General features: G+C 28.0%; 1 protein-coding gene across 3 annotated transcripts; it reads left to right on the top strand.

The window, feature by feature from the left end:
- Positions 1 to 42,854: 42,854 nt before the first annotated feature.
- Positions 42,855 to 122,376, top strand: LOC132917748 (LIM/homeobox protein Awh). Of its 3 annotated transcripts, none has more exons than XM_060978629.1 (7): positions 42,855 to 42,977; positions 86,506 to 86,607; positions 99,520 to 99,701; positions 115,993 to 116,210; positions 119,515 to 119,769; positions 120,635 to 120,772; positions 120,880 to 122,376. In XM_060978629.1, the coding sequence occupies exons 1-7, from the start codon at positions 42,945 to 42,947 to the stop codon at positions 120,960 to 120,962; spliced, it is 1,011 nt and encodes a 336-aa protein (XP_060834612.1). In that variant the 5' UTR covers positions 42,855 to 42,944; the 3' UTR covers positions 120,963 to 122,376. The 3 variants fall into 3 exon arrangements, with proteins under 3 accessions (XP_060834612.1, XP_060834611.1, XP_060834613.1); XM_060978628.1 differs by lacking the exon at positions 42,855 to 42,977 and adding an exon at positions 70,788 to 71,368; XM_060978630.1 differs by lacking the exons at positions 42,855 to 42,977; positions 86,506 to 86,607 and adding an exon at positions 70,788 to 71,368.
- The last annotated feature ends 5,063 nt before the right edge of the window (positions 122,377 to 127,439 follow it).

Genomic DNA, 127,439 nt, shown 5'->3' with positions numbered 1-127,439 from the left:
TTTTTAAATATTTATAGGCAATAGACAGTTTCGATTTGTATTTGGTATTTTTTTTTTATTAATGCTAATAAAAATAGTATAAATATATTTGAAAAAAATGCTTGAAAATGTAATGCAAGGTTCCTAATAAAAAGTTTAATTCCCAGTTAAAAATATCGAATATTTTTAGTTATAATATTTCTATTAAACAATTTTCGCGTTTTTTGTAATTAAATAATGAATATCCGTAAATACCAAAAAAATGTAGCAAATTTTATATAATTATTTTCTAAGCAATTTAATTATTTTTTAGCTATTTAGCTATGTTATAGGTATAACACATTTACGATTATTTGTTTTTCTAAAAGTATCAATAAAAATTTATTCGTTGGGTCAAAATCCCAAAAATGTCAAACGAGGCCCCATTTTAGGTTATCTGATTTATGTAAAATTATTATAAAACGAAATTATATATTTAAACGATAAATACTTAAGTTATCAGTCTGCTGTATAGTAGATGACTACATTAGACTAGGTTAAGTATGTCACTATAACGACATTATACCTATAACAACGTAAATAATTATGTTGGTGGAGGATAGTCTTATTTATTGGTGAGAAATTTTGTAGCAAATATGATCTATTTACTTTGGGTGGGTAATAGTAAAATAAAATAAAAAAGTTCAGATCTAGTCATAATATCGGAAACACTGAAATCATTATTCATTACGCTATATACTTGTATAATTTCGACAAAATTAATTCATTTATTAGGTTTTAATTTAAAAATGCTAATCATAGTATGTAGAAAATTTTACCAACTGTCTACATTATGATTTCCTAAACATTGTATAATTATAAAAACATTTTAACTATTTTAAATAATTAAAATTTTTATTTTAGTTTTTAAGCCGATAAAAATTATCGATAGCAAATATGATTTAAAATTTAATACAGGTTTCCTCATCAGTCGTTTATTAAATTACTGTAATAAAAAATCTATTATCTATTATCTAATTTAAATTAAAATGTTGACAATTTTTGTCTAAATATGTACAATTTTAAAATTATATTTTCATCAGATATTCATATAATATTGTCTTTTTATATAAAAATTTAAAAACTTAATATAGTATTTCTTATTAGCTTTTTTTTACCTATAACAACAACAAAAAAGGTTTACTGGAAAGAAAAAATTATTTTTTATGACTGTTTAAAGTTCAATATTTTATGATTTATTGAGTATTAATTATTCATCCCCCTGAAAAAACTAATTCTTCTAAAACGATTTTTATATTGAGTTATAGTTTAAATCAAATAATCTTATATACTGATAACTTAAAGTATTTTAACTAATTTTTTATGAGAGTATTTCTTACTTATGTTATTATTTTAAAAATATTTTGAAATTATATATAAAAACAATGTTCTTTATTTTTTTTTATTATTACAATTTTTTAAAATGTTCAAATTATTTTTTTCGTTAGTATTCATATAAATATTTTCTTTTTATATCTGAAATTTTAAAATGTTTTTTAGGAATTATGATTAGTTTCTTTTAATGCAAAAACAAAAATAAAAAGTTTACTGGAAACTCACATTATGACTGTTTGAAGTTCAGTATTATATAACTTATAAATTAATAAAATATGCGTCTACATCGATTATATCATCCGGGTAGCGGATTTTTCATAAAAATGAGTATATTTTATTTTAAGTTTAAAACGTAAATTGATTAGTGACTAGGTACAATTTTTTACAAAAAACCATAATAAACGAAACGTATGCATTTGTTTTTATTATGATAGGTGTCTTTAGACACAATATCTACAAACAGAGGTAATTGTATCTAATTTAATATGTAAGATTAAGTTAAGCACTACGTGATTAGAATCAAAATAATGTAGAAATAATAACTAAGAAACATAACAATATTAATCATAATTCTTCTTTTTTTTTTTAATATTTTAGATTGATACAAGTCGCGGTTTCCCGGGAATAGTCGACGATTACGTAAGTTTTTTTATTATTATTTTTTGGGTTTAAATTTACATTATAAACTTAAAATAAAATATATTTATGAACAATCTGCTACCCGGACGGTGTATCCGTGGAGTACATTGTATTTTGATAACTACCAATAAAAATCCATTATATTCCTTATAATTTATTAAAAGCCGTAATAATCCTTAAAAGTCCATAAAATAATAATAATAATAATAAATAAATAAGTTTTTTTCGTATTATTTTTTGAGTTTAAGTTTATAATGTAAATTTAAAATAAAATATATTTATGAACAATCTGCTACCCGGACGGTGTATCCGTGGAGTACATTGTATTGTGATAACTACCAATAAAAATCCATTATATTCCGTATAATTAATTAAAAGCCATAATAATCCTTAAAAGTCCATAAAATAATAATAATAATAATAATAATAATAATAAATAAATAAGTTTTTTTCGTATTATTTTTTGAGTTTAAGTTTATAATGTAAATTTAAAATAAAATATATTTATGAACAATCTGCTACCCGGACGGTGTATCCGTGGAGTACATTGTATTGTGATAACTACCAATAAAAATCCATTATATTCCGTATAATTAATTAAAAGCCATAATAATCCTTAAAAAACCATAAATTAATAATAATAATAATAAATAAAAAATAATATTAATAATAATCATTCATAAAAAAATCTTTAAATTCCTTAAAACCACTATATAACTACAACAAATCCATAAAAATTATTAAAACTATAAAAATACTTAAAATTTATTATAATTCCATTAAAAAGCCTTAATTATTCATAAAAATCCGTAAATATCAATAATTCTTGTAATAATCCTTAAATAACAGTAAAAATATTAAATTATCTATAATTTTCCTTATAATTCCATAAAAGATGTCATAAAAAACCTTAAAAATTTCATTAAAAAATTCGTAAAAATCTATAATAACCATTAAAAACTCATTAATATTTCTATAATAAAGTCGTATATCATCAAAATCCTACACATTTATACGATACAGACGAAGATATCCTCCATATTTCCATTAAAAGCCAAAAAACCGTTTAAAATCCTATTTATTTCCATTAAAATCCGTAAAACAGTTACAAATCCTTCACATTTTAACTAAAAGCTATAAAACCGTTAAAAATCCTCCATATTTCCATTAAAAGTCGTAAAACCGTTAAAACTCCTCCGTATTCCCTTTTAATAACAGTAAATATTTATAAAATAGTTAAAACTCCTCCATATTTCCATTAAAACTGTTTAAAATCCTAAATATTTCCATTAAAGACCGTAAATATCCATAACCTTCTTAAAAATCCTCCATAATTCCATTAAATCCTTAAAATCCTCCATATTTCCGTTAATAATCCGTAGAATCCTCTATAATTACATTAAAAACCGTAAAAATACATATATTTCTTTAAAAATAATAAAAATTCCTCCGTATTCCCATAAAGTAGCGGAAAATATTTATAGAATCGTTAAAAATGCTCCTTATTTGCATTAAAACCGTTGAAAATCCTCCATATTTCCATTAAAAGCCGTAAAACTGTTTAAAATACTCCATATTTCCATTAAAAGCCGTAAAACTGTTTAAAATACTCCATATTTCCATTAATAATCCATAAAATCCTCCATATTTCCTTTAAAACCGTTTAAAATACTCCACATTTCTATTATAAAGCCGTAAATATCTATATAATTCTTATAATTCCTCCATATTTCCATTAATAATCCGTAAAATCCACCATATTTCCTTTAAAACAGTATAAATTACACCACATTTCTATAAATGCCATAAATATCCATATAATTCTTATAATTCCTCCTTATTTCCATTAAAAACCGTTGAAAATCCTCCATATTTCCATTAAAAGCCGTAAAACTGTTTAAAATACTCCATATTTCCATTAATAATCCATAAAATCCTCCATATTTCCTTTAAAACCGTTTAAAATACTCCACATTTTTATTATAATGCCGTAAATATCCATATAATTCCTCTATATTTCCATTAAAAAGCCTAAAATCCGTATTAAACCGTAAAACCGTTTAAACTCCTCCGTATTCCCTTTTAATAACGGTAAATATTTATAAAATAGTTAAAATTCCTCTATATTTCCATTAAAAGTCGTAAAACCGTTGAAAATCCTCCATATTTCCATTAAAATCCGTAAAATCTTCCATATTTCCATTAAAAACCGTTATAAATCTTCCATATATCCATTAAAAGCCGTAAAACCATTTAAAATTCTTCCATATTTGCATTCAAAGCCGTAAAACCGTTTAAAATACTCCATATTTCCGTTAATTTTCCTTAAAATCCTCCATAATTACATTAAAAACCGTCAAAATACATATATTTCTTTAATAATAATTAAAATTCATCCATATTCCCTTATAATAACAGTAAATATCCATAAAATCCGTAAAATCTAAATTTATAATCTATATTTCCATTAAAACCGTTTAAAATCCTCCATATTTCCGTTTATGATCTATAGAATCCTCTATAATTACATTAAAAAACCGTAAAAATACATATATTTCTTTAAAAATAATTAAAATTCCTCCGTATTCCCATAAAGTAGCGGTAAATATTTATAAAATCGTTAAAATTAGTGCATATTTCCATTAAAAGCCGTAAAACCGTTTAAAATCCTCCATATTTCCATTAAATCCGTTTAAAATACTCCACATTTCTATTATAAAGCCGTAAATATCCATATAATTCTTATAATTCTTCCATATTTCCATTTATAATCCGTAAAATCCTCCATATTTCCATTAAAATCCTTAAAATCCTCCATATTTCCGTTAATAATCCGTTTAATCCTCCATAATTACATTGAAACCGTAAAAATACATATATTTCTTTATAATCAATTAAAATTCCTCCGTATTCCCATAAAGTAGCGGTAAATATTTATAGAATCGTTAAAATTCCTCCATATTTCCATTAAAATCCGTAAAATCCTCCATATTTCCATTAAAAACCGATTAAAATACTCCACATTTCTATTATAAAGCCGTAAATATCTATATAATTCTTATAATTCCTCCATATTTCCATTAATAATCCGTAAAATCCACCATATTTCCTTTAAAACAGTATAAATTACTCCACATTTCTATTATAAAGCCGTAAATATCCATATAATTCTTATAATTCCTCCTTATTTCCATTAAAAACCGTTATAAATCCTCCATATTTCCTTGATAATGCCTTAAATATCCATAAAATTCATAAAATACCTGCATTTTTCCGTTAAAATCCGTAAAATCCTCCATATTTCCATTAAAAACCGATTAAAATACTCCACATTTCTATTATAAAGCCGTAAGTATCCATATAATTCTTATAATTCTTCCATATTTCCATTTATAATCCGTAAAATCCTCCATATTTCCATTAAAATCCTTAAAATCCTCCATATTTCCGTTAATAATCCGTTTAATCCTCCATAATTACATTGAAACCGTAAAAATACATATATTTCTTTAAAATCAATTAAAATTCCTCCGTATTCCCATAAAGTAGCGGTAAATATTTATAGAATCGTTAAAATTCCTCCATATTTCCATTAAAATCCGTAAAATCCTCCATATTTCCATTAAAAACCGATTAAAATACTCCACATTTCTATTATAAAGCCGTAAATATCTATATAATTCTTATAATTCCTCCATATTTCCATTAATAATCCGTAAAATCCACCATATTTCCTTTAAAACAGTATAAATTACTCCACATTTCTATTATAAAGCCGTAAATATCCATATAATTCTTATAATTCCTCCTTATTTCCATTAAAAACCGTTATAAATCCTCCATATTTCCTTGATAATGCCTTAAATATCCATAAAATTCATAAAATACCTGCATTTTTCCGTTAAAATCCGTAAAATCCTCCATATTTCCATTAAAATCCTTAAAATCCTCCATATTTCCGTTAATAATCCGTTTAATCCTCCATAATTACATTGAAACCGTAAAAATACATATATTTCTTTAAAATCAATTAAAATTCCTCCGTATTCCCATAAAGTAGCGGTAAATATTTATAGAATCGTTAAAATTCCTCCATATTTCCATTAAAAGCCGTAAAACCGTTTAAAATCCTCCATATTTCCATTAATAATCCGTAAAATCCTCCATATTTCCTTTAAAACAGTATAAATTACTCTACATTTTTCTATTATAAAGCCGTAAATATCTATATAATTCTTATAATTCCTCCATATTTCCATTAAAAAGCCGATTATCCGTTAAAAATCCTTTATAATTCCGTTTTAAACCGTAAAACCGGTAAAACTCCTCCGTATTCCCTTTAAATAACGGTAAATATTTATAAAATAGTTTAAATTCCTCTATATTTCCATTAAAACCGTTTAATATCCTCCATATTTCCATTAAAGATCGTAAATATCCATAAAATTCATAAAATCTTCCATATTTCCATTAAAAACTGTTATAAATCTTCCATATTTCCATGATAACGCGGTAAATATCCATAAAATTCATAAAATATCTCCATTTTTCCATTAAAATCCGTAAAATCCTCCATATTTCCATTAAAAACCGTTTAAAATACTCCACATTTCTATTATAAAGCCGTAAATATCTATATAATTCTTATAATTCCTCCATATTTCCATTAATAATCCGTAAAATCCACCATATTTCCTTTAAAACAGTATAAATTACACCACATTTCTATAAATGCCATAAATATCCATATAATTCTTATAATTCCTCCTTATTTCCATTAAAAACCGTTGAAAATCCTCCATATTTCCATTAAAAGCCGTAAAACTGTTTAAAATACTCCATATTTCCATTAATAATCCATAAAATCCTCCATATTTCCTTTAAAACCGTTTAAAATACTCCACATTTTTATTATAATGCCGTAAATATCCATATAATTCCTCTATATTTCCATTAAAAAGCCTAAAATCCGTATTAAACCGTAAAACCGTTTAAACTCCTCCGTATTCCCTTTTAATAACGGTAAATATTTATAAAATAGTTAAAATTCCTCTATATTTCCATTAAAAGTCGTAAAACCGTTGAAAATCCTCCATATTTCCATTAAAATCCGTAAAATCTTCCATATTTCCATTAAAAACCGTTATAAATCTTCCATATATCCATTAAAAGCCGTAAAACCATTTAAAATTCTTCCATATTTGCATTCAAAGCCGTAAAACCGTTTAAAATACTCCATATTTCCGTTAATTTTCCTTAAAATCCTCCATAATTACATTAAAAACCGTCAAAATACATATATTTCTTTAATAATAATTAAAATTCATCCATATTCCCTTATAATAACAGTAAATATCCATAAAATCCGTAAAATCTAAATTTATAATCTATATTTCCATTAAAACCGTTTAAAATCCTCCATATTTCCGTTTATGATCTATAGAATCCTCTATAATTACATTAAAAAACCGTAAAAATACATATATTTCTTTAAAAATAATTAAAATTCCTCCGTATTCCCATAAAGTAGCGGTAAATATTTATAAAATCGTTAAAATTAGTGCATATTTCCATTAAAAGCCGTAAAACCGTTTAAAATCCTCCATATTTCCATTAAATCCGTTTAAAATACTCCACATTTCTATTATAAAGCCGTAAATATCCATATAATTCTTATAATTCTTCCATATTTCCATTTATAATCCGTAAAATCCTCCATATTTCCATTAAAATCCTTAAAATCCTCCATATTTCCGTTAATAATCCGTTTAATCCTCCATAATTACATTGAAACCGTAAAAATACATATATTTCTTTAAAATCAATTAAAATTCCTCCGTATTCCCATAAAGTAGCGGTAAATATTTATAGAATCGTTAAAATTCCTCCATATTTCCATTAAAATCCGTAAAATCCTCCATATTTCCATTAAAAACCGATTAAAATACTCCACATTTCTATTATAAAGCCGTAAATATCTATATAATTCTTATAATTCCTCCATATTTCCATTAATAATCCGTAAAATCCACCATATTTCCTTTAAAACAGTATAAATTACTCCACATTTCTATTATAAAGCCGTAAATATCCATATAATTCTTATAATTCCTCCTTATTTCCATTAAAAACCGTTATAAATCCTCCATATTTCCTTGATAATGCCTTAAATATCCATAAAATTCATAAAATACCTGCATTTTTCCGTTAAAATCCGTAAAATCCTCCATATTTCCATTAAAAACCGATTAAAATACTCCACATTTCTATTATAAAGCCGTAAATATCCATATAATTCTTATAATTCTTCCATATTTCCATTTATAATCCGTAAAATCCTCCATATTTCCATTAAAATCCTTAAAATCCTCCATATTTCCGTTAATAATCCGTTTAATCCTCCATAATTACATTGAAACCGTAAAAATACATATATTTCTTTAAAATCAATTAAAATTCCTCCGTATTCCCATAAAGTAGCGGTAAATATTTATAGAATCGTTAAAATTCCTCCATATTTCCATTAAAATCCGTAAAATCCTCCATATTTCCATTAAAAACCGATTAAAATACTCCACATTTCTATTATAAAGCCGTAAATATCTATATAATTCTTATAATTCCTCCATATTTCCATTAATAATCCGTAAAATCCACCATATTTCCTTTAAAACAGTATAAATTACTCCACATTTCTATTATAAAGCCGTAAATATCCATATAATTCTTATAATTCCTCCTTATTTCCATTAAAAACCGTTATAAATCCTCCATATTTCCTTGATAATGCCTTAAATATCCATAAAATTCATAAAATACCTGCATTTTTCCGTTAAAATCCGTAAAATCCTCCATATTTCCATTAAAAACCGATTAAAATACTCCACATTTCTATTATAAAGCCGTAAATATCCATATAATTCATAAAATATCTCCATTTTTCCATTAAAATCCGTAAAATCCTCCATATTTCCATTAAAATCCTTAAAATCCTCCATATTTCCGTTAATAATCCGTTTAATCCTCCATAATTACATTGAAACCGTAAAAATACATATATTTCTTTAAAATCAATTAAAATTCCTCCGTATTCCCATAAAGTAGCGGTAAATATGTATAGAATCGTTAAAATGCCTCCATATTTCCATTAAAAGCCGTAAAACCGTTTAAAATCCTCCATATTTCCATTAATAATCCGTAAAATCCTCCATATTTCCTTTAAAACAGTATAAATTACTCTACATTTTTCTATTATAAAGCCGTAAATATCTATATAATTCTTATAATTCCTCCATATTTCCATTAAAAAGCCGATTATCCGTTAAAAATCCTTTGTAATTCCGTTTTAAACCGTAAAACCGTTAAAACTCCTTCGTATTCCCTTTAAATAACAGTAAATATTTATAAAATAGTTTAAATTCCTCTATATTTCCATTAAAACCGTTTAATATCTTCCATATTTCCATTAAAGATCGTAAATATCCATAAAATTCATAAAATCTTCCATATTTCCATTAAAAACTGTTATAAATCTTCCATATTTCCATGATAACGCGGTAAATATCCATAAAATTCATAAAATATTTCCATTTTTCCATTAAAATCCGTAAAATCCTCCATATTTCCATTAAAATCCTCCATATTTCCATTAAAAATCGTTTAAAATACTTCACATTTCTATTATAAAGCCGTAAATATCCATATAATTCTTATAATTCCTCCATATTTCCATTAAAAAGCCGATTATCCGTTAAAAATCCTTTATAATTCCGTTTTAAACCGTAAAACCGTTAAAACTCCTCTGTATTCCCTTTTAATAACGGTAAATATTTATAAAATAGTTAAAATTCCTCTATATTTCCATTAAAAGCCGTAAAACTGTTTAAAATACTCCATATTTCCATTAATAATCCATAAAATCCTCCATATTTCCTTTAAAACCGTTTAAAATACTCCACATTTTTATTATAATGCCGTAAATATCCATATAATTCCTCTATATTTCCATTAAAAAGCCTAAAATCCGTATTAAACCGTAAAACCGTTTAAACTCCTCCGTATTCCCTTTTAATAACGGTAAATATTTATAAAATAGTTAAAATTCCTCTATATTTCCATTAAAAGTCGTAAAACCGTTGAAAATCCTCCATATTTCCATTAAAATCCGTAAAATCTTCCATATTTCCATTAAAAACCGTTATAAATCTTCCATATATCCATTAAAAGCCGTAAAACCATTTAAAATTCTTCCATATTTGCATTCAAAGCCGTAAAACCGTTTAAAATACTCCATATTTCCGTTAATTTTCCTTAAAATCCTCCATAATTACATTAAAAACCGTCAAAATACATATATTTCTTTAATAATAATTAAAATTCATCCATATTCCCTTATAATAACAGTAAATATCCATAAAATCCGTAAAATCTAAATTTATAATCTATATTTCCATTAAAACCGTTTAAAATCCTCCATATTTCCGTTTATGATCTATAGAATCCTCTATAATTACATTAAAAAACCGTAAAAATACATATATTTCTTTAAAAATAATTAAAATTCCTCCGTATTCCCATAAAGTAGCGGTAAATATTTATAAAATCGTTAAAATTAGTGCATATTTCCATTAAAAGCCGTAAAACCGTTTAAAATCCTCCATATTTCCATTAAATCCGTTTAAAATACTCCACATTTCTATTATAAAGCCGTAAATATCCATATAATTCTTATAATTCTTCCATATTTCCATTTATAATCCGTAAAATCCTCCATATTTCCATTAAAATCCTTAAAATCCTCCATATTTCCGTTAATAATCCGTTTAATCCTCCATAATTACATTGAAACCGTAAAAATACATATATTTCTTTATAATCAATTAAAATTCCTCCGTATTCCCATAAAGTAGCGGTAAATATTTATAGAATCGTTAAAATTCCTCCATATTTCCATTAAAATCCGTAAAATCCTCCATATTTCCATTAAAAACCGATTAAAATACTCCACATTTCTATTATAAAGCCGTAAATATCTATATAATTCTTATAATTCCTCCATATTTCCATTAATAATCCGTAAAATCCACCATATTTCCTTTAAAACAGTATAAATTACTCCACATTTCTATTATAAAGCCGTAAATATCCATATAATTCTTATAATTCCTCCTTATTTCCATTAAAAACCGTTATAAATCCTCCATATTTCCTTGATAATGCCTTAAATATCCATAAAATTCATAAAATACCTGCATTTTTCCGTTAAAATCCGTAAAATCCTCCATATTTCCATTAAAAACCGATTAAAATACTCCACATTTCTATTATAAAGCCGTAAGTATCCATATAATTCTTATAATTCTTCCATATTTCCATTTATAATCCGTAAAATCCTCCATATTTCCATTAAAATCCTTAAAATCCTCCATATTTCCGTTAATAATCCGTTTAATCCTCCATAATTACATTGAAACCGTAAAAATACATATATTTCTTTAAAATCAATTAAAATTCCTCCGTATTCCCATAAAGTAGCGGTAAATATTTATAGAATCGTTAAAATTCCTCCATATTTCCATTAAAATCCGTAAAATCCTCCATATTTCCATTAAAAACCGATTAAAATACTCCACATTTCTATTATAAAGCCGTAAATATCTATATAATTCTTATAATTCCTCCATATTTCCATTAATAATCCGTAAAATCCACCATATTTCCTTTAAAACAGTATAAATTACTCCACATTTCTATTATAAAGCCGTAAATATCCATATAATTCTTATAATTCCTCCTTATTTCCATTAAAAACCGTTATAAATCCTCCATATTTCCTTGATAATGCCTTAAATATCCATAAAATTCATAAAATACCTGCATTTTTCCGTTAAAATCCGTAAAATCCTCCATATTTCCATTAAAATCCTTAAAATCCTCCATATTTCCGTTAATAATCCGTTTAATCCTCCATAATTACATTGAAACCGTAAAAATACATATATTTCTTTAAAATCAATTAAAATTCCTCCGTATTCCCATAAAGTAGCGGTAAATATTTATAGAATCGTTAAAATTCCTCCATATTTCCATTAAAAGCCGTAAAACCGTTTAAAATCCTCCATATTTCCATTAATAATCCGTAAAATCCTCCATATTTCCTTTAAAACAGTATAAATTACTCTACATTTTTCTATTATAAAGCCGTAAATATCTATATAATTCTTATAATTCCTCCATATTTCCATTAAAAAGCCGATTATCCGTTAAAAATCCTTTATAATTCCGTTTTAAACCGTAAAACCGGTAAAACTCCTCCGTATTCCCTTTAAATAACGGTAAATATTTATAAAATAGTTTAAATTCCTCTATATTTCCATTAAAACCGTTTAATATCCTCCATATTTCCATTAAAGATCGTAAATATCCATAAAATTCATAAAATCTTCCATATTTCCATTAAAAACTGTTATAAATCTTCCATATTTCCATGATAACGCGGTAAATATCCATAAAATTCATAAAATATCTCCATTTTTCCATTAAAATCCGTAAAATCCTCCATATTTCCATTAAAAACCGTTTAAAATACTCCACATTTCTATTATAAAGCCGTAAATATCTATATAATTCTTATAATTCCTCCATATTTCCATTAATAATCCGTAAAATCCACCATATTTCCTTTAAAACAGTATAAATTACACCACATTTCTATAAATGCCATAAATATCCATATAATTCTTATAATTCCTCCTTATTTCCATTAAAAACCGTTGAAAATCCTCCATATTTCCATTAAAAGCCGTAAAACTGTTTAAAATACTCCATATTTCCATTAATAATCCATAAAATCCTCCATATTTCCTTTAAAACCGTTTAAAATACTCCACATTTTTATTATAATGCCGTAAATATCCATATAATTCCTCTATATTTCCATTAAAAAGCCTAAAATCCGTATTAAACCGTAAAACCGTTTAAACTCCTCCGTATTCCCTTTTAATAACGGTAAATATTTATAAAATAGTTAAAATTCCTCTATATTTCCATTAAAAGTCGTAAAACCGTTGAAAATCCTCCATATTTCCATTAAAATCCGTAAAATCTTCCATATTTCCATTAAAAACCGTTATAAATCTTCCATATATCCATTAAAAGCCGTAAAACCATTTAAAATTCTTCCATATTTGCATTCAAAGCCGTAAAACCGTTTAAAATACTCCATATTTCCGTTAATTTTCCTTAAAATCCTCCATAATTACATTAAAAACCGTCAAAATACATATATTTCTTTAATAATAATTAAAATTCATCCATATTCCCTTATAATAACAGTAAATATCCATAAAATCCGTAAAATCTAAATTTATAATCTATATTTCCATTAAAACCGTTTAAAATCCTCCATATTTCCGTTTATGATCTATAGAATCCTCTATAATTACATTAAAAAACCGTAAAAATACATATATTTCTTTAAAAATAATTAAAATTCCTCCGTATTCCCATAAAGTAGCGGTAAATATTTATAAAATCGTTAAAATTAGTGCATATTTCCATTAAAAGCCGTAAAACCGTTTAAAATCCTCCATATTTCCATTAAATCCGTTTAAAATACTCCACATTTCTATTATAAAGCCGTAAATATCCATATAATTCTTATAATTCTTCCATATTTCCATTTATAATCCGTAAAATCCTCCATATTTCCATTAAAATCCTTAAAATCCTCCATATTTCCGTTAATAATCCGTTTAATCCTCCATAATTACATTGAAACCGTAAAAATACATATATTTCTTTAAAATCAATTAAAATTCCTCCGTATTCCCATAAAGTAGCGGTAAATATTTATAGAATCGTTAAAATTCCTCCATATTTCCATTAAAATCCGTAAAATCCTCCATATTTCCATTAAAAACCGATTAAAATACTCCACATTTCTATTATAAAGCCGTAAATATCTATATAATTCTTATAATTCCTCCATATTTCCATTAATAATCCGTAAAATCCACCATATTTCCTTTAAAACAGTATAAATTACTCCACATTTCTATTATAAAGCCGTAAATATCCATATAATTCTTATAATTCCTCCTTATTTCCATTAAAAACCGTTATAAATCCTCCATATTTCCTTGATAATGCCTTAAATATCCATAAAATTCATAAAATACCTGCATTTTTCCGTTAAAATCCGTAAAATCCTCCATATTTCCATTAAAAACCGATTAAAATACTCCACATTTCTATTATAAAGCCGTAAATATCCATATAATTCTTATAATTCTTCCATATTTCCATTTATAATCCGTAAAATCCTCCATATTTCCATTAAAATCCTTAAAATCCTCCATATTTCCGTTAATAATCCGTTTAATCCTCCATAATTACATTGAAACCGTAAAAATACATATATTTCTTTAAAATCAATTAAAATTCCTCCGTATTCCCATAAAGTAGCGGTAAATATTTATAGAATCGTTAAAATTCCTCCATATTTCCATTAAAATCCGTAAAATCCTCCATATTTCCATTAAAAACCGATTAAAATACTCCACATTTCTATTATAAAGCCGTAAATATCTATATAATTCTTATAATTCCTCCATATTTCCATTAATAATCCGTAAAATCCACCATATTTCCTTTAAAACAGTATAAATTACTCCACATTTCTATTATAAAGCCGTAAATATCCATATAATTCTTATAATTCCTCCTTATTTCCATTAAAAACCGTTATAAATCCTCCATATTTCCTTGATAATGCCTTAAATATCCATAAAATTCATAAAATACCTGCATTTTTCCGTTAAAATCCGTAAAATCCTCCATATTTCCATTAAAAACCGATTAAAATACTCCACATTTCTATTATAAAGCCGTAAATATCCATATAATTCATAAAATATCTCCATTTTTCCATTAAAATCCGTAAAATCCTCCATATTTCCATTAAAATCCTTAAAATCCTCCATATTTCCGTTAATAATCCGTTTAATCCTCCATAATTACATTGAAACCGTAAAAATACATATATTTCTTTAAAATCAATTAAAATTCCTCCGTATTCCCATAAAGTAGCGGTAAATATGTATAGAATCGTTAAAATGCCTCCATATTTCCATTAAAAGCCGTAAAACCGTTTAAAATCCTCCATATTTCCATTAATAATCCGTAAAATCCTCCATATTTCCTTTAAAACAGTATAAATTACTCTACATTTTTCTATTATAAAGCCGTAAATATCTATATAATTCTTATAATTCCTCCATATTTCCATTAAAAAGCCGATTATCCGTTAAAAATCCTTTGTAATTCCGTTTTAAACCGTAAAACCGTTAAAACTCCTCCGTATTCCCTTTAAATAACAGTAAATATTTATAAAATAGTTTAAATTCCTCTATATTTCCATTAAAACCGTTTAATATCTTCCATATTTCCATTAAAGATCGTAAATATCCATAAAATTCATAAAATCTTCCATATTTCCATTAAAAACTGTTATAAATCTTCCATATTTCCATGATAACGCGGTAAATATCCATAAAATTCATAAAATATTTCCATTTTTCCATTAAAATCCGTAAAATCCTCCATATTTCCATTAAAATCCTCCATATTTCCATTAAAAATCGTTTAAAATACTTCACATTTCTATTATAAAGCCGTAAATATCCATATAATTCTTATAATTCCTCCATATTTCCATTAAAAAGCCGATTATCCGTTAAAAATCCTTTATAATTCCGTTTTAAACCGTAAAACCGTTAAAACTCCTCTGTATTCCCTTTTAATAACGGTAAATATTTATAAAATAGTTAAAATTCCTCTATATTTCCATTAAAAGCCGTAAAACTGTTTAAAATACTCCATATTTCCATTAATAATCCATAAAATCCTCCATATTTCCTTTAAAACCGTTTAAAATACTCCACATTTTTATTATAATGCCGTAAATATCCATATAATTCCTCTATATTTCCATTAAAAAGCCTAAAATCCGTATTAAACCGTAAAACCGTTTAAACTCCTCCGTATTCCCTTTTAATAACGGTAAATATTTATAAAATAGTTAAAATTCCTCTATATTTCCATTAAAAGTCGTAAAACCGTTGAAAATCCTCCATATTTCCATTAAAATCCGTAAAATCTTCCATATTTCCATTAAAAACCGTTATAAATCTTCCATATATCCATTAAAAGCCGTAAAACCATTTAAAATTCTTCCATATTTGCATTCAAAGCCGTAAAACCGTTTAAAATACTCCATATTTCCGTTAATTTTCCTTAAAATCCTCCATAATTACATTAAAAACCGTCAAAATACATATATTTCTTTAATAATAATTAAAATTCATCCATATTCCCTTATAATAACAGTAAATATCCATAAAATCCGTAAAATCTAAATTTATAATCTATATTTCCATTAAAACCGTTTAAAATCCTCCATATTTCCGTTTATGATCTATAGAATCCTCTATAATTACATTAAAAAACCGTAAAAATACATATATTTCTTTAAAAATAATTAAAATTCCTCCGTATTCCCATAAAGTAGCGGTAAATATTTATAAAATCGTTAAAATTAGTGCATATTTCCATTAAAAGCCGTAAAACCGTTTAAAATCCTCCATATTTCCATTAAATCCGTTTAAAATACTCCACATTTCTATTATAAAGCCGTAAATATCCATATAATTCTTATAATTCTTCCATATTTCCATTTATAATCCGTAAAATCCTCCATATTTCCATTAAAATCCTTAAAATCCTCCATATTTCCGTTAATAATCCGTTTAATCCTCCATAATTACATTGAAACCGTAAAAATACATATATTTCTTTATAATCAATTAAAATTCCTCCGTATTCCCATAAAGTAGCGGTAAATATTTATAGAATCGTTAAAATTCCTCCATATTTCCATTAAAATCCGTAAAATCCTCCATATTTCCATTAAAAACCGATTAAAATACTCCACATTTCTATTATAAAGCCGTAAATATCTATATAATTCTTATAATTCCTCCATATTTCCATTAATAATCCGTAAAATCCACCATATTTCCTTTAAAACAGTATAAATTACTCCACATTTCTATTATAAAGCCGTAAATATCCATATAATTCTTATAATTCCTCCTTATTTCCATTAAAAACCGTTATAAATCCTCCATATTTCCTTGATAATGCCTTAAATATCCATAAAATTCATAAAATACCTGCATTTTTCCGTTAAAATCCGTAAAATCCTCCATATTTCCATTAAAAACCGATTAAAATACTCCACATTTCTATTATAAAGCCGTAAGTATCCATATAATTCTTATAATTCTTCCATATTTCCATTTATAATCCGTAAAATCCTCCATATTTCCATTAAAATCCTTAAAATCCTCCATATTTCCGTTAATAATCCGTTTAATCCTCCATAATTACATTGAAACCGTAAAAATACATATATTTCTTTAAAATCAATTAAAATTCCTCCGTATTCCCATAAAGTAGCGGTAAATATTTATAGAATCGTTAAAATTCCTCCATATTTCCATTAAAATCCGTAAAATCCTCCATATTTCCATTAAAAACCGATTAAAATACTCCACATTTCTATTATAAAGCCGTAAATATCTATATAATTCTTATAATTCCTCCATATTTCCATTAATAATCCGTAAAATCCACCATATTTCCTTTAAAACAGTATAAATTACTCCACATTTCTATTATAAAGCCGTAAATATCCATATAATTCTTATAATTCCTCCTTATTTCCATTAAAAACCGTTATAAATCCTCCATATTTCCTTGATAATGCCTTAAATATCCATAAAATTCATAAAATACCTGCATTTTTCCGTTAAAATCCGTAAAATCCTCCATATTTCCATTAAAATCCTTAAAATCCTCCATATTTCCGTTAATAATCCGTTTAATCCTCCATAATTACATTGAAACCGTAAAAATACATATATTTCTTTAAAATCAATTAAAATTCCTCCGTATTCCCATAAAGTAGCGGTAAATATTTATAGAATCGTTAAAATTCCTCCATATTTCCATTAAAAGCCGTAAAACCGTTTAAAATCCTCCATATTTCCATTAAAAACCGATTAAAATACTCCACATTTCTATTATAAAGCCGTAAATATCTATATAATTCTTATAATTCCTCCATATTTCCATTAATAATCCGTAAAATCCACCATATTTCCTTTAAAACAGTATAAATTACTCCACATTTCTATTATAAAGCCGTAAATATCCATATAATTCTTATAATTCCTCCTTATTTCCATTAAAAACCGTTATAAATCCTCCATATTTCCTTGATAATGCCTTAAATATCCATAAAATTCATAAAATACCTGCATTTTTCCGTTAAAATCCGTAAAATCCTCCATATTTCCATTAAAAACCGATTAAAATACTCCACATTTCTATTATAAAGCCGTAAATATCCATATAATTCTTATAATTCTTCCATATTTCCATTTATAATCCGTAAAATCCTCCATATTTCCATTAAAATCCTTAAAATCCTCCATATTTCCGTTAATAATCCGTTTAATCCTCCATAATTACATTGAAACCGTAAAAATACATATATTTCTTTAAAATCAATTAAAATTCCTCCGTATTCCCATAAAGTAGCGGTAAATATTTATAGAATCGTTAAAATTCCTCCATATTTCCATTAAAATCCGTAAAATCCTCCATATTTCCATTAAAAACCGATTAAAATACTCCACATTTCTATTATAAAGCCGTAAATATCTATATAATTCTTATAATTCCTCCATATTTCCATTAATAATCCGTAAAATCCACCATATTTCCTTTAAAACAGTATAAATTACTCCACATTTCTATTATAAAGCCGTAAATATCCATATAATTCTTATAATTCCTCCTTATTTCCATTAAAAACCGTTATAAATCCTCCATATTTCCTTGATAATGCCTTAAATATCCATAAAATTCATAAAATACCTGCATTTTTCCGTTAAAATCCGTAAAATCCTCCATATTTCCATTAAAAACCGATTAAAATACTCCACATTTCTATTATAAAGCCGTAAATATCCATATAATTCATAAAATATCTCCATTTTTCCATTAAAATCCGTAAAATCCTCCATATTTCCATTAAAATCCTTAAAATCCTCCATATTTCCGTTAATAATCCGTTTAATCCTCCATAATTACATTGAAACCGTAAAAATACATATATTTCTTTAAAATCAATTAAAATTCCTCCGTATTCCCATAAAGTAGCGGTAAATATGTATAGAATCGTTAAAATGCCTCCATATTTCCATTAAAAGCCGTAAAACCGTTTAAAATCCTCCATATTTCCATTAATAATCCGTAAAATCCTCCATATTTCCTTTAAAACAGTATAAATTACTCTACATTTTTCTATTATAAAGCCGTAAATATCTATATAATTCTTATAATTCCTCCATATTTCCATTAAAAAGCCGATTATCCGTTAAAAATCCTTTGTAATTCCGTTTTAAACCGTAAAACCGTTAAAACTCCTCCGTATTCCCTTTAAATAACAGTAAATATTTATAAAATAGTTTAAATTCCTCTATATTTCCATTAAAACCGTTTAATATCTTCCATATTTCCATTAAAGATCGTAAATATCCATAAAATTCATAAAATCTTCCATATTTCCATTAAAAACTGTTATAAATCTTCCATATTTCCATGATAACGCGGTAAATATCCATAAAATTCATAAAATATTTCCATTTTTCCATTAAAATCCGTAAAATCCTCCATATTTCCATTAAAATCCTCCATATTTCCATTAAAAATCGTTTAAAATACTTCACATTTCTATTATAAAGCCGTAAATATCCATATAATTCTTATAATTCCTCCATATTTCCATTAAAAAGCCGATTATCCGTTAAAAATCCTTTATAATTCCGTTTTAAACCGTAAAACCGTTAAAACTCCTCTGTATTCCCTTTTAATAACGGTAAATATTTATAAAATAGTTAAAATTCCTCTATTTTTGCATTAAAACCGTTTAAAATCTTCCATATTTCCATTAAAGACCATAAATATTCAAAAATTCATAAAAAATCCTCCATATTTCCGTTAATAATCCGTAAAATCCTCGATTATTACATTAAAAACTGTAAAAATATATAAATTTCTTTAAAAATAATTAAATTTCCTTCGTATTCCCATAAAGTAGCGGTAAATATTTATAAAATCGTTAAAATGTCTGCATATTTCCATTACAAGCCGTAAATCCGTTTAAAATCCTCCATATTTCCATTAAAAAGCGTATTATCCGTTAAAAGTCCTTTATAATTCCCGTTTTAAACCGTAAAACCGTTAAAACTCCTCTCTATTCCCTTTTAATAACAGTAAATATTTATAAAATAGTTAAAATTCTTCTATAATTCCATTAAAAAGCCTATTATCCCTTAATAATCCTTTATAATTCCGTATTAAACCGTAAAACCGTTAAAACTCTTCCGTATTCCCTTTAAATAACGGTAAATATTTATAAAATAGTTAAAATTCCTCTATATTTCCATTAAAAACTGTTATAAATCTTCCATATTTCAATGATAACGCGGTAAATATCCATAAAATTCATAAAATATCTCCATTTTTCCATAAAAATCCGTAAAATCCTCCATATTTCCATTAAAAACCGTAAAACCGTTTAAAATCCTCCATATTTCCATTAAATCCGTTTAAAATACTCCACATTTCTATTATAAAGCCGTAAATATCCATATAATTCTTATAATTCTTCCATATTTCCATTTATAATCCGTAAAATCCTCCATATTTCCATTAAAATCCTTAAAATCCTCCATATTTCCGTTAATAATCCGTTTAATCCTCCATAATTACATTGAAACCGTAAAAATACATATATTTCTTTAAAATCAATTAAAATTCCTCCGTATTCCCATAAAGTAGCGGTAAATATTTATAGAATCGTTAAAATTCCTCCATATTTCCATTAAAATCCGTAAAATCCTCCATATTTCCATTAAAAACCGATTAAAATACTCCACATTTCTATTATAAAGCCGTAAATATCTATATAATTCTTATAATTCCTCCATATTTCCATTAATAATCCGTAAAATCCACCATATTTCCTTTAAAACAGTATAAATTACTCCACATTTCTATTATAAAGCCGTAAATATCCATATAATTCTTATAATTCCTCCTTATTTCCATTAAAAACCGTTATAAATCCTCCATATTTCCTTGATAATGCCTTAAATATCCATAAAATTCATAAAATACCTGCATTTTTCCGTTAAAATCCGTAAAATCCTCCATATTTCCATTAAAAACCGATTAAAATACTCCACATTTCTATTATAAAGCCGTAAATATCCATATAATTCTTATAATTCTTCCATATTTCCATTTATAATCCGTAAAATCCTCCATATTTCCATTAAAATCCTTAAAATCCTCCATATTTCCGTTAATAATCCGTTTAATCCTCCATAATTACATTGAAACCGTAAAAATACATATATTTCTTTAAAATCAATTAAAATTCCTCCGTATTCCCATAAAGTAGCGGTAAATATTTATAGAATCGTTAAAATTCCTCCATATTTCCATTAAAATCCGTAAAATCCTCCATATTTCCATTAAAAACCGTTTAAAATACTCCACATTTCTATTATAAAGCCGTAAATATCTATATAATTCTTATAATTCCTCCATATTTCCATTAATAATCCGTAAAATCCACCATATTTCCTTTAAAACAGTATAAATTACTCCACATTTCTATTATAAAGCCGTAAATATCCATATAATTCTTATAATTCCTCCTTATTTCCATTAAAAACCGTTATAAATCCTCCATATTTCCTTGATAATGCCTTAAATATCCATAAAATTCATAAAATACCTGCATTTTTCCGTTAAAATCCGTAAAATCCTCCATATTTCCATTAAAAACCGATTAAAATACTCCACATTTCTATTATAAAGCCGTAAATATCCATATAATTCTTATAATTCTTCCATATTTCCATTTATAATCCGTAAAATCCTCCATATTTCCATTAAAATCCTTAAAATCCTCCATATTTCCGTTAATAATCCGTTTAATCCTCCATAATTACATTGAAACCGTAAAAATACATATATTTCTTTAAAATCAATTAAAATTCCTCCGTATTCCCATAAAGTAGCGGTAAATATTTATAGAATCGTTAAAATTCCTCCATATTTCCATTAAAATCCGTAAAATCCTCCATATTTCCATTAAAAACCGATTAAAATACTCCACATTTCTATTATAAAGCCGTAAATATCTATATAATTCTTATAATTCCTCCATATTTCCATTAATAATCCGTAAAATCCACCATATTTCCTTTAAAACAGTATAAATTACTCCACATTTCTATTATAAAGCCGTAAATATCCATATAATTCTTATAATTCCTCCTTATTTCCATTAAAAACCGTTATAAATCCTCCATATTTCCTTGATAATGCCTTAAATATCCATAAAATTCATAAAATACCTGCATTTTTCCGTTAAAATCCGTAAAATCCTCCATATTTCCATTAAAAACCGATTAAAATACTCCACATTTCTATTATAAAGCCGTAAATATCCATATAATTCATAAAATATCTCCATTTTTCCATTAAAATCCGTAAAATCCTCCATATTTCCATTAAAATCCTTAAAATCCTCCATATTTCCGTTAATAATCCGTTTAATCCTCCATAATTACATTGAAACCGTAAAAATACATATATTTCTTTAAAATCAATTAAAATTCCTCCGTATTCCCATAAAGTAGCGGTAAATATTTATAGAATCGTTAAAATTCCTCCATATTTCCATTAAAAGCCGTAAAACCGTTTAAAATCCTCCATATTTCCATTAATAATCCGTAAAATCCTCCATATTTCCTTTAAAACAGTATAAATTACTCTACATTTTTCTATTATAAAGCCGTAAATATCTATATAATTCTTATAATTCCTCCATATTTCCATTAAAAAGCCGATTATCCGTTAAAAATCCTTTATAATTCCGTTTTAAACCGTAAAACCGGTAAAACTCCTCCGTATTCCCTTTAAATAACGGTAAATATTTATAAAATAGTTTAAATTCCTCTATATTTCCATTAAAACCGTTTAATATCCTCCATATTTCCATTAAAGATCGTAAATATCCATAAAATTCATAAAATCTTCCATATTTCCATTAAAAACTGTTATAAATCTTCCATATTTCCATGATAACGCGGTAAATATCCATAAAATTCATAAAATATCTCCATTTTTCCATTAAAATCCGTAAAATCCTCCATATTTCCATTAAAAACCGTTTAAAATACTCCACATTTCTATTATAAAGCCGTAAATATCTATATAATTCTTATAATTCCTCCATATTTCCATTAATAATCCGTAAAATCCACCATATTTCCTTTAAAACAGTATAAATTACACCACATTTCTATAAATGCCATAAATATCCATATAATTCTTATAATTCCTCCTTATTTCCATTAAAAACCGTTGAAAATCCTCCATATTTCCATTAAAAGCCGTAAAACTGTTTAAAATACTCCATATTTCCATTAATAATCCATAAAATCCTCCATATTTCCTTTAAAACCGTTTAAAATACTCCACATTTTTATTATAATGCCGTAAATATCCATATAATTCCTCTATATTTCCATTAAAAAGCCTAAAATCCGTATTAAACCGTAAAACCGTTTAAACTCCTCCGTATTCCCTTTTAATAACGGTAAATATTTATAAAATAGTTAAAATTCCTCTATATTTCCATTAAAAGTCGTAAAACCGTTGAAAATCCTCCATATTTCCATTAAAATCCGTAAAATCTTCCATATTTCCATTAAAAACCGTTATAAATCTTCCATATATCCATTAAAAGCCGTAAAACCATTTAAAATTCTTCCATATTTGCATTCAAAGCCGTAAAACCGTTTAAAATACTCCATATTTCCGTTAATTTTCCTTAAAATCCTCCATAATTACATTAAAAAACCGTCAAAATACATATATTTCTTTAATAATAATTAAAATTCATCCATATTCCCTTATAATAACAGTAAATATCCATAAAATCCGTAAAATCTAAATTTATAATCTATATTTCCATTAAAACCGTTTAAAATCCTCCATATTTCCGTTTATGATCTATAGAATCCTCTATAATTACATTAAAAAACCGTAAAAATACATATATTTCTTTAAAAATAATTAAAATTCCTCCGTATTCCCATAAAGTAGCGGTAAATATTTATAAAATCGTTAAAATTAGTGCATATTTCCATTAAAAGCCGTAAAACCGTTTAAAATCCTCCATATTTCCATTAAATCCGTTTAAAATACTCCACATTTCTATTATAAAGCCGTAAATATCCATATAATTCTTATAATTCTTCCATATTTCCATTTATAATCCGTAAAATCCTCCATATTTCCATTAAAATCCTTAAAATCCTCCATATTTCCGTTAATAATCCGTTTAATCCTCCATAATTACATTGAAACCGTAAAAATACATATATTTCTTTAAAATCAATTAAAATTCCTCCGTATTCCCATAAAGTAGCGGTAAATATTTATAGAATCGTTAAAATTCCTCCATATTTCCATTAAAATCCGTAAAATCCTCCATATTTCCATTAAAAACCGATTAAAATACTCCACATTTCTATTATAAAGCCGTAAATATCTATATAATTCTTATAATTCCTCCATATTTCCATTAATAATCCGTAAAATCCACCATATTTCCTTTAAAACAGTATAAATTACTCCACATTTCTATTATAAAGCCGTAAATATCCATATAATTCTTATAATTCCTCCTTATTTCCATTAAAAACCGTTATAAATCCTCCATATTTCCTTGATAATGCCTTAAATATCCATAAAATTCATAAAATACCTGCATTTTTCCGTTAAAATCCGTAAAATCCTCCATATTTCCATTAAAAACCGATTAAAATACTCCACATTTCTATTATAAAGCCGTAAATATCCATATAATTCTTATAATTCTTCCATATTTCCATTTATAATCCGTAAAATCCTCCATATTTCCATTAAAATCCTTAAAATACTCCATATTTCCGTTAATAATCCGTTTAATCCTCCATAATTACATTGAAACCGTAAAAATACATATATTTCTTTAAAATCAATTAAAATTCCTCCGTATTCCCATAAAGTAGCGGTAAATATTTATAGAATCGTTAAAATTCCTCCATATTTCCATTAAAATCCGTAAAATCCTCCATATTTCCATTAAAAACCGATTAAAATACTCCACATTTCTATTATAAAGCCGTAAATATCTATATAATTCTTATAATTCCTCCATATTTCCATTAATAATCCGTAAAATCCACCATATTTCCTTTAAAACAGTATAAATTACTCCACATTTCTATTATAAAGCCGTAAATATCCATATAATTCTTATAATTCCTCCTTATTTCCATTAAAAACCGTTATAAATCCTCCATATTTCCTTGATAATGCCTTAAATATCCATAAAATTCATAAAATACCTGCATTTTTCCGTTAAAATCCGTAAAATCCTCCATATTTCCATTAAAAACCGATTAAAATACTCCACATTTCTATTATAAAGCCGTAAATATCCATATAATTCATAAAATATCTCCATTTTTCCATTAAAATCCGTAAAATCCTCCATATTTCCATTAAAATCCTTAAAATCCTCCATATTTCCGTTAATAATCCGTTTAATCCTCCATAATTACATTGAAACCGTAAAAATACATATATTTCTTTAAAATCAATTAAAATTCCTCCGTATTCCCATAAAGTAGCGGTAAATATGTATAGAATCGTTAAAATGCCTCCATATTTCCATTAAAAGCCGTAAAACCGTTTAAAATCCTCCATATTTCCATTAATAATCCGTAAAATCCTCCATATTTCCTTTAAAACAGTATAAATTACTCTACATTTTTCTATTATAAAGCCGTAAATATCTATATAATTCTTATAATTCCTCCATATTTCCATTAAAAAGCCGATTATCCGTTAAAAATCCTTTGTAATTCCGTTTTAAACCGTAAAAACCGTTAAAACTCCTCCGTATTCCCTTTAAATAACAGTAAATATTTATAAAATAGTTTAAATTCCTCTATATTTCCATTAAAACCGTTTAATATCTTCCATATTTCCATTAAAGATCGTAAATATCCATAAAATTCATAAAATCTTCCATATTTCCATTAAAAACTGTTATAAATCTTCCATATTTCCATGATAACGCGGTAAATATCCATAAAATTCATAAAATATTTCCATTTTTCCATTAAAATCCGTAAAATCCTCCATATTTCCATTAAAATCCTCCATATTTCCATTAAAAACCGTTTAAAATACTTCACATTTCTATTATAAAGCCGTAAATATCCATATAATTCTTATAATTCCTCCATATTTCCATTAAAAAGCCGATTATCCGTTAAAAATCCTTTATAATTCCGTTTTAAACCGTAAAACCGTTAAAACTCCTCTGTATTCCCTTTTAATAACGGTAAATATTTATAAAATAGTTAAAATTCCTCTATTTTTGCATTAAAACCGTTTAAAATCTTCCATATTTCCATTAAAGACCATAAATATTCAAAAATTCATAAAAAATCCTCCATATTTCCGTTAATAATCCGTAAAATCCTCGATTATTACATTAAAAACTGTAAAAATATATAAATTTCTTTAAAAATAATTAAATTTCCTTCGTATTCCCATAAAGTAGCGGTAAATATTTATAAAATCGTTAAAATGTCTGCATATTTCCATTAAAAGCCGTAAATCCGTTTAAAATCCTCCATATTTCCATTAAAAAGCGTATTATCCGTTAAAAGTCCTTTATAATTCCGTTTTAAACCGTAAAACCGTTAAAACTCCTCTCTATTCCCTTTTAATAACAGTAAATATTTATAAAATAGTTAAAATTCTTCTATAATTCCATTAAAAAGCCTATTATCCCTTAATAATCCTTTATAATTCCGTATTAAACCGTAAAACCGTTAAAACTCTTCCGTATTCCCTTTAAATAACGGTAAATATTTATAAAATAGTTAAAATTCCTCTATATTTCCATTAAAAACTGTTATAAATCTTCCATATTTCAATGATAACGCGGTAAATATCCATAAAATTCATAAAATATCTCCATTTTTCCATAAAAATCCGTAAAATCCTCCATATTTCCATTAAAAGCCGTAAAACCGTTTAAAATCCTCCATATTTCCATTAATAATCTGTAAAATCCTCCATATTTCCTTTAAAACAGTATAAATTACTCTACATTTTTCTATTATAAAGCCGTAAATATCCATATAATTCTTATAATTCCTCCTTATTTCCATTAAAAACCGTTATAAATCCTCCATATTTCCTTGATTATGCCGTAAATATCCATAAAATTCATAAAATACCTGCATTTTTCCGTTAAAATCCGTAAAATCCTCCATATTTCCATTAAAAACCGATTAAAATACTCCACATTTCTATTATAAAGCCTTAAATATCCATATAATTCTTATAATTCCTCCATATTTCCATTTATAATCCGTAAAATCCTCCATATTTCCTTTAATAATCCGTAAAATCCACCATATTTCCTTTTAAACAGTATAAATTACACCACATTTCTATTATAAAGACATAAATATCCATATAATTCTTATAATTCCTCCTTATTTCCATTAAAAACCGTTATAAATCCTCCATATTTCCTTGATTATGCCGTAAATATCCATAAAATTCATAAAATACCTGCATTTTTCCGTTAAAATCCGTAAAATCCTCCATATTTCCATTAAAAACCGATTAAAATACTCCACATTTCCATTAAAGACCATAAATATTCATAAAATTAATAAAAATCCTCCATATTTCCGTTAATAATCCGTAAAATCCTCGATTATTACATTAAAAACCGTAAAAATATATATATTTCTTTAAAAATAATTAAATTTCCTTGGTATTCCCATAAAGTAGCGGTAAATATTTATAAAATCGTTAAAATTTCTGCATATTTCCATTAAAAGCCGTAAATCCGTTTAAAGTCCTCCATATTTCCAATAAATCCGTTTAATATACTCCACATTTCTATTATAAAGCCGTAAATATCCATTTAATTCTTATAATTCCTTCATTTTTCCATTTAAAAGCCTATTATCCGTTAAATGTCCTTTATAATTCCGTTTTAAACCGTAAAACCGTTAAAACTCCTCCGTATTCCCTTTTAATAACAGTAAATATTTATAAAATAGTTAAAATTCTTCTATATTTCCATTAAAAACCGTTATAAATCCTCCATATTTCCATGATAATGCCGTAAATATCCATAAAATACTTTCATTTTTCCGTTAAAATTCTTAAAATCCTCCATATTTCCATTAAATCCGTTTAATATACTCCACATTTCTATTATAAAGCCGTAAATATTCATATAATTCTTATAATTCTTCCATATTTCCATTTATAATCCGTAAAATCCTCCATATTTCCATTAAAAAGCCTATTATCCCTTAAAAATCCTTTATAATTCCGTTTTAAACCGTAAAACCGTTAAAACTCCTCCGTATTCCCTTTAAATAACGGTAAATATTTATAAAATAGTTTAAATTCCTCTATATTTCCATTAAAACCGTTTAATATCCTCCATATTTCCAATAAAATCCGTAAAATCCTCCACATTTCCATTAAAAACCGTTATAAATCTTCCATATTTCCATTAAAGACCGTAAATATCCATAAAATTCATAAAAATCCTCTATATTTCCATTTATAATCCGTAAAATCCTCCATGTTTCCATTAAAATCCTTAAAATTCTCCATATTTCCGTTAATAACCCGTAAAATCCTTGATAATTACATTAAAAACCGTAAAAATACATATATTTCTTTAAAAATAATTAAAATTCCTCCGTATTCTTATAAAGTAGAGGTAAATATTTATAATATCGTTAAAATTCCTCTATATTTCCATTAAAAGCCGTAAAACCGTTTAAAATCCTCCATATTTCCATTAAAAACCGTCAAAATACATATACCTTCTATATTAGTAATTTATTATTATAAATAGTACTATTATAGTATTATTTATAATCAATGGTCTTACCTATTATTGAAAAATAGGCAGAAATTGTACAATATGATCCTCAGTCCTTAGCAATGATCAGTGGTCAGTGGTGGTCATACAGTATAGTTATAGTTACAACGTCAAAGATTGCCTATAGGTACTTAACTATACCCGGATTTATTTATATCATATATCATACTGATTTACCTACTGATTTACCTAATCATACTCGTATACCTAATGAATAATGACAAATGTAAATTTTGTAGATCAGACTATACCTACCGCTCAACGTATATTACATAGGCGTAGATATTATGTATAGTAGTCATACGACTTTGCTAAATTAAAAAATTTCTATGGCCTAAAAGTATGAATTTATATTTATATAATTATATTCAATACAAGTTAATTTTGTTACGGAATCTGTTCCGTAAATGAACGTATTATACTGCCATGGATTGAATATTAACAATAAATAGATAGGTTACCCATTTCTCAATCAAATATTATATTACGTGAATTATTTTTTGTGCTAGACAATATTTATTCGATATCATTACAACAGTAGATGTGATATAGTAAATAAAAATACTTAAAACGGTATATTCGGCAAGTTTTTCTTTTCGTTAATCCCTCTAAACAGAAACAATTAAGTAAAACCCTCTTTTATTTTGACGCACACGCACGGACAAAAACCAAGTATTATGCAGTATTAACACGTGAATTCTCTCCGCACTAGAGTTAATTCTTTCTATAGTACCCACAACTTACACTCACGCGTAATTTATGGTGTACGATGGTATAATATTGTGTTATAATTTTTTTTCGATACACTTATAATAAGTTATAACTATACAACAGTATATAGTCCGCGTATATAAATCGTTTTATCCTGAGATATATACGCGAGTATATATTGTAATATTATATAGTCATCGACAAAACAATAGTGTAGGACCCGGAGAACGGATTAATCGCGTGTATATAATATACTCGACTTGTCCGGGCACCCTTTTTAAGTACTGCAACAGTGACGTAACGTACCTACTAGAGTATTTTTTTTTTTGCGAACGTTAGATTATTAGTACTTACCTAATACTTTATAGTGCAGTATTTATAGATCTTTAAATAAAGTCAAAGGACGTTTTGTTCGTAAATTTATTTCTGATGCAATATAAAGGTATAAGTATTTTATGTAGATACAGATCATAGGACATAGATTATATTCAATAATTGGTTAATGGTTAAAAGTATACATAAGATTTATATTATAATCGTCTCATAGTTTCGTGTATACTTTTACATATTCTAATTAATTTTCAATTTAAGTGATTTATTAACTGTTCATTAACTATTAGGCAAAATAGTCAGATGATATGGTTAATCGGTTGATGTGTGATTGTTTATTCAGCGCTATTGGGATAACAATGTAAGAAATAAGAACATTAAATAATATTTTTGGTACCATTTTTATTTCCACTTCCAAGATGTCGAGTATGTACCTATTGTACATAAACACCCTAGACATCTAGTAATTTATTTATTTACCAAGGATGGGCGCATCCTCCTGATAAGGTTCATTATTGGTTCATTATTATTGATTATTATGTCCACCCATTGAGTTTATGCAACATTGACATATTCAAACACTAACACTAAGCTTGGTAAATTACATTTTTTTTCAAGGTATATTAATATAAATTACATTGCCATTTTTCTAAAATACATTTGCTTCGTAAACCATATATAGTGGGTTAATACAGCAATGATTGTAATATGGTAGAGAGAACCTAATTATAATATAATATAGTTTTCAAGGGAAGGGCTTATATTCCAAATATTCCATATGGATAGTGTTTGAAAATTTCATGAAATTTAAAATTGTGAAATATTTCAGTATTATAACTGAGCACTGGATAAACGTTGGTAAACTAATGACTAATAATGATTGATATTATAGTTTATGATAAATCAGTACCTAAATATTAAACTTGTATACCTACACTAATACGTACCTACTATACACTACATCATAATAGTTATAATTTTATAATAATAAACCGTGTGTCCGTGTATATTTACTTGTTATACATAATTATAAACGTAAACCTAAATTACAACGTTTAGATTACGATAATAAAGCATTGACCGTCAATAACAGTATAATAAAAATATTACACTTATGTTTATGTCTTAATAATAGTACCATCATACATGAATACATAATACATTGTTTGTCAACGTCGTCGACAATAAGTCATTTCCTAGGAAACAAACCAAGTTTCGCTGTAATACTATAAATAGTCGAAAATAAGACCCAATATAGTATAAATATATCAACCACGGTACTCATTTCAATGATTTTACCTAAAACTTTTAGATTATATAATTAATAGTTGATAAACAACCATCAATAATATTTATAGAAAAAATGTCAATGTTTCACGTTTTTGTGAAATAGTTCATTTGAAATAGCTATTTTTCTTCAATATCCAATCTATAGTGGAGTAACTAATAAAATAAATTATTCTCTCATCTTGTACTCGGTTTGGTTGTACAAATCGCGTCACCACAGTCGATTTCTATGCAAGGAAATCTAGCTTTAGTAGCTACTTACGTCAGAGTACAAATGTTGTGGTCGAGCTAACTAACCTATATTGATATTGATTGTGACTTGTGAATACACGATACGTCTAAATTAAGTTTCTGATTTTGCTTGTAAGTAATTGTATTTATATTGTACATATATTATTATGTATGATACATATATTAATACATCATATAACTTTGAACTTGTAAACAATAAAACTTTATTTATATCCAAGTATAATATATGATAAATTGATAAACAAAAAAACCAAATGTCTGCCAGGCCTAAAAATGATGCAACCGGTAAGTCAAAAATGTCACTGAACAGACACTATAATGTATAAGCTTTAACACGGAAATATTTTTCTCGGCTCATCGATCTGTATTATAGTGTGCACGCCACTTTACCGATAAATACATAATATTATATATTGTGCCAGCTAGGTGACTTTATTAGCTACTATAGCAATTATAGCATTATACACATATGCGCGATTTGAATTTGAACAATTCGTTTTGGACAATCGTATTTTGATTGGAAATTTGTCGACGTGTAAGGTCTATTATTATAATTTTATATATACATATATTATACGAGTATACACATATTATAAATCGATTTTTTTTTTTATAGGAATTCGCGTGGCGAGCGTACGACACGAGCGAATCGCCGAAACGCTTATACATACACGGATACTCGGTGAAAAAATATAATACACGCAATACGAGACGACGAAGACGGACACGCGGATTAAAGATGTATGTGTTTATATTTTTATTATTATCATTATTATTTTATACGTTTTGATTGACGTGCGTGCTTTGTGTGCGCAGATCGCCCGGAGAACACCGGCTCTCGGCAGTCGTCGGCGATGACAAATGCTCGCCGCTGCACCACTTACACTTTACACACACACACACACACACACACACATACACACACACAAACAGGTGTGTATAATATAGAATTATAATACGAAAGCCGCGCTCACACACACGCGCATATGATTGATGTTCCGACCATGACCGTATGAATATTTTAGGAATGCGACACTACGACGCGGGACCCGGTTATATATTATTAGGTATATTATTATACATATATACATTATACACATATGTATAAATATAAATGTGAATACGCGTGTACAGAGTGAACGTAAAATTATTTTTATCTGCGTGCGACTATATACGTACCTGTATGTGTACAGGGCGATTTATCAAGCACGCTCGCCGCTTTTCTTCTCCAACGACACGGTAATTAAACGTCTGATATTTTTAAAAATTTTAAACATACTTTAAGTTCGCGGTGTTTTTAAATTTTTGTACTGTAACGTCTTAAGAAGTGCACTGTGGAGATAAAAACCTCTGTTCTTCTAACGAGAATCTACATTTTTTACTGTAAATTATTTAGCGAATATATATTTATTTAAAAATTGAAATTCGAAATTTTCGAACGAATAGTTTTTCAGTTACTTGACTTGGTGCATTACTAAAGAGAATAGGTCCATATAGTATAACGGAATTGAAAGATTTAGGGGCTATGGCGACTAGAAAATTTTAGTAATAATTAATATTAATCTACCAACATTTATAGTTTGTAAAAATGGTCCAAACACTAAATCTGGTAGTATAACAACTTTTTATTTTTTTGTAAAATATTTTTTAGGGATTTCTAAATATTTTCCGCTAGAATGCTAGATAATTTACAGTAAGAAAAGGGAATTCTCATTTGAAAATAGAAGTTTGTATTACCTTACAACACTTCTTAAGCATAGTACAAAAAATGTACATATTATTATACAAACATATTTTGTAAATATAGTCTTTAAGTATATCTATAAGCATTCCGAAAATCAGAATTTGAAAATTTTTTTTATTAAATATATAATATAGGGCTGATCATGCTTGATGAATCACCCTGTATACACATATTATGTGGTGATGCAGCTGTTTGTTGTTGTTATTATTATTTTTTTTTTTTTTTACTATTCGTCACTATACACGGCCGGCATGCATACTTCATAGGTGTATACGCGACGAACAGATTAATACCAATACTATTCGGCCAACGGATATAATATTTTATATTGTTGTACATATATTCTATTTAATAATATTTATATAGATAGGTACTAGAATTGATTATTTATAATATATATTATAAACTATGTATATAATAAATGGTACTATAGGTACCTGTGTATGCGAGTTTAATAATATATGCTCGAGTGATATATATATTTATATATATATATAGGTATACTATATTGTGTATTATGCACATATATCTATTTTTAACGTTTCGTCGTAGTCGTATTATACACGAGAAATAGACGAGATCTCAATCCGAAATCGAATTTACATATTATATTCAAATGACGCGCGCGTATATTTTACGATATCATCGATATCTGTATAGGTGCGCGGGTAAATGATCGTTTTTTTTTTTTATTACTTTTTTTCTCAGTGTTTTCTCACATAAACCATCATGTACGAAATAATATACGTCGCGCGTTTCCGATCATCGATCGCCGAATCCGATCGACAGTTATTATATTATATATTTACGCAGACTAAGACCATTATGAAAAGTTTTCTTTTTATGACTTTTAACTAGCTGATATATGACATGCGGATACGTGGTTCGCGTAAAGGTAGTAGGTACCGTTACGAAAACTATGTCAATTCGCGGTCATTGATTCAATATATTATTTGTTATATCGCCGAGCAATTTTAAATAGGTATATATTATTATAAATAGAAACGGTTCTCGTATTGACTAATAAGAGTTTTTTTTTTTAGTAGATTTCGTCATTTTTATTATTTGTTATGTGTATATCAAAACATATATTTTTTTAATTATGTAATTTACTATTTACATATAACACAGTAATAATTTAATAAAAACCTATATTTTATTATTATATTATACCTGTATACAATACTTGAATTGTAATGTGTATCTATTATCTAGGCGTGTTTAATTTTAAAAATACTAGGTAGCAAATCGTATTTTATTTGTTTTAATTGATATTATACCTTTGTACACAATTTCATAGTGATATGGACGTATAATTTTGTTTTAGAAGACATAATATATTGTATAATAGCCAGTAGCCTTTTTTTCCTTGTGGTATGCCTCATGGGGGTGAATAGTTTGCACAATACTTACCCCAATAGCTTGTAGATATGTGTATGAATATCGTTTGTATCTTGTGTGTATATTTTTAGCTAATTTTAATGAATGCCATTCTCACTATATAAAATGTAGGTAATAAGTTATGCATATTTTTTTGTATTATTATTTTAAGTAATTGTACACAGGTTATTAAAATATATATAAATACATTTATATTGAAAAGAAGGATTATTTCTTCTAATTCTTCTTTCTTCTTTTTTTTTTTTTCATAAAATAGGTAATTTAATTACTATTGACTATATAGTTGTTTCTGTTTTTCCATTGATGGTATACATATTTTATTTATAAGTATAAAAAGTTAAATGTTTATTTTAAATTTGTATATGCACAATTTAAAATAAAGCATACGATAGAAAAAAAATTAAATTTGCATACCTAGCTACTGCAATTTAAATACTTTATAGGCCATTCGTGTATGTATATTTTTATTTGATTCATTAAATCTATTTCCTTAATAGATTTGTTATATCTATAAACAGTTCGTATATTAATTGAAGGTGTTCAAAATTAATTAATCTAAATATTTCATCTATTCAAAGAGTAGCTATACTATACCAAGTTGACTGTCAAAGTATTTTTAAACTATGTAGGTATTTGTTCAGTTCTCCGTAATAGTCAATCTAGCATAGTTACTACTATAGTACTGTTTCTAGACTTCTAGTTCTAGTTCGTAGTTAGTTATGTACTTTGTATGATGTATAGGATATATGTATATTGAATCTAAATTTGTTAGTTGTTATAATTATCTATATTATATATTGACATATGTGTCTCGTATAAATTATAATAGAAGATTTTACAAGTGAAATAAAATTATTTTGGTTTATAAAAAGATTATATTATACTTATAACATATACATACTTGGACTAGGGTAACCAATAATCATACGTCCATACAGTAACATAAATTATTTATTATTTTACTAGCTTTATCCTACAGCTTCGCTTCAATATCAGTTATCTTACTATGATATTTGATGATAATAATAAGTAATTAAAAAAAAGTAGATATATTCTTCAACAGGACTCAACCTATATCTATATCAAATTCCATCAAAATTAGTTGAAAATAACGTAACAAATATACGCATTTATAATATTAGTATGGATTTTAATAATTTATCATGAATATTATTTTTATTTATTAATACCTACTTTCATTTAAATGACAGTGTTTTAATAAGATATTCTTCATTATTCTTTATCATATATAGTATACGAGTAACGAGTATTACAATAATAAAATTGAATGTTATGTTTATTTAGAAAACGGAATAATTCGTTGCCAATGAAGTGAGAGTGAGGAGATCGTTATTAATTGAAATACAGCATCACCGTTATACCTTTATACGCTATATTTATCTATGAATATATTATAGGCTGGATATTTAATACATGCATTCTGGTTTTATAATATGCGTTTTAAATGTGTTGGCTCTATTATATATACGCTAAAAGGGTGACTGATTAAAATTGCTATTTTTACAAATTTTTAATTTTAAAATTATATATACTTACTTATTCATGTAATTACAAATTTCTGTTAAACAAATTAACGGAATCTTCGTTTAAAAATTAAAATCATCAAAGTTAAACTAATATTATGTTGACAGATTCTTTAAACTGTAAAAATCTCCGTGACTGCGCTATCCTATGTACATAAAACATGTTTATGAATAACGATACTTATTAGTCTGTGCCGACGTGTATTAACACGAGCATAATATTGCCGTACATACTCCGTTAAATTTTAAAATGCCTCTATTTAATATAAAACTGACTTTACGATAAGAAATACTGAAAAAGTGTAATTTGTATTAAACGTCGTATATTTGCTTCACAATTTTTTAAAAAACTTTCCACTGTTTGATGATTAAAATAGGTACTACACAAAATGAATATTATTATCTCGTCATGGTTGACAAAAAATGAAAAACACTAAATAAAATTCAACTAGATACCCAGCCCATTTTGGGATTGTACATATAATAGCAGACAAGGAATAAGAGATCTTTTCAAAGACTACTATTTAATATTAGCTCGCGGAGTAACGTAACGTTGATTGGTGAATATACTTACTTTACAGCATATTTCAATAATATTATAATATTATATAATATTTACAGCCAGAGGTCGTCTTGAACAACACCTTCGCTGCAGATGATTCGGCCGACTAATATTATTCCTCTAGCCCGCCCCGCGCATCTATATCGCGAAAAGAGATCCCGACGACTGTACACCCCACTCACCACCTATTCAACTATATTTATTATGTATATATATATACACCCCCACGTCCTCACGGGGGAACAATTGGAATATTTAAATCGAGCGTAACTTTTTCTCTTTACGCGTTCGTCATTAACGGGCCGACTCGTATATTTTATTTACGCAAATAACGCAATATAATATCGTATAAAAGAAAGATAGAGAGAGAGAGAGAGACTGTGCTAGCGAAGCTCTATCCACGCTGTCATTTTCGGTGGGAAGGGTTGGTGCGCCGATTTGCATATTATATACATCACGAGTTTCTCGCCTCGGAGCGGTTTTTCCCGACGACGACGACGATTCGCCCGTTTGTGTGGACTTTACGCGCCGCCGCCACTTTTTCCGCTCACGAATAATTTCCCGTGTGATGAAGGACAAAGTTTTTCCGTTCCCCGTGGATATATATATACATGTATACGCGTTTATTAAGTATATATTATATATATTATGTATGAGCCCTTTGACAAATCTTTACCAGTCGGTAGTCGTCTTTCTGTCTGTATCACAGTCACCGACTAGTATTTATATTTATTCACACACACACACACACACACACAAATATATATATATATGTTCGTCGTATATATTGTATTATGTATCCGTCGTATCGAATTTTGAATATTTGCTTACGGCGATTTCGTTCGTTAACTCTTTGTACGACTGTTTGTTTCATCGTGTTGAATGTGTTGAACCTATATATAGGTACTCGCAAACTGGCAAACAAACATTTCCACCGGAATAAAATTCAAAAATCAATATAATAATATGCATATGCTCTAATGTTATAGGTATGATATGTAATATACATACGAGTACTAATATACTGGATACTCACATTTATACATAAATACTAGAAATAAAGCGTAAATACACTTAAAACATTCAGTTTTTTTATTTTGAATAAAATTTAAATTATTTTTATAGTCTGTGAAAAATGTATGATGCATATTATGTTGTGTTTTGTATAATTCAGAATTGCCTTCAATAAAATATTAAAAATACTTGAGCTCGCGGTATAAAACTTATAATATTGACTTTTGAATTCAATAAGGTTTGAAATCTTCACATTTCTTCGAAAAACTATTTCTTAAGCCACTTTTTACAATATTTTATTTTACATTTAAAATACAATTTAAACGGTTAATTAGAGGAATGTAGTTTTTCAAAATAGTCGTTAAATCTTTAAATTTTCATGTTCATTAATTTTTCTTACACAGATATGTGTGGAAGGCTAGGAACAGTAGGAACAGGCTAGAAAATCCTTTTCTTTAGTTTGTGAAAAAAGAAATAAAAAAGTAGGTAAGCTTAATTTTGATCAATCTTTTTAGAAAATTAAAAAAAATAATTATTACGAAATCTGTGGCTTGTAGGTAGGTAGAGTTATAATAATTAATGGATATGATATATATATATTATATATGTATATATAGTAAACATATGTTTTTACCTTTACTCAACGACCCAACCCAAATTTATTCTCAATTGACAATTAAGATGTCACTATAATTACTATACGCTGCACATTTATAGACCACCATCGTGACCAGCATTTGAAAAAAAATAAAAGGGCTTGATCTATTATTGCGCCGTGGCCAAATGGTTATAGCTGGAACGTTTGACAAAAGCTATAACTGTGGACCGACTATAACTAACGAATATAGAACAACAGAGTGATGTGTAATCGCTGATAACGACGACGAACGTCTAGATGTAGGGTGTTGTGCACAATATCTCGAGACTATTATTTAGTTTAATATGTTAATATTATATATTATTATAATATATTATAGACTACCGCTTTCGCTATCCAAAACGAACGACTGCCACCCGCCGAGTCGTCGCCGCTGGCTGAAGACGACGAAGGACGTTGCGATATTCCCTCGGGACTTATAATATATATATACATACCCACACAGCAAAATGCGTTGGCGAGGGGATAAGAGGTGGATGGATAAGGGAGTGGTAGACGACTGCGGCAGGACACTCGCGGGAGGAGAGGGAAAAAGGTACGCGCGACCGGGACCGAGGGTCGTCCCTTGATTGTCGCTCTTGTTCAAACCACTGCCGTCGCCTTTCATTCAATCACTCCAAACATCGTCCATAATCCCCCGGCTGCAGTGGCTTCCTAGGTATTATTATATATATATAATCGTATATTATATATCTCTTCCGTATTTTTTATTTCACGGTAACTTTTTACACGGGCGTTTCTCCTCCCTCCATGTACAGTGAGATTTTCGTTTCCGTGTATTACATCTATATATATAATATAATTATGGTGTAATATATTATACGGTCCATAGTACCACGCTTTGGAGAAATTTATATACTTAGAGGGGTATATTGTATAGAATTTAAAAAAATACTTAGGAGTGCTCAAATTTCTCGAGGCTGTTGCCAATTTTCTTGGCAAGCTACGAATTGTAACTTTTTTCGACATTATTTATTTTATATTAAATTATTGTTTAATATTATTTATTAGAAACGTGAATATCAATCGATAATATAATCGCAGCTTTAGTGTCGCAATATTATAATTTAGAGATATCGGTGAAAAAATATTTTATATACGCACTTAAAAACATAATATTAGTGTAAATAAATTAAGACTATTAGTCGGTCGGCTCTAGATGAAAATTAGCCAATAACCTCTAATTGATTATTTGCATACATTTCCGTATAAAAATTTCGTATAATTATAGACAAATAACAAGATAAATGAAACTTTAAATAAGTAAATTTAAATAGGAAATATCACTTTCATAAGAAAAAGTAATATGAATATAAATATTAGGAATAAATTGTAATTTAATCAACGTCTTTGATCCTGAGTGATGCTATGAATGTACCTATTTATTTTACAATGATATGTGTTTTTATCTGTTTGTAATAAAATTTTGAGACTGTAAAACTTTCAAAAATGGGGGTGGTTTCTATTAGAAAATAATATTATCTAGTTGGTACTTTGGGGGCATCAAAAGTAAAATATTCCTAGTACTTTTTTTATAATTGTTTTTTAATAAATAAAAAAAAAATAAGAAAACCGGGAATTTTTATGAAAATATAATTTTCGACAAAATCGATATACTGTAGATACTACCAAATTTTTATATTATAATTTTATATTCACGAAAATATTTTCAAAATATTTCAACTCCTTTTCAGTTATTTATAGGCATGTTAATTTTTCAATTTTATATTTTTTTTTCTATAAATATCAATTAAAAAATTATTTGCTAGATAGAAAAGCTTGAAAATTTAATACAAAACTCTTTATAACTTTATAAGTTATTTATTATTCTTAATTAAAAGATATTAAATATCTAAAGTCTCAATAATTTTTTTTTTTTATATAACCATTTGAAGTAAGAATTTTGTCAAAAATCATAAAAATCTAGAAAATGAACTAATAACTTTGCAGTTAGCAATCCATAAACATTTTTTTACTTATACCTAAGACTTGAAAATGTAAAACAAGGTTCTTCATAATTTCATACATTTTTCAACCTAATTTATTTTCCTAGTAATTATCTATAATTTTTCATGAGTATTTTAAGTTAAAATTTATACGACATTTGAGATTTACCTGTAAAATAATTATTTTTTATTAAACAATTTTTGATATTTTTGTATATTTCAAAAAAAAAAAATAATAATAATATTAGATAATTGATATTTTTACCAAACAAATATTATCATTTTCGTTATATGATGAATATAACATTTTCAATTTCTGATCTCTTTTTGAGCTATTTATAAGCTTGATAAATTTTAAATTTTTTTAGTTTTTTTCTATTAAGGTCGATAAAACAATAATATTTGATAGGTTAAAATTCTTGAAAATGCATAAGATCCCACATAAGTTGTATCTATATTAGTATAAACATATTAAAAATACATAGGCACATTTTTTTTATTTACATTTGAAACTCGTCAAAATCATAAAAAATCGCAAACTTATTTGTAGTTAGAAATTTATAAAAACTTTATACCTAAGTTTTGAAAATTGAACACAAGATTGTCAAGATTCTTCAAAAGTGATTTATTATAAAATCATAAATTATAAAAATAAATGATGGAAATTATTTTTACAAAGACATTTTAAGTTTAAATTTGGACGTAATTACTTATTCAAAGATAAATAAGGATGTTGATTATTTTGTTATGATTTAAAAAAAATAAAAACATTATTCACTGGAACCTAAAATATTTACGTATAAAATATTATTATGAATTTTACTATATGTAATAATGCATTTTTTGATTTCCTTCGAGGTATTATCTATTTATACTAAGGACTAAGCATATTTTTTTACTGGTTTATGATATTTACAGACATTTGTTATTAAGTTTTAAGTTATATAAGTTGATACGATATGGTGTAAATATATATTATTATTATATTTAAATATAAATAATTTAATAAATATAATATTTTCGGAAAAAACCTATCGCCATACTAAAATTAAAATAAATGACTAACAGCTTTAATAGCTATATCAATAAAAAAAAAACCCATGAAATATATTTATAGTTATATATAGGCTGACACAGACCGTCTCCATTCAGAATCGTTGTCGTAGTCAATGATATATAATTGAATTCAAATTTAACATGCCCAAAAGTGACCCACTCGACACCTAGGTAATATACATCAGAGCAGCACCCACACAAAAATTAATATATAAATATTTTACTACGAGTAACATAATTATTAACACAATTTAATACAAAAAATTTCAATTTTAATGCACATTCTTATTTTGGCTTTTTTATTGGTGAAATCATAAATTATTTCGTTTATGTATAATGCATTTATTTTCGCCAATATACGAAACATTGATGTATAACGTAGGTATAATTATTTATTGTTGTAAAATATTATTTGTGCTTGACCGACATGGGTTGTGATAATAATATTACTATTTATCATAGGTACTCTTCTGCATGATACAAATTCGTAAAAAACTGATTTTTTCAACTATAATAATATAATTTAACTACAGTAATATCGGTATTATATCCGTCGCCGGTCAGTCTGTAATGCAAAAGAATAAAAGTCGTCGCCCGACTCTATTTCCGCGCCAATCGATTCTCAATCAAACTGTTTTCGCGATGCCGTTGCGTTGTGTGTTATTCAGTGCAACAGCATTTCGACGAAGCGATTATTATTGTTTAATATACGGGCATGCGTTTATTTGCGAGCCTCGTCACTCCCGACTGGACGTAATGCGTCATCCGTTTGCCGGGGATTAAGATCCGCACATATAATATCACCTTTATGTATGTTATTAATTGTTGTATACTAGCTGTGCTCTAAAGGAAACTACAAACAAAAGTATTATCTGAGCTGCAACCCGACCTGTTGTTTACGATAACGGAGACCGCTGAATTCTGGCCTGATAACCTTTTCGCCGTAGGTGAGTTTGTGGCTCGAGTAGCTGTTGATGTTATAGTTGTAACGTTCAAATAAGCTGCACGAAAACGCCGGTTTTATCAAAAACGTTTATCGCTACTGTAGTTATTATATTCAAAATTACGTTTTATGGTATTTAAGACTAGTTTATTTTATTTTATTCAACAATTACACTGTCAGTCCGAACTCAGCTTTGTATTTACTTGTATCATAATGGTGCAGTTTGTTAATACCTAGTTAAAAAACGAAGTCACTTATTATCTACGAAGGCTACAAATTCCATTTTCATTAAACACTAAAAGACGATGTACAGCGGTGGCCTTGCTATGCCAAAAATTGTAAGTGCTTTTTAAAATTATCTCCTTAAAATATAATAGTTGAAAGTAACGTTGATCATAAATTCATAACCACAGTAAAAACCGACATAAACGATCTAAATTCGCAAATTTTCAGTAGTTCTCTAAATAGAAAAGTATTAGAAAATATTTATTGCAAACTGGCTAAACTTATTCGCTTAAAATTGAAACAAGGTGATATACTGACTTTGACAACCATTGATTTATCATTAATTCGACACAATATTAATTTTGCACGTTTATCTGAAGGGATGCACATTCTGCCAAAGTTGAACTGAGGAAATATATTTTTCTTTGAAGACCGTGGAAATTGGTGAATAATTGTTGCTTGTAAACGACAATATAACATCTATAATCTACAAATAAAAGGATGTAAATTTAAATTAGGGCAATGTTGGCGAAGGAAAATTCAAAGTTTAGGTTAGTCACTAACAATTTTAGTACTCAATCTAGCATACATAATATAATTGTTATTAATTAATATATTTTATATTGGATTCTCACAAAGTCATTGATTGTATCACTAAATATGTTAGGTATATCAATAATAGTTATATTATCTGACTGAGATAATTCTGACCGTAATATTTTACTCGGATTCGCATTAGGTTATTCTTGTACTTTTATTTTACATACTACATTAGAATCCGAGTCAAATCTTGTTAAAATGTTGGTGTAACGAGTTAAATAACGAATTTTAGAAAAATTAATATGAAATATTATTGTGGACTATCGTCGTTTATTATATATTATATATTAAATTAATTATTGTTTCAAAATATAATGAACGCATTTGTAAAATCTTAGTTAAACTTTGGTCAAACAGTCGCGCTAGTCCGTTGATTTTTAGGGTACACCTATTTATATTAAATATATAAAATCGTCCCCCTCTAAATATGTCTCTGACTCCAACCATATAGGTAATACATAAATAAACTACTATATCATTATATCAACTGTCGTGTCTCATAAATGATGATGTTAGTTCTGCAGGGTGCGAGTGGCATAATTATTATCGCCGGTATACTCGTATATGTGTGTGTGAATGTGATACATATTATGGCAGATGTCGTCGTCAATCGTTTATTTGGAACTTTGCGCTATAAAAGGATTTGGTCGTCGGCCTATCGACAAACGAAAGGCAAACGGCAGAGAGCAAATATAAAAGTAATAATCGCCTGGTGATATAATATATATATATATAAATTTGTATGTGTGTATATGCGTATGTGTACGTTATACAATTGTACATGGTGCAGTACGAGTGAGTTTTTACAAATGTCCAAAATCGAAATGGTATGCACCCCAGTGCGGGCGGAGGATCGCGAAACGGGATTATTATTATTACCGGCGTGTATATATGTGGCGTTGTGTTGCCGGAGCCCTTTGAACTCCGCGTAAAAAAGACCCCTTCGTCAGCGTACATATAGTCGGCGGATTTTCGTTTTTTATTTATTTTTTTTTTACTTATAGTCCGCTCAACCGTATACGCGCGCCCGCGTATTCATCAATCCTACTGTGCAACCGTCGAATATCGATTCGTCGTTTCCTTTATTACAATTAGCTACAAAATATTTTGACCCGACTGATGTTGAAAAAAAAAATTCGTCATCCGCCGCAAACGCGTAGTATAACTGGCTTTACGTATTATACATATATACCGAGAGACAGAGACATAGACATAGTGTGGAAGAGAGAAAGAGAGAGAGAAAAAGAGATATATACTTATTGCCTATATGGCTATATGTGTTGTATGAGTGTGAAGCAAGATAATTATTTTTCTGTTTTCTCAAAAATCAGCAACCGATATTTGATAATGTCAAACGCGCGTCAGATGATTAATTAATCGCATTTTATATTATAATCTTTTTAAATGCATACATGTGGATTTTATTATAAGTGTTTTACTAATCTTACGAAAAATCCCTTTAATTGTCTTATACCCTTCATTTCATACTAAATATGTATATTAACATATCTCTCAGTTTCAAACTGTATGATACAACCGATTTGTGTTTATCGCTACGGTATTAACAGGTACAAGCTACAGAGTCATACACTGTTCGAATACTGCAGGTCGACTTGAACTGGTCAAATGGAATTGTGTATAAATCACACAATAGAATAGAATTCAAAAAACTCGCAAACAAACCGTATTGCAATTTTATTTAAGTACAATGAATTCCAGAGGTGTATATACGTTATTGTGTGCTTATTTCCGTTTCATGTCTCGCGTTTCTAAAATTTTATATTACGTAATTCGTTGTTGGAATATTAACTGATTTAATTTTATATAGTAAACGATATTCTTATGTACTTACTATCAAAGTTCACTGTGTAAATTGTGTAAATAACCTCAGTCGGGAGAGCTCGTCCTATCGTGTTCATTCTGGAATGTAACAACTGTACCGGGTTCACACACACACACACACACACACACAAACACACACACACACACATAAAATACACATTTATACGTGTACGTGAATACACGCGATTTGGGTGCGAAAGTTTTGTCTTTATTGTTACTACTACGCATCTCCTCCTCTACTCATCGTTTACACACACACACACGTATATATGTATACATGCGGGACTCGTCGATATGGCCGGGAAAATCTGAACTCAAACAACCAAAGGAACTGTTACACTGTGTATAACCTTGTTTGCTCTCTCTCACTCATTCTCTCTCTCTCTTTCTCTTTCTCTACCGGCAAATGTTACGCACAAATACGTGCGTTACGAGCCCTAACTAGATATGAATAAACAATATTTGTATATATACGAGGCTAACACGCTGCATCACGCATTTCGGGTGTTGTTGTTTCTTCTTCTGCGTGTATAATATATTATGCGTTCAAAATATACTATATACATATATATATATATGTACTCCGGTCCTACCCTATATTGCATACATATAATATGTGATGACATTATATTGTATACTAAATAAAACATAGCGTTTTTAAAAAATAAAAAGATAGGCGTTTACGACAACGGAGATGATTATTATTTCTAACAAAATCATAAAACGCTTGAAACGTCTTGAAACTTATATCAAATATACCAAAAGGTTTGGTATAGTTTAAATTGCGATATTTTTACAACGAAAAAAAAAGGTAGACAAGTGGGAACCGCTTTGCTGTACAGTAGGTGTTGAGAGGACCACTGAAAGTGTTACTGATTTGTTAAATTTTAAATCAGTGATATTATATCATTGTACACGATAAACGATTTTGTACGCTGACGATCTCTGTCAGCCCAAATCACCAGTTTATTTCATGTTATGTTTTTCGATATTACTAACAATATTAGTAAATACAGTCGGTTAAATTAATTTTTCTCCAAAAACATTACATTTAATATGTTAATAATATTTAATAATCTTAATAATATGCACTTATTACTTATATAGTATAATATTATTATTGTTGATAATTTTTGAGTCAACATATCATATTACCGTAGAACAGTATCTTAAAATTATTTAGAAAATGTCACTGTGTACGTATAGTAAAAAGTGAAATATTGTAACATACGTAAAAGTTGTAAATCTTTATAAATAATTGTTTTCAATTATAACAAAATAATGAACAACGTATATCATTGTTAAATTATGTAATTTTGTCCAAATTTGAATTTAAAATGCATATACAAATTGTGTTAAAGTATTTTTAATATTTTTATATAGATAGAAGAACAAAATATGTAGAGTTTTGTGTTAAGTTTTCAATAATTTTGACTCGACGAATAATTCTTTAATGATATTTAAAAAAAAAACTAAAATAAACTCGAAAACTTCAATTATCTATAAATAGTTTACAAAGAATCAAAATATTTTGAAAATTCTATCACGTATAGAAAATATTGTAAATATTTGGTGAAAATTTAAATTATTTACGGTTATTGGTAACTAATATAAACAAAAATCGTTTAAGTATAAATAGTTATTTTATCTATATTTTTCCGGTAGAAATGTTATTATTAATATAGGTGATACTACTGATACTATATATCTAACTTATACAGAACCTATTAATTTTTTATAAATTAGATATGATATCGTCAACATTTTAACTTCAAACGCTTATACAATTTGTTGGTGAATTTGTGCTCATGTATTTTTTGTTTCAACTAATATCAACTTGTGAGTAATCTTGTATTAAAATTCCAAAATTTTTGACAACATAACAATTTTTGATTGACATTAAAAAAAAAAAAAAAAACTAAAGAAAGTTGAACATTTTAATTGCATATAAATATCTCTGAAAGAGTCAAAATATTTATATTATAATATTATAATTTTATTTTGAAAAGTACTGTACTGAGTATTTTTACTTTAACCTCCCAAAATACCAACTAGATCCAATTTTCTTACAGAAACCACCGTCAAAGTTTGAAATTACAGCATTTTACCGCTTCAAAAAATGATGACTAATACACAAAAATATATAATTTTAATAGATAAATATTATGATGAATATTTAGCTAGCTGACGGTAATTTTTTTTAGTCGACTAAATATATAAATAATTAATAACAATATATTTTATATTTAAAATTATATACATTATTTTTAAGTAATTATACAATTTTCTGGTTCCGATACAAAAACTTTTAAGAAGTGTGTGATTTTTGGATTAAACGATTATAGTGTAAAATGTATATAACATACATATTCAACTATTTAGCTGTCAATCACAGCCACCAATAAATAATAATCGCTATCCGATATATATTAATATAGAACTAGCTATAGGTAAATCAATGGTGAGTGCGTAATTATTCTGTAAATATTACAGAAAACATAAACTATGATTAACTTTGTTTATTTCGTGTGTTATTTGTATTGTTTTATGGACCACTTGTCTGTTGTTTTATTTTTTTTATTGATTAATTAATTTCAATAGCAACAGCTGGGTTATTAGTGTATCTATAAGTATTTGGTGACTTACTCAGTAATGATGAAGATACATTCAAAATCTACTGGCTATTATAAATACACTATAAAGCATAACGATTTCTTTGATTTTTTTTTTTAATTAAAATTAATTAATCCTTTAATCTTATCTTGTTATAAATTATAATCTGTTCAAATTAATAATAATTTATTTTTCAAGTATTTTTAAGTCATACCTTAGACGTGTCTAATTGATATGCTATCTGTGTGTAAATCGGCTAATCCACCCAGGACTACACAATATATTACACGACATATGCAATTTTATTACCACAATCAATGTACCCTCACCGTAAACACTTATTTCTTCGTCCGTCATATTCACATCAGTAAACTCGGACTGTCTCATATATCTAATAATATAATATCGAACATCTAAAAGCTGCTGTGTGACAGGTGACGACCATACGACCAGTGTGTGGGGTGCGTAGCGGGGTATGGGTCGATCGACCCGCGATATGTTTTAGTCATAATATAATAAAAAACCGCACCGGCGTATGTATTATGTTATATGCGTACACCTGAACTCGGGCTGTACAGATTCATCGTAGTAAATTGAAATAGATATATCATATTGTATACACTGGTAACTGTTTTGTGGTATATAATATTATACGCATCTCGTATTATATATTATTATAATGAAATATATTATATATATTATGTATGTATGTGTATTATTGTGTATAGGTACATCGGTTTATCGAACTTTGTATCGATATCGCGCGGTCGCCATGGGCAGACGTAATAGTACGAATACGAATACGAATAATAATAATAATAATATGTAAGCACGTGGGACTTATAACGAGATTACGCGCGCGCTGGGTGAAGGGTGCGGCGACCCTTCCGGGCCCGACTAACGCGCGCGACATACGCGAGTCGCCGACGCCGCCGTGTAATCCTATTGTCTATACATAATATTATACACAGTAGTCGAGCACAGACACATTCACAAATACACACACACACACACACACACACACACACACGTGCAAATATATATGTGTATTGTATAGACTATACCGCGATGGTATTATGCATATGATATTGTGTGTGTGTGTGTGTGTGTGTGTTATATGCTCGTCACTATATAAAATACATACGTCATGTGTATATTGTATAATATGTATGTACATGGCATTTATAGCGAGAGGACGTTTAAACCGGTAGCCAAATAACATGTGTGTCGCGCAGCAGAGGCAGTGGACAGGGATGATAATATAAATAATACATACATATATATATATGATAAAAACAGAATACGCCGCATTATTATCGTGTTTAACAGCTATAATTGTTTCTGCCGCAACGGAGGCGTAATATTGTAGACCATGGCGAGGGTAACTATATACCAAAATGTTATAGTTATAGGGGATGTATGGGCTTACCGGTGATATTTTTCATTTTATTGTTGTTATTTTGATTTGACGCAAAGTGGAATTTAAAAAATAAAAAGCCGTAATCTATTAATATATAACATGGAAAAAAACAATGAATTAAAATAAAAATATTGCATTTTGAAAAACATAGCGATGATAGTATACAATTTAGGCATGTACAAAAATATATACTGAAATGAGTACCTAAGTCAAATGATGAGTTTGTAGATATAAAATAAATAATAACAGGCTTAATATTTTAAAAAGACAGCCAAGAGAAGAAGCTGCAACCATTTACAAGATACGTCGCGCGTCGTATATTATTTTATAATACATATAAGCAACAACTTCGATAATAAAACGTATCGTATATTATTGTGTTAATTATAACTGGATAATCATTTAATCAAATGGTTTAGTAATAAATTACTATAATTAAAGGAGAACAATTATACCATAAACAGAAAATGCTAATATAATTATTTAGAAAAAAAATGTTGTGTTTAGTAAGGTTATTTTTTTGAATTATAACAAAATCATAAAATTTGATTTTGTATAAAAATGTCCGTTTTTTTCTAATTTATTTTTGTTGTTTTCTTGATTATCAAAAGTAGTTCCGATCACTAGGTATGTATAAGTATTACGAATGAAAAACCTAATTTAGGTACGCGGTACCTATTATAGTATATTTGAAAGTATTCGTATAAGTTTTTTGAACACTATAGATATCTATGATATTAGATTTGGTGAATCATTAGAAAATTAGAAATTTTGAAAGAAATCGAAAGATAAAAGTATTTTCAAAAATACCATGAAACTATTGGAAACGCGACTACTTAATATTATATTTACACAGTGAGTAGGTAGATAAATTATAGCTAAAGGTGAAAAAGGTGTTATATAATATTATTGTGTATTGTCGGTAAGTTTCAATAATTCTTCGTATCGAAAGAGATAGGTATAGTTGTAGAGATCATCCCATGGCGAGTTTTTAAAAAAATTTTCATTTTTAATTTTTTTATTTAATTTTTATTGTGTTTCTGATGATTTATGGGCAGTGTTTATATTTTGTAGAAAATAATGTGTCTTACGCGTGTCACGCTGTTCCAGGGCAAACAAATAAAACCAGAAACCTATTATATAAGTAAACGCGGCGTGTGGTCGTGATTGAATGGTTTTTACTTTTTAACCGAAAAGACCCTGAAGCAAGGCGCAATTGAATATGGATACATAGCTGTTATATACCTATTATTTAAAATAATTACGTAACTCTACTTCATGGTGGTTAGATACTTTTGCAGAAGATTTTGCGACCATGCTTTTTCATCAGGTTATAGGCTTGTGTATGACGACGTTGTATACATTTTCATTCAAAATACTATATAATATAATATGTACTAATATATTATATTGCCTATTAAACATAATTTAATATTAAAAAATGTTTTAAAAATAATTTTTGTAAATGGATGGACACCCCTAAGATCTCTTAGATATTTGCCTAGATGAGCCCTTCCTATTTAGGCTATTTTAAATATACTCGTAAGTTTTGAATGTACGCTGAAGTACTTATATGAAAATAATTATAATAGTAGTATAGATATTGTGTTGTGAATTGTAATATTTTTCCATGTATACTTTTAATCAGAAACGCTATTTTAGTATATACAGAATTATGGAGAGATCCATAATATACATTACAAATTTAAAACGGTATGAAAGACTCATGTTATTTTATTATTTTAAACGTGAAATCATGTTTCTCGTCTGTTTTACGTATATATTTATTGCAGTGGAGTCCTTCGACAAGTTCCTCGATACAAACTTAGTACATTTTACATTTTACCTATACATCAAGCCAGTGGTGTGTTGAACTACTTTTACTTAAGGAACGAAGATTCTTATATACCACCCATAACCACCCGTTTTATTAAATATTCCTATACATACTTAATTTGGATTATTGTTACCCTCTTTTTTTATACTGCATTAATATTAAAATCCTATACAAATTTAGAAAAGTAGTATTTTCAATTTCTTTCTTGATGATTGATCATCACTTATATTAAACAGTTTTGATCAATGTTACGGATATAAATAAATTTAATTCGTTGAATAATAATGATAATTGCCTCATTGTACTTTATTATAATATAATATTTTACTCAAGACAAGTCTCATTATTTTTAACATCAATTAAAATAAACTATTATTATTAACCACCCACCCTTAAAATATTGATGGAGCGGCTACTCCTTAGAAACATTGTCAATACGCCACTGCACCAAACATAATATTACTAAATTGTATGTTGCAAGACAAACAATCAAACATATATTATTCAGGGGTTCTAGTTATTATTCAATTTTAGTTTTTAAGAATATTTGGAATTATTCAGACTTTTTGTAGATAGGTACATAGTATTTACATACACATCATGTACATACATTTTAGTACATTATATAAATATGAGATATAGATATTTTGTATCATGCTTTATTATGTATTATATACACACGTAAATCTAAAAAATTATTGTAATAATATGCAATATTATTATATTATTATTATTACAGTATTTGTAGATTTCTAAAAATCTAAGACGTAGTGAAGCTTTGGCAAAATAGTTGCGTTATGCGCAATTTTATACAAATGTTCTTGGAATTATTATTGTTTTATATTTTCTACTTATTAGATTATGTGCACGTATTATATATATTTGGCCATTGGTAGGGAGAGAGGAACCGAATTTCCGACCTCCGGATTCCTAGAGAAGTCATGTGTAGGTATAAGCGGTCGAGAGGGCGGGGTTCGGTGGATTGTTTTTTTTTTTAAATTTTCCAAATAAAACCATCGAAGTGGGAGTGGCCATCGTCCGGTGACAAAGTTACCGTGGTAACGACACGATGACTCTGTACAGACACCTATATATATATATACCTCGTGGTTGGTATGGAAGGAGGGTGAGAGGGATGGTTCGAGCGTATTCGGTCGTCCGACGCCGTCGGCGGTGGTGTTTGACATGCCAAAAACCGCGACGGCGGTGCAAATGTAAATGAACCACGTCGTCGTGTATCGTCGTCGTGACTCCGCATGCCCTTCGGCCGCTTGTTATGTATATATATATATATATATATATATTATATTTGATTAAAATTCATAATAATATTATAATATATTCGGCGAGCAAACAGCCAAACCTCTGGGCGCGACGGCGATTGGCGTTAGTGAACAGGAAGAGGATGACAAGGGGTCGGGGAAATTGCGGTTTTTTAGTTTTATTGTTTTTATACGCACGACCGTAATCCCCTCCACTGTCCCCGAACTATCAATCGTTGTGGTAAAGTATATATAGCACCGTTTTTGTTTCCGTTCAAAATTATTTCTCTCTCCACGCATAAAACGCATATATATATATATATGTATTACATTATTATGAATACTACGACGCGGCAGTAAAAAAATAAATATATTTTAATATAAACGACCCTTCCTCCACCAATTTTTTTTGTTGAGAAATTAACGTTTGGTGCGAAAAAAAAGAACAATCGTTATTATTCGCGTAAAGAGAAAATCCTCGGTTTTTTTTTGCCAAAGGAATAATAATTATACGAATAGATTTTAATATTTTATTGATAATTGTGCCTTCGTGTCTGACTTTTTTCATTTTCTTTTTCTTTCAACTACCGAATATATTAAATTATAATTCGCTGTTTTTATTCAAACTATTCAAATAATCGTCGAAATTGTTAGACCGTCGACCAGAATTACTATTGGTTTTCGTTCACAATTTCCGTAAACAACTACAATAATAAAAAAGTAAAATAACATTCGTATTACATAACCTTTTAGTATTATACCTTATTGATCTAACTTGCTATTATATAAGATTATAACATTGATAGACATTGTCATACCTAAAAAATTAAATCCATATGCTGTGATGAACAATTTTTAGTTATAATAATAATAATCTAATACTTATAAACAGCAACAATTAATAGTGGTGATAATTTGTAAATGTATGGAATTTAATTTGCGAATTTTACTGTTGCAATACTTTAAAATTATTATACACGCAGCCTTTGCGGACTCATAATTTGTCGATTGGTCACGACAGTTACTCGGTATTCCCCTCTCAAATGTTTAACTTCCCGGAAATATGTTTAAAAACCATACCAGTATTATATAATTTGTACGTATTCAATGAAAACCATTAACATCAAATGAATTATATGAATAGTCCTTTTTGTCATATGACAAAATATATGATTATCTTTTTTGTTTGGTTTATACATAGAAAATAAGTTGATTATAAGAAATTAATAACACTTTGGTAAATAGTAAATAATACTATATCTATAGACTATATTTAATAACTTGACCATTTTAAATCATCAAATTAATAAAGTAATTTATAATAATTAAATATAATAAAGTATTTAATTAATATCGCTACAGTTAAATCGTAAATATCAACTTACTCGTAAGTTTACTTAATACTTATATTAATTTTCTATATATTTTCCAGTTAAATAAGAAGTTTAAGAACTATTCAAGCCTGTTAAAAATTAATAAATAGAATATATATTATATAAAAAAACCCGAAGTAATTGAGCGTATATAATATAAAGTATTTGAATATTTTTTATTCAAAATATATTCTATAATATACAAAAGTTGTAAAAATTATGTTTCAATGTTAAGAAATATAAGAATTTATTGATTACATTTTTCACGAGTTATGGTATAAAAAGCTTATACAAAGTTGGAAAATGATTTCTTTTTCTAAAATGCTTAATTTTTATATTTATAAGCATCAAGTTACATAATTGTAATATATTAATTAAAATGTTGTACTCGTTTAGATAAGTGGAATTTTATTCGAAATTGAAATTATTAAATAATAATATAATAGTATAATACTTCATTAAATTGAGTGTGTTTGCTGCTTATATTAAATTCATGTGGCAAAAATGTGAAATCTAAATTGATACAATTATAAATAAAATGTAGATATTTTTGTACCAACTCAGGTCGGCAGGATTCATAATAGAATAAATGTTTGTATTTTTTTTTGTATTCTTTAAATAACTAATATGAAACAAATAATTATTTATTTATTACAATTTTTGCGATTGTCAGTCCGCTTAGGGAATTTGATCATAATATATAGGACATATTATTTAATGATGTTCATTAATTTCTTGTAGAATAAATAAATAAAAAATAACCGTTTTATAAAGTACTATATGTGAACAAAATTTGTTAAATTACATATTTACACATTAAGAGCAAACACTCCATTCGTAATTTTAGATTGACATACAATAACAAAATAGACATAATATATTTTGCTTCACATAAAATATAAAACACTATCTTACACCGTTAAATTGTAGGGAAAGATGAAGATAAATTTTACACGTATTCAAGTATTATACATTTATTTGGAGTTTTTTTTTTAATATAATTTTGACCATATAAATTAACTATTCAGACACTCAAGAATATTAAAAAAATAAAAACCGGTTTTATATTTTTTTGAGAAAAGTTGTAAACAGTGGTTGATAGTAACATTATATTATAATGTAGTACATTTTCACTTGAATATTTTTTTCAATATTATTATATTATGTAGAATTAATAATTAAAACATTAGTAATGTTTATATGAAGCTAACATTTGCTTATATTAAAATGATAATAATAATTTAACTACAAAGAATAATGAGTAATAAAATTTCTAAATTTTTAAGTATCATAAGACTCACGAGTTATTTTTAAAAATGATTATGCTTATCAACTTATTATTTACTAAAAAAAGTTTACTGTTCATATTTATCTAAGCTTTAAAAGAAAGACGAAAAAAATCTTTTTTGGATAAACTTTAATTATTGTAATTCACGGTTTTAGTACCTAAGTACTTAACTCTTAGTATAGGTGCTCGTAATATTAATCTATTAGTAATGGAATACGAATTATTGGGAATTACCAATTTTATTACTGATATTTGAAATACATATTTTTCTATAACTTCATGATTAAATATATTACTTAAAATTTGAATTAAATATTTAAAAAAAAATAGGGAGAGATAAAATCTTATGATTTAGTATAAAATAATCGAGGCTTTCGTAAGAGAACTGACTGTATACTTTGATCATCTGAAAAAAAATCAAATAGGTAAACGTAGCAGGTGTGATATTTTTATGGGAATTAATATAAATACGATATTATTATATCAATATTATCACCGCAGTGTCGCACATAACGAATCGTTGCAACACAGAATATTCTATAATTTTAATAGACATTTATTAGGTGTTTGATATTAATCATATACGAGTGTTATTGTAAACAATGAATTTTTATCATTTGTTTTACTTTGAGATCTTTATTTGGATATTTTAATTTTGAGGCAAGTTACGAATATTTAAATTAAAAACAAATTTACAACTTTAAATTGCTTATAGTTTGTTTTAAAATTAATAGATGTCTAAAAAGTCTATATGGTACCATGGCTTATCATATAATGCAGTACTTCTTAATTCGAGGGTCACCAATTAATTAATTATAGTTCCCAACATATTTTTGAAATCAATAAAAATAATTAATAATCTTAATAATAAATAAATATATCATGTTAATATTATATTATGTCTAAATGCAAAACATATAGTATTGTAAATTTGTAACATACGAATAGTTTTGTGCAATAGACAAATTTGTTATTTTGAAAAAATTCATGATTTTATTTTATATTAAAATTATTGTTGATTGTGATATTTAATATTTTGACTTGTACGCATGGTTCCTTTTCTTATGACTAAAGATTTATTTTAGTATTTTAACAGATTTTGAAAGAATTTTTATAAATTGTAATTTGATACAACATCATTATTTGTTCGCATGACAGTAGCATAATCACTGATAATTGTGAATTTATCAGTTAAATAGTTCGTAAACTTAATATTCTTTTCCATATAATTAAAAAAAAAAAACATCACATTTACATTTTATTATAGTAACTTTCCACGCACGTGCAAATTCGAAAAAGAGAAATGGGTGGTAGTACGCTAGACATACTCTACAACTATCGAGTAATAAGATATTGAAAAAAGACTTATAAAGTCATTTCAGTGAAAATTAATGAAAAAATATTTTAACATACTATTATTTCATAACAATAATAAATGAAAAATATTATACACTTAAATTATAATGAGTAACTTAAAATATCTATTTTCAAATTATTGTTTTAATCGTATGCACATATGATAAATACACTCAACATTGAATCTCATACATTTTTGTACTTTTTACTTCTGAATTATATACAACTATATGTAGCAAACAGTAATGTAATGGTAACGTTGCATACAAAATTATGCGGAATCGTGCGACGTGTCTGTATATTAGCAGTTATTAAAATCTTCACGAGTCCATAATAATTTGCAGAAACATTCTCTACTGCACCGATTCTGTGGCTTAGCTGTTAATAAGATTACGGTGAAACATTACTATATTATGTATATATACATTCCATATGTAGTTATACGCATCGGGGTTGCTAACGACGATATATTTATTAGAAATACGTGCCATTTGCCGGATTGTCATTTGTCGCTAACATATAGATTCGTTTATATATATGTTTCAATTACGATACGACGTGATTGCCGCTATATGTACAATGTACATATTATAAAGTTGTATATCTTTATTATACGTGGCGGCACCTCGGCGAATGGGTTGAAAAACGCGCAGGGCACCGAAAACAAACCGAAAACCTGCGGTGTAATTGGTATTCCCAAATGACTGTAATGTACATAATAATTTAATACATTCGAATGCTGAGTATACGGACTACGCGTATATAGACTGTAGGTATAGTAAATACAATATTATATATTATGTGCATATTAGGGTGTGGGTTCCGGACGACGTGTGCGTTATATATATTTAGCGATCGACCCCACAGACAAAATGTATGTATACATATATACGGGACAGGGAGAGCGCAATCATGGTGTTTCGATTGACCCCGCGGTCACACTCTTTCATTAGCTTCGGCGGGTTGATTATATTATATGGAGTAGGATCATCATTTCGTCAATTTTTACAGATCGACCACTTGTCGTTCTTGCACCATATACCTACCGTAATAATTGGCGTATGTATACATGACCACTAGAAACCGTAGTAGAACGTATAATGTACGATTGTAATATTTTGATAAATTTATAGAGACTATAGGTATGAGTATTATATGCACGGTACTCGGAGTAAACACACGTAGTAATAGCTATATCGAGAATTAATATGTGTCACGACTTTTCTAGAAATATGCATAGATCGCGAGGGAAATAAAATTAGTAGCATATAATAATCATTTCGATACGATCATTGAATAGTGCAAGCTGATTCGTCTCAGGCTATATAATATATATATATATATTATGTAGATAGTAAAGGTGCTAAATTGGATGTGGGAAAAACTAAATTGCAAAATCACGAAATAATACTTATTTATTTATTCTATCTGAGGTATCGGGTCTCAAATGATTTATCATTCCGTAATATATGCTAGTATATGCCACCCAACTTGACGAGTATGCCTACTAGTTATACTGTTTTATAGCTTCTCTCGCTGCCGCACGCATGAATTGATATTAGGTATATTTTTAAACTTCGAGGCTGACCAACCGGTAGTACTTGTAAACAAAGTAAACTTAGTAGACAAAATAATATCGTCGAATGGCTCATTTCGTTTCAAAACGTATTCAACAATGTGACGTAGTATGCAATTATTTATACTGCGAGTATATACAGAGTGATTCGCCAAGTACACTCTCTTCCTTTTATCTCTTTAATGAAACAGTAATTCAAAATTCAATTTTTGGAATTTTTAAATATCATTTATGATTTTTGTACTACTTAAGGTAAAAATATAAACTTAAGTTTTTTTAAATGAGAACTCTTTTCTACTGTAAATTATTTAATGGATATTTTTTCTGAAAATGTTTACGTATTAAAAATCAAAATCAAAACTCGATTAATTTTGAGTTACTGAATTTAGTAAATAATAAGGCTATTAGATTCATGATAACGGATTTGAAAGATATGGGGGCTATAGCGATTTCAATATTTTAATAATTAATATTAATCTACCTATCAACACTTATAATTCATAGAAATGGTCAAAGTATAATAATTACTAGATCTAATATTACATATATATTTTTTATTTTTGCAGTAAAATCATTTTTAAGGACTATTATCCTTAATATAAGCATTTCAATAACTGATAAACTATTAAATCGTATTTTAAATTAGGTACATCAAAATTAAAAAATTAAAATTATCTGCTAAATAATATTTACAGTAAAAAATTAAAAAATCCTCAAGTATTTTAAAATACGGTGTTTAAGTATATTTAAAAATTCTAAAAATCAGAATTGAATAAATTCAATATCAGATGAAAAAATTGGGCTGATCGTGCTCGATGAATCACTCTGTATCAGCACACGGAGCGCGTATTTACAATTTAATAGAATATAAATTATACTCTTATACAACCGTCTATGTTCTGCGTGTCGAAAATGAAATATAATGTATACGGTAAACGCGTACCCGTGTCATAGTCATACTATTATAGATGTATATACGAAGAAGTTTTTACGACGTTAAACGCGAAATAAGAATATATATATATATATATAGGTACTTTGGTCGGGCACACACGCGGCAATAAAAATTGAAAAAAAAAAACCACCTAACCTCGATTTCGGACTTGGATTATGCGCGCACGGTAGCCAGACTCGCAATAACCACTAAAATAAATACGCGTATATTAAAGTATAATAAGTACCAATAATATTTTTTATATAGCGTTCACATCGATCGGAGATTTATATTATAATTTTATTTCTGTGTCGTTTTTGCGCGCGTGACGCATTGCAATGCGCGTGGGAACGTATATTTTTTGACGATTGCATAATAATATAATATTCTATTCTGTGTAGACTCCGCGGGCGATCTCTTGCTGTGTGCCCAGAGGAGTCGCGTGCGAGAGACGTACACTCCACAGTCGGCGGCCAACACACGTCGTATAAAGTCGCCGTCGTCGTCGGCAGTGTCCTTTGCGCGCGCGCATATAACGCGATCATTCCAGTCCGCTGACAGTTTCCCAGTGCGGTGACATCCATCACACACACACACACACACACACACACACACACACACACACACACACACACACTATACGCATAATATTTAGATGTGTGTGCGCGCGTTATATATATTCAGTGGACAGTGCAGGGAGAGGGTGGAGAAAAAAAAGAGACTTTCCACCTGACCAGAGTCTTTCGACGTGCGCTTCCCGGATCGAATGGACACGTGCGCCACGCAATCGCCGCCGTGTATTATAATATGCTATGTATAATAATAATATAACGGGAGTTGCAAGAGTTACAATAATAATATGACGATAAAATAATAATACGCGCGTGATAAATTTTTATTCTCTTCAAAAGGCACGTCACAATAATGCCGTAATTTGTACAATGTATGTATAAATATACGAGAAGATTAATGCAGTATTATGATATAATCTGCTAATCTTTTACACACCGTCCCGCTCACCCCAATTCATATACGTGCCTACCGTACGATTAATGTAACTATAACGCACATCATCGAATCATTTGTACTGCAGCAATAAACGAAACTTATAAACCGCATAATTATGTATATACACCTATATAAAATTTAAAATTTTGATATAGTGACTTTAAACTGCTTTTACAAGCATAACGTTATTTACAAACTTCAAGCTCTCAATAATCAAAATATTTTATTATAAAATAAATCTCGAATTTATCCGAACCAAGCATAATATACACACTAAACAATATAATTGATAATATGGTATGAACCGAAACAAAAAAAAGGCAAGCAAGTGGGTAACCTTCTGCTGTATATTAGTATATTAGATGTCGAGTGGATTACTATAATGGGCGTGTTAATGATATATAATTGTATACGAAAAACGATTTTGAGCGGAGACAGTCTATATCTGCAGGTGTCAGTTTATATCACTAAGTATATTACGTGATATGTATTTTTGATATAGCTATTTATAAGTCATTTATTTTAATATTAGTATGGCGGTAGGTTGATATAATTTTTTCCAAAAATATTGTATTTATTAAATTATTAGTATTTAAATATAATAATAATATATATTTATACCATATTGTATCAACTTATATAATTTAAAAATTAATAATATATATCTTTAATTACCGTAAACCACTAAAAAGATGCATAATATAAATAGATAATATCTCGAAGGAAATAAAAAATGTCATTGCGTATGCGTATAGTAAAGTTCATAATAATATAATATACGTAAATGTTATAGTTTCATATTCATATAATATATTATATATGAAATATGAATGTTATTAAATCATAACTAAATAATTATCATTAATAGAATATCGTTATTGATCTTTGAATAAGTAATTTTGTTTAAATTTGAACTTAAGATGTCTATACAAATAATTTCTTTTATATATATTTTTATTTTGTATGGATTTGGCATAAAGTTTTTTTTTTTGAGAAATCTTGTGTTCAATTTTCAAAACTGAGATGTAGTTTGTATGAATTTATAATTATGATACCTATAGTTTGATATTTTGACGCACATTTTGTCAAAATTCTTAATTTTAATGTGTATATAAAAAAAATTGTGCCTATATGTATTATGTTTTATTATGGCTAATATTTGTATATAAATATAAGAACAACTTCTGTAGGATTTTGTATTAAACTAAAACAAATAAAACTAATAAACATTTTGTCAAAAATTGAATTTGTCTAAAGATGTTCCGATTTTAAAAAAGTACTATGAACTTATTTACCTACTTTTAGTTTGGGGGTCAAACTACCAACTAATAATCTATTATTTTATGAGAAACAACCCCCATTTTTAAAAATCAAAGTATTTTTACTACCCTAAAAGATGATGATAGGCAGAAAAAAACACACATAACTGTGTCAATCATTTATCACTTCACTGACCTCTCTGAATCTAAAGTAACTAAATACTAAATACTATAGCAATGTGTTTTTTTTATAAAACAATTTCCTTTCTCTCCTAATCAAAATTACTTTTTCACAATGTATAGGATAGTTTAAGTAAACCTTATTACGAATATGATTTGTAATAATATTTACCTTCATCTTTAATTAGGTATAGTTATATTTTTAATTTGTATTCTCTTTATTTAAATAGTATAGATACTAGATACACTTTACGAATCTACGATGGTAAAATTATAAATTTTAAAGTAAAGTACTAATTTAAAAATTGAACATGGACACGTAACATTTGAGCTGTATTATTAAAAAGTAACTATAAAGACTGTGGTTTTTAAATTAATTAATTTTTCTGTTGTATGTTTGTTATTAAAGATAAACTACCGAAAACATTGATAATTGAGTTGAAACGATTTAAGTCAGTGGCTTATTTAAAATAAAATTTTTTTTTATAAGTTCCTTTTTGTTTTTGTTTTTAACTACATGGAACTTTTAGAGTATTTCTCTTGTAGTCTTGTCTGAATTAATTTTACAACAATTTTTAAAATCAGAGTGAATGAAGATAATACTTAATTTAATAAATTATTCACTATAAAATGAATTTATTTATCGTTTCACTCAAAATCTATAAAAATGTTGACATTTTTAATAAATAATTGTGTAACTTTAATTTTTTATAAATTGTTAAAGATTAAATACTGAGTTGTCATAAAAATAACATTTATATCTTAAATATTTATTTGTATTTTTAAAAATGTATGTCGTAGGAGAATGAAAATAACAAAGTGTTATTGGTAAAAACTGATAAGTAAATTTGTTAGTTTGTTAGTTCATTATTAATTTTTATACGTATAATACAACACATTATTATTATAGTTAAACCATATATATATACAGATATATTGTTGGTATTTCGTTGAATTTTAAATTTTCTTGTCACGTTTTATTATTGTGCAAACGAGGTCTTGGATATACAATTTACCAGAAACGAATTTAAAGTTGTCCTAGACTCTCCAATTTTAAACTCAATTATTTAGGATGGATGTTTGTTATTCAGTTTTGTTGCCAGAACAAACGTGTTTATCATAGGAAATATATTTGGTCTATTTAGACAGCAAATAAAATACATTTCGGTTGTTATATAGGTATAGACTTGAGGTCTTACAGTTTTAAGTATATGCGCTCTATACTATTGTTTCTTGAGTTTATTTTGTTGTATAATATATATTATATTTATAATTGGATGAACAGTCTTAAATCTTACTAAGTCTTACGTACAAAAACAAATCCTATGTGAAAATACAGATATTATACATATATTGACGATAGGTAATTTTATTACTAAATTATACAAAGTTCTAACTGCCAACAAATTTGCTATATTGTGTGTTTGTAATACGAAGACAACATAATAATATGTGGATGTGAAAATGGATATGTCAATCCTCATAACGAAAATTAAGATTTTAATCATTAAACGCATTTAACAGATGAAAAAAAAAATTGAGATTGATTAAAAACTACTTATTTCGTAATAAATCAATGTATAGAGTGTGTGTAACACTACAGACATATTTACGCCCTATTGCGTACCTATTGATTCATTTGATTCGTTTTTTTTAACAGATAAGAATAAAGTAAAATATTATTTATAATGTAGGTACTTATCATTATTTTTAGTTTTTTTTTTTAAGAACTACTTAAACGTTAAATGCTATTAGTAAATTATTTGAATATTGTTTGGCTAATTTAAAAAATTACAGATTTATATAACCACTGGTTTCTGTCTTTGTTTGTATATTTTCCAAGATAAAAAAAAACAATCTTGCTTTACACGCGCACTTTATACATACACACACACACATATATATGTATATATATATACATATAATATAATGTATCCTTTGTACGTCGCGAGGTTGTTTGTGAAATTTTAAGTCACCATTTTTCCCTCTCTCGATTCTTTTTTCTTGCTGCGTTGTTTACTTCGGTGAGCGTGTATTGCACGTATATATAGTGTACATATACATATACATATGCATCGTATATATAGACATACACCAGAGCGCGCGCACGTAAAGTTTTGTACCCCATTTGAAAACCCCGTGAAAAGGGATGAGAAGAGAACAACCCCAGAGTTTGTGTGCTGGCAATCCCGTATTCCGAGCAAATCGCACGGCAAATTGAATCAACCAGCTCTTGGAAATCCGTCGAGCTGTTCAGTCGACTGGAAAAGGCGTGAACTAAATGCTGACGAAGGCTTTTGATACAATACACCGCGCGCGCTATCGGGTATCCCGGCCCCGTATTTCCAAAACTTCTTAAAAACAAAATCATAATACAGTTACCGTTGCACACATGCGTGCGTATAGGTATTATATATAATAAACCATGTAGTACTTACATAAATAATAAATATAATAGTGTATTGTGTATTTGTGTACATAAAATATTAATATAATCGAATGAAGAATTTTGACGGTACGGTTTGATTTAAACATTTTAGTTTTCGCGTATAGATGTATAAGGCAATACAACATATTATATAATATATATCCATACCTACAGGTAATTGTAAAAAGTGAACAAACAGACATATTATTATACATTTACACACTTACATTGAATACTGATTTTATGTCATATCATTTAATTTTTAATTCAACACTAAATATTAATAAATTATAAAATAGAAACTAGAATTTAAACATTAAAATATCTAATAGTATCATTCTAATAATGTTATAAGCCTTATAATAGCCTTATTATAACTAATATTTTATAATATAAGGTACCTATTAGTGATTTTTTTAAAGTACCTATAACAAAAATGAGAAATTGTTTTGTTATAACTCATGTAGCCTATTCTATTTTACTGATCAATTTTATTTTGTTTTGATTCAAACACGACTAGGTAAATAGTTAATATAGATTTATCTAAATAAACGTTAAAAATTCACAATGAATATTAAACTAAATTTTTATACAACAATTTTTTAAATATATAAATTACAAAGACTATAACGACATGGTTGCTTTACTGTATATGCTGCATTATAATTCACACGTCACTAAATTTCGACTGAGAGGCGAATCGTAATCTTTTAGTTCACTTCACTTTCTTTATGCATAATTTAATGCATTTTGTATATTCAGGGATCGATAAAAAAAATATTAGCTTTAGGGTTTACAAACTAAATTAATTATTAAAAAAAAAATTTAATTCATAATATATTCTAACATTGACCATAGCAATACATGAATATTCTTTCTTTATTCTGTGCACCTATATTATATAATATAGTCTGTATTAATATTACCAACATTCAAAATATTATACTCATATATTATTAATTTAATTTCTTATAGTTTAAGTTAAACTGTAACTCTCTATCTCCAACACAAGCATAGCCTACAGGAGGTAGATAATCCAAATGTATAAATTTGTATTAATAAAAATAAAAAATAAATGTGTACTACGATAATGACAAAAATCAAATTTACGTAATAGGAAACTTAACTTCGAATAGAAATAGGTTTTTCAATATAGCGAAGGATTGTTATGAATTTTGAAAGCGTTTGGCGTATGAATGTCAGAAACCTAAAAAAATATCTCTTAGGAGATTTCCATGTTACCACATTGGATTTTTTTTTTTGAATTTTATATTTTAATCTTACATATTTTAAAAATTTCAGTTAAAAAAAAAATTAGTTAGATAGTTTTTTTTTCTTTTTTCAGAACTAAATATGGACATTAATTTTTCTACGTAGGTACCTAGAAAGGTTTACAAAGATATTTAGAACGCATATTATAAATTTGTACATAATAATATGTAATATCCCATAATAATAATATAATCAAATCTATTATCCATGAGACCATGAAAATAAACTAATTTTGGCTACTTATAATAAATACATTGCTGAAGAATACATTTTAATACTTTTTAAAACCAATGTACCGTATATCCGTAAAACGTCACATATTATGTAACATATGTCGTTGCCCGCGGGGAACCTTTATGCATATATTATATTAATGCGTCTATTACTTATATCCACATTTACCTTATGGTACAATATGGTATATATAAAGTAGGCATAAACAAAATATAGAATATAGCATTTAGAAAGTCCCCTTTAAGTTTCATAGTATTATTATTTAAAAATTAAAAGTAATATTTATTTACTATATATATGTCACATATTATATAATATTGAGAGTTAGGTATAGGAAAATACATACATTTTCATACCAGAAATATTATTTACTATAAGTCTATATAATTAAATTTACTGCAGGCAGTAATGACCAAAAAAAGTTTTCTTTTCTCAATCGGGCTTGATATGTAAGTTGTAATAAGGATAATATTAATTTTATAATTGTATAGGTTATACTGTACGTTTTTATATTTTAAGATAGGTTAGTTGGTGGGTTTAATAAGATATTAATCGGAATGAAAAGTACTGTGTTTTCGTAGGTACAACATCTCTAGCTAGTTGAGACATCTATAAAGTATATTAAAGAGCCCGCAGAATGATGGTGGATCGATATTTCTAGTTCCCCTTTCATTTTGTGACCGATGACGAACAACGGCGAAAGCTTATATTATATATACCTATACTATTGTCACCGCTTAACAATCATTAGTATCATTCTAGTTACGGATGAACTGTATCATTTATTAATGTGGTATATTATCTTTTACTGTTTTAATATTTCAATATGTTAAATATCTTATACTTAAATCTTTTAACGATACAATAGAATGAAAAGATAGATTGATTTTATTATAATATGTGTAAGTAATGTGTTTCTATTACCTACCTAATAACAAAATTTAATTGTATTAAAACTTAACTTACCTAGAAAACAGAATATGTTTATATTAATTATAACTTCATAAAAAGATAATATTTATCATCAGTAGCTATATAATATTGTATTGATATTAATATTTGATAACTCACTTTTTTAGTGGGGAGGCTTGTGGGGCTGATTTTTGACACTACTCTCTTCAATACAGGAGATTAGAGCTTAGCCCTCCAAAAATATTCATTAGGTACCTTTTAAATAAAAATAATATTAATATTTGTTTTATGTTTTATTGATTGCCGCTTATAGTTTGGAAGTTTTGATCCCTTCTCCTTCAAAAACAAATTCAATAAATCTCCGCCTATGCCTTTAAATTATGCCTAATGGTAAAAATGGTAAAATATATTGTTTGGTTATAAAATTGAATATATGCATGACATCATTAATACTAAATCAACAATGTATTGACAAACTCATGACATATAATATTTACGTACACCTACTCAAAAGAAATTATGTTGTAACATTAAGTATACGTCTTTTGCAGAATTTTAGATTTATCGTTTGAAGTTCACTATTATATAATACTCTAATACGTATAATGTATTTAGCATGCCTTAATATAATATGTAATATTATATGTATAGTACAAATTAACTATGCAATTGATGCAACCTAACGTTGCAGATTAGGAGCAATATACTATTAATAATTATACACATTTTCCTATTGCAATTATTAGTTAGATGCCATTTTTATTTGAGCATAATACTATTGCAATAATATTAGTTATGAGTATTGAGTATATAATATGAGTTTTAGATGTAATAATGAATTCAATATTTTGGTATTTTAGCTTTATTTATAGGAATACGATATTATATAGGTACACTATTTATTTGGGTTATTAGTTTAGAATGTTTAGATAAAGTGTATTTTTTAAATTTATAATAAAATAATTATTGTATTACTCATATCTTACAACTATTTACTTTGGACGTGTGCGTACATGAATACGTTATAAATAAGGTGATAAATAATATTTTATAGAGTCGTTCAAATCTGAAACACGACAAATCGCCATAATAAATAATATGTGATTGTAAACAAACGCTGTTTTTATAAATGACAGTGAGATTCGTATAACACATAAGAGACGATCACGCGCACGGTCTCCCTCGAGGCTCCGTCGACCCATTTAACAGCTATTCACTGTTCAATAACATGACGAGAGTACCACAAACTACACTGCAGTTTCGCGGTCCAAACGATAAAGGGGACTTTATATTCTATATACGTTTATGCATGTGTGAATGAACATTTACACTGTGCAATTTGTGTTAAACCACCGTGGGCATGCGTTTAACGCGTCAAAAAAAAAAATAATAACAACATGATTTAATTTCACACTGGATAATGATTATGTATTTTACTCATTCCCGTATAGGTATAGTAGGCCTACGCGATAATATAATAATAAAGGTGTTAGGTTTAGGTATATAATAATATAATGTTAAACCTACGCGCTGCGTAAAGGAAATATAATAAATGAAACGTGAAAAAATTTCAACATATGTATATAAATATATGTAGTGCATTGTATATGTAATATAATAATTACACTTTGTTGGATTTCTTTTTAACTATATATCATAATAATATGCATCAATATTAAAAACCTAATTTAAAGATTTTGGTATAACCGGGTATCCTTCTGTAAATACTAAATAGAATAGGTATTATAGGAATTTCTTTAATTGGCTTTTCACATTTTACCTATATTATGGCTTGTAAGAGTTGTAACCAATATGTGTTAAAAGATAAATTTAAATATTAGATATTAATATGTTTTAACACTTATTTGTCATGTCCTTTTATAATAGGTAAATAATTTATTATCATAAGTTTTTATCAATAGTTCTTATTTATTTATTTACTCAAATCATATCTATGATATCATAATAATCAAAATAATCGTTATATTATGTTGATATAATATATTATATATGTGTGTATTATGTATATATACAGTGTTCAGTCTGTGGCTGATCTCAATGAAACGATGAGTCGATGATGACATATTATATGTAAATAATAATATTTAATAAGTGGTCAATAAAATAAAATATGTATGTACCTATGATACAAATATCTGCATAATATAATGTTAGTTACCTTTTTTTTTAGTTATTTTCGTGTAAATTTGAATACAATTCTTAAATACTGATGGATTATTTATTGTCTTATTGTTTATAATATATTATATAAATACTATAATAAATAATAATATATAGGGTGAGCGGATGAGCCATATTGTTTTCCAATTTATTCATCACGTTAAAATGTCACACAAATCAATAATCTGGTCGTCAGTGTTTATAAAAGTGATTCATATAAATGTTTTATATATACTCTGCAGTACATAACATTATTTATGACGATTGAAATACTAAAAGTATACATTTGAGTAGCAAATATTCGATTTATTACACGATGGGGACATGTATTATCATTTATCAAATATTGTGTATATATACACGTAGAGCCTCTACGGTAGAGGTAAGTAGAGGTATATATATATATATATATATTTACCTACAGATAATTATTAGATATATTATAATAGTTATTTAAAGCTAAACGATGTGCCGATGTGAGACTATAATTGGTTGAGGAGTGTTGCAGAAGCGGTGCAGTGCGGTGCATTATTATAATAAATTGAAAACAGTGTTTTACATATTGTTATTATATTGTATTTATATAATATACTGGAATATTTTACAACGATAAATTGTGTGGTCGTTGTGGCATTGTGGTCGTAATTACGCTACTGTGGCGAATTACACGAAACTGACGTTTTGAAAACCAAGCGCGTATATCTCATCTCATCCAATACGTATAATAATAATAATAATAAAAAATAATATTATTATTTTTGAAATTTGATTACCCTTAATTATATTTTATATGCTATATATATATAAAGATACCAGTATTGAAATATATAATATAAACAGTGACGTAGTTTGGACAGGGATTCTATAAGGTAAACTTAAGTATGGTACTGTTATCTTGACATAAAATATAAGAAACCAATGGAAAATTATTATTTTTTTTTTATCAAACGAAGGCTCGAAAAGATCACTTTTAAGTAGGTATATTGTTATTATTTTAAATGAATGTTTAATTAGTTAAACCACTATATTTTAATAATTATTATTTTATATATAAATATAATATTTTTTGTTGTTGGTTTCTACGGCATCACTATTATATATTTATATTTAATAATATATATGCTGTGTTTAATGGTTTAAGGGTATATAATATTGCAAAGTTCTATGTATGGTGCAAGAGTTGTTTATAATACCACCGAATACTCAATATTATTATATATTTATATATGTGCATGTACCTACATGGGTATACATCTATATAGGTATACACTTCTATATTTTATATGATCCAATAAACTCGAAAACCGTAACGGTCGTAACGCGCTTCTTCATATTATACACGGCTAGCTGCTGTTATACTTATATTTATATGATATTATATATATTCTACGTGTATTTGTTTTCTGCCTCCGTAAAACACACATTGGTACGTAATACAATAATATATTATTATCATTTATATACGCACGTCGAGGGAAAGGGCGGTACATCATGTGTACAAAATACATTACACGTCATCTTGTCTCGCGTACATTCATATTATATATATATATATATATATAGGCATATAATATATATTATATGGTCGTCCCTGTCGCATATGCGTGTTGGGGCTTTTATTATTTTTTTTGTTTGTCGTCGTTTTGTTTTTTATTCTCCCCTACTCCAAGATCAGGTCCAATAAAATACAATACGTAGCACACACACACACACACACATACCGACCCGGTATATATAGTATAATACTCATCATGCGATACGCGAGAGTATATATTTATATGTATACTACATGACTATAGTCGCGTTTACCACCTTACGTCCTTACCGCAGTTATACTTTCATATTATAATACGCGCTGCGTTCACGGTCGGGTGTGCAGGAGACACAATGAAAACGGCGAAGCGACCGAAAAAAAAAAGACGGTTGTTGGCCAAGTTGTAATAATATATATAATATAATGGTAATGATAATAATAATAATATTATCGTCTGCGTCCGGTCGGAAGAATATGAGGAAACGGGAAGGAAAAAAATATTCGTACAGTTCCTATCCTACTTCATCCATGTACGAGTATATAATAATAATAATAATAATAATAGTAGCTATAGGTACCTATAATAATACTTCTATATATACATGCATATAAATATATAATATACATAGGTATATATATATTATATCGGATCCGGATCTTTTGCCGGCGCACAGGGCGTGGTAGACGACGCATACCGAGGCCACGCCCCGCCGACCAATCGGCGGGGCCTCTCGTTCGTTTCTACGCGCCCACCGGACATGTACGCGCGCAGAATCCATGGCCCGCGTCTGCCACACGGCCGGCCGGTCATCTCTGCCACCCGTCAGTTAGGATCGGTCCGCGGCGAACGGCCCACATACACACCGGTGGCGGCAGTGCGCGCTCCTCCGTGTACATTTAAACGTATATAATCTGTAAAATAATATTGTTACGAAATAAGAATTTTCTATATTATAAAATTGCAATAGTGTTTGCCTTACCGACGTAGTGCAGTGACAGCGGCTGCGGGACAAGTACCTTATCAGATATATATTATACAGACGACCGCGGAATTTTTTCACACATTTTACCGACGCGCGTGGGTTTTCTTTTCGTTTCACCTAAAATATTAATTTTCGGCGTGATTTTACGGAAATGTCTCGAAAACGATTTTGAACGCAGGGTCGGAGAGACGCGGCGCACTCTCAGTTGCAGCGGTCATCCGACGGTGCGGTATTCTTGGAACTTATCCTAAGTGTTATACTTAGGTCGAGTATATATATATATATATATACACATTTATAACGTATTATTATACTGTCTGTTTGCGTCGAGTACAGCCCAACCGCAGATATGATCCAAGAAAACCGTTTCGAGTTGTGTGGTTTTCCGGCTACGTACATCAAGAACATGAAGGTAATTTTTTGAATTTTTTTTACCCTTACTCGCATGCGTCATTTAGTGTTTGCGAGTGAGTATATCTCGTTTTTGAAATGTCTGGAAAATGGATATAAGAATATAATTCATATACATAGCTACATAATATATGCATGCCCATATATATACTTCATTCGCGTTAATATGTTACAATACATACGTAGGTAACGTTTCTTAGATTGAACTTTTATAAAATTGTCATTATATTTATAAATATTAAACATTATAATATACTCCGTTCTTTATCGTTCCTTATCTCAAATCTAAACATAAATATAGGATTGGCGAGACCCAGGGCAAATATTTTTGAGGCTTATCTAATTATATAATTGTGTAGGTATATTATGTTATTATAATGATATATATATATATATAATTTATATTATACTACTATATATAGGCTATATGTACCTATCATCTATGCTTATTCTTTTTCCGCAACCCTTTTCAGAGCTGTAGTGTCAATAATCTCAAACATTTTCACGCAGTAATAAGTATACTGTATAATGCTATCGCTCATATGTATAGCCGTATGTATATAACTTTAGAATTTTTAAGTAGGTTAGATATTTTTATACCATTTATGGAATGTTCTACAGTAAAACAGACTTAGTTTTTTTAAATGAGAACATTACTATTTTTATGTAAACTGCTCAGAAGATAATGCTTTTGAACTTTTTTTAAATAAAATCAAAACCTAAAAAAGTATCGTATAATCTCTAAATTATTAAAATGTACATGTTATAACTATTGTAAGGAATAAAAAATGATTTAAAATAAAACATAAAATGGGAGAAATATTCAATATAATAGGACTATTGTTAGGTATAAAATGTTAATAAATTTATATTAATAACTATACGATCTTTAAATTTGTGTCTTCCAAACTTATATTGTCATACGCGGGACCTATTATATTCTTAGATTTGTTTTCATTATAAAAAAATAAGTTTGTATTACCATAAGACAATTCATAAATAGTATACAAGTCTGAATAATTACAAATATGGATCTTATAAGATGTAAGTAATAAGTATAATTAAAAATAAAAATGCAGGCTTAATTTTAGATTTATGTTAATAATATTTTTATTTTTAGATTAAAAAAGGAAAACAAAGTAAAGATCCATTAAATAATCTATGGTATAATAAATAACTTATAGTATTTATTCATGATATTATTTAATAATTAAATACATTAATTTTATCAATGAGTTTAAGTATATTTTTACATTGCCCAAGCTAAAGACCAAAACTACTAATTCAATTGTAAAAATTACTGGCCTATATGAAAAATATGTTTTTATCTCAATTATTTATATCATAAGTATCTGAGCATGTATACATTATGCGAGTATTTCTTACAATGATCTGCATTTTGCTATTTGTCTTGTAACATAATATAGGTGAATTATATAATATTTATCGTATGTGTTATTGTCTGTCATTTCTAAAAGAGGTTTAATTGTGATTGTTTCTTTCACATTGTGTATATTTCAGGGAGTATAACTTATCTAAGTATCTATAACTTAGTAGCTGAAAACAGTACTTTAAAACTTGAGGTCTGGCCGAGGTTGATGCTGTACGGACGGTTTGTAAGAACGGTCTTGAATTTTTTTTTTTTATTATAAATTCAATTTCAATTTTTTGTAACATGCAGTTAAAAAGTATAATAAAAATGTTAATCAGAACCCATGTTTATTTATTATTATAATTGAGTAAGTTTTAGGAAATATTTTAACGAGGGTTGCATTGTTACTAAAGGGAAAAATGTATTAGTGTACATAGTATATTCATATTACATCTTTATTAATTAAATTTGAAATCAAAAAAATACTAAATCAGTACTTTAATTAAGTAAATATAGTTACAAGAAATAATTTGACTGTGCAAAGAAAAAACATGGTTGGTACAGACGTCGAGTATTTTATAGTATGTATATTGTATACCTGCCAAGAAAAGACTATACAATATAACTGCCCATATCAAAATATAAATAATTTATAGATTTTGTGATATTGATCTATATAGTAAAAGTTTTGTACTTATACTAGTCGACTCAAATACAAGTAAAAATAAAAGCTATGTAAAGAATTTTAAGGGTTAATTTAGTAATAATTATACATAATTATTTATAAAAAAATTAATTTTAAGCATGCAGGTCTACATATTACGAGATAGATACTCCTTATTTACACATACCTATTATATATGAAGTACACTCTAGTAATTTTGAGTTATACGGACCATAGGTATTTCCATTCTTGTAGATTTATAGCACTATATAGATAATGTTTTTGATCAAAAATTGTTTATGTATAGTAATTTAGATTTAGATGATATTTTTAGTTTGTTCAAATATCTATCAAAAATAAACGTTCATTCATTTGATACAAAAAAAAAATGTTAAATTTTCAATAAAACGATCGACAACAAACTGTCACTTAGATTAAGGTACAACTATTTAAACCAAAAACGGTTTTAACTAAAACCAAGTAATTATATATGTTAAGATTTGACATTTTAGTTTAAAATTAGCTTGTGAATACTTATTTTTATGACCTTCGAAATATCTTATAAATTTGATTTGCGTGTTTGTAAACTATCCATTATAAACCTATTTATATTTAATTTAGCTGAATTAATTATTTGTGCTTTTGCATTCTAATTATTTTTAAATTTAATATGTTTACATATACGATATAATAATCTCAAAGCTTAATTCTCCTAAGTCAACATATGAGTAAGAAATGTTCAATGGGTATATTATCAATTTAAATGTTGAATGATAATTGATAACTATAACGTTTTAATAATAAAAATTATATTTATGCACGTAAATAATTACTTTTTATTTTTTAATACTATTAAGTCTTATATTATTGATAACATTAAGAGAAGTTTAAGAATCATCTTAGGCTTATAATTATTAATTGACGCAAAACAGTCTTTAAATTTTCTTTTACAATTTCATATAATACATTTCTATGATTGAATTATTTATTTTAATTGTATATGCAATATTGTATTGATAATTTAAACGTTATAGATTCAGACTGTGTCTAAGATGTTATAATACTCATTATTTTGTATGGTTTAGGCCTATAATATTTATTTTTATTTTAATAGACTTATGGGTATATAATAAACATAATAAAACAGATATAAGTATTAGGTATTATAAATATAGAGCTATACAAATAAAAATATTACATGTTTATTTGTAATAGTAAAATAAATTAATAGGTAATTTTAAGTTTGTTTTTACTTCTTATAACTTCATTAATCGAGTATATACCTAACATACTATTATAAGTTTAAAACTTTAAAATATATATTTTGATCACAAATGTTAAATTCATATTATAACATATATAAAGGCACATAAATAGTTAACTTATAGTTTATAGTTATATAACTGTATGAATATAATATTGTGATGCGTTACAAGCTAAAAAAGAAATATATTATAAATATTTTGCATTACTTTAAAATAAAATAATATTGTTGAATAATAGATTATGACTTATGAGTATATTAGAATTATTAGATAAGATATCCGTATTATACTATATATTTACTTTTGTGGTTTAAAGAGTGTAGATTATCAATTTATTTTGAAAATAACTATTATAATAATATAATATAATAAAATATAGGAAATCTTATTGCCGTTATTGCCGCAATAAGCGGTATACTTTATAATATAGCTAATATATTATGTTCCAATGGGGAAGGCTATACAAATATAATATTTAAGAAATATGGCAGTTTGAAGTTTTTATTCTTGAATATTTAAATTGGACAAACCAAAGGTAATGTTTGTATTATTATTATTGAGCATATATACAATATACCTACTACATGATATAACTATATATATATATATATATATAGTTATATAGATTTAAATAATATTATACCTGCTAAACATGTTAAATATAATATAGGTTTCTATTCGATCAATAGTATCGAAGTAAACTCAGAGCTTGAACTGTTAGCATTTTAAGGAATTTTTTTTTATCAAAAGAAAAATACGTGTTATGTATGCGTTGTATTTGAATATCGATTTGTCAAACAAAACCTTCAGTTTTTCTGTTAAAAGAATAACTATAACAATGCACAAAAGACAATAGCAGAGACAGATATTTACGACTACGCCTTGACACTTATTATTTAAAATGTACCTATATACCTTTTTGTTTTAAAGAAATATTTAAATTAATTCTAAATAACAACTTTTTCAACACCGCAAGAAAACAAAAAGCTCTTGAATAAAATTATCAGTAACATAAAATCTAAAATATCTATTAATAAAATGTATGTTAAAAATTATTGAAATATTTAACTGCAATATTTACATTTAAGTAATAATAAAAAAAATAATATTAGTAGATAAATAATAATTATTATATAAGATGAATTGCATATTATAGAACGTTTTATATTTAGACTGCTGTCAAGATATTGATAACAATTCATAATAGGATAATCATTAATCGATATATCTATGCGGTTTTATCATTTAGGATTTATAAAATAATGGTCTTTAACCGATGAGCTGTGACCCAACTTTTGTTTACGAGATTTGGAGAATTTGGTCACAAATATTTTTATTATTAAAAAAAAAAAATACTGCGTTCATTAAAAATTAGTTTATTTTTACTCGTATAACTATACGCAGTATCGATCAACTATTTTTTTTTTTTTAATATATAGGTAGTAGGCCGCAAAAAATAAATTATTATTAAAACAGGTCGTGATACATATATATGTATAGGTTTATAATATAATAGAATTTATTATATGATTAAACAATGAAGTGACCCTCATATTCATCATACATTTGAGTAAATATTTTTTCAATTATTGTTATTTTTTGTGAAATTGTTTGTTTTACTTTTTATATCCGTTACTTTACTTGAAACGAATTTTTCTGGTAGTTAAACTAAACTTAATTTATGAATGGCGATTGAATTGAGGTATATAATGCATTGTTTCCGTTGCAGTATAGACTGCAGTACCACCAGTTATCTCTCTCTCTCTCTCTCTCCTATATATATATATATATATATTTATTATTTTATAAAAGTAGTTATTACTTTATTAGTATCAGGATATAATTTGAGATAATTGTTGACATCACACAATGTAAATGATAGATTTGTGAAATTTAATTTAAGAAATCTAAAATGTGAATAATGTATTATGTTTTATAGAAAGTATAAAGTATTTTATGTTTACATTAAATAAAACTACATTTTCTATAAGGTTTTCATCAAAATTATATGTTCGTAGTAATGTCCTATACATTATTTTTTTTTTTTTTTTTGATATTATTAATTCATGAAAATTTACTATATTATAATGTTATAGGAATTTATTAAATAATTTTAAAATGTTTATGTATATACATGGTATGAGCATTGGTAGTGTTTGGATATTATAAATTGTTTTATAAAAATTACTCAATAGCAATAAAAAAAAAAGAAAATCATTTTTTATACATCAGCTTAGTATCATTATACCCAAGTAGGTATTAACTGTAAAAAAATACAGTAGATATTATATACTTCATATACTGTAAGCGTTCGTTGAACAACTTCATATTTATACTGAAATACAGGCCTAGCTGTATTAATACTATAGGGGTTACAGGGGCTGTAGACCAGAGTACAGTATTAAGGACGTTAAAATTAGGTCACTATAGTCTTCAATTATATCTAAAAAACAATACAAATTTAAAAATTATTTGAATAATGGAAATATATAAATGAACTATATCAGCATGTCAGTCATATTAGTGGAAAATAAAGGGACGTCGTAAAAGAAATAGTTTTGGAGCGCTAAAGTTCTTAATCCAGCACTGTAGTGAAATGTATAAGTTTTTATCGATTTTATCTGAATAACATATGTGTATACTGTATATAGTATATAAGTAATCAATACTAGTATTTAACTATATTAAACAATATACTATATTATATATATATATATCGATATAATTTTAAAATTTCATTTTCACATTGGCGAAACCGCATCGGTTATAATGTGCATACGCTATAGCACCAATATATATTATACTTAAGTCTTTGTGAAAGTTTAAAACACACTATAATGTCTATGCATGCGTGCAACGTGGTGAATTTTGAAAATCTAATATACAACAACATGATACGCGCCATTACGTCTGTGCGGCAGTCTATGTGCATGCTTTTAATATACACGAGCCCGCGATGTACTGACTATTAACTCGCTTTATAAAATATATATATATACTATTATATTATACTGTATATAACGTATATATGTATAGATATATAGATAGAGAGAGAACTATACTCGAAGGCGCCTTGGGATTATACACATTATTACATTGTATATATGTATAAGTGTGTACGTGTTATTATTTTTTATTACGGTATACCTGTACGGGTATATGATATATATTGCATCCGACGAAATGCGTATATTTTATATATTACCATTATTATTATTATTATTATTATTCGAATTTTCATACTTCACCGGACTTCGTCGTTATGTTACTCGTCCGTATTACAACAATATATATATGTATAAACGTGTAAGCCGTAATAGTTATAGGTATATATATATATTATATTCTATCGTACACGCATTGCATATATACACACACTAGTGTACGTACTCGTATGTACAATTGGGTATTGTACAGGACGCGCGCACTTGTTTGGGCGTGTGTGGTCGGCGTCTGTCCTTTTGTCCCGTACTATATTATTTATATTATAGATGTATACACATATATAGTCCTCCAGCACAATTCGAAAAAAAAAGAAATTTCCTGCTTATAAAATATATTATTTAGTTCGGGTTATCATACAGGTAGTGTTCATTAATTTTCCATTTGCGGCATCGTCGTCTTTGGAGCGATGCCGATGTAAAAATACACTATATATTTCTATCACTACTGATATATATAACCATTACTATGACTAATACTACTAGCTATTACTATACAACTACTACTACTACTACTACTAATACTACTATAACTACTATTATTACTATTACTATTACTACTACTATTACTATTACTACTACTACTACTATTACTATTACTATTACTATTACTACTACTACTACTATTACTATTATTATTATACTATAATATACAGCCTATATATAATACACAATTATGTTGTGTCATTTGCGTTGCACATATGGGTGTTATTTAATATAATAAAATATATATAATATACTTATACACAATGATTCTTTTTAACGGTGAACGTATAAAGTATTATAATATTTTCAAAGGTATACTAACAATTTTCAGTTTTTTTTTTATTAAAACTATGTACCTATTTATAATTTGATGATCTGAAATATAAAAATAATAATATTAAATATAGAATATTAATAAATATTGTTTTTTTGATTAATAAAATAATATCCGTTAGAAGTTTGAACGAGCGAAGTTGTTTTAAATCTACCAAAATTACAACTTTACATGTTACCTTATTGGAACTTTAAATTATAATTTATAAGCAAACTGCGTTCTAATGTCAAATAATCTATATTTAATATGTATATAATATCAATACGTATACATTTTATATATGCATTTTTGTCTCGATATTTCTCCTTTAAGTTTTTAAATCTACAGTTGGTATTGCCTTCTTAAAACAGTTAAAACTCTTCTACACTATCTCTATATTCTATTTTAATTTTAATATTTTCATATTTTAGGACCAGTTCTTTGCGGATTTGTGATAAAAAGTTTGTTTATGAATGGTCTCTGGTATGGTCCCCTTTAAGAACTATCCGTATTGGGCTATTTGTTTCAAAATATAGCCTTACCTTTTAAATTTTATTGTTTTCATATTAAATATCTATTATTAACCTATTCTAATTGATTATTTACAGTACTTTTTCGTTTGTTATTCTATCGTTCTAGCTCATCATCTTTTGAATACGTTTATATAGCTGCACCACACATTTAATTCGATTTTATTAATTCATCTTGATATTTTCTGTACATTTAGTTCTCTATTAATAAGCACAAAGCTATCGTTAGGAATCAGTTTATGAAATTAAAAACATAGATTGTTGAATATATCGATTTTTAGTTGATACATATGACAATTTTCATTTAGCAACTATAAATTGATATAGTGTAGGTCCAAGTGTGAAAACATTAGAAATATATTATTATTATATATGCATAGTATTTAATGTTACATCATTTTAAGATCTGCAAAGAAAATATTAAAAACAGTTTTTTTAGAACAACGAGTATCCACTGATTCGACTGTTAAACAAATCACCCTTCACCCACTTATATTTGTTTCGAAACTATTATAATATTGTAATAAAATACGTGAAGTCAAAACTTTTAATATAACATTTGAAAAATATATATTATTTTTCAGTATACTTATTTGGTGTGTATATTCGGCGATATCAAATACTTAGGTGGATAAATTATTATATTTTTGTTTATACCGCAAGAAACGGAGACATGATTCTATGTACGAATATGTATAAATTGTACTTCATATAATATATTGATACCGATGAAATACGCGTTTATTGTGGCTATATATATAAATAATATATATAATATACTTACGTTGCGACGAAGGGTTGTCGCATTGGCGTCGACCCATAGGGGAAGAAATTGCGTTTTTTTCGTGGGGCAAGATTTTACGGGGCGTTTTTTGATTCCTCCCATTTTATGTAACTGGTCGTGTCTGTTTCATAAGTTCCTAAATGCATATATAAATACCTACACTCAGTGGAAAATTGTGCACACAGTGAAAACACTACGTTATTGCATAGATATATATACTGTCATACAATAGTGTTATATCCGTATAATATACTACATAAATACATCTTTTACAAATTTTAATTTTGCAAGGTATTTAAACCTGATCATATCAAAACCCACGGAGTTACATTTTACGGAAGGTACGATTTTCGCGCGATGATTATTTATTATTGATTTAATGCTGTTAACGGCAAACTATACACTGCAGATATATTGCAGCAGGCCTATATATTCCTTTTGTATATCTATAGTATGTGACCGACGTTCACAGCCTCTGAATATTAACGTTTACGTAGGAATACTTATGTATAATACACATATCATCTATACTAATATTTTATATTTTTTCGTATTCGTCATATCGAACACATTATAATATGTTTGTATAAATTTTAAACCCCCAGTAGTGACTACTGAATACAAATCACGACTATATAATATGTACATTATAATATAATAGGTATACCTATAGTTTGTTCAAGTGTTTCAATGTTTGGTAATTCATTATCTTAATTTTATTATTTCACTGTATTTATATTCTCACACACTGTGGTAATATACAGTTGTGATTGATTTGTAATCGTCACACAAACGTCATATACTCATAGATACATAATAAGCCTCTAACAATATTATTTTAATACATATATTATATATGTATATAATATAATACTGTTAAATATAACATACACGCGTCTATAGTTTTAAGTTATTATCATATTTTACATTGTAATTTTATATATTAATAATAATTAATATTAATATGTGTATATGTGTATGTAAACAATTATAATATTATATATTTATTTTTAATCTCATACATTTTTCATGTTAATATAGAATAGGTATATTTTACTATTTTAGTCCATACGATTCGCACGTTGTATAATTCAATTAAATCTCACCTTGGGGACTTTATATATATTTGATAATGGACATATGACGTGTTTAATATTCTTCCCTTGTTTCGTTTTGAGTAAATTAAAATCCAAGACCTATAAGCCTATATAAATAAACAATCTTGACAATTCATAAACTATAATATTATAGTAACAAAAAAAATAATCTTATCAATTAAAAAAATAAACGATAACGTTTTATAACATTGGACGTAACTATATATTAATCTTATTAAATAAATGTCTCTGATAATATTTTTAATAATTATTAGCAAATTGAATAGGTAGTTGAAATATTTTACAATTTTTTTCTTAAACTCATTGAAATTTAACTTTAAACTATATTTTATTTAGTATACCTATATAGGTATGTATAAGTATTACAAAGTTCATATTATATTCGTATATTTACACATTTTAGGTGGTAGATATAACATATATAGGTTTTTTAAATTACATTTATATGTTTTTTTTTTGCTCAATATTCAAAGAAAATGCACAGGATAGATAAATAATATAAAATATGCTCTAGGCGCGTAGATTAGTCATATACACTCGTACATATACAAATTTTTAATTCGAACAAACATTATGTAATTCGATCAATTAATATAATATTTTAATAGCATAGGTATTTTTGCTGGTCTTTATAACAAATAATCGATTTACATGATAACAATGGTTGTGTCTAACGATCAATATGCTTTTTGGGGTGGTTAGGCGATTATAATTCGTCTAATCATCCGTTTCGGATTAAAAAGTAGACACACGTGACGTCAAACTGAAAACACGAGCGTCCAACACTCGTCCGAAACCTATCAGCGATATATTATTATCATATTATTGTAGAGTACGCGAAGGGTAGTTTTTTGTGTTATTTTGGCACTCGTTATTAATCGCTAAGAGAAAACACTATATGTAACCGTATAATTAGTTATAAATATTTCGTTCGTATCGCGCGTATATGTTTTTGCTCGGGCGTATCGTGTACGGATTTGTCAATAACCAACCCGCGAAACCGTCGACAACGCGTCCGGCGTTCGCGCGTACTTATTACTGTGGCGTTTCGTGTTGACTTCGTTTTACAAGCCGTATATTAGGGATATTATACACGCGTATTCTTTGCGCGCATCATTATTATTCCGGTTGATAAGTCCCGGGATGCGTGCGAGTACAATAAAACACACACACACACACACACACGACAGTCACACTCACATCTAACCTATGCGTCTGTGTGTATACAGGGTGACATGGTTGTTCAACGGACCGTGGACCGTGTGCGCGATAGTCGCGTGTGTGTTGTGTGTTGAAGGGCAGATGTTTAATCCTCTCGCTCTGTCGGCGGTGGTTATAACATCACGTGTGCCATCGGCGGTGGTGTCCTCGTCGTGAAATCGGTACATACACACATAATAATATATACAATATACATATGTGTGTGTGTGCGTGTATAATAATGAATGGACCCCGCGATCCACGACGGCAGCAGCAACAGCGATACTTTGCGGTTGCTGCGGACGCCGCCGTCGCGTCTATACATACGGAGAGCTGAGGACAAAAAAAAAAAAAACGTAAACGAAAAAAATTTATTATTATCGTGTTTTACAAACGGCCCAACAACGCTCATATTATTATACACATAATAGCGTATATATAAATGTACAAAATGTTTAAATGTATATATAGGTATATGCCACTGCAAGAGTGTGTGTGTGTCGGGTAGGCGTTATATAGCTCTGAGAGATGTGCGTACGCGGTACACATAATATGTATGTATATATATAGTATACATATATGTGTCTGTGTGACACTGCGCGTGATGTGTGTGTGCGTGTATGATATATGCACACGTATTACACACTTACATACTTATAAATACCTGTGGCCGGTGCGCATGTTATTATATATATTATAACCGCGTGACTCCTGTTCTACACGTCTTTAATGTGTTTGTAAGTGTGTGTGCGTGTTTGTGTACGCGCCGCTATACGCCTGCACCGAACCGTGTGCATATATGTGTGTATTATATATACAGGATGTTCGCGCGTCGTTTTTCCAACGTTTTAGATCTTTAACGCGCAACCGTGAAAAACGCCATCGCCCATTTTTCTGGATCACTCGACGTTTGTCGTTTTATTATATGTAATATAAGTGGATAAGAATTTCGGCAATATGCAATTTTTGACCGTCTTCCCGTCGTACATGTATATACGTGTAGATATTTTATTATTTTTAGCGTCTTATTATGACTAAAACCCTCGACAATTTTAATAATAATTATCCATTTCTTAAGTATGTCGGTCGATTATAATATATATTATATGATATGATGTACCTACAAAATATGGTCCGCGCTTGTGTAAGAAAAACTGACTACCACGACGTCTGTCAGTTGTAGTATGCCCGAATGTAATTTTGTGCAAGAAGTAATGAAAATATTATTGCACTCGCCATCGTGATTTTTGGAGAAAGAAATACTTTTATACTAAATGAGTACACAAATGCCACTATGAAAGAATTTTCTTACAACATCGGGATTTTGATATTCGTATGCAGTGTTCATCGAGTTTTTATACATCGAGTGTTATTATTTTTTCCCTTTAATTTTACTGTTTGAAAGAATTGTTGATATTTAAGGGCATTTTTAACGTCACGAATATATTTTTTATAGAGCAGGCGTGTTTTGGAGATTTGTTCCTCATAATTATAATTATATTCTCTCTTCTCGAATAAAACCGAAAATGTATCTTTAATATATTAAATATTTATAATAAATTAATAAGCTTTTAATATTGCAAAGTCACTATAACTGAAAACGTGTGTATTATAATACATAAACATTTGTTTGGACATTTTTCATGGGATAGAGTGGTCACTGGAGTGTAGCATTTTTTATTTTTTATTTTTTTAATATTTAATTTTAGTATGAACAGCGTGCGAACCAATCTCGTTTGAACACCCTGTATAATATGGCCGGTCCAATTCACCCGGGCGTCCGCGACGTTATTAATATTATTTACTGGGCGAACCGGTGTAGATTTTATTTATCGATGTCACCTTCTCGCCCGCGGCCGCCGTTTCTTTGCGGCTTTTAAACTGCGTCTGTAACGCGCCCGGCCCGGCCCGTGTGTTCGGAAGGAGGGAAAAAATAAGTGTAATAAAAATTGTATATTTAAAAATATTCAAAGTACGCTAATAAGTCATGCTGCGTTTGGAATATATGGTACCGGTTGTCCACTGCAAGTCCCCGACGAAATATTGCCCACATCCTCTGCTTTTGTACTATCACATGTTGCCGACGACGATTTTATTTATTATTTTTTTCTACCTCATTTTATTTTATTTTTTTGAATTTCCTGTTTATGCGAAATAAGCATTTTAGTTAGTCTCCAACTCTCCACCACCTTCCCCTCGCCTATCTCCCCATTCGCTCAGCTTTACCACTCGAGATTCGAGTCGTTCCATCATGTTATTTATATAATTGAATTTAATCCCAAACAGTGTTACTTACTACCGTATTCCGGTATTAGACCCGGTTAAATGTAATAACTAACTATAATAATATAAATACATCTTATATTATGTACTATTATATATGCGCTTACTGGTCCAAAACCCATATAACTATAATATAACGCGTCTACACCACCAGCATCTCGGAACATAATATAGGACAAATCACGTGCGAAAATCCGTAAATATTGTAGTGACTGTCTGCTACGTCTGGTTGTGTTGCAGTGTTTATAGGTATATATTATAATAATACGTTTGCGCCGAAAACGATTACGTCTACTTTCAGGGCCCCGCCTATGCTGTGGCTCAGCAAATCTGAAAATATATGTGAAAATAAAAACACATTATACATATTACACACAGACATATACATATATACATATGCATATATACACTCACAGTAGACATGTATATGAATGCGCGCGTCGTATAACAACTAAAGTAAAACAGTAGTAGTACCGGTAGCTGCAGTAAAACATTTAATGGGCATCATTTTAACAGCTATAAAAAAAAAAATATATCCAACACATTAAATTTAAATGTTTCGATTATTTTGAAGTGTTTATGTATATGAGCAGTGTTTTGCACCTAGTTTATGATTTTTCGCCTCATTAATTTTAATATTGAAGACATTTTTTTTTACCTACCTAGATATTGTATACACCTAAGTAAGTACCTAACATCTCTTAATTAAATGAGACGTTTATAGTGAATATATTTTTGCATAATCGTAAATATCTCTATGATAATATTATATGGCAGCTAGGATATCTGTGTTTTGTTTTGAAATGTACAATTCATTGGATCTATCACATTATCATTATATTTTTATAACACGCATATATAAGAGGAAATATTTAGTATACTTACTCGTTTAATATTGAATCTTTGATTAGTAGACTGCCCGTAATATAACTTTGAGTGAATTTTTATCATTTTCAACATTTATTTTGTCTATTTTAAACGTATGTACAGTGTACATAATAATATTATATTTGTAGTAAAAATAAAACTATTTGATAACTGATCATCATATAAAATTGAAAAATACTATTAAAAAAATAATTCAGATTAAAACATCGTAATATACATATTTTTAATTATATTTCGTTGCATATATGTATGAACATTATAAACGTTTTCAATGTTAATGGTTAGAAATGTTAGCATTATCACGTGTAATAAATTATACACTGGTATAGGACATTAGGTTCTACACAATTCACGCGGGATAAGAAACATAATATTGAGAATATATTCATGTATACACACATAATCGTATAAAAATGATTTTACTAAATTTGTAAACAGCGTTGGAAAGTTTTGATAATTTGATTTAGCTAGTGAAAGGCGAGAAAAATGAATGGCGATAATGCGTATAAAGTCGATCTGTATTTGGTCTCAACAGATCTATTAAAGATGTCAATCGTTCGTTAGTCTAATATGAATGGTCCACATTTGATGTTTTCCTTGTTCGGGCAAAACGCATAATATAAAGTATATATATGTTTTATAATGTTTGTGTTCAGAGGAGCTGCTAAGGGTCTCGCTAAAACCAGCAGCCGTTAAAAATTTACGGCTGTGCGACTTAAAATGTATAGCACTTATGTATACACGCGCGTGGAGATTTCGACTATGAGATTATTATGATAATACGTAGGTATAAAGTTACGTGTATTACCTATGCAATGTAATACTCTATAATAAGCATCACGTGGGCGATATATAAATATATAATGTTCGCGAGAATGAAATACGCGTCCATTTGCTGTATATTTATTTGAAAAAAATTAATTATTTGTAATAATTATAATATGTTCCCTAAATGTCTTACACAGTACGCACACATATATGTATATATCGTCAATAACTTAATTATGATTGCAGGAGAAAACTGCAGACAAGTCAAGACATATAGTGGAAGATGCTTTATGCGAGAACAAAAGTTTACACTTTCGTGAAAAGTACGAATTCGTCCAATACGTCAAGGTACGCGCAAATTGCACCGGTATATTTTTACCGTTACATGAACGATTTATACTGTCCTCAATGTAAAAATAAATAAATTATAATGTACACACATACACACACACACACATACATTTAAATGTATATATATACAGGTACCTATAAAGACTATTCTTATAAGGCCTATATATGTTATATGGTGTGGTATATATAATTTATATATTTCTATAAAATTTACATATTTTAATATACACTTATATGTGTGTATACTTCACAACTTTTTAAGGTGCTTAAAATAATGTATAATTATATATTATATTATTAGTGCAGACGAAAATGAAAATGAATAAATTTATTACGTAGAGTAATTAATTAACTGTAGCTTATAATTTTATTACAAATTATTATTTATAAAATTGATCGTGGAGGATCGTGGATGGATAAAATAATATGGTGATTTCATAACATTTTGAAAAACTAGTCGTTAATGGTGAAAAAATATATTATCGTTTCGATAGCGGATAGTTACAACACGTGCTTGAAAATAGGGGAGAATTTATTGGCCCATCTCTATTATATAGTATCATCAATATAATAATTGTATTGTAAACTATATACATTTATATCCAAGTGAAGCAACCAATGCAAGACGTTATTTTAGATTATTTTCAGCTATAGCATATGGTGGCGGGGTATATGTATAGGTAATTTAATAATGTATACTTGACGCCTCTGGCAGAATAACAGCGTGCGTCTGCACTGCGTGGGTAGGTATAATATTAAACGTTTTGCTCATATAACATATTATATTTATGCGATTGATGGTCAACATTTGCGATACGACGAACTGAGTACGATGCAGGTCACTGTCATCGCGCTGTTGTGATCTGTAGACCATAATATTATGTATCCGACATAAGCGTGTGTCGTGTTGTAAATACATGTAATTGCGGTACATTACTGTTATTATTTTTTCAATTTAATCGATTGTTATATACACCGTGTTTACGTGTAATTCGTTAATATTCTATCACATAACATGGAATATAATACGAATCCCACGATTGTATATAATAATAATATAAGTGTATATACATAGCAAGCACACTCTCACACACGCACAATATATATATATATATATATACACAACACATCGTACATGTAGTATGTAGAGCGTACGTACACGATAATATACATTATATTATATATATATATATAAACATATAGATGTATAGAAATCTCGGGATGTCTATAATAATTCATTCGGATATGTCATCGCTGCCCTCCCCCAGAGAGACCGCCGCCGCCGCTGCCGTCGCCGCCGTCGTATTAAAGCGGTTAGCTTGTAATTATTCCGCGTCTTTGACTTTGATCGTACATACCCATATATTATATTATTACATGTCGAAAGACGTATAGTATACGCGCAGCCGCGACATTATATTGTATCCGATATAATATATAAATATAGATGTGTGTGTGTGTGTGTTTGTAATAATATATAACATAATATAATAGAATATAATATAGTAATATATACAATACGCGCGTGAACATATACATATAAACTGCAGCAATATATTTAAGTATATAAATGCCGGAACAACGTCGTCCCGCCGCCATCTGCTCATCTGCATTATAGGACGTGTATTATATTAAAATATGGGTTATATGTGTATATATGTGTGTGCGCGTGTGTGTAAAATTTGTATGCCAAAAAAAATAATAATCGAATAAACACAAAAACGACGACGACGACGACGAGTCGAGTCAGCAGCAGTCCCTTACTCCCTTATGCGCCTATATTATATTATACGTGTTTTCGGGTCTTAACCGATCGCTGCGGTCCATTGTCACGCGTTTATGTAACGTCCTTTGTGTAGTGTTATATACGTATGTACATACATAAAACGATAATGCGAATCGTATACACACAGTGTAGTGCGCCCGCGAATTCTCGGGATGCTGTACAATAACATAATGTATAATATAATATTATGTATATATACATTTTTTTTTTCTCAAAAAAAAGTCAAAAAGCCACTCGTCCCGGCGCCCTCTCGGGCCGCAGCTGATGTCCGAATCGTATTTTTATTTAGTATTATACGTTTTTAATGCACTCGCCGCCGCGAAGTACGCGCGCGCGAACGCGTGTGTGTATATAGCGGTGCAAGACACAATGCGCACGCCCCCTATTCCGCCCATACGAATTGTATAATATATAATATATGTACACGATAATAGTAATACGTGCACAATGATGATGCAACGGTAATAGTCTGCGGTCTGTACATGTATATATGTACACACGTGTATATGTTATTATAAGAGTCGTCGAGAGAGACGGAGTGACAGAGAGAAAAAAAAATTACACATTATTATTATATTATACGCACAACAATCGTTTGCCAAAACACACACCCTCTGGAGTGCGAGCCCGTCGCGCCCGCGTGTTTAATATTATTATCGGGGTGGGTTTATATTATATACATAAGCGCATACCGTATGTATATTTTGTCCGACACAGTTTGTAATTTAATAAAATCCGCAACGTACGTTACCTAAACCGAACCGTTGTTCCGATGACTCGTAGAATAAATGTACACTCGATACACGTCCCGTATACAATATATGCGGTTTTGGCATGTCTACACAACGACTGTATATACGAGGTCAACGCATATATTATTATTCCATTATGAAATATCATTATGTATGTGTGTGCAATGACGCGAGGGGTGTCCCGATGTATGCACTCGGGGGCAGTTTCACACATTTCGAGTGTGCCCACACGACGTTAAGTCACTGTTTAACCAAATACTATTATAATATATTACATTTACCCCTATGGCCTTATATATCTACTATTATACACACACGCATTACTATATAATATTGTATATATTTGCAATGCTTACCTGATGTACGCTTGTTGTATGTATGTATAATATGCTATAGTATCATCGACTATATCTGCGTTTGGGAGATTATTTTTAGGAACAAATAAATTAATGCAATCACATTATACAGTACACGGTCTAATCTATCATAATACTATACTCGCAGTTTACACTGTAACGCGAGTGGTTTATACGAAATTTTGTTAGCTCTTAACTATCGATCTATATATTACATATAAAGCATAATATCGACTATTATCGGGTAAATTTTGTAACGAAATTCGCTTAATAGACAATCTTCAATCTCTCACGTCGTACTTCACTTTCCCAATTATTTCATAACTTTCTACATTCGGGTATAATATTATATTTTTTTGATTTCGATAATAATAGCTACAAGCCTACAACACATTTGGTATTTTATAAGTATTAAAGTAATTTTGTCAGTATTTATTTAAAAAAATATATTTCTACAGAAAAAAAAGTCTAATAGTAAATTGAGTTATTCGACATTCGTACATAGTGATCCTTGCATGTTACTGTAGACGTTGAAGTCTTAAAAGAAGTAAACGTAGTAGCATAACCGAATACCACCGCCGCAATAAATAGTAGATACTGTTGCTAAACTCACCGAGCATATTATCTTATACGCACACACACACACGCTTACTTACTTAAAGATATCATGTCTTAGTTCATTAATCTACGACTATTAACACATATATATTTATGTATTTATATATAAAAAAATTTCATACATTTTATTTTTAACTTAAACATCATATTCAGAGTTCATTTAATTATACACAAACGGCATTTCGTCGTGATAAATCATAGAAAAAATCTTCTAATGATCTGTTCTCTATACTTTGTTCACTGTCCAGCAAGATATCATATCTGGCTAGATGGAAATTAGTTCTTATTTTTTTTTTTTTGGGGGGGGGGGGCATTTATTGGTATTATGTTTTCTATCTAAAAATCATGTATTTTATAATATTAAAATTTAAAACGCATAGTTTTTTAACTTTAAAATATATTCTTAATACATGTATTTAAATAAAAAATTATCGTCAGCTAACTACCTACTTATCACAATCATTACATAATAATTTAATATATTTTTTTACATGTTATAATAACAATTTATTTAATTTTCTTTGAAATTATAAATAATTTTTCCATTTTGGGTAGTTTTCGGTGCTTATTATAATATACATCTGGTTAGTAAATTAAAAATAGTGTGTGGCTTTTGGATGCAATCTCATAAATTTAATGATTTTTATAGTTTATTTTTTATTTGTCTTACTCTTAATCCCTATGCAGAACATTTGGATAGGTATAAGGAATATAATATATAAATATACTCGTAGTATACAATTTATGTGTATATAATTGAATCACGTATATTATTTTACTGTTATAGGTATTTACCGTATTCTTATTTTGTGTATTACTTACTACACATTGGTAATATGTAAAATATTTCGTCGATCCAGATACAAATTTGTAAATTACCTATAATTAATCATACATGCTGCTATTTTTATTTAAACGTATGCCTAACTACTGAGTGTATAGTCTGAAAGTCATGAACAAAATTACTTAGTTTATAATTTAAATTATCATTAAATCCTCCGGGTAGGTACATGTTAGATAGGATACTGCACATACAAAATGATGGTAAACATACCGATAATATATGTTAAGTATACACGCGGTTCCGGTTTGGCATATCATAATAATATATGTTACAATAATAATAAACTACTACCTATAATAATATATATTTATAAAGTGTGACGAGCATGTGATGGGCGTCGTCCTTGGGCAACGACGAAGACAATGACGGCCATATTGTTTAAATGGTGGGATAAATTGAGTGTGTGTGTGCGTGTGTAGAGAAAAAAGAAATGAAAAGGAGGGTAGAGACAAAAAGCGGAAAAAAGTACGGTCGAAGAGGACCGGTGTGAAAACAACGATAATTTGTTGCCGGTGAAAAGGCAACTGTTTGGTCGTCGGTGGCGGTGGCGCGACGATTGGATGGGGAGGAAGGAAGGACGTGGCGGCGGCGACCTGTCACCCGGACCAACGTACCGTGACACTGCTGCGGCTGCAACCGAGAGGACTGCAGGACGCGCGGGCTAGACAGAGAGAGAAAGAGAAGAGCGGACCCGTGAAAGGGGCAAAATGCTTCTCACATGTGCTAGTAGTCGCTTTCCCCCCTCAGAGAAGTATATTATTGTATTATTATTTTATCGTTGTCGAAACTCGACAGTGGCGACCGCACGTATTTCTCACATACAGGAAAAAACGTATTTTTCTTTTCGTAATACTACGCCGTCTCTCGTCTGTAGTCATTGTATTTAGAAGTTATTTTTTTTTTATCATGAACTAAGGAATATCTTAGGATATAAGGAGCTTAAACAAACTGATAAATAATAATTTTAGTGAAATACTAAAATGAAGAATAGTATAATCTATAAAAAAAAAAAAAAACAACAATTTTAAATGATTAGTATGTTTTCTAAGATATTGAAGTATTTTGCTGGTTTGGAATTAAAAGGGAATACTATTCATTCTTCGAGCTTAAATTAAAAAATACCAATAGTATCGGAAATAAAGATACCGCAGTATTAGATGATAATAGTGAACCCATAAATCATTCAATTGATTTTAAGTTTAATTGATTTATACAATATCATATAGTTTTAACTCCCAAAGATATGTGTGCTGATAGGCTATGATTTAAAATTGTAATTAGTTTTTTTTATATATTATATATAATGTGTGAAATGTGTATTTCATGGTATCCCTTATTTGAATAATCCAAATGTCTATATCTAAGGTCATCTGGCTGAGAAATGTTGTGTTTCCTATATATTCATCAATACATCATATACGTATATACATAACAGGTATTATATACAATAATATATACATTATAAATAAGTCGTATATTGATAAACTTTGCGCTTTGCATGTATAATATATTATTATAGTCATATATATTATATATTAGTAAAGATTACTAGTCATATATACGCTTTATTTCTTTTGTTTTAATTTATGTAAAATATAATACTGCATAGTCAATTTCCACAACAATTTTTTTTATAGTTTTTTTTTAAATGAATAAATAGTTGTACCTATGTAAATTTTAAAACTATTAAAATGTATTTACCACGCGTATTTAGTAAACGAGTAACTCGTTCTTATATAATTAACTTGTATAATTTTGTAGTTTAACTTAAACACTATTATATGCATATTCAACGTACTGAATTGTCAAAAAGAACTTAGGATTTTAAGTATGATTATAATATTTAATATAAATAAGTAGGTTCTTTTATATTTTTTTTTATATTACATAAAACTAACTTAATTTTAAATTATTAATATATAGCTATTGATTTTTCATGAAATTGTATTATATATATTGGTATAACGTTTTAAAAATTTTTATTTTCAAACCATTTAAATCGTACACTATAGATATTGTTTTGTTAATAATATACTATAAGTCATGTTTATCTTTTATTTATTCCACACGTTGATTTCAAAAATTGATATTGACATTAATGTAGGTAATATTGTACATAGTATAACTAGTATAACCAACCTAATGTCTTCTGTAATTCAATTAAATACAAACAACATACATTTAATAAGCACAAACAAAATGTTTAATGTATACTAATGTGTTGTGATATTTTAAAATATATATATTAATATCAGTATAAAATAATTTGCTCAGACATACGTACTAGAAATAACTCGATTTGTGTGTCAGTTAAAAAACGAAAATCGATGTGGTCGATGAATAATTATTACTTATAAGATTTTAAATTTCGGGTAAGACAATTTAAGCACATATTACATGTACTAGGAAATTAGGTAATGGGTATAACTAGCTATATCGTGTATTATTATTTTTGTATTTGCAGAAGAAAAAAAAATAGTATTTTACATATTATACGAGACGAACGAAGTGATATCTGTCGGCAATAAACGATAACGTATTGTATGCGTAAAGACGCATATATTATGATTTCCACTGTACCTTATAAAGAATTTCACAGTTAAATTCGATTTTACGACCCGCGTCATCGCGGCCGGTCACCACTGTCCAATTATGAATCAAAAACGGGCTCGCGTGCACACACACGCACACATATATATGTATAGTATAGACCATATTATTATTATTATTATCATCCGCCTCACATAACATAAATGTTCACATATTTATATTACGCATAATATGCATGTGTTTATCTCTCCGCCGTTAAGTGTAATAACTTTTAATGTACGACGAAAATATAAAGAATGAATGAACGCACATTTCGACGACGGTTGGATCGACCGACAACCGGTTCGACCACCTTTTCTCGTTCAAAATATGTTTCAGATATTACAATAAACACTCTTCTAAAGCGTCTTCGGCAGCCGTTTAAATTCGATATCGAATGTCGCGCTGCGCTATAAATGATATTATATTTACTTTGTCTCGTTGCGAAATGCGACGAACCGCGCGTACTTAAGGTGTGATTTGTCGTTAGAAAATGTGTCCAAGAGAGTCGGAGGGGGAGGAATGCTGGAGCGGGATTTATTTTCACCAAAAGTTTTTTATTTGGCCGCCAAAAATATAATTTCACAATATCTACAATAACAGCACAGAGCAATACCGATAACGGCTGTATTGGAGCTCATTAAAACGCGAAATGTCATAATTATATAACGTCTATAACTGGATCAGTGCTATCTCTCCTATCCCACTTATTTTGGTACACTTCAGCGATTGCCTACTCAATACTAAAAAAATTATAGAATATATTTTATTCGAATGTTAAGACTGATATTTATAAGTTTTATATTATATTTACACTATAAGTGTATACCTCATAAGTCCCGCGCAGAGATTAGCATCGTATATTATAGGTATTGGTATACCTAATGAATGGAACGAAACACGTTAAATGCGGTGGATTACGCGCTACTGTTTTGTCGCAGTCGTGTCCGAGTTTATCATTTATTGTGGTTGTGGATTTTTATTCTCTATTTTTATAGTAACCGATATTAATGACGTTAAAAAACTGTTTTAGATTGGTGCATAGATATTGACATTTTTATACACTTTACTCCGATGAATGCGCCTGCACGAAACGCGTATATATTATTATATAGCTTTCTCTATGTGTGCCTATTAAACCATTTTATCGTCCAGTGTATATATGGTAAAATTATAGCTACCTATATATGATAAAAGTATTTGTGCTTAAACTTTAAAGACCAAGAAAATATAAACTTATTAGTTTTTATTTACCTATTCATTCTAAGATTTATTTAGCAATGAAAACTATAGTAAATTTATATACAGTTGCCTACTCATGTGTATGTTTGTTTTAATTAAATTATACCTATTAAATAATAACGTTATTTTTTTTCTACATAATTATCAATTTATCAATTTTTTATTTACCTATATATTATTATTTCCATTATATTACATTTTATGCGATTTCGGTTGTCTGCGGTGGTATGGTCTTCAACGTGTAGTTACTATGTCTGACAAAATTAAAATTAAAATTGTTCAAAATTCGATTTTTGAAAATAGTTTTTTGATCTATGTATGGTAAATGACTATTATTCGGTTTTGACGATGGCACTTAATCTATCTAAACTTAGTGAAAAGAGAGATATGATTATAATGTCATATTTTTTAAATGGCTTAATTTCTGGCTTGACTGATTTATCTAAACGATGGTTCACTATATAGGATTTCGGAAATAACCCGATTACTAAAAATCTACTCTACTTAGTTTTTATCTAAAAGAAGATCCATGAATAAGAGCTATGTACCAAGTATTAAATAGTCAAAAAATAAGTAATAAGCCTCTGTTATAGATTTGTTCGTATTAATCGTAGTAGTATTAGTCTATTTTTAATTTATAACTTTTTTTTAAATTCATCTCGTATTTTTTAAAAACGTGAGGGAGAGAGAGATTATAAACTATACAAGTCGATTTGCGTTTCTACAATAGCGACCGCACAAAATATAGCGCGGTACCTGCCACGATTATAATGTGACGTGTTAATATTGTTTTATACACAGAATCCGCGGGGGTCCAGCGTGTAATGGTATATCATATTATTATGTTTATTTTGTCCGTTTGTTTTACATTACGAAGTCACTAAATTGAATGCTAATACACTTATTAATGTAACGTAACGTGTATACCTATACAATAATGGTGTCTGAACGGAAAAATAATACAACGGTAAGTCGTACCTATACCACCACCGTATACCTGTACATCTATTATTACCTATAATAAATTATTTAAACATATATTATTACACGCGCGGACTCTGCGGCAATTTGTTTTCGTTTTTATGGACACGCGCGCGCGCTATCCCGCGGCCGATCAAAATGTAGCGCCGCTCGTGATATGTATACGACAGACGTGAATATGCTTACTTGCAGGTATACTCCGCGTGTAAATAATTGATACGCCGCAGCTGGATCGTCGAGAAAACTTGGACGGATGTATAATAGTATTACGAGTCCCGGCGAATATACATATTATACGTATATATAATGTATATTATTATAATATATACGTCTCGTGACTACGGGACGTCGTCGTGCCACCCCTCCACCACCCCTGCGCCGTTTGCGGGTTTTATGCCCCTCGCGCTATCGTCGTTATTATTACATATTATTAGGTTTTTTTTTATTTTCGTGTATTTCTTCGTATCAAAAATTCGTCTGTCCAACGTTCAATATGTAACTATCATATAGTCCATGTATAATAGTACATTCGTATACGCGATTAACGTCGACCGCGTGCATATTACACTGACCATATATACATATATTATTATGGTATGGGTAAAACAAAGATGTTTTCAACCGCATTGTATAATAGTAAGTTGTTGTTGTAATATACGACGTAGAAATAGCCGTTCGCGTATATATTATACACAAATAGGTAGGTACACGTTTAGTTTTAAAATATCCGATAAAATTCAATATTTATCTGTGCGCGTTGAACGTTCGAATTATTGTTCACATTTTTTTTTTTTGACATGATAACGTTACGATGCAAACGAATCGAATACTTTTTATGTTTTATTTTTTCATAAGACAACTAAAGGCTAATTAATTCACGTTTTATGTTTTAATCATCGTGTAGTAGCTATATAGATATTATTCGTATATTGAATGTATACCGCTTAGTGCTTACAACATAATATTTAATTCGTTTTTTTTTTATCGAGCACAGGCAAATATTGAATAACGTTACGATTTATATGTTTTATTATAAAATCTAAGCGCACATGCCAATTGCCGTTATTCGATCGTTTCATTTCAATTATACCAACGTAATTATTGGCAATGACTTTAAAAGTTCAATCTATTCGAATTATTAAGTAATTACCTACTATAAATAATTCAAAATTATAGCCATTCAATTTTTGTGATTATTTAGTTTTTATATATAAATGTGATAACAACAGCAGTGATAAATCGCCACAACTGTCGTTAATATCCGATGATTGCTTAAATATGGACACACATTTTTTTTAATGGTTAATTAGTGGGAAAAGGAGTGAATCGTTAAAAATTAAAAAAATTGCTTTTTCTTTAAATGTTTTAATTCTAATAAAAATCAATAAATTACGTGAATAAATTCTCAAAAAAGAAAATCCTGCAGAATTCTTTCTATTACTTAATAGTTTATTAAAATTGTTTTAATTAAGTTTTATTAAATTTATAATTTGTATTTTTATTATACAAATCAACATGACGAATTTCCAAAACAGCTGTTTTGAAGAAAAAATATCAAGAATTTAATAACAATGTTAATAAATTATATCATATTAAACAGAGTGCCAAAGTGAGATGATAAAAAGTGATAAATTAAGTAAAATACAATTTGAGCATTTATTTTTGAAAAGGTGTTCCCTCGATGAATTTATTTTTCATAATTTACCTATAATGTAAGGTTTACATTTCATAAAAGACTTTAAAATTTTCACGGTAATTCACGTGTGCTACGATATACAAAATCCCAAATTTACTTATACCTACAGCTGCTAAATAAATAGACGTGTGATAGTATGCGTCGTACCAAACGATAATACATACTCTATAGGAACACCTCTGAATTGTATAGGCACTATTATTATAATCGACGTGAGTCTGTCGATTTATTATCGGACAAACGCGAAATCGTAAATAACCCGTGTGGCTATATACATAATACACGAGTATAGGTAGATACGCTCGCCGATGAGATGTATTGCGCGGTAGTTACGAATAGTTTAACCACCCGCCGATTTATATATTGATATATACATAATATGCATAATAATATAATAAAATTACGCGCGTATAATATACACACATATTTTTAAAAAAGCTATTCATATTATTATTATACGAAACGTCCAATACCAATAATACTATATACTGTTATATTTATATATAACTATACGTTATATTGTAACATCACAATTTGTACTAAAAAACACCAGGGGGGGAGCATATATAATTATTATATTATTCACATTATATACATATATATATTATATTCGATATCGGTAATCTGAGTATCCGACACTAACCTAACACCGTAAACGCGTATATTTATTTCACTATAACATATTTCTTATTATATTATAATTTTATTATGGTCTACCGTTTTTCTCGATTTATAACTAAATAACTTGTATAACTATTTCATAGTTAGACTGGATATTATTACTATATTATGTACTGTAGGATTTTTTAATCGACTGTACGACGACGTCACAGCAACACGACCATTATATTATATTCTGTTAATATCTTATTATAATACAATTACCAGGCTACATTACAAGTATGTAATGTAAGTAAATAATTACGCGAATATAGCGTGATCGATACGAAGAAGTTTGTTTTCTTTTTAGTATTCAAACTCAGTTAATCGATATAAATAAATTATCATTTGGATGAAATACCTATATTTCAATAAAAATGCGTATTGCCAATTTATTTGTATAAGTATAGTATACATTAGTTTCCAATGGGGCGGTGGACTTATTTTGAGACCAACGTATATGAATTCATTAATCAGATGAGTTTTTAAGGCGAAAGGTCTAAGAAACAAAAATATATATAATATATGTAATATAATAAAAAAAATTTAACTTGGCTGTGAATTAATAAAATATATTCATTATTAAGTGTTTATTTGTTTATAAGTATATTGTAGTATACAAAGGAAAAATATAAAAATTGATAGTAATAAAAGTAGAATAGGTACTTATAGATATTTATTTTTCATACATTTTGTTTTGTAATAACTTACAATTACTAATGTGAAAAAATATTTTCAAAATCAATACTTTTTGAAGTGCAGAGTTGAGAAATAGTTGTAATCATAAAAAATTTGAAAATGGATTAAAAAATATGGAAATATATCATCAAAAATACACACTAACCCCTTTAACCAGTAGAGTGAGTATAATGATATAAGATGTGTAAATCGAGACCATCTTGTTTAAATTCAATAGGCAAATAAAGTAATTATTAATACTAATATATAAAACAGTGATAGTCAATAATGAGTGAAATCAACAATTATACTATAATATACAATATATATTCTTTATCTAATTAGATTTAATATTTTAAAAAGAATAAAACTTTATTTTTACTTATAATTTATAATATATCGCTGATATGTTTGTAAACAGTCAAAGTATTATTTAATAGAAACGTATTTTGAAATATATTACTTTGTGATGATTAAAATACGTGGTTTGTAAAAAAATAAAATTAATAAATATTTATGGATTGTATATAATAAATTATTGTAAAATTACGATTTAGATAATAACAAATAATAATGCAGTTGTGGTATTAATATATTAAAGAGTACTAATAAAATATCTGTTTAGTGCATTAGTATTTTATCACAGTATTGAAATTTAATATAATATTCCATACGACTAAATCATATGTTGTGTTTGTTTGTTTTAGACTGAATCGTTGCAGTGTCGAGGATGCTCAGATCCAATTACGGATAGGTTTTTATTGAAGGTTTCTGACAAAATTTGGCACGTGTCCTGTTTAAGATGCTGTGTGTGCAATTTGGTATTAGAAGATGAACCGTCATGTTTTATCAAAGATGATTCAATTTATTGCCGACAGGACTATGCCAGGTAAATCATTTTAAAGAGTTTTACACAATTTAATAAGTACCTACATGAAACAAAAAACTTTGAAATATAATGTAAAAATAATATTATAGGTTCTATGTTTGATCACTGTTGAGAGTATATAGTATAATAATAATAAATCATATTGTTTGATAAATACCGTACATTTGTACCTACGTCCTATAGATATATGTGTCATTAGGGTATAAAAAATAGTCAAATTGATTTAACGTTTACACAAATTATTTTTAAACTTTAAACATTTAGAGGAAGAAATTAGAAATTTTTGTAAATCTAGGCATTTAATATTTAGTGCTATACTTAGGTATACGCTATAACATCGAGTAGTCCAGTAAGTTAGGTAAAATACAGTGAATATAATTTATTATTAAAATACAACTATCGAGGTGTTATATTTGTTGTATCTTTTTCAAGAATAATATATTAGAATATCACTTACTGCAGTTCCTAATACATTAGCACGTGAATCGCATATTTTTTTTCACAATCATCTGAGCTAAACGTATAAATTAACATTTTAAACTCCATTTGAAAAACTGTACTTGCACACAGTAAACACTGAACACACATATTTTACCGCATATGAGCGAAATTATATGTTATTATTATTTTCCTATGCTCATTTACTGTTCATATTTAACAAAGAGTGTAACTCCTCCTCTGCCGGGAACCGAATGCATAATTTCCCTAATGCAATGTAAACCCAACCATAATTCATTAATGAGCACAATTAGAGGTCTGAAACTGGTGAACAATTCAAATAATAATGATAATAATATAAAAAAAAAAACACTTCTGCAATTATTTATTTATTGAAATCAACACCGGTGTGGCCAAACGATCGGTCACACTACGCCTTATTGTCACTCGGAGACATGACGAAAAAAAAAGGTACAAAAAATATATTATATTAAATAAAAGTGTTTATTGGTGTGTTTTGATGTACCTATTGTAAAGCGATTTCGAGAGGTCGTGGCGCGAGAATATTATATGGGAGCCGCGTGTTTATCATTAACGCCTCTTTACAAACAATTATTATTGGCCAAAGTGTGAAGAAGGTGTCCAATATACGTCTCTTGTACACACCGTTGACATTATTGTTTATTTAAAAATTTATGACCCCCGTAGAAGTGCCCGAATTTTCAACCTGACTCGGGTAAATATACCTGTATGCGTACTGTGCATACTGGTTTAAAATAAAAAAAAAAAAATGTTTTTATTTTATTTTCTCTGCCCGCCCGGTGATTTATAGAGGGCCCCGCGAGAAGACAGAAGCGGCCGGTCGTATAAATCATAAAATTAGACGTGTTTCGAAGATACCCGTTGAAGACACCGTGGCACAATGCCTCGCACCTGTTAATGTGACACTGTGACTTCTGTAGGCCGAGATGATTTTTTTTTTTTTTTACATTCCGCCGCCACCCCCACGCGTAGTTGTGTGGCATGTATATGTACCTAGTCTTGTAGGTATATTATTTAACCGAAACTAATATCGCAAGGGCTTTATAATATATGTTGTCGCCTATTTGTCTCTAGATTTTGTATGGTGTTTTATTATTATTTTATATTTTTTTTTTCGAGGGGCAGTGGAAGATGAATATTTTTCATTAAAAAAGAAAAAAATATAAAATAAACAAAAAAATAACCTTATAGTACAAAATCCCGACTAGAAAAGTAAAATATTATTTAAAGATTCCCAATGATTATTAATGCCATACGTATAACACAATTTATAATTAATTATATATAATTTTAAATGTGCGTGTGCGTTAATATACAGACGAATTTATACTTAATGCGGAGGAATATTAGAAGAGACTTTTATGGTCTTAAAACACTGCAGTGACGATATTAAAAGTTAAAATTACGTTTATATCTCGTGAGTATAATATGTTATTTTTTGTGTATTATATTTTATCGTGCGCTCGTAATATGATAGTATGTCTCATAAAATATCGTTAAAGAATGGCTTGAAAATGTTCGTCCTATCCATTAAAACGGCTTACGATGATTTTCTATAGTCTATAATACCATATTACCATTGTACAGTATAATATATAATATAATAATATTATGTTGTATAAGTTATTAACAAATTAACTATTTACAACGTCTTCCGCTACCTACATGAAACTTAAGCTGACTGCCAATATTGTCACAATATCGGCGTCTACCCACGCGCTCGGATTTCAAAAACTGATATTTAAAGAAAAAACAAACAAACAAACAGAACAAAAACATTAAAAAAAAAAAAAATACCCAGAAGAACTTGAAAACTCGCTCGTTATATGCGCGTATATATAAAAAAACTACACGGGGCCCAATTAAACGGCACGTACCATCCAATAAATCTGCCAGTCGATATGGCGTACGACAACGGAATTAATTTCTACCTACGCCAGTGGTGGTCTTCTGCAGTAGGTTTGTCTTTTACTTTATTATTATTACACGGTTGTTGTAGTGTTTTAACGAAAAATCGAGAATAAGGTAATCTAATATTTAATATAATAAAGCGTCAGTGTATCGTCAAACGTTATCTACACGTACAATTGGGCATAACTTATTATAACTTATGATATAAGTTATAAGATATGATATATTATATCATATAATATTCATAAGCTGTTAAAAATGATATAAATTATTATATTTCAAAGAGGTATTTTAAATACTATTAATATTTATTTGTCTACAATAGTTTTTCATAATCGAGATTTATTTAGGTTATTTTGTATACAAATATTTTTATTTAGTGATTATATATATATATGCGAGTATATATTAATTTAATATTATATACATAGTCAACAGATCTAAAATATAAGTTAGTAAGTATACGTAAAAATAGTTGTGCCGTATTCTTTAAAATGTAATATATATTTAATTATAAAACAAAAAAAAAAGAATTTCATATATGCTTTGAATACTTTTTACTCGACGTGTTTTGAATGCAAAAACAAATTCAAATATGAAATATATTCAAACTGGGACTGTAAAAAACCAAAAAGACCGATTTATAAATTGACAATGAGTACAGAATTTAGAATATTATAGAATATACAGAATAAACATCGTTATTGTACGTATAGATTTATGTATATGATAATGATATCGTAGCTATATTAATAATTTCAATAAGCCAAAATTATTACATAATATGTTATTGTTGTTGGTAAATCCTAATTCGAACGTTCACCGTTGTCGTATACTCGATGAAAAGCTTGTAATTCGTTTTGGTGTACCTATATTGTATTTGTATTTATCTTATCTCGATTGGTTAGCCAAGATAAAATAAATATTAATACATAATTCCTTTCCGTTATTTTAACCAATGTTAAAAAATGTATATATAATATATACCTACACATTACACATTTAAAAATATAATTAACTTAGATCTTTTGACAATATTTAAAATATTGAATCTGTTCTGGAATGGTTTTTAAAATAATAATCACATTAGCATTATATGATTTATAGTATTTATACACGCGTTTTAAAAATTATTCAACAATTTATTAATATCACCAGTCACTGCTGACATTAAGACGATACAATAATATGTATATCTATATAAAACGTGCGTGTAATTGTATAATTATTGGTTTGTAAGCATAATATTATAAGAAATATAATATTCGTAACAAACAACTAGTATTGCTCTGGATTTGGGATTAATTTCGAATTTTTTGTTACGAGGCGCTAGTTAGACATCACGATATGTGACTTTCGTAGCGAAAAAAGTCATTTTTCTGGTAATATATGGGTAGTCTTGGTCGCGGATAAAAAATCGGTTTCGATAATTCTTCGGTGTTGATGACCTCAAACAAGTAACGTTTCGGGGTCAAACCTCCGCGTGTTTCGATCAATACGAATTATTACATTAATAATAATAATGATGGTGAAAAAAAAATAAAAATAAAAAAAATTGATCGTAATATTGGTCGATGGCCGCAAGGTCGAGTGGTTCACACTTGTATGGTACGTAGAAAACACATCGCGGTCGGTGTCCCTGGAGAGGAGAGGAGATGACAAATGATTCCTCAAACGTCCGATCGTACAATAAAGAAAACAAAATAGAAAAAAAAAACAAAATAAAATAAAAATATATACCGAGAACATGCCTACTCATCCGGAGTGTTTATATTATTTGTACAAAGGTTACACACACGCGAGGCATATATATTTTATTGTGATATGCGCGAGAGAAATCAAAACCCACTACACACACACACACACACACACACCCCACCGCTGCATAAGATATATATTATTATTATTATGTGGAAGGGTTATATTATTATTATATGCGTATAGCGCAACGTGTCGGTAGTTGGTGATACATACTGAGCGCGCGACTAATAAGATTGATTTATCCGGACCGTTTTTTTACTGTCATTATTATATACATATGGGTACCTGCCTGCTGTAAACGCGTAAACGTTTCGTTTTATATATTATAATATTATACGTATTGTTAAAACGTTTTCTATATTTATTATCGACCCGCGATAAAGTCTCTAAACTCAAAGTCGCCCGTGTCGATGACATCACATCCATCGCACGTTACCGCCACATAATGATATTCCTGTATGAGGTACCACCTAACACGGTCATCTGAGGTACTATCGAGTAGATGATAACCGCGGTGCTTATTATACTAACTCCGTGGTCTCGTCGAACAAAGTACGTCAGCATATCTTATTTGTTAGGTTAGGCTAGATAAACTGCGTTAATATTATATGCCTAATATTATAATATATTATTATAATGTCAAATATTCCTATAGTATAGGTAGCGTATGTCTTATCGATTAAAACCAACAGCGTACAATTGAAAATGTATAAGAAAATCAAAAATCATAGGTGCAACAGAATATTTTGTTCGAAAACGTAATTTTTACGTATTATTTTAAACGATATTTTTTTCATTAATCGTATGTCACAAGAACCTCGTTCGAGTTTCATCGGTGATGTCTAACCTCCAACAAAAAGAGTAAACCTTATCGAGTTCTTAAACCGTACATGATATATATAGTATGTTTATTTTAAAACTTATTCAATGGTACAACATATTAATTAAAAAAATGCCCATAGTTATACTAATATAATCAATAAAGCTTACACGTTCACTACGGTTAGGAATTCGCTTTATAAATAAAGTTCTGTAACGCTTACCCGGAACAAGACTATTCAATTATTAATGATTGATTCTAACGTGTGAAAATTAAAAAAATAAATTACTCATTTTGTTTTAAATAAGTTATATAGTCTTCACATAGTGAACATATAATAATCCAGTTTAAAACCGGTTTAACAGCTATATTATGGTAAATTGCTATCCAAATTTTTATTTGAAAATGTTAATCTATTATATTATGTATAAATAATATATATTTATCTAAACTCTTTATATTATACACAAGTGATACTCGGTAGCTGTAACGTACATATATTTATTTTTAAACGGCACATTATCGTTTATTATATTTATTATTTTTTAAACACACTGTAATGATTACAATTTATTTCTAATATTAAACTGCAATAGATGACTTTTATTTCAAATTTTCCATTTTATTTTATTTTTTTTTTTTTATTCAGTTTTCAAGTTTTATTCACGTATATTTAAATTACTTTAAAATGAATAATTATTTCAATGCACAAAATCAAGTTTTTTTTTTATTATTGTTCTTTAACTTTGGTGACATGGGCCATTAGCTTTATACTTTATATTTTTTTTATATTTTTCTTGTCATTGTACAGTTTGAATACAATAATAAAGTAGGAGACTTTAGGAGTTTAGGAATTATAATTATTTGTGTTTTTCTTATATGTATTTCTCCATTTTGATTCTTCTGAGGAAAAATAAGGTTTTTTCATTAATATAAAACATGTATACATTTTTTTTTTTTTTTTTTGATTCATTGATGTTGTTATCGAAAAATTTAAGTCAAAAATGATTAATTGCATAAAATTATTTTTAACAAGATTTGATGACACAAATGATACTATGCATACATCAATTAAATTTTTTTATAATTGATTTTCATAAATATATATGCAGATAAATGTAAATGTATTACATACAATTAATACCATTAAAAAACAAATTGAAAGTATTCTTAAACATTTTAAATTAAAATAACACATTTAATTGTTTTCATTTTTTTTAAATATTTCTGATTGTTAAAATATTTACTATTTTTCCAACTGGAGAAATAGTCAAAACGGATCAGTGCAGTTATTTCGATTATTTGTAATTATTATTAATTCATTTTTTTTTGTAAAGATTGTTTTATATAAAGTTACCTATTATTATAGAATGATAATTTATTATGTCCATTAGTCCATTATAATGGTTTTTATAGTTTTCATTTTTAGTAATATTTTTTCTTAGTTTTAATCACGTTGTCGTCGTATTGTATATTATTCTCGGACTGTGGTTTTATTATTTCCGTAAACCCGAAACCATCACGAACAGGTGTTATGTGAAACGTTATATGTATCTACTATGGCACACTCAACTACGGTCGTGGTATATATATATAATATCTACATATTACCTACGTTTATCGGTGAAAATCGGGAAACCTTTGATCTAAATAATATAATTATAATAATATATATTGCACTATATTTTATTTTTTTTCGTAACGTTCGTACAACGCGTTTCGTAATCGTTATATTATGTTCAGTCGAGCAACTACCGAACCAATGGAATACTCAATTCGTACGCCGTTGTATATGACAAATATAAACATAATAATATGTACATTTTATACACATATATATATCGCCCCTGAGCGAGCAGCGAACTTTGAATACATTCGTTCCGGGCGAAACGTCGCGAGCCGACGACGGACGGACGGTGGACGTGTGACAAATCATTATGTTAAGTCCGGTTGTATTTTTTTTATTTTTATTTTTTTGAATTTTTCATAAGTCTCCGGAGCACGCGTGTTGTATAGACTTGACCTTCTTACACGGTGTTTTTTTCTTCGTATTTTTAATATTCCTTTAAAATAATAATAATGATAATAATAATAGTAATAGTAATAATAATAATCGTATGTATGACGGTGTGCGTGATTTTTTACAAAATGTACATTACCATGCGCCGACCGGCAAACACACAAAACAAAACTTCTCATTTATTCCGCCGGTCCCCGTTACTAATGGGCCTAAAACTATAATCTGTCCACAACAAAACAAAAAAAATAAAATAAAAAAAGTACGTTCTTTATATTTCGTCTTGAATAATGTATATACGCGTGTCTTTTGAAAAACGTTTATATTATGCCGCTCGCCCGTACTGCTGCACGCTTGCAGGCAAATGCCGGATACCGCTCGTTGGCGTTCGTGTGATAAAACAATAATATATAATATAATAACACGTAGGTTATAGGTACCTACATACCTAATAATATTAACGTTTTAATATGTATGTGTGTGTGTGTGTGTGTGTGTGTGTATATATGTATGCAATGTTTGATGTTTACATCTGGTGACCAGTGACCACGCTTGGTACATAATATATATATATATTTTTTTTCTAAGAGTAGTACACCTCCTCTACTTATGAATAAAATTTTAAAAAAACTTGTAATTTCTTTTTTAACATGTTCACGAGGTTTTGCCATTTATTTTGGATATCAAAAATCGCGTCTTTAAGCTGACGTTCGTTTTTGCTGATGATGTTTTCTAATCGGCCGTCAAATAAGTCATTACAGCATATCCTTGTCTGTTATATGCACTTCCGTAAGAATGTTCTCTTTTAGCTTAATAGAACAGGATTTATTGTCTACTAGCCAAGATTTTCGATAAATGCCTAAAATAAATGACATAAAATGTTTACAGGTTACAAAATTTAACACCACCAAAATGGTTTCCAAAATTACCCTTATTACTCATGTAAATTACTTTTAAAAAATGTAAACATCTAACGTGATCAACATTTTCATAAAAACGCCGTGGACTTCTGTTTTAAATAACTATACAATAAGAAATTTATTAGAAACTGTCATATAAATAAATAAATTAATGATAGATATACAATATTTAAAATTACATAATATTTGTTTGTAAAAATTAAATAATAACAATAGGTATTATAAAGAAACCATAAGTACTAAAAACACTATTTATTATTATTTTTTATTGAAAACAACGCCAATATAACGTTTTACTATTATAATATTATTATTACCCATAATATTATATAGGTAGTCACTGAGGTCACGGCGATAGCAATTATCAAATAATCAAATATTATATAATATGTTATATATATATTATTTATATTATTGGCAATTTATTGCATTTGGACAAAACAACGGTCTTATATATTATTAATTAAGTATAATGAATAATGATAGTTAATTCATACCTAATAATAATATGTACTACAAACATTTCCTTTAATTATTCTATCATTTTTTAAATATATTAGATTTTTTGTGTATTCCCGCCTAGTTTAAATTACGAAAATTCTATTTTTATTTATAGAATATAACATTGACTATATATAAATATATATTTATTATCGTTCATAATAAATCATAAAATATCCAATTGTGGGGCATCGAATAATAATCAAACTATGATTATTGATGGTGAACACATAATGTAAATTATAACAATAATAATATAATAAATTAACACGAAAATTATGTTACAAAAAATAATTACAACAGCTACAGGTTACGTTTTTAGATACAATGACCTATATGCATATGTTATTAAATACTCAACTCAGTTTTCATTAATATTCTAGCACGTACTGCGAGTTTCTAAGTCTTTTTTGTTATTACTTGAACGATGTTTTGATTTTTTCCGGACAGCTCACCAAATCCGTTGAAGGTGAATTTACTGCAACATATACGAATTATACGAACCTCAAATTGTTCAACCTCTAATAACGAAAAAAATGTATTCACCTTTGTTATGATTTTTACGTTACATTTAGAATTTGATGTGGAATCAATGATAAATAATCTAACTTGCATTATATTCTATTGTAAATGCAGGTAAAACAATAAAGCCAATAAAGGTGTCGTGAATTAATGTAATAATTATATTATTAAAAGAAAATATTATTATTATTGTTAATGGATTTTACTACTACTGACGAACCATCTTTTAGCAAAAATCGTCATAATGTAATTTATTTTGAACAGACGCAAATTGTATTTGATCTGAGTCGTAATATTATACAATAAAAACAATACGTTCAAAGTTTTTAGAAGGTACACCTATTGTATAATGTATACCCAATAAAGATTATTAATAAGACGTTAAATAAATAATTTTAATAGTGAAATAATAATATGATCTAATCTACCCATTAGAATCAATAATGAATTTATTATTCTTCAAATCCGTGTGAATGTATATTATAATATGATCATTGATCATAATAATATTATGTTATTGTATTACGATAGAATAATAACTCTATTTTTTAGTGACATGTGTATGTCGTTTACACTCTACACATGGAGTTTGTAAACACAAATATAATAATGACGTTATTATAATAAGCACGGCGTGATTCATGATCGAACTATGTTTGGCGTTTGCATTGAATTAATGGAGAAAGATTTAAATGTCTATAGGTACGCGTTTGAGTACCCCCGACGAGCATACTCGTACATATATGCAGCACCGGCTGACTCGGTCGCGCGTAAGGATGGCCGTTTATTTTTTTCTCTTTCGTGTTTTTATTAGGTATCTAAACAAACAGAGGGGGTTTATTTTGATAAAATTTTCCCACAGCCACTTTGTTATGATTATTACTATCACCGTCAAACTTTTTTGAATAAATAATAAAACGCGTCTCTTGAAAATATCAATCCGGACAATCCTGCCGAGAGCGTTTCTTCACAACTCATTCAGTCATTTTATTAGATCACATATGCATATAGGTACATATACGTATATAATTATTTATTATAATATGCTGGTACATATTGTGCACAATCATAAATTTTGTTATCATACGCGTGCGTTATCAAAATATTTGAACTGGGCTGAATGATAATAATAATAATACAATATAAACTGATAAATCGTATAAAATTGACATTTAGTCGTTTTAAATTAGAAATATATATATATTATGAAAAGCGGACTTATGTTCAAAAAAAGAACATATTAGTTATACATGTTATTACATTGTAATCTCGTACCTAATAAAATACAATTTTAAACATTTGCTTTTTAGGCCTTTGAAGGGGAAAATTTTTTAAATAAAATGAAAACAACCTCTGCATTTAGGTTTATTAAATTAACTTCCTGTATAGTGATGAAGTATACAGAGATTACATTTTTATTTATATTTTTTTATGTATACACGTCGCGTGTTCATTATAACGTAGTACAATATATATATATATATATTATACATATAATATTTTAATGATATTATTACTATGGCAATAAGGGGTGACGGGACTTTTAACACTACTAAATAATCGAGTTGTCATTATAAATAAACGTATTGTTGCATAGGTACTATGTATTTATTTCATTTTATTTAATGGCAGACGTTTAAATTTAAAACATCACATAATAGACACCGAGTTTAATTTGCGTAGCGCAGGGAGTATAAGGGTTGTGAAATTGAGTGCCTCTTCTTTTTTTTTTTTTAATTAATTTCATATCATTTCGTATACCCTTTTAGTATGATTTGTACATACTATTATGTTATATATATTAACATCCTTTGACTGCGTTTTAAATTCTGTGTAAAAATAGTTTAAGAATGGTGTGTTATTCAACTATTATTCATTCAATATATTAGATAAAACGAAATTTTTTCACAAAAATATTTTGTTACAGATTGAGTAATCTTTAGTATAGACACCTGTATAGCAATTATAGAATATATTGAAAAATCAAAAGTTTATATAATACAACGTATATTATCACGTGTGAATGTAAAGGGTAAAAACAACAACGTCGATGTGAAATGTAAAGATTGCGTGCAGCACATTAAACTGCCTATAAGAAGACAATAATCGAACAATAATGAGTAGAGTTTGCGAAATCCCTCTCAATACATACGCGTATATATTTGTGATTGGATTTGCAGACTCGTCTCGGAACACGATTCTCGTGCACTCCCGTCTCTCCGCAGTGTATACGGTCGCTGCAAAGTTTCGATAAAATAATAATAATAATAATAATATCCTAACAATAATATAACAAGACGTATATAATACTCGTACACTGTCAATCAATACACAGGCCACGTCCCGCCGAGGTATAGAATAATATTATATTATTATAATATGTGTCTCGTCCGCGCGAGCGTTATACACACAAAAGCTCCCGTCAACGGAAAAGTTTCGATATTATTATTTATGTTTTGTTGTTGTTTTAAAGAACGGACCCGTTCGAGACGACGAGATGAAAAGAATAATTCCGGTCACGATTCTATAGTTCTCTCTCAGTCTCTCACTCTCTCTTTCTCCTTCTCTCGTTCGGCGTTTGTCGTTTATATATATATATATATATATATATTATATATTTGTTATTCGCACGTCGTAATGGCATTATATACGCAGATCCGCGGCGGACGAGCGACGGCCTCGGAGCGTGGATCGCGTAATATAATAATCTCGAAAACTGTAGGAGCTGTAGAAGTGTATATACATATACGTGGGTACACCCGGCGACGACTTTTTCGTTTGTCGTCGATACGAATATTATATTAAGTTTTAAAGGAGGACGGCGGTGTCGGGATATACACGCGTAAGCATAATAATAATAATATATTTTATATAGTTTGGGTATTATTCAGCCGGTACATCGCGTATTATATCAACGTGTGCGCGCCGTCGGTATATATATAAAGTAATAATAATATAATGTACAGAGAACTTGCGTTGGTAATGACATTATCCACCACCGTCGTATAGAGTTGTACTTGCACACGTGTGTAATATTAAAATTAAGTATAATCAACCATGGTCCCGGTGCAATATAATAATACATGCCAGCGTGTATGGCAAAATGTGGTTAAATTTAACTACTATAGGTAGAATATTTCAATTTTTTCTTTGTCGAGACATTGGTCAAATGTTTGTTTAATATTTACATTTAAAAATTTTTCTAATTATTTTTACACTTTAAAAACGTGTAATAGATATATACCTGCATTAACAAAATATAGTTTTGAGGAATTTTTACAATGCATTTTTTTTAGTCATTTTTAGTATTTGTAAATCCTTTTTTTTTTTTTAATTTTTAGTGTAAAAATAACCTTCCCTGTTATTTGTATTATAATGTTATATATTTTAAAATTTTTCTGTGTGACTGAGTTATATATCAACTATTGAGATAAGTCAACGTTTATCGGTTAATCTGATTATTCAACATAAATAATACAATGGCTCCAGACGCTTCAGTAATTCACCATAGAAGAAACGATAAAGAATTATTTTTTCACTTTGTGATCGATTTTGTACTTTGTTTTCGGTAATTCGAGTTGTACCTATATACAAAGGTTTAAAATTGAAATTAGGGATTTGATACAGTTTGTTAATAAATTATGCTTAACTTGGAAATAATAAAAAAAAAAAATACATTTTATGCGATTAGGTTTCGTGAAAGTTATGCAGAAAAACGAATGAAGAATTCTACAATTTTACAATTTTGATGAAAGAGGAACTTTTACCACAATAATTTTTTCGACCTAACGAGTTAACCGAGTTCAACTGCAATCGGCGAATATGTTATAACTTAAATAGTTTAAAATTATAATTTGTTTGGAAAATCCTAACTGAATTATGTATAAGTACACATCATTATGTATTATTTGAATCATAACGTTTATATTAAGTAACCCGAAAAAATATGATCTACGTTTTCATATAAATCCACACACACACATACAAACGAGCCCTGTGCGTTTTTACGTCGTCTTATATTATTTATCCCTTGTAACTCGGGTGGTTTTTGTTGAGGTGGCTGAAGAGGAGGACGAAGAGATGAAGGACGACCAAGTCAGGGGGGTAGTCTTTGCCAGAGCTGATTGGATGGCCAATTGGATTAACCGCCTTTGCACGCCCGCACACGCGCTCAACCGGATGAAACTTTCCTACTACGGTTCTATACCCTCATATACACGCCCGGTCTTTTTTTTCATCCGTACCAAATTCTCTCTGCTCCCTCTCTCGTTCCGTCGATCTCTCTCATTTTTTTTTCTTTGCAATTGCAAGGTTTGTTTCCTTCCGTTATTTGCATAATACAAGGATAATATAAACATTCCCAGTACCTAAAAAAAAAAAAAAAAAAACTCTTATTTTTTTCCTCTAAAGAACTTTACTCAAAAAGATTTCTTCTTTAACTATATACATAATATAGACGTCATACTACGACTACTTTATTGTTTCTATTTATCGAGATTATGCATTGTATTTATTGCATTTAATTAGTAATATATGATGTAATACAATAATATATTTGGTATAAATAACTATAAAATATTATTTTTTAATTTTCCCGGTGTAAAAATGAAATAAATATTGGTTTCAGATATTATATAATATAACATGATAGTTTAAAAATCAACAAACTTTAAAATGTCATAAAAAATAAAAACCAAAACTAGATAGGTTTTATCAGGATTAGGACATACTCGGTGTAAACAAATGTATATGGGTTCAAAAAATTGCATGATTCATGAATGTCGAACCTGAATTTGGCATTTTTGTTAATCACACAAATTAATACATTAATAAGTTATTATTTATGATTGAATTCATTTCTATGCATTACTTCATTACTATCGTAGTATATCATCACGAGCCACGACGATCTCAATATTATACAGTATGGCACACAATTTGTTGTTACTTTTTATTTTGCATATAATATGTGTGTGATAAAAACTATTATTATAATAACATATATACTCTTAATAGGAATAATATTTTAAAAACGATGAAAAAATATACAACTTGTTTTTCAGTCGAATAAGTTTTTTTTTCATTTAAATCCCAGTATAATATAACGTATATTGTCACTCACCTTTTCCGGTCACGCCCAACGCTAAACTCCAAGGATGACATTTTTGTCAAATACAATTCGGAATAGTTAAAAAAAATATATTTTATACAAGACATAATAATATTATGGCTTAAAAAATAATTGATCGATTGACAAAAGGTATATTTAAAACTCTAGTAATTACCGTTTATGACACATGATATCCTAGACTATCCTAGAATATGATACATCACAAATACAATAGTAAATCGGGCATGGGTTCTATATTCATGGGTAACATTCGATCTAGAAAACCACAATCCGATAACCACGGTAACAAACCTAATATATTATAGTAAATAATACTACCTGTTATTATTAATTTATTATGACTGGGATTTAAATACACTTTGCATATTGTTTTTTGAACGTTAGGTTAAGTTATGAGATACTCGTATTTATAACTAACATATACCATACACGTTTCATGTAGTTTTTAATAAATTTGATTTTTTTAATTTTAGATCTTTATTCGAAAAAATAACTTTGTAACGTGCTAAAAAGGGTTTTTATCTAATTAAAAATTATTATTTTGTAATTATAATTTTTCAAACGTATTTATATGATATAAAAATCTAGAGCACCAGTGGCAACAAAAATCAAACAAGCATAATTCTTTATTTAAAAATATGCAGTGCTGCGAAACTTTTTTTTAGATTTCATAAAATATATTTTTTGATTCAAAACTTGTTTAAAATAATAACTTTAAAGAGCCTTTTATAGGTGCATTAGTTTGAGTTTTTAGAGCATAAAAGGATTTTTTTTAGGGTATTACATTCTCACCCCTAATTATTGATATGCGACGCATTTGATGCATTCACACCCGGACCGTAGCTGTGGCCTTTATGACATTTGCGAAATGTTTGTTCGGTTAAATAGGTAAATTCAACGAATAATATAGACGTGTATACTGTATATATATTTAACGAACGGATTATGGCCTTTGTGCAATTAACTACATCGGTACAGTTGACGCGGAAACGTCAAATTATGTATATGTATATATACACGTATTGGCACGTATTGTGTGTATATAATATTATGTACGTATACGGTTCAAAGCGCGGCACGTCGACGTTGGCCATAGATGGATGTCGATTTATGCGATTAATGATTACGCGTATATTATATTATGTGTTCTGCGGGAAACTACAACGTGCGATTGTGCGTGCTGGGGTGAGAATTTGAAGGGCTGCGATGAAAATTCAGCGTGTCCGCGATGAGTTAAGTTATGAGTCTAGTCTGTACATATTATATTATAATACGGACATAATAATCACAATATCGTATTGTAATCGATTTTCAACCAGGTCTTGATATAATATTAAATGTATTACAAATTACAATATTAGTGCGGGAGAGCGTGTAATCTCTGCGAAACGAATCGATACAAGGTTTCAAACTTGACTCGCTTCTATTGCCTGACTTGCATATTTTGCGCAGTGTTGGGAACTTAACCTAGGTCAAAATGTACTGTAACAAAATACATTTTGAAGTAATTTGATGGTAAATCAAATAATTACATTTTATTGTAAGCAATTTAGGTATACGTAGTTTAAGTTACTTTTTTTGTAGTAAAATGATTAAATTAAGAACCAATCGATATTATGTACGTGCATATATCGTGTAAGTACGATTTTTGGCGGTAAAATTATTGTTACTACTATTTGATAAAACATTTTTATTTTTAGTAAGTGATTTGGTAATTTGGAAAATAAATTGTTGTTTAAAATAAATTTAAAAAATATATAATAAAATGTATTAAGCATTATTATTGTTTTTACATATATTTATATTTTATATAATTTTATTTTTTTGATTATTATTATTTGGTTAATCGTTAATGTATCTGTATCATAATAATTAAGCTCCAGTGATAATTTGAAAGTAAAATAAAAAAAGTAACTTATGTTGTATAACTGTGATATTTTGTTAGTTCAAAATTAATGTAATGATCAAATAAAAAGAGGTACCTAACCTAATTAACATTTTTAAAAAGTAATTCGTAATGTAATTTAATTATCAAAAACAAAAATAAATAACGTTCCCGACACTGTGTTATGCTCGTGATACAAGTACAGCGAATATTGCTGCAGAGATGCACTGTTGCAAATTCAAATTGCAGTAAACAATAAAATACATATTATTATATTTAAACGAAAATTACGTTTCTGTATATTGCAACTGCAGGTTATAATTTTTCCGTGTTTGTTTTCCAGGAGTTTCGGCACTGTGTGTTCAAAGTGTTCGAAAGGCATTTCCGCTTCGCATTGGGTGCGAAAGGCCAGGGATCACGTTTACCATTTGGCGTGTTTCCGGTGCGACGCCTGCGACCGTCAATTGAACACAGGAGAAGAGTTTGCTCTGCACGAAGGTCGTGTTCTATGCAAACCTCATTATTTGGACATCGTGGACGGCGGCACTACAAGCTCGTCAGGTACGCACCTATTCTATTATATTGTCATATTATTGTTAAAACGAAAACAAAAAATATGCTTTACAGTGATTTTTTCACCGTTTTGCTTCTATTAGACTCATAATAATACAATACACACTCGTATATTATATACTACATATATGACCAAATCGTTATAGTGATGGATAAAATCGAATCCGCAGTGACCTTTTCGGTATCCAGATCGATTTCCATTTAATATTACGTTGAATTAATAACAAGAGTAACGGACTTTATATACCGTATAATGTTTTTGTACAATATATTAATTATACATAATTAAAGGCAGATTCGATCAAAGGTTATACATTTCAAACACAAGCATTAATTTTAGGTACTATATTTATCAGCATCCTATTTTCAAAATTCAATCTAGGCTTAAATTGAGTCGATTTGTGTGTATAATATAGGAAATTATAGTTGGTATACCAAATTTTATTATATTAGGTAAGTAACTATTCTCTTAAACTTGAAACTCTGTGGTTTAGTTTTAAATATAATGATTTTAAGAAGTAAATCGCATCACAAAATTTTTATTTTTGTATGTTTTTTTTTAATGTTAATTTTTTTCCATTTTTATTGAAATTATAAAACAAATATGCACCATAATATTGATGATTAGGTTATATAATATGTATATCGTATATGAATGTATCATATCATAACGATTCCTAAAACAGTTAGTATTTTAAATGGCTAGAAAATGCCGTTATTGACTTAGAAAAATAATCATTGTCATTATTTATTAGTAATTCACTGAAATTACTAAATATCAAAATTGCCGCTAACATATAGTACATTAAACATAATATTGCACATACGAATTCGCCTATTTGCCCTTTGATTTCGGTCCAATTAAAGATGTCCTGATGACGGTGGTGTTCTCTCGAGATCCGACCGACCCCTCAGTGACCCCGAATGTGCGTTTAATTAGGTCAATCTCGTAGTTGTATGTGTGCGTGTATCTGCGTATACGCGTTAAGGGTTCGCGAGCGGATGGGGTGGCCCCATTGTTTATCCGTCAACCGTGAAATCGCCTCGCCAAATCGAATTTACCCGCGATAATCAAATATTATATAGTTCCGACGATAAAAAAAAGTATATATATATATATGCGTGTATATACAGCCATACGGGAGGAAAAACACCACCCCGTGCGTTTACTCACGCGTCGGCCGCCCACAATGATGTCATCGCCGCCTTTGCAAAAGAAGTCTATGTAAGGCGTTTTTCTGATTCAATTCGCACCGAACACCGCCGCTTCCGTCTTTATAAATATAGTGCTGAAATCACTAAAAGATCTATATAGAAATAAAGAGCACGCGCAACGTGTAATATGTATACCGTGCAGCCATCCCCGAAATAACGATTATATTATAGTAAACGCGTTAACATTCACCAATGCCGATTGGCTGCACAGTAGGTATATATCATTCTCGTTGCACTACGGCGTATGTAAAGGTTGCAATTCCACGACGTACACCTATTTTTTGAAAAAGTATTAATGTTTTTAGAAATATTTTTTTAAGATGAATAGTCTTAATTGTTTCTCAAAGATGGACTGTTTTTCGTGTACATATTTTAAAAGTATGATGTATGTTAATATTGTCTTTTAAGTTGTAAAGCTATAGTGGTATACAATTCCAAGCCACCGGATCACGCACTATCTATCTCTATATAATATATTATTATTTATAATATCGACCAGCAATAACGAGTGTAAAATACCAGCACTCGCGTGATAATACCGTTTAAATCTGCTTTAATTCTATCTCCTTTATAATAGTAGTCTAATTACGGTAATTATATAGCTGTTATTTTATTTAAATTATTTTTGCCGGTTTTTTATACGCGCATATATACGGTGCTTGAGTATACCTCACCATACATTGAAAATCTGCAATTATTATTACTCCTCAAGTTCAATCTAAATGTTTGATTTGAAAAAAAAAAACTATATAATCCTACAATTCACAATTTATTATATTTTTAATTTCTATATGGAGATAATAAAATATAATAGAAATAGTTATTCTATTTTTTTTTTGTATATACATTTCTATAATATAAATATATTATATATTATCCATATTTATGTGTTAGTTCCAGAATATATATCGACATGTTTTATAGTTGACATTTCAATAATATCTGCAATTCATGAACGAGTGCGTGTCTGTTTTATTAAATAAATTGTATAGACATATAATTTTGCGCGCGGTTGGCTATTCAAATCACAGTCACGAAGGTTGAATATAATGATTGTATAAAGCACCCCGAACATCCGGCTGAATCGCGTTCATAAGGGTTAAGTCCTCCTCTGTAATTACGATACATATATCCTTCAATCACAGGGGCAAATAATGGCAATGGTTGAAATGATCTTCTGCCTTTGGTCCCGAACAACCATTACATTAAATATATGCGGTGTAATATTGTCACAAAATTAATTATATAATATACCAATACGATTTTTAAATATAGTGCAACAGATATTTAATATAATATGTAACCGAGTTATAATTAAAATAGTTTATGGCCGAGTTGAGTTCAAAGAGATATGAGCTAGTTAAATTACCCGGCAAATTTGACGGGTAAATGTAAATTTACCTAAATTATACAAATTTTTTTTTTTATCGGTTAATTTGTTTACCATTGTTAGAATCAAGTGATTTCATTTGAAATGTTCTTACAAAATTAATTAGTATAATTTAGATACCTATACTAATGTACTATTCTGGTAGTCTTTAAGTTTGAATAATATACACATTTATATACGTACCGGTTGTATTTAGTGTTTTATACATTATTAAAAGATAAACGTCACTGTATTAAAAAATGAAACTCATAATATCGCTATTTATTTACACGATTTAAATTTCAGAATATATTTTATTATTACACATTTATATTACTTAACTATACTTAAAATATTAGGTATTTTAAATTGTTACCATTAATGGTGTGGATTATAAACTTAATTAATGACATGAACCATTTCTTGAATAAATTTAATAGGTAAAATTACATACAAAAAATTATTTAAAAAAAATATCAGTTTACCACCGAATTTTACGTAAATTTACCGATGATTTTTTACTGGTAAATTACATATATCTAAACTAGTAGGTATAATATACTTTGGGTAGTATCTGTGGCGAGTGTTAGTTGCCTGGTGTTATTTTAATAAGTAATTGTTAGAAATTTAAATAAGATATCACTAATGTTCTATATACTATTCATATACATAATACGTCAAAAATAATATTAATAATTTTTTTTCCAGAGGGTGGAGATTCTGAAAGTTATCACAGCAAGAATAAAGCGAAACGAGTGCGAACCACATTTACCGAAGAACAATTGCAGGTGTTACAAGCTAATTTTCAGTTGGATTCTAATCCCGACGGGCAAGATCTGGAAAGGATAGCGCAAATTACTGGATTGAGCAAAAGAGTTACTCAAGTATGGTTTCAAAATTCTAGGGCGAGACAAAAAAAGCATTTGCACACCGGAAAAGTGAAAAGCGCTCCATCCGGATTACGTATGTATTTCACAATAAGCATTTTAAAATTCAAATATTTATCATACTTAACGGCAGTGGCGTAATTGTGGGGGGGCAAGAGGGGGCACTTGCCCCCCTGACAATTTTTTGAAAGCTCAAGGTATATATTTTAACCGGGGGGAAGGGGTGTCAGGGTTTTGATAATAATAAATATATTACATTCATTATACATTGCCCCCCCTAGATTTTTTCCCAGTTACGCCACTACTTAACGGTTATTGATGACATGATAATATTCGACTAGTTCAAAATAATTACTTGTGTCAAAAGGCCCCACTTTAATATAAAATAATAATTCTCAAAAATCAAATATAAACAATAATATATTATTATAATATATATTGTTTATTCAGTAGTAATCGCATTAAATATTTTTTAAACGTATACGTCCGTGTCTAGAAGTGAATACATTGACTTTTATGACAGCGTCATACGTTTTAGATATCTTGATATAAGAAGGGAGCCAATTTTATTTTATATTTTCGTACCTACAATTGTTTCTTTGAAAACCAGAATAACCGATAAATATTATTTTCCTTAAAACGTCCAAATATTTATTTTATTTATTATGTTTATTTATTGTACACATAATTTTTATAATTATACACATTAAACTTATGGCAACGTTTTTTTTTTTTTTGCAACTACTTTGGGTGAATTCCACTGGAGCTAAAAAGGAAAAGCGATATTGTTTTAGGGCCAACTCCACTAGCTATCACCCTCATAGTTACGTCAATGCGGATTAGGCTATTTAATTAAGATATACATATATGTTACATATGATATGTACGAGTACAATACGTTCAGATCACGATGATAAAACATTGTTGTTTTCGTTTTACAGTTCACCATCAACAAAACGGTTCCGAAAATCATTTTAACCGGCACATAAATCTACACCTCACGTATTCGTTTCAACAGCCTCCGTCGTCGAACCATTCGCACCAGAGGGGATCTCCTATTTATATACCTCAAAATCCAGGTAAACGAAAAACAGTCGATTTTCAACCGGATCACTGTAAAAAAAATATAATACTGGTGCGTTTAATATTTTTTGTAATTTTGTATTAATTGTTGTATTCGTTTTAGCCTCAGAAACATCGTCCCTAGATGATCTGTCACAAGATTCTATAATGATGTGTTCAGTGGGCAGGAATAGTGATCCGGTATGAGACGAAGACCGTGGTGGGACCAACAACCATCCACCACGTTGACGACGTCCGAAATAATAGTTATTATTATGAGAAATGAAAAAAAATAAATTGTCTTAAATTATTTTTACTGTGATAAAACCATAATTAATTAATTAATTAATGTTTAATAATTATTGGATGGAAGCCCGTTGCGTTTTTATCCGTTTGCGTTTCATATTAAAATCTCTAAATGGACAACTTACTCTTCTCGTCCCATGTACAAACATTTAATTATCATATACTATTATACAGCACAATGTAGTGTTCCGCGTCTATCGGCCCACGACTTATGTTAATAATTCCCATAGTTACCATTAGTTAAGTTCGTCAATATAGGGAATAACGCAATTTAGCGCCTTCTAGCACTGTACTTCACATCCATATTCGCATTTCTTCGCCGGTTCATATTTATGTTTTTTTTAAATGTTTTTCAAACTCCATTAAATTATGTTATTATAATTAGTAATAGGCTATGATATTCTGCTACCGCGGCAAAGCTATAAATTCTCATTTTTATACAAAATGTGTTTTTCATTTATCATATAGCTTGCAGGCAAAACACCCACGCTTTATATGTTGTTTACCCCGTGTTTTTCGTTACAAAAATTTGACTATCTACTGATTTTGATGGATTTTGTAATATATTACAAATAGATGTAGATTGGACATATGATTGTATGTTTGAGCAAACACTTCCACGAAAAAAACTGCTTCTTCTTCCGTCCGTTACAGTTATGATGCGTTCCTATTAAAAGCAAATTTTACTTTTTTTCAAAAACCACCGAAAATATTTTATTGTTATCTAAATGAACTTAAATAATTTTATTAATTTTAAGTAACTTTTTATTATATCATAATAATAGTATCTCACATATTATTATAGTTTTTTTTGCTTTATCGCATATCACATAATTATGTTATCATAATAATAGTAACATGGAAACCTTAAATTGTAATCTTTTATGATAGACAATAGTGTTTGTATATTTTATTAAATATATCGTATTTGATTAGATCGTGTATAATCAGATGATGCTTGAAATTTGTTATTATTATTATCTATATTACTATTATTATTTTTATTATTATTATAATCATTATAATTATTGTGAAAATTTGATTTTGTAAAGAATGTACATTTGTAAATTGCAATTTATATATTATATATTGTAAATACGTATCTTGGTCCGGTCCAAATAGTATTCTGCCACCATAGACGAATATATCTGATTTGTATCATCCACTTCCCCTCACAACATAATGAGTACTACCTACCAATTTCGTTTATACAAATGTATGTACAATGTACATATATATATATTATGTATCTGTGTGTAAGTAAGAATTATTTAGAAATAATATTTAAATAAAGTTTACTAAAATATATAATATATTTATGTACTGTTTTTCTCACCTAGATGTATATATTATTAGACCAGTACCAATTTAATATAATAATCAATCATATTTACGAAAAATATTGAAACAAAAATAGGTTTCATAAAGAATTATATTTATTGTAAACATCACTACTAATAATTATATTTAATACGTTTTATATACACTGCTGAGCGCAGACTTCAGCTTCGCCATAATTTATATCAGATAGGTATCCAAACGTTTAACATTTCAAACTGTGAGTTGTGATTATATTTTTGGTAGGTTGCGTTCAAGTTTGAAATATATGTATATATATATTCTAATATTAGTAATATATTTGATATAGAATAAATTTATATAATATTATAATATATAATAAAAATATTTGATAGATTATTATAAAATATATATTCATTAAAAAAATAAAATATATTTTTTTAAATGAATAAGAGTATAAAATAAATATTATAATACTATATACAATATTTTTTGTATAACTATATTTTAAATGTATTACTTTTTATTGTCTGAATTTAGTTTTATAATCAACTCACTACAATATTACGATTTAGAAGTGTAATATCACGACGCTGGCGGACTAAAAATTATCACAAAGGTAGCGGATTTACAACAAAACAAAAAAATACCATATAAGGTATAGTTTGTGATGGGCCACTAAAATTTAAAATTTTTGCGAAATAGGACTACCATGAACATTTGGGTGGTCCTATAGTTAATGTATAATTAATAAAATTAAAGCTTACTTTCACACATTTTATCAACTTGTTTGTGCATAGATTATTTCTCGTGTAACTCAATGACGAACTTGGATCGTACAAAGTATGTTTTTGCATTTCATAAATTGTTTAGTCTGAAAAATGGATAGATTCCATACAGCATTTATCGCCTGCATAAAAATATGTGTATTAAAAAAAAAAAAAAATCGAAATGAGGCTACTGACAGAAATCCAATAGGTTAATTTGAGACTATAACAAATTATTTTAGAATACAATTATTATTATACGTTTATGCACGTTTTAAGTTTGAAACGATACCTGCAGATGAATCGAAAATTATTATCATATAATTATATACTGATATAAACCATTTTTTTTTTACTGTATGGTTATTTTTTTTAAACATTACGTAAGGTAAATGGTAATATTCTAAAATATATTTGTAAATTTTTATATTATTTAAATGCGTATAATAATCGATTTTGATTAGAATATAAGTATAACCGTTAAATACAATGTATAACAATATGTACATAGATTTTTGTAAAGAAAAAAGTGGGTTTATATTAAATCGCCGATTGCTTTTCAAACGACCAAATAGAACTATTAATTTAATTTATATTAATTGTATTTATTCTAAATATGTGTTGATATAGACATGTCAAAACAAGGTAATTGTGGTAAATGGTCTAAAGAAGACCTACATAGTTATCCATAAATCGTATAATCATGGCGGTCAATATGGTACAGGCACGTCATACGACAGCGGCATAGCTATTGGTACACAGTGAAGCGACCCCGCTTGGGATGACGGTTTAAGCGATTTATTTAATGGCGGAGACTACGTGAAGGGCGAGTGTTGGTTGGTATTTAAAATGTTAGCAGTGCCGATTCATTATAGATTCTGGGTATGATGCAAATGTACGATATCCGGTGGAGATGGGAGATCAGATACAGACTTGACCGACATTTATGACAGAATTAGGATCTGTGCGTCTGTTCACTGATTACCTGACTTGGGCCTTGGAATCACGGCAGCCACAGATCTATAATCATTATCTCTATCATCATATTTATCTATACACCGTGGTAAAAATATCATCACACAGCACGGCGTGTTAGTTATGCAATTTAGATGCACTTACAATGTCATGGTAGTCGTCGCATCTATCGTGTTCAGTATTATTTATTATTTTCTGTACACGAAGTATTATAACTGTGCAACATTGGCACACATAAGAGCGAGTACCTTCGTCTTATTATGAGCTAAAAATATTGTTTAAAGTGTAATTTTGTATTTATATGAGTTTGTATTGGTAATGCACTAATACTACGGACGTATATATTTTATATATATATATGTGCAGTATTGGGTATTTGGGTTTGTAATGTTAATATTATGTTACTTATTTATAACGCATTTCAATTTTTAAAACGGGACTTAAATATTATAAGCTGCCGGCTTGTCAATATTTAATTTATAAATTTTGTTTACAATTTAGTTATTACTAATTAAATGTTAAGTAGATATATCCCACATCACAATTTGATCAACAAAAAACGTCTTTTAGTACTTTAGTAGTGATGTTTTAGGAACTTCATATAAAAGTTTATATTTATAATTTTATTGTGTTTGAAATTCAATTATGTCTGGTATGTATGACCGTATAGGGTGTGTGGGGGGTGAAGCTACCCACGGGACAATCTAAAGTAAAACATTTTAGCACTCCCTAGTTTAAGACTGAATTTGCGTTTATATGATATGCAAGTATGTAAAATGTAATCAAAGCCATAACTGAAAAAAATATTCGGGGGTGGGGGGGTCCAACATTTTTTTTAAATATAAATGCAGAAATTTTTAAGTCAATAAACTATATTCACCACTAAAAATTTCGGGGGTGTCCGGACCCCCCCCCCCCCCTTGGACCTCCACACAGATACGACCTTGAATGTAAGCATTTCAACCAAAATTAAGTACATTTGCTTTAAGTTATTGTGTACATAACTTTTAACTAGCATGTACACTACTAGGACATTAGTTCTATAAGTAAATTAATTATATTATATAAATTATAATTAAAAGTTGTTCTTTATTTGTATCCATAAATACAATAATTATTATGATCATTTTCTTTTGTAAATTTGTTGAATATAACAATAGGTGACCGTTTTTTTATCGTACCGTGTTAAAATATTGATTAGAAAATAGTTTACCGTAATAACAATTAGTAAATCCAGATAAAAATATTTATCAAAAATTACAACAGTAGGTAATTGAACAAAATATGTTAAATTAAATAATATTTATATTGAATTTAGAAGAGGTAGTATAAACAACAATAAAATGTGAATATACTGATGTACAATACATTTTTGAAGAATAAATTCAAATTATATCTTTTTTTTAGTATTTATTAAAGTACTAATATAATTTTTACTTTAATCAACATAAAAACTAAAACAAGTGCTGGAACAACTTAACACAATATAAAATACTATACAGGGTGTAACAGATAGTTTTGACCAGAAAAAAAAAAATTAGGTACCTATACTACTTAAACATATAACAAAAATTATTAATATTATATGATGAGTAAATAATTTAAGAAATATACTCATGTCAGCAAATTATCAAAAATCATATTTTTAAAAAAGTTATTACGTTCAAAATTAATTTAATAAAAAATATTGATATTTTAAAAAAATTCTAAAAAATAAACTACTTAACTTAGGTAAATCTTTTTACCATCAAAATGTTTCTTATAATCAGATTCGCAAATTGGCCATTTTAAATTTATCCAAAAAATTTAATTTTTTTATTTTTAGTACTAAAAAATAAACATAAAAGAAATTAAAGTATACATGTGACACTAGGGTCTCTGAATGATAAATAAAAAAAATTGAAAATATTAATTAGAACAAGTTATTCCAAAAGTCAGTTCTATCTGTTACACTTTGTATTATATTAAGTAAAATAGTTAATATTAAAATTGATACAAATAAATAATTATAATTATAATAATAATAAATGATATATACATTATATTAATATATTATTATTATAATAATTGTATTTTTTTAATTAAAATATAAATGCCAATACATATTATGTGCTACTATCTAGCGGACAATTTAAGGACCCTGACTCAACTATATTATTATATTATACATGATGATATAATTATATAATATATTTAATATCTGTGTTACAAATTTGGAAATAAATTGTGATATTTCAAGAAATAATTAGTCAACATATAAATGGACTTGAGTACCTAATGACTAAAAGAAGGTATCAATTATTACTATATAGCTATAGTTTATTAGGCTTTGTTAATTGTTATAAACATTGTCTAGGAAATGTGTACATACTACATTATCTATACTGTTTTTTTCAACAAACTAATAAACTAAGTTTATGAATGTTTCTAATTTTTAATTTTTTTTATTGTATATTTCAATAGTATAGATCGAATGGGTATGGGTTATTTAAGTCACACTCGCCTACAATTACATATTCCATACAATTGTCTAGCTTGTACTCTTCGGGAAACAGCGTATTTAATATTTACTATTTAGTTATTACTGGCTCAAAGGGATTTAAAAAATATAATTGCAAAATGAAATGTTAATTAGTGAGCCTGTTGTGTTAGTAATAAAAAATGTAGTAATTCGTTTAGTAATAAAAATGCAGCATGATAAAAATCAACACTTTATATTCACATTGCTAAAGATTAAAGAGCATCAGCTAATTATCATGCCTATTGTTCTGTACTATTACGTATAATAAATTGTATTTTTAGAAATATTTATATGGATCCTTATTTATTATTTACAAACATGATTAGAAAATTCAAAATATTATAATTCCGTCATATTACACAGGCAATTTCATTAATAAATATCACTGTTTATATATCTATTATCTATATAATATTGTTATATACATGTCTTATGTTTATACGATTTCTTGTGTATAGGTGAGTCAGGAGCCTAATAAGTAATAAGTATACGCAACAAAACGGAACTTTATAATAAATTACAAACATAGGTATACAATATAATATACATATCAAATATTTCATTAAATAATTTGGTAATTTTAATTCCAGTCTGGATTGTTCTGTCATTTTTAATGTTTATCACAAAAATGAAGTAGGTATAAAATAAGACATTAACCTTTCGAACACTGAACCATTATTAAAAATTTTAAATATTTTAATAATGGTATGAACACCAAGTCATTCGAACTTGATAATCTCATAATTTTTCCGCCAATATATTATAATATATGAATACTGCGTAACACATAATATATTCATATCTAAATTTTAAATT

This window comes from Rhopalosiphum padi, chromosome 1 (genome assembly GCF_020882245.1).
Source record: "Rhopalosiphum padi isolate XX-2018 chromosome 1, ASM2088224v1, whole genome shotgun sequence".
NCBI classification, from domain to species: Eukaryota; Metazoa; Arthropoda; class Insecta; order Hemiptera; family Aphididae; genus Rhopalosiphum; species Rhopalosiphum padi.
The sequence above is the reverse complement of the archived record's forward strand: the minus strand, read 5'-3'. Positions and strand labels throughout refer to the sequence as shown.

Bases quoted from the DNA above. Each gene is read 5' to 3' on its own strand.
- LOC132917748 (XM_060978628.1), top strand. From the start codon at position 71,306: ATGATCCAAGAAAACCGTTTCGAGTTGTGTGGTTTTCCGGCTACGTAC. The intron at 86,608-99,519 runs GTACGCGCAAAT...TGTTTGTTTTAG, and splicing joins AATTCGTCCAATACGTCAAG to ACTGAATCGTTGCAGTGTCG. The intron at 116,211-119,514 runs GTACGCACCTAT...TTTTTTTTCCAG, and splicing joins CGGCACTACAAGCTCGTCAG to AGGGTGGAGATTCTGAAAGT.